The sequence below is a fragment of the Takifugu rubripes genome, chromosome 7 (assembly GCF_901000725.2).
Source record: "Takifugu rubripes chromosome 7, fTakRub1.2, whole genome shotgun sequence".
NCBI classification, from domain to species: Eukaryota; Metazoa; Chordata; class Actinopteri; order Tetraodontiformes; family Tetraodontidae; genus Takifugu; species Takifugu rubripes.
In genome coordinates, this window is record NC_042291.1 from 642,869 (window position 1) to 785,820 (window position 142,952).

General features: G+C 40.7%; 9 protein-coding genes across 17 annotated transcripts; 2 read left to right on the plus strand and 7 right to left on the minus strand.

Annotated features, from left to right (window-relative positions):
- Positions 1 to 9,919: 9,919 nt before the first annotated feature.
- Positions 9,920 to 22,170, minus strand: LOC115250450 (serine protease 42). The gene is made up of 10 exons (XM_029839038.1): positions 22,090 to 22,170; positions 19,207 to 19,337; positions 18,372 to 18,881; positions 13,892 to 13,984; positions 13,004 to 13,138; positions 12,728 to 12,893; positions 12,409 to 12,587; positions 11,356 to 11,451; positions 10,914 to 11,056; positions 9,920 to 10,367 (listed from the first exon to the last, which is right to left on the minus strand). Exons 3-10 carry the CDS (start codon positions 18,757 to 18,759, stop codon positions 10,248 to 10,250), a joined length of 1,320 nt encoding a protein of 439 aa, XP_029694898.1. The 5' UTR covers positions 18,760 to 18,881; positions 19,207 to 19,337; positions 22,090 to 22,170; the 3' UTR covers positions 9,920 to 10,247.
- Positions 22,171 to 30,277: 8,107 nt separating this feature from the next.
- drd2l (dopamine receptor D2 like) lies at positions 30,278 to 44,286 on the minus strand. The gene is given in 10 exon segments (XM_029839446.1): positions 30,278 to 31,409; positions 31,898 to 32,243; positions 32,327 to 32,410; positions 32,555 to 32,772; positions 33,930 to 34,066; positions 34,993 to 35,102; positions 37,151 to 37,336; positions 37,338 to 37,547; positions 37,611 to 37,632; positions 44,217 to 44,286. Coding segments are annotated over 8 exon segments (1,461 nt in total). The 5' UTR covers positions 37,521 to 37,547; positions 37,611 to 37,632; positions 44,217 to 44,286; the 3' UTR covers positions 30,278 to 31,212.
- A 4,155-nt stretch (positions 44,287 to 48,441) lies between these two features.
- xrcc1 (X-ray repair complementing defective repair in Chinese hamster cells 1) lies at positions 48,442 to 62,083 on the minus strand. The gene is made up of 17 exons (XM_029839235.1): positions 61,587 to 62,083; positions 61,389 to 61,481; positions 60,680 to 60,787; positions 60,435 to 60,593; positions 60,140 to 60,217; positions 59,758 to 59,881; positions 59,449 to 59,555; positions 58,112 to 58,274; positions 57,688 to 57,931; positions 54,767 to 54,883; positions 52,399 to 52,480; positions 52,218 to 52,302; positions 50,617 to 50,656; positions 49,494 to 49,630; positions 49,202 to 49,292; positions 49,041 to 49,116; positions 48,442 to 48,726 (listed from the first exon to the last, which is right to left on the minus strand). Exons 1-17 carry the CDS (start codon positions 61,635 to 61,637, stop codon positions 48,619 to 48,621), a joined length of 1,863 nt encoding a protein of 620 aa, XP_029695095.1. The 5' UTR covers positions 61,638 to 62,083; the 3' UTR covers positions 48,442 to 48,618.
- Positions 62,084 to 64,223: 2,140 nt separating this feature from the next.
- On the minus strand, positions 64,224 to 68,373 carry LOC105416614 (sialic acid-binding Ig-like lectin 5). 2 transcript variants are annotated; one of them, XM_029839439.1, is made up of 10 exons: positions 68,302 to 68,373; positions 67,966 to 68,039; positions 67,395 to 67,456; positions 67,058 to 67,263; positions 66,425 to 66,736; positions 66,077 to 66,340; positions 65,448 to 65,726; positions 64,876 to 64,987; positions 64,633 to 64,798; positions 64,224 to 64,536 (listed from the first exon to the last, which is right to left on the minus strand). In XM_029839439.1, the coding sequence occupies exons 1-10, from the start codon at positions 68,330 to 68,332 to the stop codon at positions 64,351 to 64,353; spliced, it is 1,692 nt and encodes a 563-aa protein (XP_029695299.1). In that variant the 5' UTR covers positions 68,333 to 68,373; the 3' UTR covers positions 64,224 to 64,350. The 2 variants fall into 2 exon arrangements, with proteins under 2 accessions (XP_029695299.1, XP_011603395.2); XM_011605093.2 differs by having other exon boundaries at positions 67,058 to 67,456; positions 68,302 to 68,322.
- An 8,601-nt stretch (positions 68,374 to 76,974) lies between these two features.
- lim2.5 (lens intrinsic membrane protein 2.5) lies at positions 76,975 to 79,194 on the minus strand. Its single transcript, XM_003965630.2, has 5 exons — positions 78,985 to 79,194; positions 78,224 to 78,424; positions 77,466 to 77,615; positions 77,231 to 77,365; positions 76,975 to 77,128 (listed from the first exon to the last, which is right to left on the minus strand). The coding sequence occupies exons 2-5, from the start codon at positions 78,399 to 78,401 to the stop codon at positions 77,067 to 77,069; spliced, it is 525 nt and encodes a 174-aa protein (XP_003965679.1). The 5' UTR covers positions 78,402 to 78,424; positions 78,985 to 79,194; the 3' UTR covers positions 76,975 to 77,066.
- Positions 79,195 to 80,990: 1,796 nt separating this feature from the next.
- Positions 80,991 to 85,554, minus strand: LOC105416615 (V-set and immunoglobulin domain-containing protein 10-like). Of its 2 annotated transcripts, none has more exons than XM_029839505.1 (12): positions 85,388 to 85,554; positions 84,645 to 84,974; positions 84,094 to 84,366; positions 83,761 to 84,021; positions 83,302 to 83,544; positions 82,953 to 83,231; positions 82,352 to 82,444; positions 81,810 to 82,034; positions 81,617 to 81,739; positions 81,497 to 81,537; positions 81,269 to 81,309; positions 80,991 to 81,202 (listed from the first exon to the last, which is right to left on the minus strand). In XM_029839505.1, the coding sequence occupies exons 1-12, from the start codon at positions 85,458 to 85,460 to the stop codon at positions 81,082 to 81,084; spliced, it is 2,103 nt and encodes a 700-aa protein (XP_029695365.1). In that variant the 5' UTR covers positions 85,461 to 85,554; the 3' UTR covers positions 80,991 to 81,081. The 2 variants fall into 2 exon arrangements, with proteins under 2 accessions (XP_029695365.1, XP_029695364.1); XM_029839504.1 differs by having other exon boundaries at positions 81,269 to 81,355.
- Positions 85,555 to 86,774: 1,220 nt separating this feature from the next.
- Positions 86,775 to 91,332, minus strand: LOC101062466 (electron transfer flavoprotein subunit beta). Its single transcript, XM_003965631.3, has 7 exons — positions 91,174 to 91,332; positions 90,219 to 90,377; positions 89,630 to 89,788; positions 89,053 to 89,115; positions 88,594 to 88,752; positions 87,689 to 87,882; positions 86,775 to 87,315 (listed from the first exon to the last, which is right to left on the minus strand). Exons 1-6 carry the CDS (start codon positions 91,225 to 91,227, stop codon positions 87,712 to 87,714), a joined length of 765 nt encoding a protein of 254 aa, XP_003965680.1. The 5' UTR covers positions 91,228 to 91,332; the 3' UTR covers positions 86,775 to 87,315; positions 87,689 to 87,711.
- A 757-nt stretch (positions 91,333 to 92,089) lies between these two features.
- Positions 92,090 to 107,131, plus strand: LOC101066260 (upstream stimulatory factor 2-like). Of its 7 annotated transcripts, none has more exons than XM_011605034.2 (11): positions 92,090 to 92,342; positions 92,792 to 92,829; positions 93,065 to 93,171; positions 94,337 to 94,435; positions 94,846 to 94,996; positions 96,739 to 96,826; positions 98,313 to 98,351; positions 102,691 to 102,749; positions 104,223 to 104,317; positions 104,395 to 104,523; positions 105,227 to 107,131. In XM_011605034.2, exons 1-11 carry the CDS (start codon positions 92,308 to 92,310, stop codon positions 105,314 to 105,316), a joined length of 930 nt encoding a protein of 309 aa, XP_011603336.1. In that variant the 5' UTR covers positions 92,090 to 92,307; the 3' UTR covers positions 105,317 to 107,131. The 7 variants fall into 7 exon arrangements, with proteins under 7 accessions (XP_011603336.1, XP_003965696.2, XP_029694273.1 ...); XM_003965647.3 differs by having other exon boundaries at positions 92,098 to 92,342; positions 94,316 to 94,435; XM_029838413.1 differs by lacking the exon at positions 98,313 to 98,351 and having other exon boundaries at positions 92,102 to 92,342; positions 94,316 to 94,435.
- A 4,683-nt stretch (positions 107,132 to 111,814) lies between these two features.
- LOC101062687 (hepcidin) lies at positions 111,815 to 112,831 on the plus strand. Its single transcript, XM_003965632.3, has 3 exons — positions 111,815 to 112,107; positions 112,198 to 112,275; positions 112,436 to 112,831. The coding sequence occupies exons 1-3, from the start codon at positions 112,021 to 112,023 to the stop codon at positions 112,541 to 112,543; spliced, it is 273 nt and encodes a 90-aa protein (XP_003965681.1). The 5' UTR covers positions 111,815 to 112,020; the 3' UTR covers positions 112,544 to 112,831.
- The last annotated feature ends 30,121 nt before the right edge of the window (positions 112,832 to 142,952 follow it).

A 142,952-nucleotide genomic window follows, 5' to 3' on the forward strand; every position in this document is an offset into this window, starting at 1 on the left:
GAGAGGAGAGGGGAGGGGAGGGGAGGGAGGGAGGGAGGGAGGGAGGGGGAGGAGAGGAAGCCATGACCCAGTGGGGTGACATAGGCCTGTCAGGTGAGATGCTGGCAACGCTGTGAGATCAATTATTGTGATGGCAACATCATTTGGCGATAAAAATTTAGTCGATTTCATGGCATTCATGAGGGGGAGGTGTGGGTCCGATCGAGACTTTCCCTCCTGTGAATACGTGTGTGGCTTGATAAGGAAATTCTCCAACTTCCAGTACCATGTTGAGTTTATCATATGGACAACAACAAGTGTCAGGCTATTTAAAAAGATTGTTGATGTCAAAAGGTTCAGTTACTGCGAAACATGCAATGGTCAGCAGGAGACATCTGTAAATGGACATTGCATGTTTGGCAGCCAGACAGGAATAGTTCCCAAATCAAGCTGGGAATGTCACCTTTGGCAGGATCTCCTTTCTTCTATACCTGTAAAGAGTAGAAAATATAACAGTTCCTGAGTTTGTAATATTTATTAGAAAAAAAAAACCCTCATAAACTGCAAAAATAATTGAATTAAATCTAAAAGTCCCAAGCTTTCCCATACTGATTTTCACATCTGTGCATCTCCGTGCACTTTGTTGTTGCCAATGACAATATATTCTGACACTTTTGAAGATTGTAAACTGAATCATCCATAATTACAGTAATGAAGAGATAGATAAAGTAGGAAAAGCAAATGCATCAAATCAGCAGACAGAACTTAGATCATCAACAGCTCAGCTAAAGGAAAGGCCAAACCCCCCAAAAAATCCAAAATAAATTGTGAACCTTCTGAATATGACATACTTAAGGAAAAAATGATATAGTGTAAAAGTTATATTTATAAAATGTATACATTTATATTTATATTATATCATTTGGGACCAAAAATGAAAAATATACAGATGGATCAAAAATTTTTAAGGGGAAGTCCTAGACAAAATCACTGTGTGACAGCAATTTCATCCCTCACTAAAATTTCTGTTCATAAAAATGTTCATTGGTAATGATCATACAGCTAATGTTGGTGGCTCAATGTTTGTTCTTGATGATGATATCCTTTAAGAGGAGTAATGGGGGGACAGAAGGCTTGACGCGCCAAGTAGCTGTAGATCACTTGTAATGCTACTTGCAAACACCATTCCCTTTGCAGGGCATGTAGGTCACCAGCATCACAGTTCTACTGGTCATCAATGTAGATTGATGTGCAAAGCTATTGTAAAACATCTCCTGAGTGTCCAAAAAACTCCATAAATCAAACGAAAAACTACTTAGCACCCCATGTAAGCCAATCACAATGGACATTGTCAGCGGAGGTTCTCAGTCATCCAGGTCATGGTAATTCTGGTAGTTCAATCTTAACAACTGGACTCTTTGAGTTTCATGAAGATATTTCACCTCTCATCCAAGAGGTTTCATCAGTTCTAACTGACAGTTGGGGAGTCCCAGATACTTATACTCATTAGGAGCCATTAACACATTTGGAGCTTCGGTCACCTGATTGTTGGCTGTTTCACCCCTCATTATGCGGGTTGTTGAAACTTCCTTTGACACAATGGGGTTCATTAGTGGCCCTGTGTAAATGACCTCTGCTCCTCCTGGGGAGGTTTTTCGACACTATTGAAAACAGGTGACAGGTGAAGCCTCAGACCCCTCTGTTTAATAATGGTCTTTCCAGTTTGACATAGATGGCCTTTTTCAGTCCTCTTTGAACCCTCTCCCCTCCCAGCCCAAAACCTGTATGTTATTGTCCTCAAAAGGACAATTAAAACAAAAAACTTTTTCTGAATAAGAAGAAACCTTAAGGAGAGCCACAGATGAGGGGGGCCCGCTCCTAATAATAAGGGTCCCTCTCCACATATACAGAGAACATCAACATTAGTTATATATCTATGTTCCTATTAGAATTGGAGTATAATGTGTCGATGGGCGACGATATTGATGCTAATAAAAAGTCTGTTGGCCAAAGGTACATCTTCAGAGGTCCTCATATGGAGCTCAGGGCTGCCTTACCTTCAGGTGTTGATGCACTGTATGCGGGATCAGGAGGATCAGAGAAAAACAAGACAGGCTCCATTGGCATTATATTTCCATTATGATAACATGTTATCCATGCGCTCTCTGTGAACCCTGCATCCACTGAGTTCACCCCGGAGAATATGTGTGTAGTTCTGGTTCTTGTACTTAAGGTGATGAGTTCACATACACTCTTACTGTAGATGATCAGGACACATATCAACAGGAGCCATCAGCACTTTCTCACACCCACATGTATCCTCCCAGCTGTGAGGGACCACAGATACAACACAAGAGCAAACCAGGTTGTTTTATTTCATGATTCCTACCGTTTCTGGAAGCAGGATCAGATCCTTCATCCTCCTCTTCTTGCAGCATCTTTGACTCCTTCTCAGCACCACCAGCACCACCGTTCTCATCTTTGCTCACTACCTCCTCGGCGGGTGCAGCAGCCATTTGTTCCTCCACTGGTTGTGGGTTTGATCCTGCCGGCATCTCTGTGAATATATTAAAGAGGTCAGAGGTCAGATCCACATCTGAATGCCTGGTTGGATAAAAACAAACATCTTAAACACCCACCTGGAGACTTTTCTTCAACTTCTGCTGGAGCTGCATACACAAAGATTACTGTTAATCATCCTGTGTGTGTATGTGTGTGTGTGTGTGTGTGTGTCAGACCTGCCAGGGCAGCACACAGCAGGACCGAGAGGATCAGCACAGTCTTCATGGTGATGCTGAGCAGGTCGTTCTGTGTTGAGATGAAGAATTATTCTAGAGAGAGCTGAGAGTGAGCAGATCCTCTGGCTGAAAACAGGTGGATGTCTTCGCTGTCAGGTGAGATGATATTGGTCAGGTATGAGCGGATTGATTGTTGAAGCTCTTTATATACTGTCATGAGCACGTTATGTGACTATTAGAACGTGCTGCTGCTGTTCTTTATCTCAGAATCACGTGCCTTTATTGGCATAATAACCACAAACTTGAATTGACTTAATTGATTATCGATTCATACTAAATCTTTGTTTTCTCCTATTTAATGGTGAAGAACCTCCCTTGTCATCTGATGAATGTACAGTCTAGAGAGAAACTTTGCGACAACAAAGAAATCTTACATTCTTCAAAGTTTCATCAAAGTGGAACTAAATACTGTTGTGGTCAAATACATCACAAACCTGTTTCTACTTCAGGTAATGTTCTACATAAATGTCTCCTCATGAATGTTCCTCTGGTATAAAAAAAGAATGGAGAAGAGTGAAATACCTTTTGTTTTCACATCAACCTAACTGAACCACATAAAGAGAATTTTAGTGTTTAGGGGCAAGTAACACCCTGCAGCTACCCTTCAGTGGGCTCACTGAAGAATTTAAGGTAGCACGCACAAGAGAAGCCCTACAGTACAGAGACTCCAGGGACTGTAAGGTGTCATCAGCCGGGATTGAGGTGAAGACAGGTAGGAAGTGGAAGGCAGAAAAGGCAGTGGATGTGGCTGAGTCACGCCTAAGGCAAAAGGCACTAGTTGGGGCCGTGGCAACAGGAAGAACAGGCTTGGGCTACTTCCCAAAGACCCAAGTCAGCCATGCCCGGGGCAAAGAGAGAAACCACCTACTTCAGGAGGAGGTCCGAGCAGGCGTGGAGGACGAGCGAGTGGGTAGGGCAGTGGGACTCCGGCAGCAGGGGGCATGGACAAGGTGGGAGAGTGCGTTACAGCGCAAAGTTACCTGGTCAAACATCATGCAGGCAGACTTCCACCACGTCCGGTTCCTTGTGGCGGCAGTCTACGACGCCCTCCCCAACCCAGCAAACCTCCATGCTTGGGGAAAGAGCGAGACACCCACATGTTCCCTTTGCTCCGGAAGAGGCTCCCTGGAACACCTCCTTAGCAGCTGCCCAAAGTCCCTGGCTGATAGTCGCTATCGCTGGCGCCACAACCAGGTACTCAAAGCAGTGGCTGAGAGCATAGCCCTGGCCATTAGCACCAGCAAACACCATCATGCTCCAAAGAAGGCAATCTCCTTCATAAAAGTTGGAGAGAGACCTCGTGCAGGCCCACAGATAACAACGGGACTCCTCCACACAGCTCCTGATTGGCAACTGCACGTTGACCTGGGAAAACAACTGATATTCCCCCAGCACATCGTAACAACATCTCTACGGCCAGACATGATCATCATCTCAGAGGCTTCGAAACACCTGATCATGCTGGAGCTTAAAGTGCCCTGGGAAGAGCGAATTGAGGAAGCCAACTAAAGGAAACGTGCCAAATATCAGGAGCTGGTGGAGGAGTGCAGGGGCAGGGGTTGGAGGACCTTCTAGGAGCCCATAGAAGTTGGCTGTAGAGGCTTTGCAGGACCTCTGTAAAGCCTTTGGTCGATTGGGAATTACAGGGACAGCCAAAAAGAGGGCCATTAAAGCTGCAAGTGAAGCTGCAGAGAAAGCCACGAGGTGGCTGTGGCTGAAAAGGGCAGATCCGTGGGTTGCTACTGGGACACAAGCCGGGTCTTGATCACCCCGGCTGGGTCGCCTGGGCGAGGGTGTATGATGTTGTGAGACCCGAAACACCCTATGAACCCAGGATACATCACTGATGATGTGTCCCAGTGCATCCAGGAGATGTATCTTTTAAGGGTTTAACTGCAACTCGGTGAATGTAAATTACCTTTTATATTGAGCCACTTGTGTAATGTGATGCATCGGCTGTAGGTTTGCTCTGTTGTATGTTTTTTTTTTTTGGTGTGTGATGCTTTCTCAGCTTTTATTTATGCAAATTCATGGCTGCTTGCGAGATGGAGCCAACGACACCCGGCTTCGTCAGTCGGAGGTCACCAAAATTAACATAGAGTCGGTGTGCAAGTACGCTAAAACGATGTCGGACTCCGTAGCGTTCTCTGGTCCCCTCGCCAATCTGGCCAGTGATGAAAAGTTTAGCCGCATGTCATCGCTTCGTCGCTGGCTGTCACGGTGCTGCCCCGAAAACCAGGTGGCCTTTATAGACAATTGTAGCACTTTTTGGGGAAAACCTGGTCTGATTAGGAGAGACGGTGTCCATCCCACATGGGATGGTGCCTCTCTCATTTCTAGTAATTTGGCTAATTTCATTAGACCCAAAGTGACCTGACAATCAAGGGTCCAGACCAGGATGCAGAGTTGTAGTCTTACACACCTCTCTGCTGCTTCCATAGAAACCTCATCTGCCAACAATAACATATTTAACACTATAGAGGTAGTCTCTGTTCCACGGTTAAAAGTTCACCAAGCACAGAGCAGGGGAGCGGTCAATCACTATAATCTTATTAAAATTAATACTAAAGCACAAGTTGGAGAAACTAATATCACAATTAAATGTGGACTGTTAAATATTAGATCTCTTTTGTGTAAATCCCTGTTAGTGCACGACCTGATAGCGGATCATCACATTGATTTATTTTGTCTTACTGAGACCTGGCTTCAGGAGGAGAAGTATGTGAGCTTAAATGAATCTACTCCTCCTACCCATCTTAATTATCATATTCCTCGTGTTACTGGTCGAGGAGGGGGAGTGGCAGCAATCACTCCAAGTTATTAGTTAATCCTAGACCAAAACATGGCTCCAGTTCATGTGAAAGCCTGACTCTTGGCATCACCCATCTGAACTGGAAGGCAGAAAAGCCACTTCTATTTGTAGTTGTATATCGGCCCCCTGCTGGGCCACATTCAGAGTTCCTGTCTGATTTCTCTGATTTCTTATCTGACTTGGTCCTTAGAATGGACAAAGTTTTTTTTCTCCGTGGTGTTCCCTCCTCATACAGTAGGGTTAGCCACGGAGTTCCTCAAGGTTCTGTACTTGGACCAATCCTCTTCACATTCTACATGCTTCCCTCAGGGAACGTTATTCGACAGCATGGGATAAATGTTCATTGTTATGCTGATGACACTCAGCTTTATTTATCCTTGAAACCAGAGGAGACAGAGAAGTTAGTGAAGCTCCAGACCTGTCTTAAAGACATAAAGTCCTGGATGTCTTCAAATTTCCTCCTCCTTAACTTAGGAAAAACTGAGGTCATGGTGTTTGGTCCTGAACCTCTCAGGGATAGATTAGATCACATGATCACTCAAGATGGTATCTCATTAACATCTAGTCTCTCTGTGAGGAATCTAGGAGTAACCTTTGACCAAAATCTCTCCTTCAACTCACACATTAAATTAGTCTCTAGAAGTGCCTTTTTTCACTTGAGAAACATCACAAAGATCAGGAAGCTGCTGACGCGGCATGATGCTGAAAAGTTAGTCCATGCATTTGTTACTTCCAGGCTGGACTATTGTAATTCTTTATTATCAAGGTGTCCAAACAACTCTTTAAGAAGCCTCCAGCTGATCCAAAATGCTGCAGCCAGAGTTCTGACAGGTATTGACAAAAGAGATCACATAACTCCTGTATTGGCGTCTCTTCATTGGCTGCTCGTTAAATTTAGAATAATTTTTAAAACCCTCTGCCAAGGTCCTTAGAGGCCTAGCTCCATCCTACCTGGATGATCTAGTGATAACTTACCAGTCCAATAGACCACTCTGCTCTGAGAATGCTGGTCTACTTGTGGTTCCCAGAGTTTCTAGGAGTAGAAATGGGGGCCGAGCATTTAGCTACCAGGCCCCCCTGCTATGGAACCAGCTCCCTGTCCAGGTACAGGAGGCTGACTCCATCTCTACTTTTAAGATTAGGCTTCAAGCCTACCTCTTTGAAAAAGCTTATTGTTACTAATTCTGTAGTTCCAGTTATTATCATAGACAGACAAATTATCATACTTATGGGGTCGTCTAATCATTAGGTTAACCGGAGATGTTAGTCAGTTGTGCAGATCGGGATTTAAGTGAAACTGAGGAGCAAACCGCCCAAACTGGTAGTGGACAGACCCATGAAGCCAGGCAGGTGGAGTTCCGAAAATGCCAGACTGGTATCCGTGCGGGATACCATAGAGAAATCTATGGCCCTATGGCCCTCATTTATCCATGTTGTTGTGCTGATGAAAGACTGAAGTTCACTTTCTGAGCTGTATAAAAAACCTTATAATTAAGTAATCTGGGTTGTAAATCTCCATGCAGAATGTTTTGTGGTTAGTGAGCCACCTGTACAGAAATGACTTGTGCATGCATATGTGCACTTCATACAGCAGCTGCTCAAAAATTTGCTTCAGTCTTTGATGCATCCAATTCAATAGCTATTAACATATAAGGCATTTCATGTTCTTGCTCCCTCTTTAAATGAAGTTACAAGTCCACTAGAAGGCGCTAAATACACTGGTTTGTCCAGTGGTCCTTGCCAACTGCCTCTTGTCTGTTGCAGTTTCTTTGCAGTAGTTGTATTTTAAATTCACATTTACCTTTTTTAATCAGTCAATCAATCAATCAATCAATCAATCAATCAATCAATCAATCAATCAAAATAAACAGTGGAATGTCAAATCAAATCAATCTTTATTTATATAGCGTCTGTTACAATCAAAATTGTTTCTAGGATGACCAAAAATGAAAAATGTACAGATGGATCAAAATTTTTTAAGGGGAAGTCCTAGACAAAATCACTGTGTTACAGCAATTTCATCCCTCACTAAAATTTCTGTTCATAAAAATGTTCATTGGTAATGATCATACAGCTAATGTTGGTGGCTCAATGTTTGTTCTTGATGATGATATCCTTTAAGAGGAGTAATGGGGGGACAGAAGGCTTGACGCGCCAAGTAGCTGTAGATCACTTGTAATGCTACTTGTAAACACCATTCCCTTTGCAGGGCATGTAGGTCACCAGCATCACAGTTCTACTGGTCATCAATGTAGATTGATGTGCAAAGCTATCGTAAAACATGTCCTGAGTGTCCAAAAAAACTCCATAAATCAAACTAAAAACTACTTAGCACCCCATGTAAGCCAATCACAATGGACATTGTCAGCGGAGGTTCTCAGTCATCCAGGTCATGGTAATTCTGGTAGTTCAATCTTAACAACTGGACTCTTCCAGTTTCATGAAGATATTTCACCTCTCATCCAAGAGGTTTCATCAGTTCTAACTGACTGTTGGGGAGTCCCAGATACTTATACTCATTAGGAGCCATTAACACATTTGGAGCTTCGGTCACCTGATTGTTGGCTGTTTCACCCCTCATTATGCGGGTTGTTGAAACTTCCTTTGACACAATGGGGTTCATTAGTGGCCCTGTGTAAATGGCCTCTGCTCCTCCTGGGGAGGTTTTTCGACACTATTGAAAACAGGTGACAGGTGAAGCCTCAGACCCCTCTGTTTAATAATGGTCTTTCCAGTTTGACATAGATGGCCTTTTTCAGTCCTCTCTTGAACCCTCTCCCCTCCCAGCCCAAAACCTGTAGGTTATTGTCCTCAAAAGGACAATTTAAAAAAAAAAACTTTTTCTGAATAAGAAGAAACCTTAAGGAGAGCCACAGATGAGGGGGGCCTGCCCCTAATAATAAGGGTCCCTCTCCACATATACAGAGAACATCAACATTAGTAATATATCTATGTTCCTATTAGAATTGGAGTATAATGTGTCGATGCTAATAAAAAAGTCCGTTGGCCAAAGGTACATCTTCAGAGGTCCTCATATGGAGCTCAGGGCTGCCTTACCTTCAGGTGTTGATGCACTGTATGCGGGATCAGGAGGATCAGAGAAAAACAAGACAGGCTCCATTGGCATTATATTTCCATTATGATAACATGTTATCCATGCGCTCTCTGTGAACCCTGCATCCACTGAGTTCACCCCGGAGAATATGTGTGTAGTTCCGGTTCTTGTACTTAAGGTGATGAGTTCACATACACTCTTACTGTAGATGATCAGGACACATCAGCCATCAGCACTTTCTCTCCTGGGCTGGACCCAAAAAGGGACATATTAGAATATTAGAAATATAATATAATATTAGAACACCTCCCTCTAAGTCTAATATGAGGGAGGTGCCTCACCAGACAACCCTTTTTGCTGGACAGCTACAAAAGGTTTGCTTATTGAATTGAGGGACTCTTATCTGTGCACACTATTAAAGTAGACTGTATGACTGGGTTAGGCATTGATGACAAACTTTTAGTGGCCAATCAGGATTTGACGGATTGATTAAAAAAAAAACTTTTTCTGAATAAGAAACTGGTGTGTATGCTGGTGCCACCGCCAGGGACAGACTGAGGCTGCAGCGCGTCGTGCGCGCTGCCGAGAAGGTGATCAGCTGCAGGCTTCCATCCATCCAGGACCTGTATATCGGATCACGGCAGACCCTTCCCACCCTGGTCACGGACTGTTTTCCCCCCTCCCCTCAGGCAGGAGACTACGGTCCATTCGGACCAAAACCTCCCGCTACATGAACAGCTTCTTCCCCTCTGCCATCAGGCTGCTGAACACCAAGTGACTTATCACTTAAGCACCATGTACAGCAGCCAGTCGGACTCACGAACAATACATCACATTACTCCTGCATTGACCTGCACTATTTCTTACTATTTATATATATACTGTATATATGTCTTATTTTATTTATCTTATTCTAGTGTTGTCTTCTTTATGTTGAATGTCGCAGCATCACACCAAGACACATTCCTAGCTTGTGTAATACTGTGTATTACATGAACAATGGCGATAAATCTGCTTCTGATTCTTCTGATTCTGATTGATATAAATGCCGTGGGAGACTGCATCCCATAGTGAGCCGCGTCCCTCAAATTATTCTAAGAAGTGCGACTATGTTAGATAACCAAATGTTTTAATCACTTCTAATCAAGATCAATCATTAAAAAAAAAAAAGCCAGTACATGGCTGCACTCACTTTTCATAGGACTGGGCACTCTAGAAAGAATTATATTTTATTACCTCGATCAGAGAAATGAAGCAATTTGATACATTATCATTTCTTTATTCGGTAAAAGTAAGAGTTTCGATGATGACGATGAGGTAGCCATTGTTGTTGTTTTCATTTTTTTTGGTTTGTGGAACAAAAAGTGAGAAGAGTCTCAGAAATACAAATTACACTGTAATATTTACAACAAAGACACTGTATTTGATATATAATGTAATAAGAACACTCAAAAAATAATCCAAAACAAGACCTTACATACAATAAAGTCAGAAATGCATTGAAAATGACCTGAATGAGTTTACTGTTGCTTTGAAAGACAATGGGACAGTCCTCAATGTACCTCCTATTATGACTCCACTCCCCAAACCAGGTCTCTCACCCTTACCACCCCCTCCTCTGACCCAGCAGGAGCTTGAGACTTTCAAAAGTCCACCCAGCCCTTATGGGCTGGCCATCCTGCTTGTGGACTTCAGCTCCACTTTCAATGCAATAATCTCGGACCTGCAACAGGACAAGATTTCTCAGTTTAACATGGCAGATTCCACCTGCAGTTCTGTCACAGACCTCCTGTCTGACAGGGAAAGGATGGTAAAGGCAGAAAAATTGGAAGTAGACCCATCAACACCGGTTCCCCTCAAGGCAATGACAAAAGTGAAATTTGATCCATTTTACAGATGATTTTTGCTCTCGCTTCAAGAAAAAGAAAACAAAAAAAACCAAGTTTTTTCATGTGTTTCCAGTTGTGAATTTACATGTAAACTATGAAAGCAGCAAGATTAAACCTGTCACGTTTTAGTCTAGTTTTACAGAGCCTCTATCTTCTTTTGAACCCAGTGGATTAGCTGGGTTACTCTGCTGTAGACTCCTGGTTTGTTGGGACGCCCGCACCCCTCACCCCAGCTTACAACCCCCGCCAGCCTCCAGTCCCCACTAGCTGTCTCACATACCAGGGGTCCACCGCTGTCTCCCTGGAAATAAATTAGTTGATGATTCTTCTTTAAATAAAACCCAATCATCAAATACCTGCTGCATATGCAGATTTTATACCTGACAGGAGTCCACGCCTCCACTCATGGTGCCAGCACACATCATTCGAGGAGTTAAATATGTCCCATAGACACTGGAGTGGCCGCAGACAGATTGGTCAATTACCTTGACCTGAGCTTGCCTTAAGTTATTTGTCACAAAGCCTGGGACAGAAATAGAGGACAAGTCAAGCACTGTGAAATTCAACTAAAAATCAAACACATTAGGTCACCCAGAAAGCTTCATAGTTGCCATTAGTCTGCCTTTTAGTAATATATAAACCCCTGGATGAGTCTTCATCTCATTGTAGGGTCCTGTGTGAGTATTTAGGGGTTCAGTACCTTGCTCAGTGGTGCTTGGGCAGTGCTCTGAAGGTGCCCTCATCTATCATCTGAAACTTTTTTAGCTAAGCAATCCAAATAAAGGCAAATCATCATTGTGTGAGACTAATAGAATGAGCCACCTCCTTCACGAATGTATCCCCAGCCTGTGATCCAACAGGCAGCTCCAGGAAGAAAGGATTCACCTTCACTCGGTAAACACACTGGCCGTACCCTGCCTGTAACAGCACAGAGTAATTAGACTCTAACATGATTTTATATCTTTGGTCAAAAATGATAAAGTTACAAAGATTATTTCCTAGCTCATAGCGGGCCAAAGTTATATTTAAAAAAAAAAAAGTTTCCTAAATCCAGCTCATTCAATCATCACTACGATAGATCACAATCTCTGTCTTAATGTGGTATATATAATATTTCTGTTTTTTCAGGGGTTTATAAATGTATTCCAAAATTCCTAATTTTTCCCATCATACATATATGTATGTTTAAACTAAATCATTTGTATGCTTTGATGGCCACATTGCTTGAACTCATTTGTCCCAGTGCTTCAGAGATATCAATTAGATATTATCAATGCCCTAGTATCTGACTCCTTTTAGAATGCAATGCATGACCGTACAAAATATTTCACATCCTGTAAATGTTAAAGTTGACACTATTAACATGTGGGAGTTACATTTGTTTTGTCATTTAAACACTGGCTTCACTGCAACTACAAAGTATTAAAAAAATAAAGTTAATCTCATGCTGTTATGATTCTGAACATACACGCAAAGAAATGTACAGTATTTATGTTCTATGCCTCTCCTCTCCTCTCCTCTCCTCTCCTCTCCTCTCCTCTCCTCTCCTCTCCTCTCCTCTCCTCTCCTCTCCCTCTTCTAAAGGGGAGTTTTTCCTTGCCACTGTTGCTTGTCTGGGGTTAGGCCCTGGGATTCTGGAAAGCGCCTTGAAAAATTTTTGATTGTGAAAGACGCTATATAAATAAAGATTGATTTGATTTGACATTCCACTGTTTATTTTGATATCATAAATGCAATATATCACATGTTGCCACGTAGAAACAGGATCTAAATTATTTCTACCTTTTTCCCCCCTCAAAATACATCAGCTACACATTGACTAAACTAATGAATTCTCATTAAGTTCTGCCCGAAAATGGAACCAGCTCCTCTGACCTTCCAAGTCAATGTCAATGATGGTGCGCAAAAGGCCCACATCGTAGTCATTGTTGAATCTGTTAAACCGAGGGTGAGAGATGACCTGCAGCGCTCTGTATTGTTTCCCCAGAGAGCTATCTGCAATACTGACTGTGTCCGCTACCACCAGCCAGTCAGCCTCTTCAAGCATGTTGTTCCTGCACAAAGCAACACATCAGTGTGGTGGTCAGAGGTCAGGTGTAACTGATCCAAGAGTCCTGCTGACTCTGGATATAAGGATGTAAAAGAGACGCTTTACAATATCAGTGTTACATTATTTTAACTCCCTGTGTCTTACTCAACAAAGCAGTGAGCAGCAGTGATGACCCAGCGAGGGGAGATGATGGCACCTCCACAAACGTGCCTCCCTCTCCAGTGTAGACTGACGTGCCATCCCCACTTGTCTTTCTCAGCCAAAGTCCCTCCAACAATACGTTGGTTTTTACTAAGCAGAACTGGGCAATCTGGATGTGAGAATGAGACCTGATTTTTAGACAAACCAATAAAGGTGTGATGATTATTTTACCCGGAAAGTGCAGAATTACTTATTAATTGTTGTTTCTGATCAATTTACCTGATGTGGCATTTACGGTCTGATTCACTGGATTCTTTGGCAGAAAAGGCAGCTGCGTTGGGCTGGTGCAGTTCCCCTCCAGGCCACAGAGGGGAGGTGTTTCCTTTCGTTCTGAAGGAAATGCCAGGAATTTGACTATTTAAGAGAGAAAAATAAACTGATGGTTATAAGTAAATCCTGCACAGTATGACTTATTACCAGGTACAATAAATGTGGGGAAATAATGCCATACTGTATGTGTTTATAGTTTTTTATGGTGTAATTCTGCTTGCAAAATGCATGTTCCTTAAGAATGGGACAACATTTAAAAGCCAGTTAAACAGGCTTTGCAATGACATAATCTTTATTGCCAATGAGAATTGTGACACCAAAGAAATAATCTTTTTCTATATTTCCATATTTTGTGCCAAGTTTATTTATAATAGATTTAACAATTGACAACAGACTGCTCAAATCCTCAGGTGTGAACTTGAGTTTTCAGAATTCTCCAAAGATGGAGATTCTTTATGGCTTTCTCATTAACAGTACACTTAAGTTACAGTGGTTCTAAGAATTTTCTGTCTGTTACCAGCATTTTCACCGGTTTTCTGATATGGTGCATCTGTCTGGCAGGATGCATTTCTTCAGCAAGTATACAAACCACAAATGGCCTCTTTCTCCTACTTATAAATATGTGTGGAATTTTTTAGTTTTTAATTTCAGTCTTGTGCCATGGTAACATGATGACCTATGCAACTCTTGCTGCTCCACCGTCTTGCCATGTAAAGAAAGGAGGGCTTCCGTGTTTCATGAAAATATAAACCCTATGCTGTAATAGTAGAAGGTAATTTTAGTTTATCCTCAGAAATTCAAATCTTATTAGTCTCAGCTAACCTCGAAAGTAGTTACCTAGGAGAGCCGAGGTGATGACTAGTTTGATGATAACAGGAAGGCTCACCAACAGTAGGAGTTCACGGGATGAAAAGGTTCGGGACTCTGGATCTAAAAATGGACACACAATCAGTCCACACTACCAGCCACTTCTGTTTTTAATGAATTGTTAAGTTGAATATCAATAACTACTATATCAGTGTAGCAGTGTAAAGTGAAACCATTTCTGACTAGAGGGGGTTCTGCAGCATTTCACTGACAAGTGTATTGATTATCCAATCAATAAATGATATGTTTTTTCAGTCTGGATGGGCCAACAGGATGTCAGTGATGTCTACCTCAAATCAAATCAAATCAAATCAAATCAAATCAAATCAAATCAAATCAAATCAAATCAAATCAAATCAAATCAAATCAAATCAAATCAAATCAAATCAAATCAAATCAAATCAAATCAAATCAAATCAAATCAATCTTTATTTATATAGCGTCTTTTACAATCAGAATTGTTTCAAGGCGCTTTCCAGAATCCCAGGGCCTGACCCCAGACAAGCAACAGTGGCAAGGAAAAACTCCCCTTTAACAGGAAGAAACCTTGAGCAGGACCAGGCTCATGTAGGGGGACCCTCCTGCTGATGGCCGGCTGGGTAAAGAGAGAGGAGAGGGGGGAGGACAGGTAGAGGATAGAATAGGTAGGAGAGGAGAGGAGAGGAGAGGAGAGGAGAGGAGAGGAGAGGAGAGGAGAGGAGAGGAGAGGAGAGGAGAGGAGAGGAGAGGAAACCATGACCCAGTGGGGTGACAGAGGCCTGTCAGTTGATCATGTTTCTGGACCCCAGCAGACCCGGTAGCTAAATGCTCGGCCCCCCATTCTACTCCGAGAAACTCTGGGAACCACAAGTAGACCAGCATTCTGAGAGCGGAGCGGTATATTGGGCTGGTAAGGTGTCACTAGCTCCTCCAGATCGGATAAAGCTAGGCCTCTGAGGAACTTGTAGGTCAAAAGAAGGGTTTTAAAAATTATTCTAAATTTAACGGGCAGCCATTGAAGAGACGCCAGTACAGGAGTTATGTGATCTCTTTTGTCAATACCTGTCAGAACTCTGGCTGCAGCATTTTGGATCAGCTGGAGGCTTCTTAAAGAGGAGTTTGGACACGCTGATAATAAAGAATTACAATAGTCCAGCCTGGAAGTAACAAATGCATGGACTAACTTTTCAGCATCATGCCGCGTCAGCAGCTTCCTGATCTTTGTGATGTTCCTCAGGTGAAAAAAGGCACATCTAGACACTAATTTAATGTGTGAGTTGAAGGAGAGATTTTGATCAAAAGTTACTCCAAGATTCCTCACAGAGACTAGATGTTAATGAGATACCATCTAGAGTGATAATGTGATCTAATCTATCCCTGAGAGGTTCAGGACCATGACCTCAGTTTTTCCTGAGTTAAGGAGGAGGAAATTTGAAGACATCCAGGACTTTATGTCTTTAAGACAGGTCTGAAGCTTCACTAACTTCTCTGTCTCCTCTGGTTTCATGGATAAATAAAGCTGGGTGTCATCAGCATAACAATGAACATTTATCCCATGCTGCCGAATAATGTTCCCTAAGGGAAGCATGTACAAGGTGAAAAGGATTGGTCCAAGTACAGAACCTTGAGGAACCCCATGGCTAACTCTACTGTATGAGGAGGGAACACCATGGACATGAGCAAACCGGTATCTATCAGATAAATATGATCTAAACCAGTCTAGTGCTGTCCCTTTAATCCCAATCACATGTTCCAGTCTCTGTAACAGGATGCTGTGATCGACTGTATCAAAAGCAGCACTGAGGTCCAGCAGAACCAGCATAGAGACCAGTCCATGATCTGAAACTATGAGAAGATCATTAGTAACTTTAAGAAGTGTTGTTTCTGTGCTGTGATGAGCTCTAAAGCCTGACTGAAACATCTCAAACAGGGTGTTTCTCTGCAGGTGCTCCAGTAACTGAGTCACCACCACCTTCTCAAGAACTTTAGAGATAAAAGGAAGGTTCGATATCGGCCTGTAATCTGCTAAGACATCAGGATCCAGTGATGGTTTTTTAAGCAACGGCTTAATCACTGCCACCTTGTAGGACCTGGGTCCATAACCTGTCACTAAAGAACAATTGATGTGGTCCAGGATAGAACTGCCTATCACTGGTAAAACATCCTTCAACAGATGTGTTGGGATGGGATCTAAAAGACACGTGATGGTCTTGGATTTCTGAATTAGCGATGACGCCTCAGAAAAATATATAGGGGTGAAGGCGTTTAAGGGCTTGTTGGAGAACCTGTATGTTCCCACAGTCAGCACATCTCGTGATGGTCCAGTTGTAGGGATGGCCTGGTTAGCTTTTTCTCTGATAGCTAGAACTTTATCAGTGAAGAAGCTCATGAAGTCTTCACCACTAACTGTATTTCTGGTGTTTTTACATTCACTTTTATTTAAACATTAAATCTCAACTAATCCATAACAATGCAGTTAAAATGCTACATTAATCTGTTCAATGTAGCATTTATAGGTGAAAAAGTGAAAGCTTTCTGTGCTGACATTTTAAAAAAACAACAACACATAATCACATGATCTAAGTGCTGAAAGAACTTGAGCTGACCAAGCAAAACATCATTTCACATTAGGCGTGACCTGCATGTAATATGGTGGAGCTTAAAAATACAAAAATCTATTTTTTGCTTGACAGGCAGCCACCAGAGGGGACAAGAGGAATGAGCAGAGGTGAAATATTAAAGTTCTTACTGACATTCGATAAAATAAAACCCTCACAGATGCATTTAGACAGTAGTGTTGGTACTGTTAGGCCGAGACACTTGTGAGCCTTAAGAGGTTATTAGCTTATAAAACGTGTCCACTTCTGATATGCTGTCAAAACAAAAATACACCACTTGTAATTGCAACCATGAATTCTGTGTACTTATCTGATTGGGCAAACTTTCATGATCAGATGAAATTAAAGAACAGGGACAAAATGCTGCATATGTTGCCTCTTCCCACCACAGTTCTGCTGAGATTAAACCATTATTTTGTTGTTTTTGTGTTGCTTGACATAATTTGTAACCATATTGAGTTGGAGGATGGTGGGTTATATGGTTATGTGCTGGGTTCTGTTCAGTTTGAGAGGGAAGCTAAAATTTATTGTCTTTATTGTTTAGGATTTACCTTATGATTTCAGACTTTTGCTGGCAAAAATTCACTTTTAAACAAATTGGGTTATTCTGAGGGATCAAATATTTGTATTTGATAAAAATCCATAATTTTTAAAGACAAATGTTTTTTTTCAAAATTAATTTTACACTTTATTCCACATTTCTTTTAGGAGACCACACAAGAGTGTGTTCAGTAGTGCAACATTTGTCATCATTTGAGTTGTCGACTCACTCAACCTGCCTCTCAGGTTGCACTGAAGTACACAATAATAATATAGTATTGTTGTTTAGAACCTGAACAAATGTCACCATATATATTGCGCTAATGAGAACCATTAGTGATGGAAAAATGATGATGGAAAAACTCTTTGTTTACCTCAAAGCTACAAAATTATATCTCTAAGAAAGATACACCGTACATATCAATCTGATTATATTTTAGATCCTGAAGGAACACAAAATGTTTGTATCAAATAATATTATATATTCAACTGGTGCTGCATAGCTGATAAAATTTGATAAGCGAAAATCCTGCAGAACAAAGATAACAGTGCTTTCAAAGCTAATACTACTGCCAGACTGACACCTCATTTAGTTAAAGGACATCAATAAAACATTGTATAATTCTTTTTGTTTTCAATGGGTTGATGTTGACCAGAGGTTTCATCTATTGTTGCCCTGCTTGAGAAGGAATATTAAAAAGACTCTATCACCCTTGTCAAGTGTTATGGATTTTTAAGTAGTGGCATTTTGCCCTGCACTAAAATATTTAGCTTTGTAGAGTTTCATTTAAGGGGCAAAAAAAATCCACTGAGAAGCTAATGTACGTTAAGTGGCATCTGACTTGTCCCTTTTTTTTAAATTCACTTATGATTTGGTTAACTAATCTGTCTTTAAATATTGTACATGCATGGCACAAAGATGTTTCATTTAATATTCATTAGTGGACCTTTATTATGAGCAGTTTTTGATATTTTCAGAACCTAAGCTAGCAGTTTAATTATGATTCTGTGGTAAAATCTGTAGCATCAAAGCAGTTTCCTGTAAAGATGAAATGTATCTTAAATGAAATCAATATATAAATGCTGACACTGAAAAGACAGAAGTCATGTCACGTGAGTAATTTTTGCTAGTTGCTAGTACTTTAAGACCTAAATATTTGTGGATTTTCCCAGCAAATATTATTTATCAATATAATCATGAAATGCAAATATTAAGTCTTTGAACTCATCTGATTTCATGATATTTTACTGTGTGGGACTATCCCAATATAAATTTTGAAAGAAAACTAATTCAACTTGATCATACTTCATACCTGGTTCTCCTTCCGAGAGGTTTTTGGGGAATATGAGACCTATTGACCTGTCCTCCAGCAGGTCATCTGATGGGTTTCTCTGCTGGACTTCCTGATCATTATCCCAACACAGAGAAGGTGGTGTTTTTTGATCTTGGGCCTCAAAGAGAGATGAAGTTCCTGGAAGTTGAAGCTCAGGCACTGGATCTGTGTTTTCATTGGTTGCAGGATTGTAATAAGGCTTAAGTGTGAAGACTGTAGCGGAAACCAATGATGATACACTCTGTATTTCACGAGTGGAAAGAAAAGATGGTGAGGACCAGTGCTCCAGAGATTGGCAGGCTGATGGTAGAATTGGCTGCTGTGCATCAGAGCTGCTGGTTCTTCCTTTGTGGGCCTGCAGATCCATGACTGCAACCTCGCTCTTGTTTTATGGCAGTTATACAGGGGCGCGGGTGAGCAGATTAGCAGGAGGCAAGTAACACTCAGCGATATCTGCTAATTTTGTGACATGGTCAAAAACTGTCAGACCTGCAACAAAATGAAAAGCAACAGACCACAAAGCTGGAAACCAGATTCTGTCAATATCTATGAGATGTTACTTTAGAAAGAAAGCTTTTAAAGTAATATATCTCATAAGATTTGGCATACATCAGTGAAAAAAATAAAAAATAAATCATAGTACAGGAGACATAAGACTCTAAATTCTATTGATTATAGCAATTTAAGGTAGCTTGATTGATGATTAATTACAATCTGTGAATATCTCTTGCACATTGCTGAATTCTAAACAGTTTCTCACCTGAAAGATATGCATTTGTATTTCCTCCATTTAAAAGGCACAGGTGATACTCACTTGATCTCCCCCAGCTTCAGCCAGTCAGGAGTCAACAGTAAGACTTTCGTGCTTCTTCTTCCTCCACTTACTACATAATCCCTTCATTATGACTCCGTCTTCAGTCCCCACCTCGTACGCTCTTTTCTGGTCTGAACAGGCACAGTTGCAGGAGTCAGATCAGTAATGGATACGTCATTATCAGGTGTCTATAAAATATGCATGGAGATAATTGTGTGCTAGGATGGGAGTTTAACAGCTGATGTAAGGCACACCGTGTGGATGAACCGCGTTCAAATACTGACCCAAATAATAGACTGATCTACATATAGAGTCAATGTGCTGAACTCACAAACAAGGAATTATTATTCTCCTATAATGTAGATGAATATCGATGTCGATGGTTTTGTTTTAGAGGTTTTGTGGTAGTGTCACTTTGCATCATCAGACATTTTCTAGGTCACTCTTTACTGCTTCACACGGCGCAGGAGACACAACTGTGTTATGTCTACCTGACGATGGAAATGTGTTTCAAATCAGATGAAGCATTTTTAGGTTTAAACACAGAATACAGATTTATTAAAATATAAAAAGAATTGTAACTCAATTGATAATTTTCCTGCAACATTAACATGCAAGTCGTTAATCTTTCAAGAGTGTTACAGTGTCAGGAAACGTGTCTGGTATTTACATTCATTCTGCTTTGTCCAGTCACTCCCCTACATGTATGCCAATTTGTCTTTATGTGTCTTCTTTTCTTTAACAAACCGCCAGCTAAAATCAAAAAGGAAAGAGTCAGAGCAAACTTCAGAGTCCACCATAACTGCTGACACTGACCTCTCTGAGCAGCTGGGCCACCATATTGGCACTTTCAACACTTTTAGTTTAGTTTTGTACCTCTTGCGACATGCCTAAGCACGGAAGGGAATAGGGCCCACAAATATGCAGATCATTCAGGCAGTTCCTTAAGGAAGAAAGTTGGCTAAGGCAATCACTAAGATCCTTCAAGGCATCCACCAAGAAAGGAACTAGTCAGAATTGCACATCATTTCCAATAGAGAATCAGGTTAAATTCCACCTAATTGACGCTGATGTACAAGATAATCTGGATGGATCTTCTCCCCGAAGTGGATAAGAAGCTCCAGCGGTGCCACCAGACATCACTCTGTCCTTCCAGAGACCTATCTGCCAAACCCCAACTAGCTGCAGCCAGTCCTCTATTGGGGGGCCTGGAGTACCTTAAATTAATCCTGTCATGCTGTCTTATTGACATCTTGCTTTGCCCTGTATACTAAACCGAAACATTCATGTCCTGTCCAGAGGCCGATACTTATACTTAGAAGCAAAGGAAAATGGTCATTCAAGGACAATTTTAAACTAAAAATGAATGACATGTCACCACTTTTTTGGGATATGTATATTGAAACCATGTGCTGGTGTTGTCCTCCATAGCCTGAGCAGAAAGGGAGCCACAGTAGCTACTTGCCTCCCTCACAATCAAAAACAGAACTTGTGCCATATCTTTTTTTTATAGACTCTTTAACATACCATGTGCCTGTAGACTTCAAATAAAATTCTTGACTTTGTATTCCATGATTGCAGATTTGCTCACCCCCTACAGTGATTGAATACATTTATAAATAAATGACGCAGGAGTGATTTGCTCCATCAGAATCTTTGTTTCGTTTAATCTGTTTGACTGGCACCTGATGACAACCCAGAAACAAAACAGCTCTCCCAGAGTTCTGTCTCTGGTGTATTCGGTGTCCCACAATTCACTCATAATGGCGGCAGCAACTTCAATTTGATAACATTAGTTTTACCCTCTGGAAAAACACATCTTAGTGGTTTTACTGTCCATTCATGACAGACAGGCGCATTAATATTAGAAGCCTCCAGGTGATCCAAAATGCTGCAGCTAGAGTTCTAACAGGTATTGAAAAAAGAGATTACATAACTACTGTACTGGCATCTCTTCATTGGCTGCCCATTAAATTTAGAATAATTTTTAAAATTCTTCTTCTGACCTACAAGGTCCTCAGAGGCCAAGCTCCATTCTACCTGGAGGAGCTAGTGACACCTTACCAGCCCAGTAGACCGCTCCACTCTCAGAATGCTGTTTACTTGTGGTCCCCAGAGTCTCGGTAGAATGGGGGGCCGAGCATTTAGCTATCAGGCCCCCTGCTGTGGAACCAGCTCCCTGTCCAGGTACAGGAGGCTGACTCCATCGCTACTTTAAAGATTAGGCTTAAAACCTACCTCTTTGATGAAGCTTATTATCACTAATTCTGTAGTTCCAGTTATTATCCTAGACAGAAAAATTATCATACTTAGGGGGTCGTCTAATTATTAGGTTAACATCTGAGTTACGCTGCTATAGGCCGAGGCTGCTGGGGTCCAGAAACATGATCACCTGACAGGCCTCTGTCACCCCACTGGGAAATGGTCTCCTCTCCTCTCCTACCTATTCTCTCCTCTGTCTATCCTCCCCCCTTCTCCTCTCTCTCTACCCAGCCAGCCATCAGCAGGAGGGCCCCCCTACATGAGCCTGGTCCTGCTCAAGGTTTATTCCTGTTAAAGGGGAGTTTTTCCTTGCCACTGTTGCTTGTTGGGGGTCAGGTCCTGGGATTCTGTAAAGCGCCTCGAACAATTTAGATTGTAAAAGATGCTATATAAATAAAGATTGATTGATTGAAGTTTTTGACCCCCAACCACATTTGATTTTGAGTATCTGTCAATACCTAGCCTCTGTCCAATACTTTGACATAGCAGTAAAAAAGAGAGAAAGAACATAACCAAGTTATCCCTTAAGGGTTTTTAAAAAAAACCCAAAAAAACAGACAAGCTATTTTTTATAATTGAAACAATAAACAAATCAATGCATCACTATGGAGTCATACTTACAGCATCACCTGCTGGTGACAGGAAGTTATCTCTGATATGACATATTTGCGAATAAGTTGTGAAGCTTTGTGCAAAGATCAGAACAAATAAAAAAGCCAATACTATTGAACCGGCCACTGAAATAGCATATATTTTACCTGCACCACAGCCCAACATGCACATGGCGGCCTGCTCATTGTAGCTTGAATTATTATTGAAACAGTGGTACTATACCATTTTTAAGTACACAGGTACTAGAGCGCAGAGCACTGCATCTTTTCTTAAACAAATGAACTAAAAGATGATTCAAGTCAAATATCGGACAGAAATCAGACAGTGTCATGCATGTTTTGCTGCAATGTACTCGGAGAATTGTGCTGGGTACTCGTTGATGAGGTGGCACATGGGTGAAGTATACGTCAGAGATACAGTGCAACACGCTGAAACTACACCAGCTATGGTGGTGATCCTCTGAAAGAAGGAACAGGCTCATATGGGGGGGGGGCTCCTGTTGATGGTTGGCTGGGGGCAAAGGAGGTGAAGAGGAGGACAATTTGTTTGAAGGGATCTCATAATCACAAGATTTCTTTCCCTTAAACTGTACATGTGCATGAGTGGGGCAGCAAAGACTGACTTCTTGGCTTCAACATACGGTAAGCTTACTCTTCAGGATGTAGAGGAATGTCCATTATTTCGGCATAATCATCATCATCATCATCATCATCTATTTCAGAGTCGTTGCCTATAGCCTATACTGTACACCTGAATGCCACTGGGAAAACACAAGGGCCCCTAAAAACAGAGGCCATTTATCTGCACACATAATACAAAATATGATCAATCAATCAATCAATCAATCTTTATTTATATAGCGTCTTTTACAATCAGAATTGTTTCAAGTCGCTTTCCAGAATCCCAGGGCCTAAACCCAGACAAGCAATAGTGGCAAGGAAAAACTCCCCTTTAACAGGAAGAAACCTTGAGCAGGACCAGGCTCATGTAGGGGGACCCTCCTGCTGATGGCCAGCTGGGTAGAGAGAGAGGAGAAGGGAGAGGACAGGTAGAGGATAGAATAGGTAGGAATAGGAATAGGAATTTTGCTGCACTATTTCTTACCACTTACCTCTTACCACTTACTATTTATGTATATACTGTATATATGTCTTATTTTATTTATCTTATTCTAGTGTGGTCTTCTTTATGTTGAATGTCGCAGCGTCACACCATGACAAATTCCTAGTTTGTGTAATACTGTGTATTACATGAACAATGGCAATAAATCTGCTTCTCTTCTGAGAAGAGAGGAAAGGAGAGGAGAGGGGTAGAGGAGAGGAGAGGTAGAGGGAAGGGGAGGGGAGGTAGAGGAGAGGAGAGGAGAGGCATAGAGCATAGAATATACACACAAAAATACATTATATTGAATTAAATTGAATTGAATAAGCTGCTGGTTGAGTGGGTCAGCGAGGTCGGAGGTCAGTATACAGCTCTGAAGGCTGTAAATGGATACAGAAGGGGGGGGCAGAAAAACTACACAGGAAATAGCATTACTAGTCTACTTGATGAGGAGAGGAGAGGAGAGGAGAGGAGAGGAGAGGAGAGGAGAGGAGAGGAGAGGAGAGGAGAGGAGAGGAGAGGAGAGGAAACCATGACCCAGTGGGGTGACAGAGGCCTGTCAGGTGATCATGTTTCCGGACCCCGGCAGCCTCGGCCTATAGCAGCATAGATAAGATGTTAACCTAATGATTAGACGGCTTCCTAAGTATAATAGTTTGTCTGTCTATGATAGTAACTGGAACTACAGAATTAGTAACAATACGCTTTTTCAAAGAGGAAGGTTTTAAGCCTAATCTTAAAAGTACTACTACTCTACTCTCTATTCACCTACGACTGCAGACCTGTACATGGATCCAACTCCATCATCAAGTTTGCAGACGACACAACGGTGATCGGTCTCATCAGCAACAACGACGAGACAGCCTACAGAGAGGAGGTAGAGCGCCTGACCACATGGTGCGCTAATAATAACTTGGTCCTCAACACCAGCAAGACCAAGGAGCTCATCGTGGACTTCAGGAAGGCAAGAGGAGGCACACAGGACCCCATCCACATCAACGGGATGGCCGTCGAGCGTGTCTCCAGCTTCAAGTTCCTGGGGACCCACATCTCAGAGGACCTGTCCTGGACCACAAACACCTCCAGCATCATCAAGAAGGCTCACCAGCGCCTCTTCTTCCTGAGGACACTGAGGAAGAACCAGCTATCCTCGGCTGTCCTGGTGAACTTCTATCGCTGTGCGATAGAAAGCATCCTGACCAACTGCGTGTCAGTCTGGTATGGAAGCTGCACTATCGCTGAGCACAAGGCCTTGCAGAGGGTGGTGAAAACTGCCCAACGCATCACAAGGACTACACTCCCTGCCATCGGAGATGTCCAGAGGAAGCGCTGCCTGCATCGAGCACGCAGCATACTCAAGGACTCCTCCCACCCTGCCCACAGACTATTTTCCCTCCTGCCCTCTGGGAGGCGCTACAGAACCCTCAGGACTCGGACCAGTAGACTGAGGAACAGCTTCTTCCCCAGAGCGGTGTCCATGTTGAACTCCTGCTGACCCTTACACACTCCACACCTCACTACACTACAGCAGTTTCCACAACAACTCACTAGCTTAGTAACCAATGTAGCTACTGTTTAAACCTGTCCTGCGCACTCATGCACTTTATCATCTGTATCTGTATACACATAATTTATAATTTGCACATCTCCTCTATCTTATGTAAATAGCTAAATAGCTCCTGCACTTATAGTCTAAGGCATTTAATGTAAACACCATCTGTAAAATATGTCTATAGCACAACCCGGTAAACGATTGTAAAAATAACCGCACATACTGTATTTATTAAGTTATTATCCTCACTTGCTGCTTCTTTTGCACTTCTGGTTAGATGCTAAACTGCATTTTGTTGCTCTGTACCTTGTTGAGAATTGTCTTTATCTTGTTGTTATGTGTTTCACCATATGTTTCTGTCTTCTCTTAGAAGCTAGGCAAGGTAGACTCATTAGCAAATGTAATAAAGAACAGAGACATTCCATTTGCAGGATTGTTGTTTGTTCTATTGTTATCTCAGGACCAGTCAGGCAGGGGGTGTCAAACACTCATTGTAAACGCGACATCAGGGGGGTTGATGATCACATTTGCATGAAGAATGGGATCTGGCTACCTGGGAAAACAATGGAAAAGAAGAACTCTACCAACACCAAATGGGACTGGAGGAAGAGGACGAGGCCATCCCAGCAGGGGATCTGGATTGGAGTGCATGAACATTGTGAATTTGCATGTGTGTACATGTGCAATAACAATAAAGTTGAATCTAATCTAATCTAATCTAAAAGTAGCGATGGAGTCAGCCTCCCGTACCTGGACAGGGAGCTGGTTCCATAGCAGGGAGGCCTGGTAGCTAAATGCCCAGCCCCCCATTCTACCCCCTTGAAACTCTGGGGACCACAAGTAGACCAGCATTCTGAGAGCGGAGCGCTCTATTGGGCTGGTAAGGTATCACTAGCTCCTCCAGGTAGGATGGAGCTAGGCCTCTGAGGACCTTGTAGGTCAAAAGAAGGGTTTTAAAAATTATTCTAAATGTAATGGGCAGCCAATGAAGCGACGCCAGTACAGGAGTAATGTGATCTCTTTTGTCAATACCTGTCAAAACTCTAGCTGCAACATTTTGGATCAGCTGGAGGCTTCTTAAAGAGGAGTTTGGACACGCTGATTATAAAGAATTACAATAGTCCAGCCTGGAAGTAACAAATGCATGGACTAACTTTTCAGCATCATGCCGCATCAGTACCTTCCTGATCTTTGTGATGTTCCTCAAGTGAAAAAAGGCACTTCTAGAGACTAATTTAATGTGTGAGTTGAATGAGAGATTTTGATCAAAAGTTACTCCTAGATTCCTCACAGAGAGACTAGATGTTAATGAGATACCATCTAGAGTGATCATGTGATCTAATCTATCCCTGAGAGGTTCGGGACCAAACACCATGACCTCAGTTTTTCCTGAGTTAAGGAGGAGGAAATTTGAAGACATCCAGGACTTTATGTCTTTAAGACAGGTCCGAAGCTTCACTAACTTCTCTGTCTCCTCTGGTTTCATGGATAAATAAAGCTGAGTGTCATCAGCATAACAATGAACATTTATCCCATGCTGCCGAATAATGTTCCCTAAGGGAAGCATGTACAAGGTGAAAAGGATTGGTCCAAGTACAGAACCTTGAGGAACTCCATGGCTAACCCTACTGTATGAGGAGGGAACACCATGGACATGAGCAAACTGGTATCTATCAGATAAATACCATCTAAACCAGTCTAGTGCTCTCCCTTTAATGCCAATCACATGCTCCAGTCTCTGTAACAGGATGCTGTGATCAACTGTATCAAAAGCAGCACTGAGGTCCAGCAGAACCAGCATAGAGACCAGTCCATGATCTGAAGCTATAAGAAGATCATTAGTAACTTTAATAAGTGCTGTTTCTGTGCTGTGATGAGCTCTAAAGCCTGACTGAAACATCTCAACCAGGCTGTTTCTCTGCAGGTGCTCCAGTAACTGAGTCACCACAACCTTCTCTAGAATTTTGCTAAGTTTAGTTTGCTAAGACATCAGGATCCAGTGATGGTTTTTTAAGCAACGGCTTAATCACTGCCACCTTGTAGGACCGGGGTCCATAACCTGTCACTAAAGAACAATTGATCTGGTCCAGGACAGAAGTGCCTATCAATGGTAAAACATCCTTCAACAGGTGTGTTGAGATGAGCACACAGATAGGAAACATATACCGGTAGGTAATACATCAGCGACATATGGCAACAGCAAACAAACAGCTGAAATCAATTCAATAAAATAGTGACATTGATTAAAGATGTTGCTTAAATTATTTATGACAATCAACAAAATATGGAATTCATAAATTTTCAGTCTGGTCCCTTCCTCCTGAAGGAGTTTAATAGGAATGTTCAAAAAAGATTGTCAGAGTGACGAAATTGGAGAGAGAAATGGAACGTGTGGTTTTTGATGTTAGTGGTTATGCCCCACAGGTAGGATTTGAAAAGAAAGAAAGAGAATTTCTGGGCTGAGCCTGATGATGGAGTAGACATGCTAGTGCAGGTAATAGAGGTAATGACAAAGTGATAGGCAGCTTTGGTATCCAGGACAAAAACACAGAAAGACAGATGATGGTAGAAATATAGAAAAGACCTATAGAGAAATTATTTGTTGCAGAGACGTAGTTGGTGGGAATATGGCCAGATGCTATAGAATCGTGCTGGGTAGATGATGACACTAGTGGAGAGGAAGTTGAAGTGGGGAGTTTTTTGGCCTTCAGGGCGCTGTTGGGACCAGCTCTGGGTGGTGAAATGTGCTTTCAGATGACTGGATGGCTGCAGGTAAGGTGATCAATGGGACAAGGACAGTACGGTAATTGGTGTATCTTCTGAAGGGAAAACAGATGAGTAAATTTGGGGGTACAGTGATTACAGAAGAGTATAAATTTACAGAGGTTAGCTAAGAAAAAGTGGAACATCGAGAGGACTGAAAACAGTAGACAGGAGTAGAGACAGATGTAACATAGGCTGAAGTTGGAGGTAGCAAAAGCCAAAGATCATTTTCCCATGACTTTTATGTAAGATCAGACAAAAGAGGCTTTATTGCGCTTCTGTGTAGACTGTCGGCAACCTGAATGCATACAGATGGCGTTCACCATTTATGTTTCAGGACCGTCGTCAGATTGGCCCTGCAACCTCCCGCCGAAACGGTAGAGGACATGGCGTTTAAACAGAGTGTTGTCTGGGTTGCTATGCAACTTCCTGAATTTAGATCCAAATGAACAAAGAAGAGCCAAATTCATTAGCCTACTTATATTTACAGCCAATCACCTTGGATCTAATTAGAAACTCTTTGTTAATGAACTGCACACATAATACATCATTCCTAGAAAAAAGATGTCAGAAAACATGGTACAAATGAAAAAACAGCTTCCTTGAATTGACAGTGACAATGAATTTAGATCCCCCCCCCCTCCCCTTCCCCAAGGGAAAACAATAAATGTAATGATACTATAGTAAAGTCAGAAAAGAAACAACTGGAAATTATGTAGTTTAGCAAGCCAATCACAGCCCCCTGGGTTTGGACCTTCACTCTAGAGTTAGAGTTTTGGAGGGAGGGGGGCGGGAAGCATCTCTGCTGTGGCTGCAGAGGTCCGATTAATAACGCGGTTGCCCACGTAAACACCCTTGAGTTATGCTGATGTGGAAGCATAAACGAGGCTTAAGAAAATGATTTGTATAGGTTGTGATGAAAGACAGACATGGTTAAAATGCGCCGCAAGCTAAAATAATAAAGTATAGTGATAGCTGTTGTGGGGTAGGAAGTAGCAAAGATTAGTAAGGACAAAGTTAAGAGGTCAGTGAAGAGAAAAGGCAGTTGGGCCTGTTGTGGCGGTATTGAAGTGTTGAGAAGAGGTGGCTGTGGAGCTTGTAACTAGGCCCTTTACTAACAATGAGGACATGGTCTGCTGTTCTCTTTTTCTTTTTAACAAATGTGCAGGTATAGCAATTACAGAGTGATTACACTTATCAGCTGTAGAATAAAGTTACAAGGAAGTGGGATAAGACATGACTAAGTCCTTGAATTTCATAACACAGCTGTGCTATTTTCTGATTAGCTGATATGTATCTGTATTGTATTTTATTTTTTGATTGGCTGGGAAGTTTATCTGAATGACTGGGATGTGTCAAACTCCTGTTGAGCACTATGATGACCAGAACAAGTGTCTTCTTTTTAACAGATGCACAAAGCTATAGCAACTACACAGGAATTAAGTTCATGAGTTATAGAATAGTTACAAGAAGTGCAATTAATGGAATTACATTATAATAAAATTGTTTAAAATGGACTAAAAATATAACTTAATGTTAACCCTTGTTTTAACACTAGTATACTATTGAACTCAGTGGGCATTGCATAATAGGTTTTTGTGTGTGAGGAATCACAGGTGTGGTGGGTGAGAGTGTGAAACGGTGAAAATGTGTGAATGCATGAGACTTGAGAGTCCTGATACTACAGGTGTAAGTCACAATAATTGGGAAAATTATCAATTTGTACTCTCCAAGTGCTTTGTTTCTAGTTTGTTCTTGTGATGGATAGGCTGACAGATGAGTTTAGACAAGAATCTCCATGGACAAGGATCTCTGCAGGTGACACTGTTATCTGTAGTGAGAGCAGGAACCAGGTGGAGGAAAATCTAGAGGTGGAGATACTCCTGGAAAAGGAAAGAAATGTAGGTTAGTCAGAGCAAGATAGAATGTACATGTGCCAATAAGAGGGCTCCAACTGGAAGTGTGAGGTTAAAGGGAGAAGAGATAAAGAAGGTTGAGGATTTTAAGTATTTAGCGTCAACAGTGCAGGGCAGTCGAAAAAGAGGTGAAGAGCCTATGTAAGCAGGTTGAAATGGGTTGAGAAAAGAAACGGTGTTTCATTGTTTAACAGCTTCAGCCCTTTTGTGGTCATTGGGAGGGGGCACATATGGGTGAAGACAGAGTGTGTCCATGGATGGGCCCCATATGAGCATTTGTGGATTCAGTACCTTGCTACCTCAGTAGCTCTAAAGGTGTTCTGGCACCTTCCACTACTACCAGAACATCTTCAGTGTTTTGCCTGCAGTTGGGCTTGAACCAAGAACTCTCTGCTTCATAGCCCAGTCCCCAACAGACTGAGCTGCCACCACCCAAAGACTGATGTGATATGTGAAAAAAAATGTTTGCATAAGCAAAAGGCAGGTAGTGGCAGTGGCACTGGGCTCATTTCAGCTGGAGGTCATGGAGATGAAGATGCTGCGGTTCTCTTTGGGTGTAACAAGGATAGGATCAGGAATGAGTACATCAGAAGGACAGTGCGTTAGATGTTTCAGAGTTGCCGCCTGAGAAGCCAGACTGAAATAGTTTGGACATATTTTGAGGAAGGGAAGTGAATAAACTGGTGGAAGAATACCGTTGCCCTTCGTCAGCCTTAGTCAGCCTTAGTAAGGCTGACTAAGGCAGCCGCCTTAGCCAGGCTGCTCCCTCCAACTGAACTGTTGTCATGACCTACAATCTGGTGTAGATTGGTTTAGCTCTCCTATATATCCATGCACATGCACAAACCTGTACACACACACACCATGAGCAACCACACATATGCTTTATTTGATGCATTAGGTTAATTAGTTGAACAAACAGATAATGTCTTCAGATTGCTGTGTCCTCTCTTTGTTCCACCCTTTGTGCCAGGATTGTAACAAAGTGGGAGGTAAAACTGCCAGGAAGAAGGCCCAGAGAAAGATAAATGAAAGAAAATAGGAAGGAAGTGAGTTGGTGTGTGATGCACAGGTTGGGGTTTTCTAGGGGAAGTTGATTTCACCATAGCAACCCTTGGGGGGAGGGGGACAGCAGGAAGAAATCTGGTGAGTTCAAAACCAGATTATTATTTGTTGGATGAAAATGCATTCACTTTATATGCATGCACACCTATTTAAAGCAAATCAATGTATACATTATGTTAGCTCTTCCTGATGATCATGTACTTGTTTGTCAACTCATTTTTCTGCCATGTAATTTTGGCATGAAGAATAGTTGAGTGTCAAGTATGGGCATATTCCATATATATTCCATATATGTCCCTGCTTGACACTCGTTTGCTTAATTCAGCTTGGCTTATTCATGACTATACAAGCACATACAAGAAATAAATAACAAGATGACATTTTTGGTTCCAAACCCCCCCTCCAAAAGATTAGCATGTGTCTTTCCAGAAGGATGTCTGGAAAGACACATGCTAATGTCTGCAGATGTCAAGTAAAACCTCCTCACAACTTCTCCTTTCCTATAAATATCCTTGGCTACCATTGTATTCTTGTAACTGCCTTATACCTGTCACAAACTTTTTCTTGGAGATTCTCGCATCCCTACTGTCATCTCTGTCACATGCATTGGTTCCCGCATTCATTTTTTTCTATCATTCTTCAGCAGGTAATACTCAAATGGTTCTTGCATGATCACAACTCTGCCTTGTTCCTCTACTCAGGATGTCTTTGTTGACAGTTTTCTTCTCCCATCAGTCAGCAGTGTAAGATTTTGATAAAGGCTTTGCGAAACTCGATGTTAAAAGTGGTGTATATGACAGGATTGACGGCGCTGTTCAGATATCCGAGCCAGGTGACAGCGCTGTACAGTGAAGGCGAGATGCAACAGCTCCTGCAATGTGCCTTCAGCACATGGGTGAGGAAGAAAGGTAACCAGCAGATGATAAACACACCTTTGAGACAGAAAAAGGAAGATGATCAGAAGATCAAATCTGCCAATCATTTAGGGTGTAACAAAATGGGGAAAAAAAACAAAAACTTTTGTCAACCCTACTTTTTACACAGAAGGGTTTGAAAGGCATTATAATAAGAACTTTACAAATTACGTAAAAGTTCTGTGGTACATTACGCTCCAGTTCTCCCATCCTTACACAAAGTACCATGAACATTACATTTATTTTGACATCCCAGTTGAAATCTTACATTTTGACATATCGAAATAGTGTAAAAACCAAAGGCATTAGAATACGTCCCCATGCTCTGTCAACTGATTTGCATTTTATTTTGGTGTAGTAAAGATCATTTTTTCATCTAAGTTCTTAGTTTTCATCAATTTTTCTCACCGGTACAGATTTTATTTCGAGCTAAAACTGTGCAGGTGGTGAAATATTGTAATAAAAAAATGAGAGTAGTGAGCATTTGATCAATACCCAAGTCTCACCAAGCACAATAGCAAGCATCTGTGTGGCCTTGCGTTCCTTCTGCTGAGACAGTCTTCCTCTCGCTCTCTCTTTAGTAATTCTCCATCTTTCTCTGGCTCCACTGTTTTCTCTCCATCCCTCTCGGCCCCTCATGCCATCTTCAAGGGTGGGTGAACGAGGCAGAAGGGTTGATCGTGTCACAGCTGAGGGAAGAACTGGGGCAGGTCCAACTGAAATGGCCAGAGAGATCTTGGCATGTCCAGACTGGGAGGAGGTTTGAGGAGGAGGACGGTTTTGCTGAGTCTGGGGCAGGAATTGACCTGGCTCACTTTCGAGGGGGTGAACCACTGCCTCTTTCACAAGGGTCTGACACACAAAGAGGAAAACCAGGGAATGCATTGTGAGACCAACAAAATGACCTTAACGATTCACTGTATCAAGAAGCTCACCACTTTCTTCCGCTGTAGACCGGTGCTTGCAGGCTTCAGGATCAGAGCACACAACTTCACATCCTCTGGTTGTGTGCACTTATTCTGAAGGGGAAGCAGAAAACCCATAGCACACAAGCAGCTTGTATATAAGTAAGACATGACTTTTTTTATAAGAAAGTTTTGTACAGATTCATGATGAAATTATGATGAAATGAAATTATCCAATAGTCCAAAGTGATGAATTACCTTCCTCCCCCTGTGTGTTTCTACTCCATCAGCAGATCGTTGTGTGTTTAGACCGTGCCTGCGTGGGGGGGCTGTGCGCCTGCCTCGGCGACGCAGCACCACGCAGATCTGTGCATACACCAGCAAAGTTACGATGAAGGGAACATAGAAGGAGGCCACAGATGAATAGACCACGAAGGCTGGATCTGCAAAGCTACATGTGGTGCCATCACGGTTAGCTGCAGGAGAAATGGGAGACGAATGCTGAACAGGTAAACAACAACAAATTGTTTCTGGTAGTTTCTCATTTTTATAAATCTATATGAATATGTTATGGGGCTATTAATAATATTAATCTCTTTTAGAACTATTATAAGTTAATGTCAGAGAACGTTTACAGCTAACAAAAGTGTTACCAGGCATAGAAACATGGAAAAATCAGCCATGCAGCTACTGGAGGCTTTTTACTTAATCTCACAAATCCATAGTAAGTATAAATACAGAAAATGTAGGGCTAACATGTATTTTCCAGATTTCTTTATGTTTCTGAAGTTCAGCAAACCCTTGTGGTGACTCTTGAATTAAATATAAATCCACACCTGGATCAGAAGCAAATTTAAAAATTGTTTAGATGTTTTGTTGTTTTTGTAAATTTTCAGGCATTTATTTTGGGTAAAAACTGATCACTCAATGTTTGTGTGTTGGTGCCCATGTTTGCGCAGTGGTGCATAAGTTAGAGTTAGCTGGAATGTGTTTTATTTGTTTGTTAGTTGTTCCAGTAAATGGCAAACTTTGCTGATAATGGAAATGAAACTCAGTGTCAGTGTCTTATCTCACTTTTTACAGGTGCCTTTAGAAAATTGTTAGCAACCAACTGTTAGAAACCAATATGAAGTCTTGATATTGAAATATCACTTAAGGATTTCTGTGTGCTAATATTTTGTCCCTGATTAACACAGCATCTTTTATTATTTCACCGTCATATTCAATGAGTTCCAGAGCTCAGATTACAAACTAATGAAAGTTGTCTTCATATAAAATACATAAACATGGATTTATATTTTAAGAGACTCTTTTGTCAACTCAAATATCTTACATCCTATATTGCTTTAAGCTTTTGAAAACTTTCAAAATCACTATTGCAACCAATGCTCTAGAGGTGTGCTGTAAGTCAAACAGACAGAAGCCATCTTAAAAGTTAAATTCAATAAATAATAATGAAGTATAATGAAGTTACTTCAATTTCCTACTTTGAAATTCATAGTGTTGCGGGTGCTACAAACTCTGCAGAATTTTGGTCTGACAGTTAAATCAATACCTGTGATTTGTGTGTCTTTACTGAAATGCTAAACCATTAGGAGGGGTGTCATTTTGGGGGGGTATGATGTACTGTTACCGGTGTTGTTGAGTCCAAAAAGCAAAGGACATGAAATTGCAAACGAGAGGAACCATACAACTGCAATCATCACTGCCACCCTCCTCCTTGAGCTGTATCTGGTGTTGTAGAGCATAGGCATGGCCACAGCTGTGTATCTGTGAAGGTGCACACAGATGCAGATGCAGACTCGGGATTACACTGCAGTCATGGATGCACATATCTTAAAGCAAACTCAGGCACTTTGTGGAAGGACAGTGGGAATTCAGTGTCCTCTCAAACAGACAGGAGCTGTCACTCGCCACTTCACAGCAACAAGGATACAAAAACATGTCTGATGCATGCTGATATGATAAATTCCATTTATGTGGGTGATAATTAGTGTAGGTATGAGAGATGATCTTCAGGGAACTTCTGTTAGTTCAGTGACAGATGAGGAACACCGAGTTAAACATGAAAGAAAAACCAAGCACATAGACTGGTCACATGTCTGGTAATTTACAGAACATCAATTTGATATGAGGTAAAATATTCAAAATTGGAAAACTTCCCAATTTATTGGAAAATTGAGTTTAATCTTAAATTACAGGATTTTGGATTGAAACCTACATGGAATTTTAGAAAACACTGTCTGTGGCTGGATACATACTCTACCCTAATCTGTAGCAATCAAATCCCAAAAGTTTGGGGATACTAGGAAAATCCCTCTTAGCTTAAACCTAAACCTCCCAACCAGCCCTGTTATTATGCAATACTAATAAACCTGTTTGACTTCATCATGCTCATTTTTGAGCACTTCACTTTTCTCAGAATAACAAGTGATGCTGTCTTCTTGCTGGCTGTTTGAGCAGCTAGTCCTGAACACACAGGTCACGATCAGATGAAAGATCATGGACGAGTATAGCCACAATGACCATGGACAACAGTTTAAATGATAAAGCAAAATGCATCTCTGAGGGGTTTTCTTTTAATGATTTAGCCCCCCCCCCCCTCCTTTATAAACTTGACCATTTAAACTCCTGGTGAAAGAAAAAAACAGGTTAACATTAGTTATTAACGTAAGTAACATGAAAGAAGCATTCACCTGTCAATGCTGATTGCGCAGAGGTTGAGAATACTGGCTGTGCACATCATGACGTCCAGCGTGAGCAGAATGTCGCAGTGAATGAGACTGAAATGCCATTCTCCCACCACCTTCGGCAAAATAACAGAGGCTGGCATTAAAGTAGAATTTTCTCATTTATTAGCCGTATGCTGACCTACTGACCTCCAACCCCGCTGACCTACTCAAATCTACCGGCAGTTTATTATAATTAATGTATTTCTATGATCTCTGCCTAGTCTCTACCTGTCCTCCCCCTTCTCCTCTCTCCCTACCCAGCCGGCCAGCAGCAGGAGCCTACATGAGCCTGGTCCTGCTCAAGGTTTCTTCCTGTTAAAGGGGAGTTTTTCCTTGCTACTGTTGCTTGTTGCAGGTCAAGCCCTGGGATTCTGTAAAGCGCCTAGAAACAATTTTGATTGTAACAGACACTATATAAACCAAGATTGATTGATTGATTGATTGATTGATTGATTGATTGATTGATTGATTGATTGATTGATTGATTGAGCAGCTTCACACACTTTAATCTTCACAGTGCAGTATAACTGTAAGGCAGGATGGCTTCATTTAGTGAAGTTACTCAATATTTGATTGCAACTTTTCAGTTGAAATCAGATTTCAATCAGATCAGGCAGATTTACTGTCAAGTTTAGAAAAGATTGAGTATAATGCAATGCCTCTAATTAAAGTCAGTTTAATGTCTGCGCGAATTTAATCGCAATTTTTAATTCATAATAAAATGAGCATTCACCGTTCTTTAGTCCATTTCTACAAAAATGCGCAGGTTCATGGTTGTGGAAGAAAATCTAAATAGTGCTGGACTACGTTGTGAAGTCCTATAAGTACCTGGGTGTTCACCTAAACAGTAGCCTGGACTGGACACACAACACAGACGCCCTTGTCAAGAAGGGCAATAGCAGACTGTTCCTGCTCAGGAGGCTGAGGTCTTTTGGAGTGCAGGGACCACTCCTGAGGACTTTCTATGACTCTGTGGTGGGATCAGCCATCTTCTATGGGATAGTCTGAGGGTCCAGTAGCATCACGGACAGGGACAGGAAGAGGATGGACAGAGTGGTAAGGAGGGCCAGCTCTGTCCTGGGATGTCCCCTGGACTCAGCAGAGGTGGTGGGAAATGGGAGGATGATGGCTAAGCTGTTGTACAACACGTTCAACATGTTGAACAACATGTCCCACCCCCCTACAGGACACCCTGGCAGCACTGGGCAGCTCCTTCAGTGAGTGGCTGCTCCACCCTCGCTGTGTGAAGGAGAGGTATCGCAGATCTTTCCTGCTGGCTGCTGTCAGGCTGCACAATAAACATAATGCCCGCTAACACAATCTGAATATCATATATTCTGATATGTATATTGTATTCACGCTCTGTACTATGTACAGGTATACAAAAAGTCTAATTATTCATTTATCTTAGATTATTATATATTTTTTATTCTTATTTTAATTCTTAATCAAATGTATATTATATATTTTCTATTCTTATCTTTATCTTATGTCTTTTCCTCTGTGTGTTTTTGCTGCTATTGCGGCGTAAATTTCCCCGTTGTGGGACAGATAAAAGAAATCTGAATCTGAATCTTATTTTTGAAATCCAAATGGAAAAAAAAATTGCTGTAAAGAAGACTTATTTAAGTTGAGAGCTGATGAAACATGGAAAATAAATATACTGGTACAATAAATGCATTCTCTTTTTTTATTTTTTTTTTGTAAATTTTTGTTTAGCTTCTCCTTCTCACACCTTTAATATCATTATAAACTGTCTTCTGTATTTTACTCAAGATTTTGATGAGGTTTCAAACTTATAGGCTTAACACTTTTTGGCGTATTAGCTCAAAGACTTACTTTCTGTGAGAACAGAGCAATAAGTGTGTTATTTTACACACACTTTAAGTCGATAATGATGCCACAGAGCGTTTTAAAATCCTGACCAACACTAAGGCTTAAGGTACCAAGTTGTTGATGAGGAGCATATATAGAAATCCATCTTTTTCAAACTCAAAATTATACACATATATACCAATTTGTGTGTTTGATGACTAAAATAACTCAAAAGTCTGTGTGTGGTGGATTGGGTGATCATGTGATCATACTGGATCGATTTTCAAATGTAATGAAGTGTGTTTACCTCTAGGTAAACGCCCCAGGGCATGACCAGTGTTGCCAGTAGCAGGTCAGACACAGCCAGAGAGACAATGAGGTAGTTGGTGGTGGTCTGCAGAGCACGCTCCCGTGACACAGCCAAACACACCAGCACGTTACCAAACACCACACAGAAGATCAGGAGCACCAGCAGCATGGCATAGAAGTTTGTACCGAGGAGGGGAGCCTGGTGAAGGGCTGGTGCAGTTGGACAAGGTCAGTGAGGGAGAGGAGGTGAAGAAGGATAAGGGCGAGTCTGAAGGGTCACTGGTGGCCAAGGCGGAAAAATTACGGTCAAGGATGGACAGAGGGGAGGAGGGAGAGGACACCTCATCTGACTTGTTGAGCAAAGTCATGATCTGGCGCCAGTGGTCATAGTTGGGCTGAAAGTAAAGGACAAAGAGAATGAAACCCCAAGAAAGCCTTTTGGATCATGTTTCATTTACCTGTTCACGTTGGCCGCCACATCTGACAGCAGCAGAAGACAACATTATTATTATTATTGAGACACCATACAATGAGCTTAATTTAGCAGAATGCATAGAGTAAATATGTATTCAATAGCACAGCTCATAGTTATAGACATTATAGGTGGCACTGTCAATTTAAAATGACTAAAGAGAGCTTCCATCCATCCATCCATCCATCCATCCATCCATCCATCCATCCATCCATCCATCCATCCATCCATCCATCCATTCATCCATCTACTAAATTATTTTCCCAACATACAAATACAAACAACCATTCACATTCACATTCACATTAACTGCTAAACAAACATGTGGACCAGCCAAATCTCCTATCCCCCAAATCCATGTCTTTGGACGGTGAGAGAACACCGGAACACCTGGAGACGACCCATGCAGAGACAGGAGAACATGCAAACTCTGCTCAGGCCCCAGGGGATTCAAACCTTGATTGTTTGAGGCAACGGTCCGAACCAATCCCCATGCTGTCTGGCTTTGAATATATACTGTAAAAATTCGAATGGAATTCCAATAGTTCAAATAATAAGCTGCAAAAGAGGAAGCAGAATTTTTCCAGCAACTTCCAGTGCAGAGGGAGTAGACCAGGTTTTTTAAGACTTCCGAAAACTTCCATTTCTAACTGTGACACTGCATCAGTCATGCAGCCCCACATAACAGGATTCACCAAACATTCAAATAGAAATAAAGACACACTAAAATAAGTCTGGCAGGTCCTGGAACAAAAAATAAATAGAATGGAAACAAAGCAGTATTCTATGAATGTCTGGTCTGTAATGCTTGTCAATACGCATCCACAGGGTTAGCCGACTTAGCCAGAACAAAAATCTATAACCTACCCTGACTGTTGACCTCAAACGCATGTATCATTTTCACACAATCACAATAGGTATTGATTAGGTTTAGCAGACAACTTGAGGGAAGAAGATCGATGTCATTGTTGTGGTTGAGGTGAGTTTGGTTGTTGGTGTTTGACTGAAACCCTCATCTTCATTCAAGAGCCCAGTTTTCCTCGGTGTTGAAAAGTGGAAATGTACTTTCACTGTTAAGACAAAATAAACTAATGTGAAAAAACACGTACATTTCAAAACAACTGCAAGAGAGAAAGGAGCAAATTAGCACCACAACAGAAGTGCAGCATGCACAAAGGAGAGGAAGAGATTAAAGTTAGCTAACCTTTGGAGAGGAGAGGGAAGAGTTACATTAAGCTGTTTGTCTTTTTTAAATAAGTGGCTGCAGTCGTTTACAAGAGCAGTGTAATTACGTAGCTAGACATCTTGATTTATAAGACTTTATAATTGTCTCTAATAAATTCACCTTACAGTGGCATGTGCACTTCCGTTGTGGAATGAATTTGCCTCATTTCTCTCTTACAGTTGTTGGGGTGGGGGGTGGGGGGGGGGGGTGTTGTATTGTGGACTTGTAAGTTTTCCCTCCTGCTTAGTTTCTGCGATTGCCACATTTTTCTCTTGCAGCTTTGTTTTGTTGCATTTGATTTATGTATTCTTGTTTTTGCATCGTTCCCGTGCTAACACCATTTACTCTTTGGCAGCACATTTGCACAGTCCACCAGAAGTTGAGATAACTTTTGATTTTAGCTCAGATAGCATTTTTGTGGTTCATTAATACTGTACACTTTTCAAAATAAAGTGCTATGATCGAAACTACACTTTTCTGCATGACCTCCCACATTAATCAGTCTACATGAGAGCAATGAAGCAGCTGGGGTCAGAGCAGATTATTTTGCAGGGAATGTTCTGCTGCAGTGCAATCTTGGTAAATAATGTAATAGCGTTACATTTTTACCACAGACTGCAGTAAGTTTTAATTGTCAGCACATGAATCACTTTTCTCCCTTTGCCACATACACATTATATGTCTGCTCATATCTTCAATCAACATACCAGTAAATGTCGTTTTCTCCCACATCATTGAGGATTGAGCTGCATTTGTAAACGTATAATATATTTAGCAGATAAGCCAAAGAGCACTTGGGAATTCATCACTCGAGGCTGGTGAAATGTTAAAAAATGTGGTTTGCATGCACACCACACAAGGCTGAGGTTCGATATCAGGAGCAGTGATGAGGTCCAAAGGTGTAAACACATCAAATAATCCTGACTGGAATTCAATGGAAAAAATGGATGTACTCAATTTTATTCAAAAACAGTAAACCTTTGGGTCTTTATACCAGTATCAGTATAATTTAAACAATAATCAAGCTTGATTGTTCTTTATATTACAACTAATGATTTGCTGATCCACTGTCAGTTCTCATTTAAACTTTAAATGCTTTATTGGCATCGACTTAAACTTGTAATAAAAACAAAAACAAAATGAATCACAAATTTGGCCACATTTTACACTTAACAGAAAGAATCTATCCACTTACCAAAAAAATAAAAACTGTATGAGCAATCCTTAATTAATTAATTCTTCTGAATAGCCATTTATAATCCATCAACCGATTTATTGCCTCTTCTCTCCAAGATGTCCCGTCTGGCCCAAATTTCCTTTTAATATTGCGCACTAGCTTTCTTTCCTTTGATCATTTCCTCTTATCATCTGGCTAATCTTCTCTCCCTCTTATAAGCTCCTAGCTCTGCACTCTGCACACACAATACCAGAAAAAACAAAGAAAAGCACCAGCTCTATTGTACGCACAACTCCTCTTTTTTCAACTGAGGACTACATTTAAAGAAGATTTTTAATTCTCTCAAAATCCTCAAATTACTGTTAATATATCTGAGTTCATCTGAATAAGCAACTTTGTGCGTGTGTATATATATACACACACACACACACACATATATATATACAGTATATACACACACACACATATATATATATATAGAGAGAGAGAGAGAGAGAAACGAGAGAGAGAGTATACTGTATATATGTTTGTGTGCGCTTGCTGAGCAGTTGTTTTCATCTTTCATTCACGTATGGTGTTCGACTACCGGTGGCAGCACGAGATGTGGAAAACATTTTTAGTTGATGAGCCATTTAAAAATGTCTCATGTGGGAAGCAAAGCAGTGCACCTGTGTCTGGACAGATGCAACATTAACACCGATTAATCTGGGATGTTTATTTATTTTTTTGTTGTTGTTGTTTGGCATCAGTGATTGATTTGGATAAGTGCTCTCCCTTCTGCTTCCCATGTGAGACGGTTTTAAGCAAGTCCATGATCCCACATGGTGCTCCAGCAGCCGCTGACCTTCAGCAATCACTGACAGTTCACCTCTAATGGCCACTGTTAAAAAACACAAGGCATTTTTCCATAGTATTTTTGTATTATATTGTAATTAACATACTAATAAACATACTAGTAATAAAATATGCATTTAACATCCGAGCACTCTCTGCATGCTTTAATAATGAACAATACCAACAATATCAAGAGCTTTTTAAAGCCAACATATCTCCACTGCCCTCTGGTGGTAGGAAGCAGTATAAGCAGTACACATTTTTAAACTCTTTTTAGCTAAAAGGTACTTCACTTATCATGAACAAAAGTTAGCATGATGTTTCATCACCAAATGTGAATTGGACTTCATTTAGTTTAAGTCTTCGAAACTAACCTGCACAGCAGCTCAGCATCAGCAGACTGGGAAGGACGTCAGTGCTGCAACTTCCTTTCAAAGTCGTGACCAAAGAAAATGATTCAGAAGCCCAATGACACTCTAAAGCTGAGCATTTAATTATCATCAGGATTCACTATATATTATATCACCATACACCTATAATGTTTGTTCCTCTTTCCACATAAAAACCAACTGCATGGACACTGAGATATGGATTACATTGTTCCTAACCAATTAGATGAGTTATTGGGATTTTTAAAATTAAATATGCACAAAAATGATTTTGATAACCTCCCAGCAGACAGCAGTTGCAATCTCTTGTAACCCCCCCCCCCCACACACACACACACACACACACACACGCACGCACGCACACAGACGCACACACACACGCACACACACACACACACACACGCACGCACACACAGGCACACACACACTTTCCAGTATAATTAAAAGTTATTTACATAGGGACATAGTGAATTTAACTACGTAGTGTGAAAAAAAAATCTGTGTTATTATTCAATTACCGGTTTTTGGAACCTGGCTTGTTTTTTTTGGCACTATTGAGGCAACAGCAGGTGCTCTAAGAGATTCTTGGGTCGTCATCAATACCAAAAGGAGCTAACATAAAAAAAAAAAAAATCAAGTTATAATATGTGACATTCATCATCAAGAGACCTGATATTTGTTCTCCTTCCAAAGAAAGTGAGAAACCTGTGGCAAAGAAAAGTTGGAACTCTGCTGTGAAAGAGTGTAACATGTCGGATATATGAGGAGGATCACAACTGGAACAGAGAAGTGATGACAATATCTGAGTATTATTAGTATTTTTATGTGTCTATGACGACACAAGAGAATCCCTTTATTGGGGATTTTACGTAGAGATAATGCAATTCCACAGAAATGTCGTGTTGACCGACATTTGGGCACTATGACATTTTTCCTAAAGTTTTTGTGAGCTTCTGCTTTAAAATTGTTGGCTTGCGTGTGTTATAATAAAAAACAAAATAAAAAAAAACAGCTGCCTTCTGCCTCTTCCCTCCATTCGCTGGTGCCTCACAGACAAAACTGTCGGGATAATCCGTCTTTAAACTGCACAAAACGCAACCGACGTTAAGCAGCCTGCATTAATTAGTTTGAAACTGTGCCAACTTAACAGATGTGTTGTCTCCTGTAAATAAAAAAAAAGTGATGGGCAGAAGTGTCTCCTGTCCACCGTGGCAACAATAAAGGAATCCACTACATAGGATTGGACACAATTATGACAATTATGTCCGAAAGAGTGAAATGAAAAGAGGCAGGAATTCTGCTAAAACTTGTTTAGTATCACAGCTGCGGGCAATCATGCCCGTGAGCCGCTTCGCCGCACACCTGTTGTGCATCAGGACTCTAATGAACGCTCATCTTAAACCCCAGGGGCACACCTGCTCTCTGCCAGATCGTTATTCATTCCCGATGACTTTCCAGCGTATTCCTGTTTGCCTGCCTGCCCGGTTCCGACCTTGCCTGTTCCTGACCATTATGTTTAGCCTGCTCCCCGGTAAACTCTGTCTGCCTTCTGCCCGATCTCGACCCTGCCTGTCCCCGACTATTCTGTTCTGCTCGCTCCCCGGTGAATCCTGTCTGTTGTCTGTGTCCGACAATAAAGCGGTGTTCAGCCAATCTCATGTGTCGCATTTGGGTTCTCATCTGGTTACTGACAGTTTAGCATCTTGAAACATCTACTGAACTGAATAAATTGGAGGAACACGGTGGAAGCAAATATTTATTCTGTGACATGACATTATTTAAGTCCCAAAATCATTGCTGTTTGTCTACTCTCTGTGCAGACTTTAAATGGAATATAAAATATTTAAGATTAGCAATGTGTAAAAAATTAACAGACATCCCTATTTTTCTTCTGTTTCCTTAGAGAAAGTGCACACATTTAAATATAAATAATGTAATGCTAATAAATAATGTAGTAATTCAAGTTCTTTCTTTTAACCACATCTAACTTCAACTTGTTTTTTCCTTCCTTTCCATCCATCCGGGACATTGTCAGGGGACAGCAGTCTGAGCAGGGACACTCAGACTTCCCATTCCCTGGACAATTCCTCCTGCTCTTTCGGCAGGATCCCAAGGCATTCCCAGGCGAGCCGAGTGACATACAGTATCACTCCAGCGTGTCCCGGACCTTCCCCATGACCAGAACACCTCCTGAGGGAGGCATCCAGGGGACATCTGATACAGATGCTGAGCCACCTCAGATGGCTCCTCTAAATGTGCAGGAGCAGCGTCTCTCCAAGCTCCCCATGGGTGATAGATCTCCTCATCCCTCTGAGGGAGCGCCACGACACATGAATTCAAATTTACAATGGCTCTATATCATTTGGCAGCTATGGGTGACAATACATGCAGATGCTGTCAACAACATATGTGGTGCACAATACATTTGAATCAAACAGGTGTCATGTCTCAAGGTCAAAAAAAAGATTATCTTGAAATTATCATCATTTGGAGAAAATGCGATGAATAAATACGAATGGGTAAAATGCACTAAAAGTCTGTGCTCCGACCTGTATATTGACTGTATATATAGGCTATACATTAAGCTTCCTGTATCGTTTGTTTCATGAGGCAGATTTCAGTCCCTTTAATTGTGAAGTAAACACACAATTTCCAACATCTACTCTCTAATTATTCAGAATAATATTTCTGAAAAACAAAAACAGTACAGTCACCAAAATAAATCCATCAATATTAAAACAAAGACGTCATCATCAAACGATCTTTGTTTTATCCACTTGATGGTTGCAAGTGGAAAAAAGTATCAATATGGTCAACACCAAAATCAAGAAATTAACCCGTCATGGAGCTAAATCGTAAAACTGTAGGGAAATAACTTATTATCATTATTATTATTATTGTTATTATTATTATCATCATCATTATCATTATCATTATCATTATTATTATTGACATCTGTAAACTCACCGAACTCTCAGACGCGCTCACGGCTCAGGAACGCCCGGCAACAAATTGCTCGTCGGGCTGCTGCATCCCGAAATGAACAGCAGCGGTAAATCTCCCATTTTAACCCCAGTTAGACGCACCTCTGTCATTAAGTCACCCCCAGCGCTCCTCGCAGCGTCGGTACATGCGGGGTCCGTACGGAGGGAGTCAGCCGCGGAGGAGGAGGAGGAGGAGGAGGAGGGGAAAAGCAGTGTTGGAGAGGATGGAGGAGATTTCGCTCATTTGAGCTGCTCTGGCATGTAAGGTATCACAATGTATCACCTATAGCTTGGAAAATGACAAAAATAATTAAACATCTTAAAGTAGTCCTTTAAATGTTCGACATATTCCTTAAGTGGAGCCAATTTAGTTTTATCGCCCCATAGTGGCAGGTTTCAGAAGGCTGAAGAGGAGCGAAAACAAAAGTAAAAAATTCTTTTCGTCCTCTATTTTTCCTTCAGTGATGTCAATGACTGTATCCCATGCATCAAAGCTTTTTCTTCTTCTACTATAAAAACTAGTGTTTTCTTTACTAACACTAGATTGTCACAAGCTGTAGATCTTCTCACAATGTAGATCCTCATAAACTGTAGATTGTTTAAACTGTCGATAGATCCTCACAAACTCGAAAGCTTCTTACAAGCAGGGTGGTGGTAGCTTCATCTCGTATTGGGACCTGAGCTGAGAAGCTGAGGAGGGTTCCTGGTTCAAGGCCCAGTGCAGACAAAACATGCAAGGTGTTCTGTAATAGGGAAAAGTGCCAGGACACATTCAGAGCACTGCCGAGATACCCTTGAGCAAAGTTATGAACTCACAAATGCTCACACAGGGCCCTGAGATAAACTGGTGACTCATCCAGGGGCGAACCCTGCCTTCACCCATGTGTCCCCTCCCCGTCAGCCCAAAAGGGATGAAACGGTTAAGAAGATGAAGACAACAACGAAGACAAGACTCTTGTAAGCTGTAGGTCTTTCTAACCATAGATCTCTCTACACTGTGGATCATCACAAACTTTAGATCTTTACAACCTGTGGAGTTTTACACACTGCATATCTTTATACTACAATTTGGCTGTTTTTGTTTATATATCCATATTTCCCATCCTGCTGACTAAAATTGGAAGACTCATTTATCTTCTCCTGATGGCAGAGGCTAATACTAACCTGAATATTAAGTGAGGTTCGCCCTACTGCACTCAATATGTCCCATAATGCAGCGTGTAAATGCTCCCTAACTATGCAATATATTAATAAGTTAAATATTGAAAAGCTAGTGGTACATCAACAAACAATCAGCCACTGAGTGTTTTACTTTTGTTATAGATATGTTATGTTTGTATATATGTTTTGTTTATAGCGGAATAAGTGAAAAAATGAACCAGATTATGCTGATGTCAATCTACTGCAAGGTGAGGAACCAGTGAAGGAAGAGGAAGATAAGATATCCTGAAGTCCTGTCACCTATAGAAGCCTGGCAGCAGTGTGAGGGTCATGTTCCTTGGTTGCTCCAGGGCCTTCAGCATCATCCAGCCAGCACTTCTGAGAGACAAGCTAGAGAAACCCACCAGCTTCATTGTTAGGTCTACATGTTTAATTGCTGGTGGACGCAACTCAATGCATTTAAGCATGTAAAGGTGGTCAAGGTGACGCGCTGAATTTTAAACGTGAATTTTAAAGTACCCGCAAGGGGATAAATGGGGATTTAAGTGAATTTGAACAAATGTTTGTCTGTGCCATTGGGACTGGTGTGAGTATTTCAGGAACTGCCGATCTACTGGGCTTTTCAGACACAACCATCTTCAGGGTTTGCAAAGGATGGTCCTAAAAAGAGAAACTATCCAGTGACCAGCAGTGGATAGTGGATAAAAAGACCTTGTGGATGTGAGAGGTGAGAGCAGAATGGACAGACTGGTTTGAGAGGATCAAAAGGCAACAGTAGCTCAAATAACCACTCGTTACAACGCGGGAATGCACAACACGTCCAACCTTGTAGAAGCTGGTCTACAGCAGCAGAAGACCACACCAGCGCCCGTCCTGTCAGCTAACAACAGGAAAATGAGGTTGCAATTAGCACAGACAGTAAAAGTGATCTCTAGAGGACTGGAAAAACTTAGAAAACTCTTGATTTCAGCTGCAACATTCAGATGGTCAGAATTTGGCAAGAATAACTTGAAACCATCCTGCCTGGTATCAACGGGTCAGGCTGCTGCTGCTGCTGGTGGTGTAACAGTGTGGGGGCTATTATCTTGGCACATTTGGACTCCTTTATTTGCTACTGAGCATAATTTAAAAGCCTCAGCCTACCTGAGTTTGGCTGCTGACCATGTCCCTCCCTGCCAGCAGGATAATGCTCTGTGTCACAAAACTCATCGACAAACTGGTTTCTGGAACATGACAATGGGTTTGCTGTACTCCAGTGGCCTCCACAGTCAGCAGATCTCAATCCAACAGAGCACCTTTGGGGTGTGGTGGAACAGGAGATTTGGATCATAGATGTCCTTTCAAACCAAGAACTACTGAATAGATAGACGAATTAGGACTTGGTTCCCTTAAAGTTTGCTCCTATACAACAAGGATTCATTTAATTGGAACTGTTGAATGGCTATACAATTAAAATGGTTTTTCCAACTATAAACACACATGGGATTACATCGTCATTGTTGTTGGCATTGTTATAGTGATTATATGTGTCAGTTTATATTAGAATTTATAGTCAATTAGTTATCTTGATGGGGCGGTTCAACTGATCTCTGAAACAGTAACCAGTAGGACATTGAATCATCATTCACTTAAGGCCTTTAACTCATATTTGTCCAACATTCAAGTACCGGTACACATGAATTTGATCTTAAATGAAATCTTAAGGTAAATGCATTACACAGGTATTTGTATAAATAAATATGGTCAGGGCTTCAAAAGAAATTGATTAATGAACTGAAAAATACAATTTTATAATATAAAACATTCATCTAGTGTCACTGCTCCCAGGCACAGCTGCGATTCACTGTGACTTTTGACAGAATCATTACAATGAAAAAAGGAGAAATATGGGACCGTATGGTAAATTTGACATAGGCAGAGAGCATTGCAGCACCACAGTGGTGGCATCCCTGATGGCTTTGTATCTAAAGGTTGAGGCTCTGCCCAAAATGTACACACCACTGTTATTGAGAGTAAACAGAGAGGCTCGACTGCAGATCAACAAGTGAGATGACAAAACCCTCCTAAAAAGCAGGATGAGATTCAAGAACTACAGGAGAAAATGCATTTTAAACACAAAATTCACTGCTAAATTTCACATAGCTTTATTTACAGCCAGGCCGAATATTTGGCCTGGCTGTAAATGCAATGGCCAAATCCTTGCATGTCCCCAGAGGCCAGTCTCTTGAAACCACCCGCTCATTTTGCTGCCTTTCCTCCACATTCTGTCTTTCTAATCCCTTTGACCCAAGACCGATGGCTTTGAGCGCCATGCAGGATGACAAGTAAATTAGAGGGTGGAGAAAGGGCTCAAGAGAGAGTGAATGAAGGGGAAGAGAGCAGCTCTTGAGCTACCATCAAAGAGAACAGAAAAGAGAAAGAGAGCTGCAAATGTGGCAAAAAAAAACCAATCCCTTTACATACAAAGGTATTTTATTAAGATAAAAATTACTACATATAAATGTACGTGCTTTTAAAGGAGACCTAAGAGAAATCTCTTAAATCCATACCTTGAAACCAGGCCATCACTTGCAATATCCATTATCTAACATTAATAAAATAAACACAAACATCTAAAGTGAAGCATTTGTGACACACACAAAACAGAAATGATCATTTATGGCATTCAGGAAAATGGGGAAAAAAAACCTGTGGGTTTTATAAGGTATTTGTTCTGATTTTAAATTTAGGTGGCTGCAACCTTAGAAGGAAAAAGAAAAACAACCCAAAACATTTGAGCTGACTTTAGGCTAACGTTATTATGGTCTGCTTGGTTCACAAGCTTAAGTCTTATCAGTGCCAGTGGCAGCCAGCAAAGGGTGATAACTCATTTCCAGACAGAGCCTGAGGTAGCTGCAGTGAGCTCCAGCAAGCTGCAGTACAGGCACGTTTACCATGGAACTGATCCAGAGCTTCTTTTCTTGATAAGCAGAGAATGCTCTTCAAATGAAAGGCTGGTAACAACTTCAAAAGTAAAGCCAACAGACAATTTAGCAGTATTTTTTTTCACCCCAAACTGAGACAAAAGAGTAGACAATTTGTTAGAGATATTTCAGAGATAACAGTATGAAGCTGATGTAAGCTCAGTGTTTTTATGACTGAGGAACCAGGAATCTGGAACAAGTGTGCAACTTGTCCTGATGCTTCTCTTTAACATCACACATGGTTGTATGTAGAGAGGAAGTTCATGGGACGACAGTGTAGGGTTGATAGGGTAGCATCTTTTGTCGTTCGTTGATGGCGTAAATCCACGCGGGCTTGACAAAGTTCAGACTGCTGTTCTCCATCAGCGCCTGTTACAAGAGTAGCAGATGTGACATAATGAGGGGGTCAAACAATATTCTTTGGTGTAATATAACCAACTGTTACAGTGAGATATTAAATCTGAGAGCTGAGACTGAACAAAAAAAAAAGAGAATTGACATCTGGGTGTCATTTAATGGGTAAAACATATCACATTCTGAGGTTTGTCTTTAAATTGAGATTAAAAGAAAGCAGTGCATTTGCTTCAATTCAATGCTTTTTCTTATATATACTTTTTTTAAACTTTTTTTAAGGTGATTAGGTCTCCAATTTTACAAAAACTAAGTCTTAAATTTCAACTCACATCCTCAAAGGAACTGTGCCACCCTTCACTGGTCACCACAAACTGCACCTTCTCCGTCATGTAGTCCTCAATCACTCTACAGAGGAGACAGTATTATTATTTGCAAGGAATTCATTTCCATTCCAAACAGAAATGATTAAAGGTGTGATAGATATGCATACCCATTAAAAGCAGTGATGTATCTCAGCAGCAGGCGCCTCTCGTTGTTCGGAAATTTACCATAAAGGAGAAAGTGCCTGCCGCTCAGGAACTCTGAAGGAATACAGGTACGGAAGAGAGACAACAAAACAGGATACAGAGAGATGAAGGTTTTTGAATAAAAGGGAGCATAGAAAACAAATATTTGTTCATTACTCTCAGTCTTTGTAGGGTGTGCTGGTTAAGGAAGGGCAGTCCTTCCTGCAAATTTGATTTGAACGAGACAAGACGAGGACGCAGCGATAACAGGTATACCTGGTAAATCAGGGATCGGGTGGTCTTGCTCAGCTTCGGCATCCGTGTTTTCATCGGTTGATCCTCCGTATGGATCTTCCTCTTCCACAGACTTTTTTTGTGCTGCTGCTTTCTTCCGCCTGCTCTCATTTTCGACCCTATTGCAAGGACACATAGAAGGATTCATTTTTATCTCATCTACTATATAATTCCACAGAAGCAACCTCTTAACTTGCTGCCTTGCAGCAATGGGGGAGAAAGCTTGATTGAAATAACTGCTGCTATCAGCCAAGCCCAACATGAGATTCCTCTGTCTCACGGTCATTACTCCACGTTGAGCAAAATCCACTTAAATACAAGCACAGGAGTTGCTCATTTCTGTAGCTTGTGCAGATTTGTAATAGATAGTTCTGTGTAAGTAGTCAATATAACTATTCCACCTTCATCTTTGAGACTGTGTTCAAAGAGCTGATGTTGCTATTTTAGGTTTGTGCAGTTATTAGTGCGGAGAAATGTTGTATCCAATAAATGAATAAATTGTAGTAAATGTTCATCAATAGCAAGATGAGTTAAACAAGTTATGAATGCTTGTCGGCAGGTTGCAGAGAAGCAAGAGTGTAGTGTTTTGATTTTAGAGTTATTCATGTTTACTGACAGGGATTTCTAATCAATGGTTGGTTTATCTGTACAGCAAAAATATTGCTGTTATTCTAGTAGCAAGGGGAGATGCCAGGCTACCTTCAGAGCACTGCCAAGGTACCCTTACGCAAGGAACCAAACCCCCAAATGCCAATATATGATCCTGCGATGAGATGGCGCAGCACCTGACCCCCAGAGGGATAAAGCAGTCAAGAAAAACTATATAAATAAAAATAATAATAATTCCAGCAATGCAAAATTCCCACACTGGTGTGGTGGTACAGAGATGCACCGCTTGGACAAACTAAAGCAGATCATGTTGGTCCCAGCTGGACTGTTTCCAAAAGAACCACATTATTGCCACATTATTGAACATTTTAGTTTAACTGTTCAATCACATTCACAGGAATGCCCCACCTAGCAGGCCAGCCAGCCATAACCAATACCACCTCCAGGAATGTCTCAGTAGTAAGGAAGTATAAAAGCATCAATGGTGTGGTTTTACCTCTGCAGCTCATCCTCAGTGTCGACAGCAGAATCATCACCTGAGAAAAAAACAATTACATCATATGATGAAATTAACCTCAAAGACTAATCGTCCCATGTGTTGTTCAAAGAAAAAAAAAATAAGGATGTCAAATTAAAGTGGTGCTCCACTATGTTAGGAGGGTCAGTGTTTGCTGCACACACTCACTCATGCAGCCTGCTGCTTTAATTCTGGATTTGCATTAACATAGAAATGAGAATCATGTCCAAGTCCCTTCACAGTGAGTTCCTTTTGCCTTCAACAGTCCCTGTAGGTGTGCTCTTGGCATTGTGGCATTTGTTAACTCATCCCTTGGAGTGTGTAATCAATATCTTTATGTCTTATGCCAAACTCACACTGTCTCACCGTCACCTATAGGTCTTTCTACCCCCCCCACCACATATTTTCCTAAAACTGACAATGTTAGAGGAAAAGGCAAATGACAATTTCAGCATTTAAAATTTCACAGTAAAAAATGACGGCAACGATCAGTAAATCGGTATATTAATCAACCAACTGCATGCAAACTGCATGCAAACACACACACACATACAGTATATATGTGTGTGTGTATATACATACATATGTATGTATGTATGTATGTATGTATGTATGTATGTATGTATGTATGTATGTATGTATATATATATATGTGTATGTATATACAATTATATATACACACATATACATACATATATATGTGTATATACATGTGTATATACACACACATATATATATATACATATATATATACACACACACATACATATATACATATACAGTATACATATATACACACACACACACATATACGTGTGTATATATATATATATATATATACATACACACATACATATATACATATACAGTATACATATATACACACACACACACATATACATATATATATATATACACACATACACACAAATGTATTCATTTTCATTACATTATTTATCACTTGCAGGTAAAACATTTGATAAAAGGCTCTTCCTATATCACTCAATAGTAGTGGTCCAGTTCTCCACAACACCTTTAATTACTTTGATATAGCCTGTTAATTAGTTTTCAGTTACGTCTTAAAAAGGAGAATTTTTGATTTCATACAAGACTCACAGGAGCATATTCTTTTTAAGGTTTATTGGCTTCATTGACATTTGTTGTGATAAAGTGTAGCCAACCATGGTAGAAAGATGAGCCAACCAACGCAGACGAAGCTCTATGCACCTATTAGATCTGATCTTACCCAGAAAGCCCTCGTCTTAGAGAGGTTCTGCCAATTAGACCAAAAACAGGGAACTTATTTTGAAACCATTTGATTCATCTTAATCAAAAATACCACATTCCAGAAACTCTGATGCAACGTTAGACCTGGACATCAAAAAATGTTTTAAATAAAGTCTCTATAAGACTCAAAACATCATTGAAAGACTGAAAAACTAGCAGTTTGCATTAAGCCACACATTATTTCCAGCCCAATAATGTGCAAAACACCAGGGGAATCTAACGTAGTATTCTTTATTTGGTGGAGATATTTATGTTATGGTGTGAAGATGATTAATGTAGCAAAAAAATCCAACCTGGTTCATCCAAATCAGTTGAGCCAGCAAACTCATCTTCAATCATTAGTTTTTGTTTGATGTTAGGGGTCATTTTTCTCTCCTCCTGGGGAGGATGCAGACATCAGTGAGAAAACAGCATTAAACCCACTGGCAAATTAAGAAAGATTTTTTTCCCCACCAAAATCGAATGAACTTTTACCTTTGTGTCCACTTCCTCTTCACTTTTATCATCTACTTCCATTTCACTCTCTGAGCTCGACTCTGGTCCATCCATCAAATATCTGCAAAAAAAAGGTGGAGTTGACGGTGGATTGATTAAACGCCAGCAAACCAGCTGCCACGCTGTCCGCCTCCCTCTCCGTTTACGAGAAACCTTTATGTTTAAAACCTTATTTACAACATTACTACTGTATATATTTAATATTAGATCCCCATGCAGTCGCCACAAAAAACCAACAACATCCACACCTGCAAGAAAGTTGAGGCGACAGTATGCGTCTCTATTTTAACACGGCTCTGCTGGCTCACAGATTGTAATAAAGCAAAAGAAGAAGACACTGTCCTCGAGGCAATTTAGGACAACGTGGACACAGGTCAGGGAGAAAGCATATTTGTTGAGAACGGTCAAAGCAGAGACATGCAGGTGCATAACAAAGGGAACGGTGAAACATTAAGATATTGAGTTATGACTTCAAATGGGGCTAAAGCAATCTGTGACATGGTCTAAATATTTACATCAGCCCACAATTTGGATTAATCTGGGAAGAAAAACATTCTGGTTATTATGACTGTGACTGTTATTTTGGATTCACCACAAAAACAGTTTTATAATCCCGCATTTGAGGCTTGGCTTTAATGAGAAAATGTCCTTGTTTATTCAAATTTATTGTGTCAGGATGCTGTAGACCCACTTGAGTGTTTACTGCTCTCTCTCTCCAGTTTCTATTCTCAACTGGAGGAAGCATTTCTGGGTTGCTTTGCTATCTTCTCTTTAACATGCACACTGTGGAATATGCATCCATGTCAGCTGCGTGTTTGCCACCAGATGCTCGTTGGCAAATGCGTGTGCGATAGTTTAAGTGCGAGTGTGCGTATTTGTTAAGGTGCTCATCATCAAAGTAAGTGGCCTTTTAATTACCCATCACAGATGCACCTTTTAAATAAGGAATACACCCACAATGGTGAACACTCTGGAGATAACAATATTGGTGGAGGACAAGCGAATGGATTATTCTATAAAACACGAGGGGCAGCTGAGTTGGGGGATTTTCACAAATGTTATAAAATAACTGATATTTGCAACTGCGTGACGACACAACCTGCAACACATACCGTCCTGAAATTCTGAGAAAACCTATAGCTCATATCGGTAATGTATACTTTAAAAGCATCACCTTACAGCCTTCTTAAGGACTGTAGATTGTTTAAAAGGTCCAATTATCGACTGAATCATATCCAGATAAATGATCTGAAACAATGGAAAATGAATCACTGCATATTATTTATATAAATACAAAAACAAACTCAAAAAATTGTGTGAAGGTCTTTTTTTGCTCTTTGAGCAGAAAACCTGTCAGGCACCCGATTCCAAATGTGCTGTGTGGAAACTTAAAAGAAGAAAAATAAGGAAACTTCTGTTTTTGATTTTTTTTTTTTTAACAATTTAAAGGTGTCATGATCTCTGATGTTTAATAAATCAACTAATACGTAGTGAATCATCAGTCCTGAAAAGTGGAAGTTTCTTTTTAAAAATTGCTCACCAGAAATAGAAGTATCAAACAGAAATGCTGACCAGAAATGGTGGATTTGTTTTTCCTTAAACTACTTTACATATATCATGTGTTAATTTTTAACTCAGCACAATAATAGTATTTTTAGTGTACCACACTGCAACCTAAAGAAGCAAAGCTATTTTACTTTTCTGTCAGATGGCTGAAATACAACACAGCTAATGCAATAGTACTAGTACTAGATTTCATTCAGTATTATAGTGGGAGGGTGGTTTTAAAACCAAGGTCAGCAGTGCGCAACAGAAAATAACAGCATGAAATTTTAGTTCCATTTTAGTTGCCAAGCTTAGTACAGTGCAACAACTACACAGCTATTGAAATTAATATCTCCAAGCTCCTTCACGACGCTCTGTACTGCATTATTGAGGAGACTAGATGTGGAGTGATGCCAGAAGACCTTGATGTTGCAAAAGCTGCCCTTGTAATGAGTCATATAATTAGGGAGCTCTTGGAGCCTGCTGGGCTGAATTCATGATCACAGCAGGCATCAGCTGCACAAGGTTACAATGATCTCTGTCAGAAGTGGACGCCCCTGCTGTGAGGAGCATTTCTGCATGTATCGCTCGGTGGTGAGTGCTGCGCACAGGTTGCACTATTAACAGAGGAAGTGGCTTTAGAGAAAGTACTAATCTGATGTGTGTTCATTCGCTGGATACACAGCCCATGTTAAAATCATGCTGTTACCCTGGAGTGTTGCCCTTTTAGATGCTGAATCCCCTTCTACCTGCTCCTCTGGTTGAAGCTTTAAAAAATTCATTGTTTTTCACTTTTTCTTACCGTTTGTAAGATAGCTTCTGTTTTCTCTTATGACAGTCAATCACCCATTCCTTTCGCACGATAAAGCCCCCTGCTGCTTTCACCTGGCTGTATTTGGGGGTGTTGGCAAAGGCACAGCTGGAGATTAATGGGCCAAAAGAGAGAGAGAGAGAGAGCGAAAAAGAGAGACACTTACATCAGTAAAGAGATCCTAACAAGTGAAACTGACAACTTTGACAGCAAGGATCAAGATGCAATCAAACTGAATTAGTAGAGTGCTTAAAGCACTGTTACGCAATCCTGTAATCTGATGTGAAAAAACAACTATAGATAAAAATATCTCACCCTAGAAGTCACCCTTTTCACTTTAAAGTCGAAGACTTTAAAGTAAAAAGGCTGATATTTCCAAGGTATTTAGTGTCGCTGTCATACACCGTCAGGATTTTGTTTGCTTATCAAGATATTATAATGTTGTTTTTAAAGACTGCAGGTCAAATTTTCCACCAACTTATACTATTATATAATAAATAGAGGGGTTTTAAACATTTGCTGATTTTTTCTGGATGCACCACCAGGATGCTGGATTCTTAAGTCAAATCTCACACTGGCTCAAAGTGTGTGGCACGGTCACATCATGCAAACTATGACAGGACATGATAAATGCACTCGTAGGATCAGGATTGTACAGCCTGTCTAATTCTCTTAATGAGTATCTAGTTCTGTGGGGGTAACAATCTCCACAGTGGCACAGAGAAATCTTCATCTTATCTGGAGCATGAATCAGTGGACGAGGAGATTGAGGAATTAGACCTCTGCATTTCAAGCCAGTTTGCATACATGGACATGACATGTTACCATGCAGCCATGCAGATACGTAGGTTATAACTTAACGAGTAAATCTGATTTGATTTGAAGTTGAAAAATAATTGATTTGAGCAGAAATATGTTGAGATCACAAGTGATGCAATGAACCTTCTAGAGAAGGTTGTGGTGACTCAGTTACTGGAGCACCTGCAGAGAAACAGCCTGTTTGAGATGTTTCAGTCAGGCTTTAGAGATCACCACAGCACAGAAACAGCACTTCTTAAAGTTACTAATGATCTTCTCATAGCTTCAGATCATGGACTGGTCTCTATGCTGGTTCTGCTGGATCTCAGTGCTGCTTTTGATACAGTTGATCACAGCATCCTGTTACATAGACTGGAGCATGTGATTGGCATTAAAGGGACAGCACTAGACTGGTTTAGATCATATTTATCTGATAGATACCAGTTTGCTCATGTCCATGGTGTTCCCTCCTCATACAGTAGGGTTAGCCATGGAGTTCCTCAAGGTTCTGTACTTGGACCAATCCTTTTCACCTTGTACATGCTTCCCTTAGGGAACATTATTCGACAGCATGGGATAAATTTTCATTGTTATGCTGATGACACTCAGCTTTATTTATCCATGAAACCAGGGGAGACAGAGAAGTTAGTGAAGCTCCAGACCTGTCTTAAAGACATAAATTCCTGGATGTCTTCAAATGTCCTCCTCCTTAACTCAGGGAAAACTGAGGTCATGGTCCTGAACCTCTCAGGGATAGATTAGATCACATGATCACTCTAGATGGTATCTTATTAACATCTAGTCTCTCTGTGAGGAATCTAGGAGTAACTTTTGACCGAAATCTCTCCTTCAACTCACATATTAAAACAGTCTCTAGAAGTGCCTTTTTTCACTTGAGGAACATCACAAAGATCAGGAAACTACTGACGCGGCAGGATGCTGAAAAGTTAGTCCATGCATTTGTTACTTCCAGGCTGGACTATTGTTATCCTTTATTATCAGGGTGTCCAAACAACTCTTTAAGAAGCCTCCAGTTGATCCAAAATGCTGCTGCCAGAGTTCTGACAGGTATTGACAAAAGAGATCACATAACAACTGTACTGGCGTCTCTTCATTGGCTGACCGTTAAATTTAGAATAATTTTTAAAACCCTTCTTTTAACCTACAAGGTCCTCAGAGGCCTAGCTTTATCCTACCTGGAGGAGCTAGTGATACCTTACCAGCCCAATAGACCGCTCCGCTCTCAGAATGCTGGTCTACTTGTGGTCCCCAGAGTCTCTAGGAGTAGAATGGGGGGCCGTGCATTTAGCTACCAGGCCCCCCTGCTGTGGAACCAGCTCCCTGTCCAGGTACAGGAGGCTGACTCCATCTCTATTTTTAAGATCAGACTTAAAACCTCCTCTTTGAAAAAGCTTATTGTTACTAATTCTGCAGTTCCAGTTACTATCATAGACAAGACAAACTATCAAACTTAGGGGGTCGTCTAATCATTAGGTTAACATCTTAGCTATGCTGCTATAGGCCAAGGCTGCCGGGGTCCAGAAACATGATCACCTGACAGGCCTCTGTCACCCCACTGGGAAATCCTCTCCTCTCCTCTCCTCTCCTCTCCTCTCCTCTCCTCTCCTCTCCTCTCCTCTCCTCTCCTCTCCTCTCCTCTCCTCTCCTCTCCTCTCCTCTCCTCCTCTCCTCTCCTCTCCTCTCCTCTCCTCTCCTCTCCTCTCCTCTCCTCTCCTCTCCTCTCCTCTCCTCTCCTCTCCTCTCCTCTCCTCTCCTCTCCTCTCCTCTCCTCTCCTCTCCTCTCCTCTCCTCTCCACCCAGCCGGCCATCAGCAGGAGGGTCCCCCTACATGAGCCTGGTCCTGCTCAAAGTTTCTTCCTGTTAAAGGGGAGTTTTTCCTTGCCACTGTTGCTTGTCTGGGGTTAGGCCCTGGGATTCTGGAAAGCGCCTTGAAACAATTTTGATTGTAAAAGACGCTATATAAATAAAGATTGATTTGATGATTAACGTGAGGAATGAGTGCGTTTCACTAGTTTTCTGTTGGGAAAAAAAGAAATTAGTTCTAATAATAAGTTCTACATCCATCCATGCTGATAAACAAATCTCACTCTTACATGAGGTGTGTGGAGTCGGGTGTCCAATCGGGTCGATATTTGGCCCCCATTTCCAAAGCCTTTTCCCTCAGCTCTCCCCTGAAAGGGTTTTGGAAACCACTAAGGACAAACACGACCCCATCCATGAGCCTATTGATTGGGACCTGCTCCACACCCGAGGATTTGGCTTTCTGCTGTTTGGGGGTCTTTTCAGGTTTTGGCAAGCTCTCCCTCTTCTTCTCAGTAGACTTTTGTGCAGGGGATGCTGAAAGGAAAAGAATGAAGGGCTGGCCATATATACTATTTGTAACATAACAGCCTTGGTTTTCGTATGTATGAAAAACACTATCTATTCTTACTGTAACCTTTAAAGCACTTATAGTAATTACCCTCTTGATTTTATGGACAAACAATAATACCAAAGCAGCAGGGCACCAAACCTTACCTTTTTTGGCAGAGGGGCTTGGTGTGCTGGCTGTGCTTGGCTTGTGTTTCGGTGTTGTTGCTTTTGCCTCAGGTGAGACAGCTGGGCTCATTTTCTTTGAGGGAGGAGGCCCAGAGGCAGACTGCTGCTCTTTGCTGAATTCAAATTTTCTTTTAGCTGGTGGCTACAAGAAAGCAATTACTGTTCACAAGCCATAAAAACCACCCTGACGGAGAATTCTAAATAATGGTTTCCTATATGTTTTTGGCAGGTGTGGGGGGAGGAGATAGCTTCCACATTCTTACAGCTGAGCATTATAGCTGAGCATTGCTATTAATTATGAGTATTAATGTTCTCAAATCATTAAGTAAAATGAACTGGCCCTAAAAACAGCACTTTAAAACGCTCAAAAGAACACACTCAAAAAGGTGTAGGATAATGGATGAGCCAGCTAACTTTTGGCAAGCTAACTTGCAAGCATAAATACATATACAGTGTTGGGGTGACTTGTTTACAATCCTCATTAGGAAAGGCAAGGTGATAAAAAAGCTTTATAAATACCCAGACGCTTCTAATCCTGCCCCAATAATCAGCAGTAATGGGTCTCTAGAAAAGCACATTAGAACCCCTGACAGCTACCTGCTACCTGGTTCGATTAGACCTAAATATGGCCTCCATTAAAGAGTCACCAGAAGAAAACCTCTGAGTTCTTACTGAATACTCAATTAAATTTTGAATAAGACGCGCAAAAGAGCATTTACACAAGCCTGATACATTTTAGAAACAATTTCTGTGGACTGATGAAGTTCAATAGATGTCTTTGACTGATCATTCATGTTTTTGGTTCCATCTCAGCTGCCTTTGGCGGAGAGGCTGGGAATACTCAGGACAAGTCACCAGTTTATCACAGAGCAAACACAGAAAGACAACCAACCATTTACACTCATGCCTAAGAAAATTCACCCATCCCCCAATGTCTGTCTTTGGACTGCAGGAGAAAGCCAGAATACATGGAGAAAACCCAGACAGGTATGGGGAGACACTCAGTAAAGAACAGCCCCATATTATTGTTATTATTGTTGTTTTCATTCCGTCTCCTCTCTTGTCCATATTAACACACACCCTGTGTCACATAAAGTGTCTGACATGGATTCCATAAGTTGAAAGATTTCAACTTTGTTTTTGGGCTGCAGTTATTTAAACAAAGCTTTGCTTCATCTTTCCAGAATGTACATTAAAACACTCAAATCACAGTTTATAATGATTCTTATTGACTAAACTACCAATGGCTCATTTGGTAAAATGTCAGTTCAGGTTTTCAGGGCTGAAGAATATGGTTAGGCTGTGAGGTTTACTACCTGATTTGAGCCAGCGCTGGAGGAAGGTGCCTGGCCTGATGCACTGGAGCTGCTGCCAGCCTGCAGGGCAGCAGCTGCATAACTTAATTTCTGACTCTGTGGAGAAACTAAAAAGAAAAATGGGCTCAAATCCTATTAGGGAACAAAGTACTTTGATAAAAAAAAAATCATTGGTTCCATGTTTTTAGGACCAACTTCAAAAGCAGCTGTTAACAAGAGCACTAGTTATTATTTTTCTTTGTTCTATGTTTTTTGAACCCACAAGAATTAAATACAGGTTTTGTAGATGATAAAACCAAAGAGCTTTACCTTTGACAGAAGTGCTGGACTTTGTGGCATTGTCTCGACTGAAGAAGAGACTGCCAGGCTGAAGGCTGGACCCAGTAGAAGGAGACTCATCTTTCACCCTGAACTGTCCCAGTTTTGTCATTTTCTGAGAATTAAAAAAACAAAAAACAATGGCATCAGTTCAAAGAGATAAAACAAATTAATTCACCACAAAGTTGTTTGGTTTACTAGTACTAAACTCTTCCCACAACAAACCAGTCTCAAGTCATGTCAGATGACATGAAAAGCAAGATAAGTGTATTCAATTGAAATTCTACAATTCTCAAAAGTACTTTCAAATCAGCACACAGAAACATCACTAAAATGTACATTCTGATATATTAAGAATAAAGCCATGACTCACTGGTGAGGATGCTGGTGGAGGGTCATCTTTGTCAGGTGGTGAGTGAAACTTTGCAAAGGCCAGTCCGTATGCTATGGTCTAAAATGGTCATGAAGGAAATCTTTTAGAATTATTTTAAAAACTACTAAGTAAACTACTTACTGCACATTCTCTTAACTGAACTTCTTACTTCTATAACAATAATAACATCAGCCTCTACACCTGATTCTATTGGAATCTATTCTATTCTAAAAACCTTCCAAAATGCTCATGTTTTACATATTCTGTATGTGGCTTTAAATGGCAGGGCACTGACCTTGCTGTATGGCTGGGTGCACACAATTTTTACCCTGTCCCACTTTTCGTGTGCTGTGCTTTTCTGCAGCTGGTTTGGCCCAAAGAAACGAACACGGTTCATGTTGGTGCCATTGCGGCTCTCCGTTGGGGACATGAAGGAAGACGTCACCAAAAGAACCTAACAAAGAGGAGAGATTTATGTGAATAAACTGAAAAGGCATTAAATGGATGTCCATATGTTGGTGATTTAATTTGCAAGAATACCTCATAATCCTGGTCTCTGACAACAGAAGAATTCCCCACCAAGATCTCAATGAAAGCTGATCCTTCATTCCCAATATCAATACTGTGAATCTGCTCTTCCTTCTCAAACTAAGAATAAAAAGAGAAAACAAACACAGCATTAACAGAGCTTAAACAGTAAAAGAAAGGACAGATACAAAACACAAAATGATGCAATCTTTCCAAACTTACAGTTTCTCTGACACACATACATTGCATGTGCGATCATAGTCTAACAATCCTGACACCAATTTTTACAATTTAAAATCAAGTGTTTGGGTTATTTTATTATGCCAAATTGTAAAATACTTTTTCAAAAGCTGATGCTGGTTTTGTACCTTTTTACAATCCGCTGTAAATTACAGAAACAATGAGTGAAATTATTTCCATTTCATATATAGGAAACATTCAATGCGACATCTCTCAGGAAATGTTTGTGAAATACTTTTTGAAAAATTCGATGCGGCTTAGCACTAATACATAATTGGGAGTAAATGATAATAACGATAATCACTGATGTGCAACTTAGCAGGTGAGCAGTGAGAGGAAAAAATGTACCGGTACTTTGAAATTTGCTGCACCAGAGAAACACAGTAAAATAGCTGGGAGACAGTACATGTTTAATAAAATGACAATAATACATACATCCATCATAAATGTTGCAACTTGAGGTGAAAAGGCAGAAGCATACCTGCAGAATGACTGATATTTGTTTTTCTCCGGGCCTTGCTGCTTTCCACTTTCTGTAAGTGTCAAAGTTTAGGAGGTTTTCTGCCCTGTGGGTCTTGTTCCAACAAAACATGCGAAGGGAAAGAAGGGTCACACCTGAATAAGATTCTGGAGATTACGGTTTTTAAAAAGTAGACATTTAAGTCGCAATTTAACTTACTGGATCCTCAGTACTGCAAGACACGACGTGTTTGAGTTCTATTTCAGGCATTTTGTTAAATCGTTGTAAAACCAAAACAGACCCGCTTTTGGAAATAGAGCCACAATAGACACACCACAAAGCACTATCGTTGCCAATTAACAAACCACGAAATAGATGCCGCAGATTGTCCTTTGGGTGATAACGATCTCCACATTGAAAAATAAGGAAAATCTGTTTATTCTCATTGGACTATTGAAAACAGTAAGGAGACAAAATGCTAGCAAACAATAGACGGACTGAACTTTTCGTAATTAGCCAGAGGACTTTGATGAATGGCTTTTCTCTAAAAAAATGGAAATGCTCTCTGTAGCTTATACATATTTCATTTAAGTGGTACTATAGTATGTCGGAAAATGAACTTTAATTCCTTTCAGATAAATACGTGTGAAAACGAACTCATTTTCCCACCAAAAGCCTGATGCTCGTCGACATTTGACGCAATTTCCGACTGACGGGTTCCGTCCAATGAGAGGTGTCAGTGTCTTCTTCTACTATAAAATTAACGGCGTATGCAGAGCTTTTCTGTCCCCAGTCGGTAGGAGAGTGTAACTACGTATAAAAATGCTATTTTACAATAGTAAAAATAACATGTAAACCATACATATCTGTATATGCATACGAATGTGTATACATATAAAGTATACGTATGCACAAATGTATACATGGGTTAGAAAATAACTGTAAAATGAATACACATTCACAAGCATGCACACGCACAACAAAACAGATGAGAAGTCAACATAAGTTTATTTGTTCTGGAGACATTATTGTCTTTGCTGCTTTTACACAAGAACCCTGAAATGGCACTGTTGGGATGCATGCTAAAGCTTTTACCTTTGTGGCTGCAGGGAAGATCTCATCTCATATTATAAAGCAACACATCTGCAGTCATTAATCTGCTATGACAAGAATACCCACATGGACACTGAAAAACAGCTTCCCATCTATATAACAGGTTACCACAATAATATAGATGAATTAGATCTTAAATTTCTGTCGTTATTTTAACATTGGAAAATTAAAAGGACACCATCAATTTTCAGCCATCTTGATTGACTTCTGGCTTTATAATACGGTACCTTTAAGAATGCATTTGTCTTAATGTTAAATCAAAAGTCTGTATATGGTATGTAAAAACTGGTCTTCTTAATTATTTAATCAGTATAGTAATGATCAGTATATTTTCACATTATGTCAAGTAGTTTTCCCTGGTGTGTGCCCTCTCCCCCTCCCTTCTGTTTTCTGTTGGCTGTCTAGTTTCAGGTCAGGCAGGGCGGCTCTCAGGCACACCTGAATCACATCACCAGACAATCATCTTCACCTGCCTCCGGCTTTAAAGCACTGGTTCTCACTTGCGTTTTTGCCGAGTTGTTTGTGTCTGCTGCTCCTAACAAAGGATTTCAATATTTTATCCCCATTCCATTCTGGTGTTAGATCAAATGTCTCCATCACAACAGCTCTTTTAAAATGTACAAATTACATCTTTGTCTCCTTCAATAGAGGCCAACTTACAGGTGGAAGTTTTATTTGCTTATTTAAAGTTTTTGATATGGTTGACCACTATCTACGTATAAATTGTTTTCTATCTAGCATATCTCCACAATAGAAGCCAATGTGTTTCTTTTCATGTTTCTCAGTCTAAGTAGTTGGTTGTTGATAAAGGTGTTCCACAGGGTTCTACCCTGGTACCACACCCCCCACCCCCCATTTTTTTTCAGTAATCTACCTCATTTAGGTAATTATGGTATTTTATGCAGCTTATACTGTTATTTATACTTTCAATTACAATATAGCTTAAATCCAACATTCCTTTAACATTCCATTAACTCTAATTTTGTCTTCACTAAATTGTTCAATTAACTGTTTTACATTCCCAATCAGAAAAAGGATTATCAACCATCATAGACTACGCCGATATCATTTATTAAAACTCCTATGCTACCGACCTCAAATCACTTAATGTTGTTTTTAATTCATTATGTAGGTTGGTTTTGAGTGTCCCTTCCGAAAGTCACTACTGCGTTCTGAACAATTCACTTAACTGGCTACAGCCCAAACCCAGAAGACATTTTCACTGGATTCTTTGAAAAAAAAAAAAAAAAGGTATTTATTTTAATTATTTGTCTTATTTTCAGATCATCTATATTTTCAGATCATCATATCCTCTGAGATATTTGCGATATCCCTTCTATTCTGTACACAACATTTCGAAAGAAATTGGCTGCAACAATCCAAATCTCCATCTGACTTGATCTTCCACTATTGCTCAGATCAATCTCCTCCTTTCACTGTTTCAAGACATTTCTTTTCAACCATCTCAAACTGCTCATGTCTTTAAATCATTCACCAATTCAACTTTGTTTGTGTCGTATACTGTAATATATGAGATATGTGGATGAGATTGATGAGGGTAAATTAGTTGTTTGTATTTTGTTTTAATGAAATGTAATGTCTTTATTGTACCACATTGTGCTGTATTGTTTTGTAATGTATTGCAATGTTTGTATGTCTTACTATGTAGCAAATGTTGTCTTTTATGTTTTATATTTCTGTATGTGTCTCTTGGAACCCCTCGAAAATTACATGTTGCATCTCAAGGGGCTATCCTTTAATAAATTCAAATTCAAATATTCAGTAAGTACAGGCTGGAAAAGCAAGGCAAACAGTGAATATCACAATGAGAGCGAGCTGCAAAATAATGTAGAAGTCAACTCATATCTGCTCAGAGGACTTCCAGGTAGATGGCTGTCTCTGCATCTGCCACAGCTCTATCATCTTCCTCTCTTACTTCTCTGACTCCCAAACCACCAATTCTGTCTACACCCACATCTCCTCCTGCTCCTCCTCTTCTCCTTGTTTGTCGTCGTCTTCTTCTTCTTTCCCCCCCTCTTCTGCCCATTGGACATACCTGGAAAAGGTTCATTTATATTGAATGCATTTGAGTAATTTGGATTTTTAGATGTTTCTTTATAGATAGCCATCACTCAGATAACAAAATACACACCTGCTTGGTGTGGACAAAGAGAGGTGTGGAGTTCTGGTAAACAAGCTGGTAGCTTCCATTGGTGTAGATATGAGTCACTTCTGTGCAGTTGATGTAAAGCGACATTTGGTCCGGAGAAATTCCCGTTCCTCCAGGGTACATGACTGGGTCATGGTTTAGAATTTCTCTGAGATGAACAGAAGATAGAAAAACTTTAAACTTATACCTAAACAAAACATTAAAAGGGACAATTTTACCAAGTACTTTTTAGCTCTTTTTCGGTAGCAGCAGCAGCAGCAGTAAAAGACCAACAGAAGCAGCAAAACTGAGCATATGGCTGCAGCAGGTATCAACACCATCAATAAGGAGAGCGTCTCTGTGTAAGGATAAAAAGGGGAAACTGTCAAAAGACCTGTGAAAACATGGCAACATTTTAAGCATTATAATAGAACACCAAATATTTCTATGGAAAGAATGTGCATACTTGAATGTCCATGAAAACACATTATTGATATATAGAGACTAGTTGTTGGATATTACAAGGTATGCTGTGGAAATAATAAAATATAAAATATGCAACGCTAGTGACATATAGTGTAGGGTTTTCTACTGGTATTATATGTAAATATATACATGCTCGTAGACACATTCACGTATGTTAAAATATATAGAACACTAACAAAAAGATTTGTGTGACCAGGACACAGTTGGTGAGAAATCAATCTATGTTCTAAGACAGTAATGTTCTTATGTTCCCATGTTCATTCATGCACATTGTGTTACACATACTTGAAATTTCCATGTGGGGTGCAAACAAGCTGTTAAAACAAAATCACCTCCTCCACCAGCAGGCAGCAACAGCAGCAGGGAGTCGTTTCCGAGTATGTTGACAGCAAAACAAATCACCGTCTGAGGTGCGTCCATGTGGCCCCTCAGAACAGCAGTTAGCTCGTCAGGCTGAGATGTTACAGATAAGTTGTAATCATGAGGTGGTACGGTCCCATTCACACTCCAGGTGACAGCTGCTTTCGGGTTGGAGTCGACCGAACAATGACATGTTAGCACCGAATCTTCCAGAACACAGGTGGAGGAGACCTGCAGGATGACCGGTTTGTCTGATGAGAAAGAGCAGATTTATTCATTCCTACACCTGTTGTGTTAAACTTAACATTGATTTTTATGCAATCTGATGTGATTTGTTTTGAAAATAATATGATTTTAGACATTTTGTTATTTTAGGAAGGAAGAAAAAAGTTAAGTGTGATATTAAATATGTAAAGGCTGCAAAATAAAAGCAATCAAAGATATCAGGGGTAATAAACAGCAATGCTCAGGAGATACTGAACTTGTTAATTGTAAGAACCTAAATATCAAGAAGGCTGGTTGATCAAGAGGTAGTATCTTCTACAGCTAAGATGAAAACATGGTAATTCAAAATCCCCCTCCCCAAAAAAAATAGTTTTACACAGAATGTTCAGCGGCGTAAGCTGGGACTCTCCTCGACCAATGAGGTTCTGTGCCGAGCAGCGCACCCTCATGTCTCGTGTGACGTTAAACACTCGAACCGTGTGCGTGCGCTGGCGGAGGTACATGGTGCGGCCCTGTTGGCTGTAAGACCAATGGTACTGAAATGCCGGTGGATCAGCTTTACATGTGCAGACCAACAAGGCGTTGCCCCCTTCCTTCACTATCTTGGACTCAACCTGAACTGCAACATCTTTGGGTGAAACTAGAAAGCAAATTGAAGAATTTAAAATGTGAACTTAGTGCATAATCTTTGTAAAATGGCAAGAATATACTCAAATCTCCTCACATGTCACGTGCAGATCCTTAGAGGCTGTCAGTGCTTTGGCTCCTGGGTAACTGGCTTCACATCTGAGCCTGGGCTTTACTCGGTGTGACACGGTGAAGGATAGAGAGGCCAACATCAAGGGTCTATGATGCTCTGGGAAAACTGTCTGTATCTCCGGAGGCTTAGTGATGTTCAGCTGATCTCCTCTCTCCCAAATCCATTGCAGGATGGGAGGTCTGGAGGGGCAGTAATAGTTGACCGAGCAGTTCACAGAGACCAGTTGCCCCTCTGTGGCTGCCAGCATGCCACTGATGATCGGAGCCTCTGGAGTATCTATCCTTGGAAAAAAACAATTTTTGATATAAAGAGCCGCCAGCACTTCCTAGGCTCTTGGCTCTTGTGCAGTGACAAATAAATTCATCAAGGAAACATGGTGAAATTCAGTGACATGACTATCACTTTCATTGACTGTGGAAAGTGGAAATAAATGTTTTAGTATCTTGAAGTTAAGTGCAACTCGTTCTAAATCTGCATATTTTGTCATTAAAATGTGTTTAAATTGTTTTCCTAATCCTTTTGGTCATTACAGACACATTAAGTTTAGTCTTGATGTGATTTGTGTAAATCATCCTGGCTTTATGATCAACCACTCACCCACAACATCCAAATTGAACCTCCTCGGCTTTCCCCAGAGAAAGTCATCAGCTCTCTTCAGAGCAACCTCGAACACCCGCGCATCATCCATTCGGATCCTTTCGATCTTTAGTGAGCAGTCTCCATTAGTGATTTGTCCAAAGAGGGCTGTGCGGCCGTGGAATTCTCTGCTCATCTGATCTTGGTCCTCACTGTTGAAAGCAGTACTGCGAAGAGGAAAGAAGTGGCTGCCACCTCTGAAACTCAGGCGGATGCTAACTGTTTCCTTCTTCGCTTTCCTGTGAAAATGAGGTGCTGGAGGAGTAAAAGAGCACGGAATAATGACACAGGAGCCTACCAGGGCTTGAATTTGGTCAGGGACGGATGGCACAAGAGTCTGAATGCCCCTACACAAGGCTGCTGTTGAGGCAAAGATCAGAAGTTGTAAAACACAAGCAAAAGAGGTAAAGAGGTTTGATGTAAAAGCGGCAAACAGTTTTTCCAAATCTAAATATTTATTTAGCCTAGTTTCTTCTTCAGGGCTACATTGTCTCTAGTCGCTAGATATTCTACAAAAGGCATGACAGAAAAATTTTAAACAATACTTCAGAATACCTTTTACAACGATGTGTAAAAAAAAAAAGCATTTTACAGTAATTTTAATTAGTTTATTGGAAAAGAAATCCTGATGTCTTGGAGATTGTGGGACAAAAACAAATAAAACATGTATGTAGCTACTGAAATACTCCAACTGCATACATGCTTCTAATGGGGTTGGGAGATGGAAGTATTTATTTTCCACATAAATCCATTAAGGTTATTATATTTATGATATTAGTAATGATCATGTGGCCTTAAATACCCTTGAAATCCATACAGAGATGTGAATCTGATACATATTTAAATTCCCAAAGGTTTTAATTACTTACCAAAAAGCAGAGGACACACAAAAAGGAGAGAATCCACAAGCATGATTGCAGCCCAGCTCTGGCAGCTGCAAAGACTGGAGGAATGGACACAGAGAAGGGGAAGTTGGAGTGTTTCATCGTCACTTCACCTGATGTCACCACATATCCAGTATTCTTGGTGTTATTTGTGCTTCTCAGACTCATTATTTAAATGCAGCTTTAGAGATGCCATTGGTGACCACAACAGAGGTTTAACATGCACAACCATGTGAAATACTTTATATTTTGCATTTCTCTTGTAAGGAAAGAACAACCCCAGCTTTTCTGTGTGACAGCACATGATAATGGATGACTCACGCTCACGCTTTTTTTGGATTTTTTCCTCCATCAGCTAAACGTACGTATTCCATTTTGTGACTGACATTACAGTCTCCACTCACCAAACATCTCACAGTGTGACAACAATCACTGAGGGTTGCAGACCCGTTTCGATTAATTATTAACATTTCTGTTGGGGACTGATTTATAGGATCAATATAAACATTGCTCCTGAAAGAAACTGGAACCCTTAAGGCATTTTAAAATGTGAATAAATTAGGAAATAAATAAATGTAAAGTACCACATGGTTGAGGGAGTACTGTGGCGTTTTAGGTAATAATTAGAAAAATACTAGGTATGCGTGTCAACTAATCCAATTTAGGGACAAAAACACAATTCCCTGAAACCTTGGAAGACAGAATCATCTGCACCATTGCTTTATTGGCTAGACGATGATGTTCTTCTATCGGACCAGTACCTATAGCTGTCAGATCATCCGCCAATGCAGTGATAGTTGGAGATGATGATGTGCACCAATGGGGAAGGAACTTTAAAATGCTTGCAGGTTTATTACAGCAGGTGTGGGTAGACAACCACTGACCAAACAATGCCCCCGGCTAACCAGTGCCCCCGCCTGTTACGCAGAAGGTAAATAGGTGTGATGACCCTATACTTTAAGGATGTGGGATTGAAAAGGTTTTAATTGACAATAAACCTGTATGGGTGAATCTTTGTTGTCTGTAACTTATAGCCGAAAATTTAACTTATAGCCTTTGCCATGTACAAAAATGCCCTATTGCTAAGCTGTTCATTAAAGCAACACTATAAAAATGCATAGTGCAGTTTATATGTTGCGCAACCAACTGACCAGCAGATGAACCCAAACATTTGTCCACCAAGCTTGCCAGCGAACAAGAGCATTTTGGTCCACCCAAAAGACTCACACCCAAAGTATAGAATTGGGATTTTTTTCAGTGATCAGTTTAAGCATTTACTGTTCATTAGCATTTTTGGGAGCTCATGTTGACACTTTCATACCTTAACACTGCCCTGAGCTCAGTTCAGGGGGAAGTCGGAGAGCAATTGTGAGCAAATGCCCTTTTGGATGGAGTTCCAGCAATTTGAAATGGTGCTCACTGTTATGAACTGTGCAGCATATTTTGGAGGAGTGGGTCCCAGTCCAGTCCTTGATCTGGATCTGGCCTCCCCTTTTTTTGCTGTGATTCTCTTGACACAAGCTGCAGAAGCTGTGATTCTCTTTAATGAATAACTCCCTCCATAACCACACTTAAATAATCCCTCTAATTAATCCAACCCTCAAATATTTCTTTTATTTAATCACAAAATATAAACTTCTTATACAAACTATCTTGACATGTTGCACAGGGGACGTCGACTGCTGACTTCCACTAAGTTTCTACAGTCTTCACACCACTAGATGGGGGCTCTTGTGGCTCCCCTAAATTTTGAACTCAGCATTTTTATATTTTGCTCTCTGGTGATGGAATAATATTCAGGCACAGAACAGCTCACTGATTTCAACAAAGCTGTTTTGAAAACTGGAGTGTCTTAGATCGTACTTTAATTTTATGCCTTGTCTATTCTGCAATCTGTATATCTCTAACTTTTTTTAAATTTCATTGTTTCCATTAGTTTCACCTTATTTCCACATTTTCAAATAATCAGACAAAATCGACTGAATTCATTCAAAACAAACAAATCTTAAAGGGAAACATTTATTTTTACGAGAAGATAAGCATGTTAAGCAACAGTTTATGGTTAAATGCATGAGTTTGGGAAATGGATGAATACATGTGTTCTGTGTTAAAAGGGTACCTGTCAAATACTAATACATTTCAATAATGCAACAGTAGATCAGTACTTTGAATAAAACAACTTTACTGCGACAGACATTTTATATAATGACTAAATACAGTATAATACATTTAGATGCAGCTAAAGTCTCCTTATATCATCAGCTGAGTTTATGTGTGAACTAAACATGGCGGAAGCTGCAGACTAGGAACTCTTGACATCACCAGTATCACAGTGAGGAACTGAAAACACAGTTGACCATCTCAGCAGAAACACTTCTTTTTAGATGCTGACGCAAGCTTTCAGTGCACCATGTGTTGTCCAAACAGTGCCATCTACTGAGTTGTCAGAATCAAGTTACATTCTGCCTGTCTATTGCCAGCATTGCTAGGAATGGCAGAGAAGAGGGAGGTTGAGACAGCTGGAGCAGCATCAAAGAGGAAATCTGTACCATTACACACTTTCAGAATGACTTGAGGAAGACAAACCTCAGACTGACTCTATGAAGAATGGTGGTGGAGAATAATGGACTCCCAAATGCAGAATACCAGAGAGAAGAAAACAGGCTGAAAAAGTAGAACTCCAGACTAATACTTTAATTAGGGGTCTGATGTGACTGCCTGATAAACCAAAATGTTATAAAAATGCTGTACGTCTTATTGAAATAAATTTTTAAATAGCATCCCAATTCACGCTCATTAAATACTCCCTAATGATGTAATAAGACATCACTGAGAACATTTAAATGAAAAATATTAAATGTCAACAGAATTTCAATCTATTTAAGTGTCATAGGCAGAAGCAGGACCCAGTTGCAACACACAAACCACAGAAGAACCTTCCCAGTGATTAATTAATAGTCTGTCCACGTAAGAGCACAGTGTAAGAACAGTGTCCAAAAATTCCAGGAAATAATCCCACAGGTCGATAATCCTCAGAAAAGAACACGTTGCAGGATGAGAAGAACTCAGGCAAACCAGAACAGCCAGGGAACAGGCAAAGTCAGATGGAAGAATAAGTAGTTTACCAGGGCAGGAGCAGGACAGGCAGGTCGAGAACAGGCAGGGTCTTAACCAGGAAAACAATCTAAAGAATAATGCTGGAGAGGGCATGAGCACACAAAGAAATCTGGCAAAGTGTGAGTGCCAGGGGCTGAAAAAGACCAGAGGGAGCTTGACGAGATGGTTTGTGTTGGGAGCAAATGGTACAGGCCTTGATGAATCCATGCATGTCCTCCTCCAGAGTGGCCCACCAGAAGTGTTGGAGGAGAAAAGCTCGTGTTCTTTGGAAAACAGGATGACAGGTGAGTCTAGAACCATGGGTCCACTGCAAAAGCCGGCGGAACAAACTAGCCATCAGGAGGGCGGGCGCTGTGGCGAGCCTACCCTTCAATGGCAGACTTCACTCTCACCTTGATCTTGAAGGACCTTGAAGGACTGGAACATTTTTATAGTTTTATATTTATATTAATATTCCATTTTTAATTTATTCTATTTTATCTCTTATTTTATTATATTTTTATTATCTTTAATAGGTTTAATGGGGTGTAATGGTGGTGGGAAATTTTGTACAGTGCTGTACGTTTCTTTGGAGATGCTAATTTCCCTGATGGACACCCCCTAAAGGGATCAATAAAGTACTCTTGAATCTTGAATCTAGAATCTCCCAAGAAAAAATGGCAACCATTTAGAGAATAGGAAGAATGAATTCAGGCTCTTCTCCTGGGTTCTCTCCCTTCTGGAACTGACGAGAAAGGGCATCAGGTTTCACATTGCGGGTAGCAGAATTGTAGGAGAGGGTGAAATTAAAATGGGCAAAGAACAGGGCGCAGCGTGTTTGACGCAAATTCAGTCTTTTGGCGGTCTGGATGAACTCCAAGTTCGTGTGTTCGGTCCACACTAGAAAAGGCACTCTGGCCCCCTCCAGCCAATGCCGCCATTACTCCAAAGGCATTTTAACAATCATTTCCCCAGTGTTGCTTACTGGAATTGGGGAGTGGCCAGGAGGCTACAGGAGAGACCTCGCTGGGTCCATCCAGATACAGCCCTAAGCAATGATGTATCCCAAAAAAGTCGCAGATGTGCAATGTGTGACCAGGGGCATCTTGGGATGGTGAGCAGATTAAAAGAGCCCCACAGGTGGTCAGTCGGAGGACTTCCCTCGGGCAGATACCGGACAGGTAGCGACAAAGGACTTAATGCCCTGGGACATAGAAGGCCACTATAATTGTTGCTGGACGAAGCAAAGGGTCTGGGGTAGCCTGGATGGCAACTGAGCTGGGAAGAATGGCCCCATTGCAGTACTTCAGAGAGAACAGACTCTGGGACAAACAGCCGGTTGTGAGGGGTACATGTGGGACTGGGCTGAGACTGCTGTGTCTCCTGCACCTTCTCCTCCACCGCCCAGGTAGCTGCGGTCACAATGCAGGAGGGGGGCAGGATGGGCACAAGCTGAAAACTGAAGGGATTGGGAGAGAACTGGCTGGACAAGGCATCCGGCTTAATGTTCGCTGATCCAGGCCGGTAGGTCAGGGTGAACCGGAAACGCCCCAGGAAAAGGGCCCAACGTTCTTGCCAAGAGAAGCCGCTTTGCACTCCTGAGATAGCCATGGTTCTTGTGGTCTGTCCATACCACAAATGGCTGAGCTGACCCCTCCAACCAGTGCCTCCACTCCTGTTAGGCCAGCACCACTGCAAGGCGCTCTCGATTACCTACGTCATAGTTTCATTCTGCAGGGGTCAGTCGACGGCTAAAGAAGGCACAGGGACGGAGCTTCTATTCCTCAGGATCTCACTGAGAGAGAACAGCGCCCACACCAACTTTCGAAGAATCACGATCTGACAGCTGGGATCCAGGTGAACCAAGATAGGAGCGAAGGTGAATATTGACTTGAGAAAGAATGCAGCCTCATGCCTACTTGGGACCAGCAGAATGGCTTGAGGGTAGATGTCAGACTGGTTAGAGGGGCTACCACCTTGCTGTAACTTTGGATAAACATCTATAAAAGTTGGCAAAGCCCGGGAACCACTGAAGCTGTTTTAGGGAAAAGGGAGTAGGCCACTCCGCTACAGCCTTCACCTTCGATGGATCTGGAGAGTTGGAACTGCTAGATGACGGAGCCCAGAAAAGTGACAGAGGTGGCATGAAAATCACACTTCTTGGTCTTAACATACAGCTGGTTCACAGAAGATGCTGAAGAACCAAACGGACGTGCTGGACGTGCTCCTCTTGGGCCTCAGAAAAAATAAGAATGTCGTTGATGTAGACAAACTGGAACCGGTTGAGCATCTCTCGCAGCACGTCATTGAGTAGGACCTGAAACACAGCAGGAATATGAGTCAAACCAAAAGGCATCACTGGATATTTGAAGTGTCGAAGGGGTGTGTTGAAAGCCATTTTCCACTCATCCCCCTGCCAGACCCAGACAAGATGGTAGGCACTTCTCAGGTCGAGCTTGGGGAAGAAGTGGGCCCTGTGGAGCAGACTAAAGGCAGCGTCCAGGAGAGGGAGAGGGTACCTATTCTTAACAGTGATCTAATTGAGACTCTGATAGTCATTGCATGGCCACAGGGAACCATCCTTCATTTGGACAAAGAAAAATCCTGCACCGACTGGAGAAGATGAAGTCCTGTGGTCAACAACTCTGTCATGTAGCATCAAGTAACATCATGGACAATCCCTCCCACCCCCTCCATAACATAACACAGTGGACAAACTGAGAAGCAGCTTCAGCAGCAGACTCCTGCAGTCTCGCTGCTCTAAGGAACGCTACAGGAAGTCATTCCTGCCGTCCGCCATCAAACTGTATAACTCATCCTAACCCAGCCAATAACAATAACTGTGTAATGTTTATGTTGTAATTTTATTTCTATTTTATTCTATATTTATGTATATATGTTTCAGATTCAGATCCTTTATTGTCCCACACGGGGAAATTTACAGTGCAACAACAGCAACAAGAGCACTCAGAGAAAATAAGATAAAATCAAATAGAAATCAAATGGAATATACAAAGAGGATGTATATTTACAATAATCCAGATAAATGGATACTCGGCCTCTGTGTACCTGTACATAGTACAGAGGGTGAATACAATATACATATCAGAATATATAATATTCAGATTGTGTTAGCGGGTGTTCTGTTTATTGTGCAGTCTGACAGCAGCCGGCAGGAAAGATCTACGATACCTCTCCTTCACACAGCGAGGGTGGAGCAGCCGCTCACTGAAGGAGCTGCCCAGTGCTGTCAGGGTGTCCTGTAGGGGGTGGGACGTGTTGTTCAACATGGATGACAGCTTAGCCATCATCCTTCCATTTCCCACCACCTCCACTGAGTCCAGGGGACATCCCAGGACAGAGCTGGCCCTTAATGCTTATATGTATATATTATATTATGTATATATATATATATATGTGTGTGTGTGTGTGTGTATATATATGTATATATGTGTGTGTGTACATATATATATATATGTGTGTGTGTGTATATATGTATACACACACACACACACACACACACACACATATATATATATATATATACATATGTGTATATATACATATATACATGTGTGTGTATACATATATACATACATATATACATATACATATATATACACACATATATATATAAACACACACACACATATATATATATACACACACACACACACACATATATATATATATATACATACATATATATATACACATACATATATATATACATACATATATACACACACACACATATATATATATACACACACACATATATATATACACATATACATATATATACACACATATATATATATATATATATGCTTATAATATATGCTGTATATATGCTTATAACGTTTTAATCTTATCTGCATTTATTTATTCTGTTTCTATACTTTGTATAGGTTGCTACTATAATTCAATTTCCCCACGGGGATGAATAAAGTACATCTTAATCTTAATGTACCTCTCCATTGCCCCCTGTTCAGATCTGGAGAGGTGGTATAATCTGCCGGATGGAAGCGGCACCCCAGGAAGGAGGTCGATACAGCCGTCATCGAGCCAATGAGGCAACGAGAGAGCATGCGCCTTACTGAACACCTCTGCAAGGTCATGATATTCCACTGGCACCATTGACAGGTCAGGTGGCTCAGAAAGGGGAACTGTGCTTGCAGGTAGGGAGGCCTGAGCAGATTGAAGACAATCGGAGTGGCAGGAAGCACTCCAGCCAGTGATCATGCCTAACGACCAGTGAAATTGAGGGTTATGGAAACTTAACCAGGGGGACCTGAGAACAGCAGGGGAGGGAATCACAAAAACTGGATCACCTCAAGATGGTTCATGGAGATGTTGAGAGAGGGATTGTCTGATGCGTCACTGTAGTGATCGGCTTACCGTCAAGGTCCGTGAAAGTGACTGGCTTGGGGAGCTCTACTATGGGAACGTTGGACTTCCTCACCACCTCCTGGTCAATGAAACACCCGTCAGCACCTAAATCCACTAAAAAACTCAAGGGAAGAGATTCATGTTGCCAAGAGAGCATCCCGGACAAAGATAGCCTAGAGGCCATGGAGTGGGAAGAGTGACAGCTCGCCAGTTCTCCCACTTGCACTGACAAGCTTATTCGTTTTGAATAAGCTTGTCCTAGTGGAGAAACAGAGCACCACAGACCAAACACACAGACCAGACACAGGATCATAGCAAAGTCAGGATAATAGAATCTGGAAACAAATATAATGAGCTGTTTCAGGTATTTTGCTAACAAAATATAGGCTCATGCAGCCTTGGCTAAGCTAGCAATGATCTGTCCCTAAAGGTAGCGGCTAATTTGTGTTAGAAAAAACTACTTTCTTTGGACCCTAGTACACACACAAGCACTGGACAATAATAGCAAGTTGTTCTTTCATTACTGACCGTTCTGAGTGAATCATTTGCTGTGGCTCAAAACAAATAATTACCTTAAAATATTAAAACCAAAGAGAAACTGGATTGCTACTAAAAGACGTTGGCAGTCTGGATACTTTACAGTAGCTCTTTATACAAGTTTCTCACATTACATAAACCAAAAATTGATCATTGAAAAAAATATATAAACAATGAACACAGTTGTCTGAAGTGAATTTTGAACATTCCATTTCAAACCAATATGCCTTGAGTCTTCTTTTATTCTATTTTATATATTTTTCTTTTCTGAGCATTTATAATTTTACTCTGGCCTGAATGGTCTATTGATTTTTGTAAATAAGCCTGTTTTTTCAAACATATTTCATATGTATACAGTTATTTCATTACGTTACTAGTTTATAGTTTTATACATTTAAAAAAATAAAATAAAATACCACTCAGTTGTCTGTTTTATGTAATTGATAATGTCACCCCTTCTCATTTTTATTGGTCAATATGACCAGTCCCTTGTGTGTCTTCATATGTTCGTGAGTTTATGTGTGTGCGCTAAAGTGCACTTTGTGGCCAGTAAAGGCCACAGGCTGAAATTAGTGAGATAAAGCTGTTTATTGTTGTATAACTGGAAATTTCGGGACTTCCTTATCTTCTACACACCAGAGAGGTCTCTAAAATTGAGCCAGAAATAAAACACTTCCTCTGTATAGACCTTTGTGCATTCGCTTTGTCAAAATATGCAGGTTTGTTTTCAGAAGCATTTCAGTAATGATGTTCTTACTTCAGAGGGTGAGGAAGCAGGCCTGAGTCATTCAGGAACTACCCAGAATAGCTACAGCTATTATATAGTGGGCACTTTGGCCTCTATCCTTTGCTGCTCAGTATTTTCTGTCATGTACTGACCCCTATTTTTACTCCGCTGTCTGTATAGCTGCCCTGGAGAAGACCTATTTTGTGTGTCAAAGCCAAAAGAAATGATCTGAACAAAGTTGTAGATTTTATTTATTTATTTATTTTTGACAGCAAATGCCCTGCATTTGAATGGCATTTGGGAACCTTTACACCCACGGCACATCTGTCCTGGTTCAACGTGGGCCAGCCACTCTTCTGCATTCGTGCATTCTGTAGGCGCACATGTAGAATATACCTGCAAAATAATTTACAAGATAGATGGAAAGCAGTAGAATGCTTATTTAACACAAATAACACTGTAGTAACACATAAAACACTTTTTTTTTAAAAAACAAACCTGCAAAGAAGGTCATCAGCAGTGCCACCCAGCCTAGTATGTACGACCAGGAGAAACGCCAGTCGCCAAAGCGCTTACCCAGGAAGTTCACTGTCACCCCCGTGTAAATAGCCATTGCAAGCAGAACAAAGAGAGCTTTGGAACAGGACAGAGGGAGAAGCACAATTTTAAATTCAACCCTGTAAGCAGGTCTGTTATTGGACCTGCTTCACTCATGGCCGCCACCGCAACTCACTCGAAACGAAGAACATGATGCCAGCAGCAAAGGAGCGATTGAACCTCTCGAAGGCTGAAAAGTGGGCAAAAGAGAGGATCCCAGCGATGATTCCAGCAAAGCACGACATGGCCGACAGGATCATGAAGGCGCGAGTGGCGTTCCAGTAGGCTGAGGAGGAAAATCAAGCCAGAATGCAAACTTCATATTTATAATTTTAAAACAAAATAACAAAGCGTTGTTTTGGTGTGTCATTTGAAATATGCAGACTAATTGTAGATTCTGTGTGTTAATTACCGTAAGTTAATCGTGTGAATACGCCACTGAGATATAAACTGTGCATTAGCACACTGACTTATGCATGTCAGATCAGGTGAGAAAAGCCATGTTAAGTATTTCCTCCTGTACATATGCATATGTATGGATCCAGACATGACCCATTGTCCATTTTAGAGTTCTGTTTACAAGCAGCTAAAAAAAAAAATCGAATAAATAAACAAATGTTATTTATGTCAGGCCACTTTATTGGATGACCATTAAATAGATGATGATCTCCATCTTGACAGCATCTTGAAGTGATTATTGCTCATTTGGTCATCTAATAAAAATTTGGTCAAACCAAAATCTGAAATACTCCAAGTCCAAGCGTTTCCCTCATGCTCGGCTGATACTGCAGCAATGTCAACCATGGATTCTCTACAAATACTACAACCTGTGTTCAGGTGAGTACAGTTCAGATTCAGTCCCATGATGAGGCTTTAAGGGCCACATTCACTTACCGATGCTGTCAGTCTGCATGTAGCATTTCCCAGACATGCAGTACCTCCACAGGCCTTGATGGGCAAAGCTGCCAGAGAGACGGTACTGCATCCAGTAGTCTGTCGCTGTTGAGACCACCAACAGGATGTTCCCCACAATGGCACAAAATAAGCCCCCTCCCATGAAGCTGTACATCATGAGTGACACCAAGGCTTCACGTACTGCACGAAAAGAAAACAAAGGTGGGAATGGGAGCCGGTGGGGATTTAAACCTTGTAATAGAGCTCAAGCTTCATTCAGTTGTGATAGTAAAGCAACCTGATGAGGGCGGATAAGCCCAAAAATCTGATGAAGCAGAGAGACGTCATTAATACTTCTGATGCTCAGTGTTGAAATGAGAGTAATGTTGGAGATGAACAGAAATCTGATACGCTTTACATTTATTATATGGCTTTTTCAACTACAAACTCAAAAATACAAACGGATTGCATCCTTTTCCACATCTGTGTCACATCAAAGCTGACATGCATGTTACACTCTCAGTTGGAGACTTTAAGGCATCAACAGTTAACCTGAAAATACAAAACCAAATCAATGTATTTTTTTAAGAGTAAAGATTTGAAAGTAAATAAGTAGCAAGTAATGAATCTGCTTACAGTATATCCCCATTCACATATGAGTGATAACCTGATCAACTAGTGAGTGGTTAGAAGCCTACCTTTAACTATTCATTTCACCAAAGTGACATCAGCAATTACCAAAAGACCTGTCATCATCTTACCAGAACTCCTCGGGATAAGTCAGCCCTCCAGTGTCAGCCTTTACTCAGGGAAAGAATGAGAGAGAGTGCACGCCAGGAGTGTGTGAAGCATGAAAGAGGGAGCCCTAGGCCAAATTCCAAAAGGTTATCCCCTAAAAATTTTTGTTGATGGTGGCAAAATCCTTCACAACAATCAGTTCAGAACAAACGCACTGGAGCTGCCGGGGCAAAAGCCACGTGAGGGCTTTCACACCGGACCTCTATTTGGTGTATATTTTGGGGGTCAAGGGAGGGGTGGGGGGTTATGGTATTGGGGGCTGGGTGTGATGGGTATGATGTTGCAGCACCACAGCCCTTGTCTGTTTTTCTATTAGGGGTTCTGGAACTGTGGATGTGCAGAGGCTTGCAGTACTGCTGTGGTCAATGGAACATGCTGAATTGCACACTTTCATTCACAGTGGTGTGGGCGTGGCCAAAAGGACACATACATGCTGGGGGAAAAAAGAGACATGACCGGAGATCATTGCATGTGCACTGGGACCACCAGTCTATTAAAATGCTGCGCTTAATGTGCCTGTTAATTGTCTAAATATAGTCAGCATAGAATTATTCTGACAACCAAAGTAAATATATGATTGTGCATAGTTACTGGGACGTACTGGGACCAACTGATGTTTGTGGTTGGGTAAAATTCCTTCTCCATACTTAACAGTTGCCCCCTCGAACTGGTCTTTCGTACAACAAAGGATGAAGTCCTCCAAAAGGCAAAAGACGTCTAAAAAGAGAATTTGAATTGGGACGGATATTCCAATTTTTTTGGGATTTTAATTAGCTTTTCCTTTGCTGCTGTTACCTTTTGAAAGAAAACATTTGGTGGTGCAATTTGCAACCTTTAAAGTGGCATTGAGAAATAAACACGCATTTAATTGTTGCTGTTGAAACTGAGACTCAGGTTTGTGGAACAGCTCTTGGAATCAGTATGACACAATAGCTGCACTTGGCCTAGATAAAAAGAACTTGCTTCACTTTTTGGTTGCAGGAAATGGCCCATAAAAACATCTGATCCCTATTAGAGAGTGGGATGCCCTAGTCACAATGTTGGCAATTCTACTGTTCACTGACATCTCTCTAAAGTACATATCAAAGATTTGTGTATGTAATCTACATGTTAAGACTGATTGATGCAGCAAATATGTGACAGTCATAATGTTCAACATTGCTATAGCTAGCTCAGCAATTTTGTAGAGCTCTGCTTCTGCTTCAAGTTTTACATTAAAGATCACCATTATACGTTTTTAAGCATTAATTATTTAATAGTAATCTGTAGAACATCCGAATATTTGATTAAAGCAGTATTTTGAACAGGTTTCGAACTCTTAATGTGAGTGACTGCATCACATGCTCTTTGCTTTTGTTTCTTTTTCTGCTTTTTTTGTCCTCAATTGCTGCTCCTCACAGCCACAGTTCAGCAGAATTTTATGCATGGAACTATGCAATAAAGACCACTAGATTTAGAACCCACACTCCCGTTCTTGTCTCAGCTTTGGGAGTGATGGATACTCTACCAGGGCCACATACAGTATCTCCCGAGATCACTCAAATAAACCTACATTGATAAGGTGGAAGCACAGAGAGGCGTGGAGAACAGCACCACCTGTTGGCCAACCTTCAAAGTTGTAAACAACAAAAATTATTTTGGTAATACTTTGACTACTAATCTCTCTGGTATTGGTGTCAGAAAACCCTCCCTGTATACTATTTTGGCTCTCTGCTATACTTTGGAATTGTGAGGCTGCCCTTGTGCCCTTGCACTAGTAATTATCGATAGGTCAATAAAAACAGAAAAACTGTACATTATAAAAAATAAGCTAAAGCGAACGAAAGGCTAAACTGTGAGATTATCTGAATATATGCATAGAACAATCCCACACATACCTGCCAAGCAAGTCTGACATCATCATCTAAATGATTAATTTCATTAACTACGGTACTCAAAATTCAAGACAGCAAGCAGAGAGAAATGGCTTTAATATTGCTTTTAATCAATAAATGAAATGACATGTTAAAGTGGAGAAAGTTTATATATAAAAAAGATTATGTAAATAAAACCTCCCACTTTTAAAATAAAATAAAATTATAAAATGTTCGTGAATAAGAATTAGTCTTAGACAGTTGTAGCCACTCTGACGGGTGGTGGGGGGACAAAGTTGGGGAGAGCCACAGATCTTTCAGAAGGAGCCTGATAAGGAAAGAATACTGTGAATAAAATCCATCCAGTCAGATATTTTAATCTTGAAAAGCCTACCTGCTGTAACCTGTTGTAATCTGGGGCAATGTTAAGACCTCCTGTTGACACATTTTGAGGAGTTTTATCAATTTGGGTTGTCACTTTCTGCACAAAAAGCAAAACAACCAAATAAATGCCTGGAGCAGTACACTAAATATAAATATATATATATATATAAATGAACTGTTAATAAAGCTGCACATATAACTGAATATGTGTCATGTTAACCAGTGAAGCGACTCAAACCTTCTCGCCCCCTCTTGACAGTGGATATCTAGTCCTCTGGCCTATGACACCAATAGAATGTGAATGAAATGCATCAGTTAATTTCAAAGTTGGTGCCAAACAAGCTCACACATCACACACTTCTTTTGTTGTCACAGTAGATCCAGAGGTAGACGACCACACCCAGCAGAAGCAACAGCACGAGGAGGCTGCAGGGGATTCCAGCTGCAATGCCAGCGATGGCGGGTCCGCTCAGCCCACCGCCTAGAATCAACACTTCCAAGAGTTTTACACCTGAAACGTTGAGGCATATGCAGTCAACAATCTGATGTACCTGGACCAATTTTCAGAACTTTGGAGGGCTCTCCCTCTGTCACACGGGCTTTAGGTATCACCCGGAACCTATATGTCAAGTCTGGATCGAGGTAAAAGACATCTGTGCTGCGAGCGCTGCCGGGTTTCTGCTGGATGGTGTGAAATCTGCTTGAGGCGCTTCTGTCTTCGATTCCATGGTGGTTTTGGCTCAGGAGGCCCGGTCCTTTCATCTGAATATCAAAGCCTTTGGAAAACATGGCATCATGTTTATGTTTATGTTCATCATGCTGTCTTATTTAAAACGTCATTTGATTTATGGAGTCATTTAGCTCAGGTGTGTGTTTTGAGAACACAAAACTGCTCTGCCAAAGTGTCCACTCATTTCTCTAGTGTGTTTACACCTGTATCGTCTGTGCTGAGTTTCTGTTTTCAAGGGGGTGTTTGCGTCCCAGGCTTTTGCTGAGACGTACAAACTCAAAACCAGAAAATTGGGTTCATGACGCAGCACTGCGAAAAACATTTATCAGGAAAAATAATCCTTCTGGAAGTGGCCCCTCTCACCTGTAACAATAGACATCGGCGGGACCTCCCAGGTTAGTGTGATGATGGTACCATTTTGATTGGGGAACAAACTGGAATCTGAGATGGACGGTCCTGGAAAGATAGGGTGGAGGTGGGGGTGGGAAGTGCCATCGTAAACCAGGGAGAGCTTTGTTTAGAGGAAAGGAGCAGAAACTACACAAATCCATGACAACTGAGTAAGCGGACAGCTGCTGAAAAAAAAGTAAATTATATTTCATGTGCATCAGATGTTGGACATGTTTTTTTTGACAAAGCAACTTATTTTGAAAGGCATGCATCAGACACGTGCAGCCATGGTAACTAACATTTGATTGACGCTCTCTCCAAGTTTGTTCCGCTAAGAGGCAAGATGTCAAAGCGTATTAGAGTTTCATTCACTGAGGATAGTAGGGGACAGAAACTCTAGACGTGGGTCATGACTGAATGACCACGGGAAAATATGGGCCCCAGAGAGAGACCAGTGGAGGAGCCCTGTTGAAAATACTGGCTGTTCCGAAGCACCATTCTTCACCATCATTGTACCGGAACAGTAGGAGTTCAGAAAATTGCGCCAAAATGACCCCGGTTGGATTCACGTTACCTTTTAACCGTGTTTGCCTGGTCTGGCTGCCCAGTGGGTTGCGGCAGACGCACGTATAGTTGTTGAGGAGGAAGTTGCTAACATTATAATGGTGAATGTTGAGCTGTGTGGCGTCGGTGATGATCTGGTAGGTTGTCCCATTGGTGAGTGCTCTGTGGCCGTCGGTCCACAACACCGCAGCTGTGGGTGACGCCTCGCTGACACAGCGGATACTGACCACTATTTTGCCCTCAGAGTCAACTGTCGTTCTCACAGCTGGTAGGAACTTGGCTGGACTACCTGGTGGAGAGAACCTCCATAGCTCATCATGTGTACACCTCAAATAGATCATTGTGGATCCAAGACTTACGCGCAGTAATGTCACAGTTGGTCTTTTCGACTGGGTGGTCAGCAATGCAGGTGACAGGTTTCCCATCGAGGGTATTTACGGCGGTGACATTTAGACTGAGGATAGCAGCACCGCTGCTGGAGTTGCTCAAAACTGGGAAGGAAAGCTGTGCCGGAGGGCTTCCTGCCAACCACTGACACTGGTACTGCAATTCAGTATTATTTACTGACTGCACAGAGCACACAGGGGTACCCAACGGCCTCTCTGTTGAAAAAGATCTTGGAAGTAATTTCATCACATGATGAAAACTCAATTAAAGAGAGGAAGTGAATATAAGATATTGCAAAGACAAGAGCCTGTTTTAATGGTACAAATTCAAGCAGCGTTATTAGTCCAACAATTTTAATTGGGCCCAGTGGAGTGAAATTTATCTAAGACACTAAACACTATGAAAAGATTCCATTGACACTTTTTACATACCGTAGACTTTTAAATGAATGATCTTTTCCCGTTGTTTTATTGTCTCCTCGTTGCGCAACAAACATGTGTATTCACCCCCTTGACTGGTCTGCACATCTGTTATATTGAGCACTCTGGCGTGGGAGACAGTCTGCCCACCGAAGAGCCACTCCACAGTTGGCTGTGGGAAGCCATCAGCTCGGCAGGAAAGAGCCAGAGAGTCTCCTGATATGTAAAAAGGCTTAGCCGGGTGGGCCTCAAGGGTGGGCTCATCTGGTCCATCTGAGACAGACAGATTTAGAAGAGAATGAAGGGGAGGTTTTCAATGACAGAAGCAGAAATTTTTAGGCTTACACCGCACGGTGACGTTGCTGTGCGCTGTTGCGCTGCTGAAGGGGTTTGTCAATAATAAGGTGTACTGTCCTGTATCATTTCGGGTCGGCTTAAGGACCACCAGGCTCCTGTTTTCCACCGAGTAGTGAGAGTTGCTATTTATCTCGATGCCATGGAATAACCACATCTGCTGCTCTACCACTCCTTGCAGAATGCTGTAGTGGAGGGTGAACCGCGCTGCTCCCTCTGTGGCGAAATCTGGCTGCATACTCAACAGCACGTTCTTGATGTTGTCTGCGAATTATTGAAGGTGGATCAGGTGCAGGAAAAAAAATCACCGTGGCGGAAAATTGAAACTTTAGTGGCATAAATTCATTAGGGTAAAGTATTTATATTGTAGATGTTGGTGAACGTACCTTCTCACTATTAGCATGAAGAGAAAATATAGATTTATACATGAGGCCAGTGTTATCAAATTCAGAAGGGTTTGGGGGAAAAAAAGATTTAATAAGAGATGGGAGATGGTGTCAAATAAATTTGAGCATCCAACAAAGGTATCAAACACAACTCACCATATACTTTCAGGCTGAAAGTAGTCCGTGACTTTCCCAGCCCAGACTTTGTCATTTCAACCGTGTAGCTGTCGGTATAGGAGACAGGCACGTTTAAAAATGTAAGGGATCCATTACTTTCAATCCTCAGCACGGTCCGTCTGTCTGCTGCAATGTCTGGAGGCTCAAAAGATGCAATTGTCCAGGTGACGACAGGAAGGTCTCTGATAAACCAGGTAACCACTGGGTCAGAGGCACCACTGAAGGACACGGCCAGGGTTACTTGACTCCCGGCTAAAACCTTCACGTCAGAGGGACCAGCAGGAGAAACAACCAGCTCACAGTGGGCCCCTGCCAAAAAGAATTAGGCACCTCAACTTATAGTGTTAGCCTTAATCAGCTGTTAAACTACAACTTTATGTAGTTTCAATACCATTTTCTTAACATTTGATTAAGGTGTTTTATGTAGTTGAGTTGTTAAGATTAGCTACAAAAAGCTAAAATAATACATTTGTTTTGCTGGAATCTGTGCAAGTTCCAGTCTCTATGATGGTGTGATGGTCACATGAGGGAAAACAGAGCTCTAAATTTCAAGGTGAAACCTAAAAGCCTGTAAGTCACAATAATTGTGGCAATTGATTGTGACTCTTTATGTCAAACGTCAAGTGTCACTCTGAACTTGAGTCCACTTTAAATTCACTGGATTTATCTCAGCAAAATCCAAGCAAATATGTTTTTAGAATAAAAATGTAAATATGTCTTACCTTGATAAGAAAAACAAAGTAAAATAAGGAGAAACACTGACTTGAAGCTAATGTATTCAGAAATTTGCATCATTTAAAAACAGAAATGTATTCCAAGAACACAATAACAAAGGAGAAGAAATGTCCTTGGACTCTTGAATCGCAGTGACTGAACCACCTGCATAACCTGCTGTGTCTTTAGCTCAGCTGTCAACACAGCGCATGCCTGCATGGGACCTACAACAAAAGCCTGATTGTGCACATGAGATCACGCCCCTTGTCTAATTTCTCTAGTGCCACAAAAATGGGTGTGTTTGTCGGGTTTTTTCATCCATAAGAATTTGAATCATGACTATCGGTGAGTTTTTGCAGTCCATTGCCTAGTCAGAATATTCAGAATTTAATGAAGGGTATCCATCTGCAGCACCACTGAAGGAGTAGACAATGCTTCAAAATGTCTGCAGGAAAAAGGGGAACCCTGGGGCTGGACCTGCAGGCTGGGCCTGGGTCGGGTCACCTAGAGGAGATGCTGCGAGACCCAAACCATCTGATTAATCCAGACAAGTGCTGATGTGCCCAGAGGCATGAGTACAAATGCTGAAGTGCCATATATGATTTTTTTTTTTTAATTCTAATGATCCAAAAGCCCCTGGCTTGAGCCTTTTATAAGGTATATGGTCACCCATACGGCTTCTGATACCACATCACCACTGTCCTCCAAAACCGATTGATTCAGTCCTCGTTACTTATTGCATACACCTCACACAAAACACTCAATAACTAGGCCCCCCTCCTACCTTAGAGACCTGCTCCAGCCTCTCCCACGATCTCCACTCAGCTGAAGGTCATATCCTGTCAATACCTACATGGACCAAGCACCAAAGCTGGGAGGACAGTGATGGACACAGATCTGAGCCTGGTCCTTCTGCCCCCCACCCAAACCAATCTGCACACACCTCCCAACTGTCAAGACTGCTCAAAATCCACCCTTTTAAATTAGCTCTAAAGGTAGAATGTTTTAGTATTCTGGTTTATAATTGACTGGATTTTTAACTATGTTATACTTTATATTTGAATGTATCTGTGAAAGTGGTTACAAATAAATTGCATTTTCTTGAGGAAATGCTTAGAGCATTTACAAAAAGTATGTTGATGTTCAACAGAAATAGCAAACTACAAAAAATACCATTTAACAAGCATCTCTCAAAGAGCGGTACTTTGTTTTTCCATTAAGATTTACCGGATTATTTAAAATAAAGAAGCTTTCTGCAAATCAGGAAATATTCTGCAGGTGCACTGCAATAGTGGACTTTAAGTTTTTTCCTTCATTGCAGTTCAGTTAGAAAAACAGAATCATCCACCCACAGAATAGAGTAAAGCCGTTGCAAAAATGAAGGAATCAAAAGTGTATTTTGATATGAAAAAGACTGGCTGCTTTATTGTCATAGAACTGTTCTGTACAATTAACAGCAAATTCAAGAGCTTATGGTAAAATTGGGCTGTGACCCTCCTCCTTTGGTCTTACTGAGAGACAGTGTCCAGGCAGGCCAGCTACAACCACAGAAATTAAACCAAGTACCTGTAGATTTTACACCAACCCTGAAAGCCATTATTCGAACACATCTACATGCATATTTACACATATCAATTAGAAAAGACTATTTCTAAAGCTGATCCACCCTCATGTTAAAATGCTAATGGTGTTACAGTGATATTACATATAGCATTAATAACAGAGTAAAAGTAAGTTTTTAGTCAATTATTATATTTATTTGTCTGAGAGTTGAACCATCATTTCAGATAAAATGTACAAATGATGCTGTTAGGGTTGTGTGGGTCTGCTGCAGGACAATACATCTCAGTAGTGCTCAGCTATCCTCAGTCTTCACGGTCTACAGCAGAAGCCTGTCCTTCAGATGTCACACAGGCCAGTCATTTATTCCAGATTCCTGCAAAGACAGAAAATATAGATATTCAAGACAAGACATCATATTAAAAGAGGCTGGCAGTATGGCTAGTGTGGCACATAACCCCTGTGCCCAAGAAACTCTTATTCCTTATAACATATGGTGAAACCGAGGATTTGCTATATACAAGTAACAACCACTGGTAATGTGAAGTGGAAACGGTTGGGCAAGCATCTGCAAAAATAAGAACACTGTCAAACCTTGGATCCTGCTGAGTAACCAGGTTTCTCAGCGTTAATGCAAACGCAGGATACTGAATAGGAGCATAGCTGGAATATTGGTGATAGCCTGGACACTCATGTCCATGAAAACACATTGACTCACTACACAATAACAATACAATTCAATTACTCACCATAAAGGTCTTTGTTATTGTGCCTATATCCTCCCAGTCTCCTTCAGTTTGCCCACCAGATCTGCCACCGTCTCTACCTTCACCCCTGCCTGTCTCTGTGGGGGCTCGTCTACGCGCAGCTGTTCCAGTCGTGATGTCAGATCCACTCCTAAATCGGCAGGTTTCATGTTAACTATCTTCTTCTTCTTGGCTTTCTGCAGGTAAGAAACAACGATGTCAGAAAGGACAGTCAGAAAGATCATTTTCTGGGAAAAGCTTTCAAAATCTGAAACCTGAGAAAAAAATTACTACAACTAACTTCTGCTTAGACTTACAGGGCTATTTTTTGTCCCTTTCTGTTTTTATTGTCAATATCAAATTGACACTTAATCATATTTTGTCTGTTGTCTTTAACTTTTTTTGTTGTCAAGGTCACTGGTCGTCACTGTTCATTTCAGGGTTCATCTACCCTCCCATCTAGTGGTAAAAAGGGGAACTGCATATATTTTAGCAGATCAATGGTCCTTCAGAAAAGCTTTAATCTAAAAAGCCTGGTTCATCCTATTGACTAGTGGAGTTTCAAACAATCATTATTTTGACCATTTTTAAAAACGTGCTGATGTGGGCACTGGAAGTTTAGGTGTATAGAAATATAGTTTTCAATTGCAGACAATACATATACAACATAGGCTAAATTCTTTGGCGAAACAATGAATATCATCAAATAGAACCTCTCTCAGTCTCATTGTAACATGTTTTCTATGTATTGTATAGTGAATTTGTACATCGGTGCAAATCTAGAGTCCAGACTGTTCTAACACGACCTCCAAGATAAGATTTTACTTTCCTCATTATTTATAGGAAATTACTGAACGTGACTTATGAGCCTTGTACCGGTAATTTAATCCCATTTCCTAACGACCTACCATGATATTAGGGAGGGTGGCGTATCTCGGAGTGTTAAGTCGAAGATCAGCGGTGACCACTGCAGGTGTCTTTATCCTGATAGTCTCGAGGCCTCCATCAATCTCTCTCACCACTTTAACTTTGTCCCCCTCTATTGCCACTTCAGATGCAAAGGTCCCCTAAAAAATAAAGTTACAGTTTGGTGATAAAACCATGAACATAATAAAAGACACCAGGTAAATGAACTTCAACCTTATCTCTGCATGAGGCCTTCAGACCGGTATCAATTAGTGCAGGTATACCATATCGCTAATACTGACTCCAACTAGTTTCTGATCAATTTGATAAGATATTAGCGGTGGATACATTATGTAACCTTGTACTGACACTGGGAAAGAAAAACAGAAAGCACTACAATCACTGGATTTATCTTAGCATTATTTTAGTAGGACTATTTCAGGAAAAGGGTAAAACCATACCTGAGGCCAGTCTAATAGGGCTGCGGTCATCTGGCCTGTTTGATTGCAGTCATCATCGATGGCCTAACAAAGCAAACGTCATCAGTAAAATAACAATAGCGCGAGTAGCAGACCTTCTGTTCAGCTTCAAACAGGCCAACTTGGATATCCTGTAGTTTTTTGAAGATGTTTTGCCTCTCATCCATGGTCATCATGTGTTGTTTAGGCTGAACTAGGGTATACGTTTCTGGGAAGCGATCCAAGGACCGCTTTATATCCTCTTCTGTTCAGTGATGGCCTTTCAAGTTTACGGCTTCTTTTACTCCTTTTTCAAAACTATCTTTCCTCTCTGGCTAAAAGAGCCAGTTAGAACTGAACAAGCCTCTTGGATGAGAGCTGAAATGTATTCAAAAAAACAACAATAAAGTCCAGACCATAAGCTATTTTAAGTTCAAAAGAAGATTTCTTTGAGCTGGATGACTGAACATTTAGCAATACCAGTACCAGACAAGGAAGACATCACTATTTTTTATGTCAGGAAATACAGGCATGCAACTCGATTGAAATAATGATGGAACACCAAAGGAATATTTATTACTTGTTTGCCAAGGATGACTAGCTGAGCATCTTCTTTCTTGGCCAAAGCAGCCATGATTTTGGACACCTGCAGAGGTCCAAGGGTGTCATAATCTTTCCCAGATACTTCAACATGAATTCCACGGTCTGCTCCCATAGCAAGGGCGGTGCGGATGGTCTCCTAAGTAGGACAGGAAGATGGGTTAAAAGGAGGCACTGGCTCAAATCAATGATACCGATATGTGAAGTAAGATCTACAGCATAAATTTGTCACATAATATGATGAAGGATAATGTCGGGAAACAAGAAAAACTGCACTGTGGCCAAAACATCATTGTAACAAATCTCTGAAAACATTTTAGTAAAGAAAACAACGTGCGTTGTTCTGACAGTTACTTGAACGCTGATGCTTCCTGTAATTTTCAAATTCCTGTAATTTTCTACTTACCTGATATCTACTGTTATGATTGAGTTGGCAAATCACTTCTTTTAAGCGTGATTCACCACAATTACATTGCCACTATTTTGAAGTATCATTCTGCGAAACCATTCTAAAAATGTGGAGATCTCCTCCTCACAAGCAAAGCAGAGTCTGGCACACGTGCACTTACCTGTGCCTGCTGTGGCCCGCAGCTGACAGCAACAACCTCTTTAATAAGCTTCTTCTCCTTCAGCTTGACTGCTTCCTCCACAGCGATCTCACAGAAGGGGTTCATCGAGTGTTTCACGCCATCAGTCACCACGCCTGTATTGTCCGGCTTCACGCGAATCTAAAGAGCAAAACAGCCGGACAGTCACTACAGGAATGTTGGATGAATAACACGCAAATGTGGGAGAAAAGCTCTCAATTATAAAAGCAGGTTTGAACAGGGACCCTGTAAATATTAAATTACTTTATGTCCTCAGAGGTGGCCAAGGATAAAAGCCGAGAGAAAGATATAAATTGTACTTTAATAAAGAAGTGGAGCCTCTATAAACAAATCACAGGTGATGGAAGACTCAGCCTGATGTGGAAACATTGTTTAAAGTACAATTATGAGGCACAAAGTTGCACTATAATGGCAACACTGGGGTCAGAAAGCAGCTGTGTTACTATTGAGCAATGACAGGTTAGACCCTGCTTCTACCAGCTGCAGCAGGTGTGTTCTTGGTTTGGTGCCCACCTTGGTCAAAAAACAAACAGAATACTAATTTTACAATAAATGCATGCATGACTCGCGTAAGACCTTCATTTAAGTCCTCGTTCATTGAAGTGTGCGTGCAGTGAACCTCGGAACACAAGGTGGAAAGCAAATGGGAGTCAATGGGTTACACAACCCCAACTACATCAGCTATTTCTTTGCATGGATTGTGCCACGTTAAGAACTTATAATGCACAGTATATGATAAATACGTAATATAGAGCGATTGCATGGTTTCTGGCACATAGTGGACATTTATCTGTCATAATTCGGCAAATGTCCCTTAGCCAGGTGGTACAGGGCTAAGAGTTATCACAAAGTAAAATACGATAAGAGTGGCAGCGACACAACCTTAATACACTACACAACTGCAGGGAGATCCTACCTTAACAGCGTAATCAATTACACGCTTAACGCCAACGAGAACGCGGCCAGACATTGTGAATGAAGCGTCCAACCAAAGGAGCACAGTTGGTAAAGAGTCACCGCTGTGAACCTTCAACAAGGAGAGACCGGAATTGTTTCAGGGTGATTCCAAAGCAGGAAGTCGTGGGGGCCGCCCACCGTGACAGCCAATGAGAGCCTGGCAGACGGCAGCGTTCTCAGTCATGGTTCGTCGAGTCGCCCGGACGTCGTTGTTAAACTCAACGCAAAAAGCGCTCTTGCGCGGAAGGCCGGCAGTGACCTTTTCAATTTTCAATGGATTTGTGCATGTGAGAAAGTACTACAGGTAGATGGAACTCAAAATATTTCGATCAAAGCGATGTGGATCATAGGCAAATTTCACTATGTATCTCTCATCTTGATTCTCCAAATCCTAGTCCATAATCTGCTACCTCAAACAACAATGTTTTCACCAACTCTCACTGTCGAACAGTGTGAAGTCATATAAGTGCTCAATTAGGACTTAATATAAACTTCCTCAATACAATTTTATGAAATTGGTCAAACTATAAGTATAGATAAACGAACAGAACGAGTACATCGGTGTCTCTGCTGTATATGTGCCGTACGAAGAAACGTTCCGCCTTATGTAGGACAAAGTTCACGTCAAACAGACCAGTTTGAAGGGCAATTTTTTACTGTCAACTAAGATTCAACACCTTGTATTTAATATATTAAAAATATATCTTTTCAATATTTAAATTCACATAAATACATAAATATATACATATATATTTCAATGTGAACAAATAATGGATGTTGACTTTCTTGTAAAAAATCGTACATTGTTTCTAAATTGAAACAAACTCTACGAAATGTTGTATTTTATTTTTGGCCGCAAAATTGTCTCTGAACAGGTTTTTTTTCTCGGGGAGTTGCAAATAGTTCAGCGTCACAGCTGTGAGCTTAGTCAGATATCGCACAGTGGCAGCAGCGGACACCATTTTGACTTCGACGCCGAGCTTTACCTCACGTGTCCTGGGCTGTCTCTCTCACATGACCTGAGTGTTTGTTCCCGTGATCAACACTTCCATCTCCGTCTGTGACACCGAATATCACTTTTATTCTAACACTGATGGATATGCTTGAACAGAGTCTGGACAACGCAAGGTAACGCCGTCGCCAAGATGGCTAACACAGACAAGCTATATCCAACATTCCATATATGATAGCTAGTTTAAGACGCTAACCGAGGCCTGACCTAAAAAAAAAACAGTTTTCTACACAAAATCAAACCCGTTGCAGGAGTTTAGCTTTTAAAGAAAACTGTAGATCTCGAAATGTAAAAGTCGTCACATTCGATTTTCCAGTTAAAACCACTATCTGGCTTGTCATAATGTGCCAGCTCCAACTAATATAACAGCTAAGATAGCGTAAGCTAGCCATTAAAACAAATGATTAACAGGCGCACAACAAAGCCCGAATATCACCAATGTCATTTCTAATATTGAGTCTACAGCTGTGCATCTTTTTGTCGTGCTGCTAATATTTATGAAATATTGATTATTTACTGCTGTTTGTGGCGTTTTAAAAGATTATTTGTAACATTTACTTTGCAGTCAAGATAAGCAAGAAGAGGTTGTGCAGACTAATGAAGGTAAGAATAAGGTGCACTTTTCCAAAACCTGTGCATTAGTGATGCTTATATGTGCATAGTTCCAACTGATAAAAATCATGCAAACTGCAGCCTTTCTGCCTTTGGCAACGTTGTACACAGTTTATTTACTTTTTTTTTTACTTGCTACCCAAACTTTGGCGTTGGATACATTTTTGTAGGTTTTTCCTCCCTTTCTCTCCTCACATCTGCCTTTTGTGCTCCTTTTACCTTGGAGACGGTACAGGACAAGAGCAGACACCCGTCACAATAGCCAGTGTTCAACAAGCTGCAGCATTCAGTGACCATAATATACAGTATCAGTTTCGTACAGAGGGTGGTCAGGTACGTAATAAATGAATGTAAATGTCTCCTTTTTATTAATAATTTAAATAAAATCTTGATTTTTTTTTTTGCTTGGTTCCTGGATGTGTGTCCTGTATTGAGCTGAAAACATAGTTTAGGTATAAAGTGGGGAAAATAGCTCAAGGGGTGTTTGAGCTTTTCATTTGCAATTGACCTCACATTTCCTGTTATTTGAGTCTGATGTTTGATCTCTTCTGCATGACGTCCTTAGTTTCTTCATTTATTGTCTTGTGTTTAATCTAGTGTTTTTACTGCTACCTCAGCATGCAGTGTGTTTGTGGCGTTGTACAGTTAACGCAGGTACTTTTCAAGATGTTTGACTAGCAAGGAGAAATTAATGGCAAAATAGGTACATCTTGTGACTTTGATTTCCTCAAAGTCTGAGTCCCAAGATTGGTGGCATTTGTAAAGTGTTTGCACCCCATATTTATGGGTTGTCCACATCACTGGTGACCAGCAATAAAGCGACAATATAAAAATTATTCAGTAAAGTAGTAAAAAGGAGTATTACTAATAAAAACAGAATTTAATTAGAACAAATAAAATTCTTATTTTTATTATTTACACTGGCCCTAATCAAGCAAGTGATCCATGTGGTTCAGATCAAGTCGGTGTGAGAATAAAGTTGTAAGTATGACAAAATAAATAAGGGTGCCAAAATTACTGATCCATGTGGCTAATCTGGCATAAACAGGGTAGCGTGAGTAATCATGTGATTGCAGTCTTGTCTAGGATTGGCATGGGACCGCTGTCACATGTCAGTCAGGAGGAGTGTCACATGATGAGTGAATACAAATGCTGTTTCTTGGAACAAACAAGTGCATTTTCCTGCCTTTTTCAAATTTAATCAAGCACATTCTGGTGCATAAGCATATTACAACCCACAAAATGTGCCTCTGCTTTAGAATGTGCCTCAAGTGAGATACATGCAATACTGAGATTGGGACACTAGCCTTCTCTTAGTTGGGGCAGCAGATATGATAAACAAATCTACAAACAAGGTAAGGCTTCCCAACATGTTTCTTTGCTATCAGGAGTGTAAATTTTGTGGAAAAACTGTAATGAGAAGTGGGTCTTTTATCCTAATTGTCTTGAAAGTGGGTCCCTCTCTCCCTTCCTTCAGGTGACATATCGTCTTGTCCAGGTGACGGATCAGTCCCTCGAAGGAAGAGATGACGGGGGAGGAGCAGTGAGCGTGGTCTCCTCAGCTGCTTTCAGCGGCGCTCCTCAAGCCGTGGCTCAAGTGAGAGAACAACCTTATCTGATCAGCAACCATCTTCATTTTTATTACAGATAATCCCAGAGATAAAATTCACACGGGTAGGATTGTATCTCCCAGAAATGAAAATGCATGTTTTTCAAGTTAAAGGTGTTGTCTCTAAGATCATGTTGCTCATCCCACAACACTAATGATAATAAATCAGGAAATAAAACAGTTGTAGATTAATTTATGTTTTCTAGCCAAATATAGTATTTGCTAATCACAGGTGCACCTATTTCCCCCTCCCTTTATCCCAGACAACGCTGCTACTTCCTAGGGGCTTTAAATGGGAAACCAGATTTGAGTTTGACAGAGAATGAATGTGTTTACATGCTGTGACTGATCCGCTGCTACTCGTTCAAGAACTACTCGATCTCTCTTATCTGTCACAGGCTGTGATCCAGAACCCTTTCACTAATGGAGGGAGCCCAGCGGGTGAGACAGTAGGAGGAGAGACGCGCTTTGCTTACTTCCCCGCAACTGCTGTGAGCGACGGGACGGTGTCGGTGCAGGCTGCCTCGGATCCCACTCTCACACAGGCAGGTCAGACTCTGTTCTCTTGCTTCACTTGTGTTAAACACCGGCATGAAATTAAATCAGTGGTCTTTTCAAATGCCAAGCAAGAATGTGCTGAGTACTCCAGTCATTTCTGCCAACAGTTGCTAAACCACAGTCAGTGCAGCTTTGGTCTGTGTGTAGAAAAACATTGTGCAATAGCTAAAATGTTCCTGTTAACATTGCATTAGTACATGAAACTTATCATTTTTGATTCGTAAAACATCATTTGAGTGATGCAGCAGCCACAGCGTCAGCTTCATATAATCGTGCAGATTTATTTTCACTTTTGATTTTTTTTAAGACATTTTATGTCATGCTGTTTACTTGTTGCATATCACATGTCATCATACTTGGGTTCTCTTCCTCTTCACTGCCATGTGTTGTCATCTTGCGTGATAATTGTCCTCATGGTTGTTTGGTGCTGGTCAAGAGGAAGGAAGCGTTTCAACAGACTATTCCTCCTTAAGAGCTCTTTTAAAGACACCTGCTATCACACTCTTTATGTTGTGGTTCCTGTCAGGACACCGATTAGCAGTTGCAAAAGCAAATTATTGAGGTTCTCTGATACTTGACTATGGTACCATGGAATTTGTTCTGCATCATATAATGCTTGTACTTCGTGTCCCAGGTATTGTGGTATTTTTTTAGATCTCCGTTTTCACTCGGTGATTTGGTAGCCACTGCATGAAATTAAATTTCCAGTAATTTATTGGTTTCTAACCCCTCACTGTTTTTTGATATCACTGATTTCACAGAAATGGTTTCGGTGCAAAGACAAATGACGGTTGGGTACCTAGCCGAGGCTTCCCTGTGTCCTTTTTATTAATTTAGCTCATAATGACCAGAAGTTTGAATAAATCATGATAATAAACGTTGCTATGAATCATCCATTAGAGCAGTTATTCACGTATACTGCCAAAACCTGGGTTACAAGAGCCGTTGCACTTCACCCTGCATTTTCTGCTTTTATGTTACAGTATATGCGCCACTTAATTTGTTTATTTGTTGGGGAGTTTAAAGCTGTTATTGGCTTCTGCTTCCAGTGAAAGAGAAGGAAGGTCACAAGACTTTGCTTCAGTGTATGAAGGGGAAGTGACTCGCTGTGTTTTTTGAGCCTGGACACAGTTTCTGCAGGCTTGATGGAGCAGGTGAAGCATCACATGAGCCGAGCATCAGGTAGTTTACGGAGATTTGTTAACAAGCCACAAGACTGAAACCAGGGTGGGGGTTTACCTAAATATGGACTAATATTTAAATTCCCCCTTTATTATATATATTCTGTAAAAATTACATACCAGGGAGAAAAGTGATTTTCCTGTTTGTGTTTTAATTGTTTAATTGTTGTTTAATTTAATTGTTAAAAAAAGAGACAAAGTCAGTGTGAATGCAGAGAGTAGGACAGTGTCCCAGTGTGCCAGTGATTCCACTGTGGCATGCCAGTAGTGGCCCTCGTGTACGTAGTACAAGCTGACTTGTGTCCAACAACTCTTGAAACACTGGCTGAAGTCATCTATGAAGGACTCTGTCGAATGGCCTGTGTGCATGGCTCTGTGAATCCTACATTTTATTCTTCTGTGTGACCATCTCACTGAACAGATATGAACAGATAACGCAGGTTATCTGTCTTGTTTTTTTGATTCTATACATGTTTAATGTTTAATTTTAATGGTGAGTAAACTCTAAATTGTCAATGTGATGTTTACTCCCTTGTGTCGTCCTGTCCACAGGTCAGTTTTATGTAATGATGACCCCGCCTGATGTCATCCAAGCAGGCACACCACGCAGCATTGCCCCACGCACGCAGCCTTACCCAGCGTGAGTATCGGTCTTTGAAAGAAGCAGATGAAATTAATACTGCAGTATGAGACGCAGCATTTTCTGTTCAACCCCTGCATAGGCTTAGTAAAACATTCTCGTTACACCCTAATACGCCACTTGGTCCAGGTTAGTTATTGCGTTGTAGTTGTGGACACACTTTCAGATTTGAAGGTCAAAACTGATTGAATTTTGTCTGGCTGATTACTTTTTAATTTTATTTCTCCCCGGCCACTCACTACCATTACCTAATATTAATTATGTTCAGATAGGACATTCTGATGGTACAATAACAAAATAAATATCATAGCTGTCAACACCACGATTAAATATGCACTTTTTGATTTGCTATTATTTTCATTGTGATTATAAACCCTAACTTTTTATAAAATATTATTGAGGGCAGTTGAATAAAGGGACAATTGCTTGCTGAAGTAGAGCAATTTTAAATCAATGGTTACTTTTTTAGCACATCCAGGCAGAACTGTCCTTCATTTTTAGAAACCCCTTCTTTCTTTTGAGTGTTATTTAGGCCTAAAAATCTCCCACCATGCAACATTATAATCACGCATCAAACAGGATTCATCTCAGACCGTCTCCTACTGTTAGCCACAGGCTGGTGATTGGTGTTATTAAGATAATCAGCAGGCTCACCTGAGCTAACGGAACTGAATCTTTGGTTTGAGTCTTGATAATTGCCTGAATAAAGCCCCTCTCTGACCTGCTACAGCTACTGCTTATTCACAAAAGCAGTTTGAACTGGCTATATTTCAGAGGTCATTCAAGTGCAGAGGCAAACAATGAATAGAGTTTTGTTGATTAAAGTCTAGGTAAAAGTGTTTGCTGGTTATGTTACTTGAAATCAACTCCTGGTCTCCAGAGTAAAATGAAGTAACAAAACCAAAGACACCTTCGTATATAGATAAATAACGTCAGTTAATGTGTGAATACAGGCAACAGCACCTGAGTTGCTTCCATCCTTAAGGTAGCACAACAAGTTGGGCAAGGAAGTAGTTATATGATAGTTTAATTATATTAAAAAAAACAAGTGAAACCGGCAAAATCTGTAGAGCTGCCTCATGACATGATAAATGAAGGATCGCACATGAAAGGATGCTTATATCTGTCTACTTTATTTGCAGGTTGCATCATACACAGTCGTATGTGCACCTTAAATTCGACAGCCAGTTTACCATTGTCACGTAGCTCCACTCTCACAGCGCACCACTGCTTTTCAGCTAGGAACGAGGAGCAAGCTCCGTTGTGGTGTCGCTCTGCACCTCCACCTGATCAAAGCAAACTATTTCATCGTCTTTCCATTTGTGTATTATGCCTGTTTCTATTTATTTCTTCCCGCATGAATAATTCATCATGTTTGGCATAAGGCTCCGAGTTTTATTGAAGTATAACCTAATGAACAGTGACATTATCATTGACGTGTAAGTAAAATGAGTATAAACTTCACCACTCTATCTGCCGTTCGCAGAGATGAAAACGGGCTCCTGCAGCATGAAAGTTTGAGCTGGTGAGGACAGTTTCCACATTTCTCCCACACTCCCTTTAATTATGCCTATATATATATCTATATATATAGATCAACCACAATTCAAAGAGCCCCACCTGATAAGTTCCCAGTGATTCTCCCCACTCTTGATGTGTGAGGCTAATAGCATTTCATCACTGTGCCTTCAGATGAACTTTCACTAAATGTTATAGCTCCATTGCAATTTCTAAATTAGGTATCCTTCCTCGACAAACTAATGGTTCGCTCCATAATTTGATGTTGGTATTGTTTTTAAGGTGTTCTTTGTCATAGTAGGTTGTGTTCTCGTTGCAGATGTTTTAGAAGTTTGACCAGAGTTTAGTTTTCAGTTTAACCAGATTTACATTGTAAATTTTTTTGTTCTTTTCCACTTAATAGTAGCTGTTAACTCTTTGTCAGGGATCCATTTTTACACATCTTCAAGAAAATAGTAAATCAGAGGAGGTGTGCCCCCTGGTATAATTCACATATCAGGACCCTCAAGCAGAAAGCGTGCAGACTAGAAAGGAAGTGGCATTCTTGTAAAATAGACAGCTATCATGTAGCCTGGAAAGACTGTCTGTTAGTTTACAAAAAGGCCCTTCGTAGAGCTAGAACAGCTTATTTCTCTTCTTTAATTGAGGAAAATAAGAACAACCCCAGGTTTCTTTTCAGCACTGTGGCCAAATTAACTAAGAGTCACAGTGTTTTAGATCCACGTATCCCTTCTTCCCTTAGTGGTGAAGACTTCATGAGCTTCTTCACTGATAAAGTTCTAGCTATCAGAGAGAAAGCTAACCAGGCCATCCCAACAACTGGACCATCACCAGATGTGCCGACTGTGGGAACATACAGGTTCTCCAACGAGCCCTTAAACTCCTTCAGCCCTATATATTTTTCTGAGGCGTCTTCGCTAATTCAGAAATCCAAGTCGACCACGTGTCTTTTAGATCCCATCCCAACACACCTGTTGAAGGATGTTTTACCATTGATAGGCAGTTCTATCCTGGACCAGATCAATGGTTCTTTTGTGACAGGTTATGGACCCAGGTCCTACAAGGTGGCAGTGATTAAGCCGTTGCTTAAAAAACCATCACTGGATCCTGATGTCTTAGCAAATTACAGGCCGATATCGAACCTTCCTTTTATCTCTAAAGTTCTTGAGAAGGTTGTGGTGACTCAGTTACTGGAGCACCTGCAGAGAAACAGCCTGTTTGAGATGTTTCAGTCAGGCTTTAGAGCTCATCACAGCACAGAAACATCACTTCTTAAGGTTACTAATGATCTTCTTATAGCTTCAGATCATGGACTGGTCTCTATGCTGGTTCTGCTGGACCTCAGTGCTGCTTTTGATACAGTTGATGACAGCATCCTGTTACAGAGGCTGGAACATGTGATTGGGATTAAAGGGACAGCACTAGACTGGTTTAGATCATATTTATCTGATAGATACCAGTTTGCCCATGTCCATGGTGTTCCCTCCTCATACAGTAGGGTTAGCCATGGAGTTCCTCAAGATTCTGTACTTGGACCAATCCTTTTCACCTTGTACATGCTTCCCTTAGGGAACATTATTCGACAGCATGGGATAAATTTTCATTGTTATGCTGATGACACTCAGCTTTATTTATCCATGAAACCAGGGGAGACAGAGAAGTTAGTGAAGCTCCAGACCTGTCTTAAAGACATAAATTCCTGGATGTCTTCAAATGTCCTCCTCCTTAACTCAGGGAAAACTGAGGTCATGGTCCTGAACCTCTCAGGGATAGATTAGATCACATGATCACTCTAGATGGTATCTTATTAACATCTAGTCTCTCTGTGAGGAATCTAGGAGTAACTTTTGACCGAAATCTCTCCTTCAACTCACATATTAAAACAGTCTCTAGAAGTGCCTTTTTTCACTTGAGGAACATCACAAAGATCAGGAAGCTACTGACGCGGCAGGATGCTGAAAAGTTAGTCCATGCATTTGTTACTTCCAGGCTGGACTATTGTTATCCTTTATTATCAGGGTGTCCAAACAACTCTTTAAGAAGCCTCCAGTTGATCCAAAATGCTGCTGCCAGAGTTCTGACAGGTATTGACAAAAGAGATCACATAACAACTGTACTGGCGTCTCTTCATTGGCTGCCCGTTAAATTTAGAATAATTTTTAAAACCCTTCTTTTAACCTACAAGGTCCTCAGAGGCCTAGCTTTATCCTACCTGGAGGAGCTAGTGATACCTTACCAGCCCAATAGACCGCTCCGCTCTCAGAATGCTGGTCTACTTGTGGTTCCCAGAGTCTCTTGGAGTAGAATGGGGGGCCGAGCATTTAGCTACCAGGCCCCCCTGCTGTGGAACCAGCTCCCTGTCCAGGTACGGGAGGCTGACTCCATCGCTCCTTTTAAGATTAGGCTTAAAACCTACCTCTTTGAAAAAGCTTATTGTTACTAATTCTGTATTTCCAGTTATTATCATAGACAGACAAACTATCATACTTAGGGGGTCGTCTAATCATTAGGTTAACATCTTAGTGATGCTGCTATAGGCCGAGGCTGCCGGGGTCCAGAAACATGATCACCTGACAGGCCTCTGTCACCCCACTGGGTCATGGTTTCCTCTTCCCTCCTCTCCTCTCCTCTCCTCTCCTCTCCTCTCCTCTCCTCTCCTCTCCTCTCCTCTCCTCTCCTCTCCTCTCCTCTCCTCTCCTCTCCTCTCCTCTCCTCTCCTCATCAAGTAGACTAGTAATGCTTTTTCCTGTGTAGTTTTTCTTCCCCCCCCCCCTTCTGTATCCATTTACAGGTATCGCCGCCTTCAGAGCTGTATCCTGACCTCTGACCCCGCTGACCCACTCAACCAGCAGCTTATTCAATTCAATTTAATTCAATATAATGTATTTTTGTATGTATATTCTATGCTCTATGCCTCTCCTCTCCTCTCCTCTCCTCTCCTCTCCTCTCCTCTCCTCTCCTCTCCTCTCCTCTCCTCTCCTCTCCTCTCCTCTCCTCTCCTCTCCCCTCCCCTCCCCTCTCCCCTCCCCTCTCTCCTCTCTCCTCTCTCTACCCAGCCGGCCATCAGCAGGAGGGTCCCCCTACATGAGCCTGGTCCTGCTCAAAGTTTCTTCCTGTTAAAGGGGAGTTTTTCCTTGCCACCTTGTCTGGGGTTAGGCCCTGGGATTCTGGAAAGGGCCTTGAAACAATTCTGATTGTAAAAGACGCTATATAAATAAAGATTGATTGATTGATTGATTCAAAGTGCGGTAACACAGCAGCTTCTGGCATCACTACAAGACCCAGTTATGTTGAATGCAACATGTTTGCTGATGGCAAATTCTAAGGCGAGCTGAGTAGGAAGGAAGCGGCAACACAGGTCTCTTTTTGTTTTTTGTCTGCCTTTGAGGAAAATATCAGGGCCATGTTTTCACTTCAGCCCCTCATCTTTCTCTCTTTTGATAATTTAATAAAGGACTACTCAAAACCAATGAGTAAAGGACTTCAGGCTGGGTTTGTCTTCTGCAAATGCTCTAGATTTATCCCAGGAGCCCTTTGGTGAGCGAGGCCTCTGAGTCTGTACGTTTAGAGATTCATACAGTCATCCACATTTATTTTTTCGTACTCCGAAGAGCCATTTTGGACAGAATCCAATATACAGCTGAAATCCCATTAAGATGTGTTCAGATATGAGAGAGTGCAGCTTGGCTTGGGTGACTATCTCAGACAGATATGAGCTGTCAAGTTTTGTTGCTTGGGTCACAAATTCTCAGAATTAAGATGTGTCAAAGGGGGACATAGAAGAAACAAGCAGCAGCAAGTGAAAAGGAATTCGTCTGGACTGGCTTCTGTAGCAAAGACAATTTTTTAATTGATTGATTTACATGAAATAGTGTGAGTAAAATAGTGTGACATGGGCTTGTTTGAAATATTTCCTATGTAATTATGAGTGCATTATTGGTCTGTCTTAGCGGGTGGTTGCAGGAGTCTCTCTTAATTACCAGAATACCACAGGAAAGACACAAAGACAGGAGACAGTCGTGCCATTAGCTGTAGTTCAGACTGGCGCAGACAGAATTTGCTTTTTAACAGTGTTGTGATTTTAGAGCATAATAAATCTGAGCGTTCCCTTTGGGCAACACCTGGGAGACGGTTTTAGCATCCCAATCAAAGAGTCTAGCTTGAGGTCACAGAGGATCTCTCCCCATCCTTGCAAATAATACCAGGAAAACCAAGGGTGCAAAAATAATTACAAGCACAGGATAAAATGAACTTACATGCTCTGTTTGGTTTGGTTCTGGATTGTCACACAGCCAGAAATTAAATATGAGGTGTAAAAACAACGCTAATTTCCACTTTGTCTGCAGGAAAATGGATGGACCAAGGACACCTAGAGATGAAAGGAGAAGAGCGCAGCATAATGAAGGTGAGCAATTGGCTGATTTTTGAGGAAAATAGAAGTAGGAACCAGCACTAATTACTGCTGGGTAAACTACCTAGTGCATATGTGGTTCACTTTATTACAATACATTGTGAAACCGTGCTAAGATAGAATAACTAATCAGTGCTTGCTTGGATGTTTGTGATTATTTTTCAAATAATGGACAGAATAGTGGTGTGGTTTGTGGTTTGCGTCCCCCCTTGTCATCACTTCAACCAGTCTTCTTCAGTAACCTCGTATTTGGTTATGGGGATTTCTTTGCCCATTCCCAGTTCACAGAGGCTTAAGGAACAGTTGACATGTGCAGACCAACTTTGAGTCTTGCCACAACATTTCAGTTTGACTGTCTGTACTTTGGGACATTCCAGGGTACCAATTCTCATTCTCTGAAGCAATTCCCCTTGTAGATTTTGTGGGATGCTTTGAGTCGGTGTCTATTTGCATCATCTGCTTCCATCCCATCTCCAACTCTCTGAGTTCTGGTCAAGAATGTGTGGGTTAATATGGAATTTCCCAGGCAGGAAAGCAGCCCAGACATGTCTTGATATTGCCGTGTTTTTTTTTTTTGTATGATGATTCTGATTCTGATCAAATAATTGTCATCAGTCCAGAGAACGGAATTCCAGAAGAACTCTGCTTTCTCCCCTACCTGAGGGTTGTGGTTCCTGTAGAAACCCTCCTATAAATGTCATGGCTAGCCAGCTTTGTCTAAATTTTGAGGTACCCACACCGATCCCAGATGCTTCAGCTCAGCTCTGCAATGCTCTAATGGTGATGATCGTTGCTGTTATGTCGAAGGCCTTCCATTTGTAATTAAAGAAAGTTCTGTCAGTGGATGAATAGTGCAGCAATCCTTTTGGAGATTATCATAGATTGCCTTGACCTGACTGATGCGATCTCACCCTCTTCCCTAATATCCTCAGATATCTCCTTTTTTCTAACATTTCGATCCTTGTGAAACTCCTGCGGTTCATTTGGTTCCCCTCTCTTTTAATTAGTGTTGGCGGAAGCCTTTCCCAATGGCTTCTCATTCCACTGGTCCACTTATATAATTCCTCGAGCACCCAAATGTGTTTCTAATCAAGACTGTTGCCTTCTTGACTTCACCAATTCAGTTTGATTTCATGCAGTTTTTAGGCTACGTAAACATATACATGCAATTGCTAAACCAATCTGACTATTCACATACAAAGCCTGGTTAAGATCAAAAGGAAAATCATGGTAAAAATCACAAACATTTCAACTGTTTTGTTCACATTAAGCAGCGGTGGTGGGTCCAGTTCGGCCGCTAGAGGCTGCTGTTGAGCTGTGAAATGGGCAGGATTAATGACGCCATCACTGACATAACTTATCTTAAAAAGAAAAGCCCGTCATTCTAAATGATGGTTATGTTCTTACATAGACAAACAAAATACCTTTTACATTTAAAAAAAAAAAAACAACTTTCTAAATCATCAGTTGAGAGGAGACGAAGAGACAAGATCAACAACTGGATTGTCACACTTTCCAAGATCATCCCAGACTGCAATATGGACAGCACTAAAACTGGAGCAGTAAGCATTTTTCCCTCATCTGCACACTGGTAACTTTGTGTTTATTCAACTGTAACTTTTCAATTCTGTTCACCTAGAGTAAAGGAGGCATCCTATCGAAAGCGTGCGACTACATTCGGGAGCTGAGACAGAACAACCAGAGACTGCAAGAGAGTCTTAAAGAAGTGGAGAGGATACAAATAGACAATGAGTTATGCAGACAGCAGGTACATTAAATTAAATTTTCAGGATGTTCGTGGAGCTGGCCAGGACTGGTAGGTTTAAAATCATCACAGCCCGGAATAGATACATTTACATCAAAGTTCAATGCAGCATCCTTTTGCCTGAGCCTCAGGAATGTTGAATCATCTAAAGTTTTATGCAGCTTCTTTTTTTCCAAAGACAGTCTCACTGCGACTTCATACTTAACAGCTGATCATCGCAGCCTGAAAAAGAGAATCAAAACATAGGCACTCACCTAGTGTCACCTGAAATCAGCATTGTGGAAGTAATATACTCCAGAGTTCTGTGAGAACTCAATGTATGATAATGCTCAAGAAAGTACTGTGAAGTCTTAGAACTCAGGGGCCCACCACGTTCTCTCTTTGATTCCCAGGCCTGCGAGGTGCTTGGCAGTATATTCACAAGGTTAACGTTTTTATATCTTTTCCTCAAGTTCTCAGTAAGGAACCAGGGAATTCCAGATTCACTCAAGTGGAATGGAGCAAAAATGATAGCGCTGATTTGATGATTACATTGGTTATTGGGCGGGGCTGTCTTTAAGAGGGGCCGCACATCGCACCAGATGTATACATTACACTCAGCCGGCACTTGCAAGACAGGCATAAAATTTTGCTTTTTGAAATTTCAACAAAAGAGTCAACATCATGGAGATGACGAGATGTTTAACTAGCTTTTGTTTTTCTGCAGATCGAAGAGCTTAAGAATGAAAACGCGCTGCTTCGAGCCCAACTCCAGCAGCACGGCATCGAGATAGTCGGAGAGACACCGCCCCAGTAAACTAGAGACAAAACTAAAGGGTGACCGGCGCCATCGGCGCGACGAGGAAAAGAAGGCGAGATCACAAAAAACGGACTGCTGATGAATCAGTTTCTTTTCCTCATCTGGGTTCCTAGGTGGTGCTTCCCTCACCAGCCAACTGTGGCTGGACTTGACTGGTCCAATCCTCTTGAGATAACCACCCATTACAGCTCTGTAGAAATGTGCTTCAAGAAAAGACAGCCCCTCCTAACCTTCAGAGTGCTTTAATGCTAGTAGCATTCTTCCAAACTCTGCTTTTGTTTTGTATTTATAGAGCTTCATTCATGGATTATGGTTGACTTTTGTTTTTTTGTTTTTTTTCCATCTGCGGTTTTATTTCTCCAAATTATCCTTTTTTTCTTAGTTGATGCTTTTACTCGATATTTTTTCTGTATTAATGTTGTTTTTAGCTGCTTTAATTTATTAGTCTTCTTGCTGAAAGAGAATTTAATGGAGACCAGTTACACTGATTTGGATGGTTTGGAAGGCGCTGCTTACCGAGACCCAAAGATAAGTGACAGTTTTGCTGATCCCCTTTTCTGGGCTGTTTTATGTATATATCCATTTTGAATACCAACTTTTTTTTTTTTTTTTAAATAACTATAGCAGATTCTTTTGGACAGTAAGCAATCAATAACTCATTAACGCTATGCTGGCCTTTCGTCAAGAGGTGTGCAATCTTAGAGTTTGGTTTGAAATATAAGGTATACTTGAATAGTTGTATTTGCTTGACCAGGAAACGACATCCCATACAAGGTTTAATGAATTCCCAATTGAAATGAACAAACAATGAGAGCGCAAATAGTTCAAATTCCAACTTTTGCCCAACTAGTCGTTCCACCATCCTTTTGGTTATTTTGGATTTACCAGCATCTTACTCCATGTAAGAATCATCCCCACATGTTTCATTTGAAGCGATTTGCTCTATTTTGGTAGACTTCAACTGGAGCTCCTTGCACAAGATGTAAGGAGGCACTGTGGGGAGCGGCACTCAGAGACACAGGAATACTGAGCTGCACTCCTTATTTGAGCACAACTCGTTCTCCATGAGAAGCGAGAGTACTTGGAAGGTTGGAAACTTGGAATTTGTTTTTTTTCCACCTACTCAGGCAACAATAATTTAACTTTAACTGGCTGTGCAAACACCATGAGTCAATATTAACACTGTTGACGATTTTGTGAATGAATATACATGTTGCAATTTTTGTATTGCTTTGGGCGCGATAAAATGGAACAGAGATATCAAGAATTTCAAAGACTCTCATTAAAACATGATTGCTTCTTCCTGTGTCAACATCTCAGGATCCAGCAAAGCAAAATCAACAGTCAGACCCCTGGCAAAACCAGAAAAACTATCATATTTAAATATCTCAGTTGCAAGTTAACAGCCTGTGCTTTGAAAGTGCTGTTCTGCTTTTGTTTTTCCAGTTACATTCAGGCCCGATGGTACGAGTGTCTGATCTATCAAAATGAGTCTCCGAGCCACAACTGAACTGAATGATGGATGTTTTTCTCCCTTTTTTTTTTTTAACGCTTCAGCAAGAGCTGAGTAAATTTGACTGTGTCGACATGAATAATTCTAAGATAATGGAAAATGGGCGTTCACAAATGAAAGGTCAATTCTGGCTAATTAATTTTTCCCTGTGTTTATTTTTTTTAAATGCCAAAAGAGGAAAAAAAAGATTTTTTTGTTTTGTTTTTTCTGTAGCAGCCTCACTCTTCTCAGGTTAGATTGTAAGATCTCTTTTCTTAATAAAATGGTGGAAAATTGAACTTCCACCAGCTAATACCTTTTGTGGACTTGCTCTATTGTGGATCATGGGCAGAGCCAAAGATCTCCATCTTATTAGTGCGCTTGTTTGTGTCTTAATTACAAGCAGAACATGTCACAAAATTACATGATACACACTGGACACACACTGAACCGCAGCAGTCTGTTATTGTCCATACATACAGATAGGGTGGAAATTGATTATACAGATAAAAGTAGGTCAGGGAAATTGCAGGATGTATTAAAACAAACTCTCCTAACTGCACAGAGGAAGTGGGTCAGAAAAGAAAACAGCTTGACCAATTAAATATTCTCTTATCCCATATTCTCTTATTCCATACTGAATTTTATAAGATTTCTGGGTTTTTACTGGCCGACAGGATTGATGTTTGAGCAAAAGGTAAATGTACATTAGTACCACATGAAAAATGGCTAATTTGAGTTTTGATTTAAACGTTACTGAGCAACACTGAGTTGAAACTCTCAGCAAGAATCGGAATGCTTTTATTTATGTCAGAATTAAAGAGTTAGAACTGTGTAAAATTCTGGCCTAAAAGAATATTTAAGTGTCCCCAATACGCTAATTAAAAAAAAAACCTAAAAACTTTCCTTAGAGACTGCCATTGAATACTACAATTTAATTGTCCAACAGATTAATCTATAGGAATTATAAATCTGATTCCTCCATTTTGCATTATTCATTATAGCCTAACTAGTCCACTTCCCTTTTGGGTATTCTTGGATGCTCAGCCTTTCCACAGGATTCATTTTTGGAATTCTGCATGTGGATGCATCATTTAAACTAGAGATTTGGAAGATTACACAAACGCGTGGACCTGGAGACGACCTCTGCATACGTTCATCAAGTTGATTGATCAACACTCGGGTAAAATTAAAGGCACTAAGTAGCTGCAACACACTGAGGGCACCTTGGGTGAGAAAGATCAATGATGGATCAAAGGCGCCTCTAAGCCCTGGTAAGACTCAGTTTGACTCTGCAGGTCGACACATTTAAGCATTTCAATTAAAAGTGGGGGGGGGGGATAGATGGAGGATCCACCATCCTGATAATCTGGTGCATCCACACAAACGTGGTTTGTGTTACTCATTATTCTGATGCCAGATGTGGGGAAAATGTGCCTCAAGTCGGTCCCCACCGCCCTCCCCGTCATTAAAACACACACAGTCAGACAGGCGTCTGTGTGTCCCGAGCTTTGTTTAAAGTGACTGATCTCTGATCCCACGTACCTGGCCACTGACTGATAGTGATATGTAATCTACAGTATGTCTGTCTCATCAGGAGAAAGTCATGCCGTGACCAAATAAACCCAGTTCTAAAAGTGAACACATCAAACATTCTCTAGAAAGGCCTTTTTTCACTTGCGAAACATTGCAAAGATTAGGAAAGTATTCACCCGCATAAGAAACGTAGTCCCGCATTTGTTCCTTCCAGCCTGGAGAAGCAGCTGATCCAAAATGCTGCAGCCAGAGTTCTGACAGGTCTTGACAGCAGAGATCACATGACTCCTGTAGTGGCTCCTCTTCATTGGCTGCCCATTAAATCTAGACAAGTTTTTAAAATTCTTCTGACCTCCAAGGTCATCAGAGGTCAAGCTCCATCCTACCTGGAGGAGCTAGTGACACCCTTTAATCTCAACAGATCGCTCTGCTCTCAGGTTTACTTGTGGTCTCAGCGGCTGCACGTGTCTAATGCATTCCTTTCAGAATAAGTTATCTTTTTCCTAAATAAAAGACATGTAAGACGCACATTACCGTAACTATAATTTACTTTATCCGGCTGTCCATGACCTTTTCTGAATGGGTCCCAAAGTGGGCCGTGAGAACCACTGCTTGAGACTTCATTAGTCCTCAGAGAGGGAATTCACTGTTCTTTTTACTGCACGCACATAATGCTAAAGGATTACGCACATTATTATGCACAGAAACGGCGCATGCCCGTGCAATCTCTGAGGGAGAGGTGTCAGAATCGCTAACCTGCTCTGGAGAGGTGCACTCTGGTGTCTTGCCCAAGGGCACCTCAGCGGGGCTCCGGAAATGTATAAGCACCTCTCATGCTACCAGCCCACTTTGAGGTTTTTGGATCTGCACGTGTTCCAGACCTAGACAGCTGTGTACGTAATGAAAAATTCATTTGAAGCAAATATAAATATTGTACTTGAGGCACATTTTGGGTCTGCATCACAAATAGAAGAGCATCAGCTCAACATTATCTTTATTTTAGAAGCATTTTCCTCAGAACTGTATTTAAAAAAAACAAAAAAAACCCAACTACAGCTAATCGTAATAACTATAACTACAAATCCTTGAATAGTTGTGCAGGAATGTAAAAATATTGAAGGTAGAATGGTCACACCTTCAGTCTTCAAGTCTATGCAGTTAGCCACAATTTAAAAATTATTGTCATCATTTTAGTATCTGATCAAATGTAAAATACAGCTGCAATCTCTCCTCTGGGTCCTGAATAATGGTTTGAATAATGGCTAATGTGTTTCTGTAGAACATTATGTTAGAACTGAAATGTCACCACTTTGTCATTCAACACTTTTAGACATTTCCGCAAAAAATTTATCACAGAAAGGGCAAGTGTGTCGGAATAATGTTGAGCTCATGGGTTTTAGGAGGTAGATTACGTCCTATCAGTTCATTAACTAACTGTTGAAGGTTATATGACTCAAGTAGTGCCAAATTTATAACGACGTCTAAAAAATGCATGAATTGAAATATTACACTTGGACTTTATATGTGTTTTATGTACACTTAGCAAATCCCATACCCTGAATGAATAATACATCTAAGGCTAAATTTAATGTACAAAAAAGCTATGGAGCATAGTATATTATATATGATCTGTATAATCTATAGTTCAATTAATTCTTGACTGATATAAACCTTTCAGGATCTATTGTATATTATTATATATATTTTAGACACTGGGAAATTCCAGGGATTTCACCCTACCTGGGGAATCACCCGGACTTTCCTCAACTTGTGTCCAAACTATTTTACTTTTTTGGTCTTGCAGCAGGTAGCAGGAGTGACTGGGGAGGGGTTAAAGTGGGCGAAATCGGGAAAGTGAGCAGAGCGTGATGATGAAACAGGGACAGATGGGGGCAATGCCCTTGAACAGGAGGAAAAAGGTAAAGTGGCGCCTGCAGAGGTGAATCTGCCCGCCATTCTGGTGCCTTATTTTGTTTGACCAGAAGATTCCTGCTGATAGACTTGGCGGCTTTTTGGAAACCTGCTGGACACACAAACAAGGAAAAACATTGATTTGCTTTGATTTGAAGGTTTTTATTCACAACAGATTTAGAGCAATTCTTATAAACTAGCAAAAGCTTAAAAAAATCAAACAGCTAAATGATGAAGTGTCATATTCGCATTTATTATAAGCTGTGTCATAATTCAAATGATATTTAAGAACATGTTGATGATGCACAGATATGAAATGACCCAAGGTCATGCAAACACACATACACACACACACACACAGATAAAAGCAACAGGCTTTTCATGTATTAGAAATGTTATGTTGCGACAGACCACAGCCATTGATTGTGATGTGTGAGTGTGACTACATGTATGGGCACCCTGAGGACACACACAGGCCAGCGGGGTTATCAGTGAACAAGACAGACTGACGCAGCCGGCCAGCAGCATGTTTTTCTGTAATTCTCTAAGGACAAGTTGGATTGTTTGCGTAATTGCCCCACTGTCTCCATAGCTGCAGTGCCGTTATTGGACTTAGTTTTATCATTAGTTGGACTACCTTAAGCTACTTTATTAACAGGGAAAACATTAATGTTGATTTTAAACTTGATAAGTTGTGGGTCCCTCATTAATAAAGGTTTTAGTTTTTTAAATGTTGGGGCGGAAAATTGATAATAATTGACCTTTTGTTTGTCTTTTAGCAATTTTGTTGAAGAGTCCACATAAAACTTAAAAAAAAATTATGAACTCAAAAAGTCTTCAGATTCAATTGTATTAATATCTATGTAATGTATTTGTAGGAAAACAACTTGGTTGTTAAATGAAAAGATTATTTGATCCTGGCTACATTCCACTCCTCTCAATGGGATTTAAATTTATTCAACTGCAGGTTCTAGTGTATTATGCAAAAACTGAATGTGTTGAAAATGAGGGCCTAATTATTCCATTTGCGAGCTTGTAATTACATCCTTTAGACTATGCAATGGATATTCCACAGAGAATCCCTCTGCTCACTGAGTGATTTCCAGGGTCAAAGCGAGTGCAGCCCAGTCAGCTGTGGTGTGCTTGAGCCAGGCAGTCTTGGCCTTTTCTGTGGGAATCTTCATGTCCCAATTTGTTTCAGGAAAAGTCATATTTCAGTTGAGTCTCTCCAAATATGAAGTGCTCAAAAAGTCAAAGCAGAATTGAAAAAAAGCAGCGGTGCCCGTGTGTTCACGTGTGGAATTATGTATCCTTTCTCTGGAAAAGGCATTTCATTTAAATGAAATGAAATAATTTCTTAGTTGATTTGATACACTTAAATAAATAATAATTAAAAAACAAAACAAAAAAAACCTAGATTGGCGATGTTCCATCAGGGAGACGAGAAATGAGGAGGCCCAAATTTCCCCTGACGGAGTTAGCTAACTGCTGCCAGGAATGGGCTGGGCCTCCCACAGCGATGAGGCAACAGTGAGCGCGGCTGCCTATAAATACCAGAGCAGCCTCCGTTGTCAGACATCACACAGCAGAAGGACTCCCAGCGGACGAGGGTCACCCAAAAAAAACTGCAGAACCTCACTCGCCCAGGAAAACGCCAACCATCACTGAAGAGGACGCTGGTCTGACACCCATGAGAGAAAAGAGCCATCAGGCCTAATTACTAAAAGGATCTAACAATAAACACATAAACATCCCCCTCTAAATGAAGGCATCCAGCATTGCAGTTGCAGTGACACTCGTGCTCGCCTTTATTTGCATTCTGGGGAGCTCTGCCAGCCCATTCACCAGGGTAAGACTTTAACTTAAACTCACTTCATTTGCTTATTAGCTGTAAATGTTTTGTCAGAATGGCTCCTAAACGTGCATAATTCATTAACAGGTGCAGGAGTTGGAGGAGGCAGAGAGCAAAGACACTCCAGTTGTGGCACATCAAGAAATGTCAATGGACTCGTGGATGGTATGTTCAATTGACTGCAAGAATTAAGCCAATTACCATCAGCAAATTAAAATTTAAGTGGATGTGTTTTCCCTGCGGAGTCTCCCAGTGTTCTCATCACACGAGGAGGGGATAAACACAAGTGTGGCTTTAACTCTGTTTCCCACCCGCTCTCATTCAGATGCCGAATCACAGCAGGCAGAAGCGTCAGAGTCACCTCTCCTTGTGCACCTTGTGCTGCAACTGCTGCAAGGGCAACAAAGGCTGCGGGTTCTGCTGCAGGTTCTGAGGAGTCCTGTCGCATAATCATGGGTTCTGAAAGACCACAAGGAATGGCCCAGTCATTAAATCTTTCTCCAGTGTATTGTCTGTGAAACACAACATTTTAAAAACTCTTTTTTATTGATTCGTGACGAGTGAAAAGCTACGTACCTCTTTGTATTTATTGTGTTTTTTCATATGCTGACTTTTATAAGTTCAAAGATCTGTATTTTTTTCTAAAATGAATGCAGATGTAAGTGCTATCTAAATGAAGTTTGACGACTTCATATTAATAAATAAACATTTCTGAAGCAGCTGCAGATGTTACAGTTATTCTAGAAAGGAAAGAAACGTCTACCATGTAGGTCTAAACTAAATATTTTTTTCCGTATGGAGACTGGGGACATATATGTATATCTATATATGTTGAGATATAACATCAATTATGATTTTTTGTTTAAAAGTATCATATTATATTCCTGTTTGAATTTTAGGAGAATTGGTTACACTGGGGGACACTATTTTTGGTGAGATAGGTCTGCTTTTTTTTTTTTTTAAATATAGGATCCCCTATAGTTTAAAGTATCCCCTCTAAGATATTGAAAGTTCTGACCTATTGAGAGCTGCACACACGTTTCACTGCACAGTCGCAACTGTGACTGAAACAACCACGAAGTTGCCACGTAGCTGTAGAGGAGTCCACTTGTAATCAGCTGACAGATCTCACTATAGCTAATCAGTGGAATTTTGCTTATCTGGAAAAAAAACTTGATGTGCTAGAAAAAACTGACTGCACTTTTGGAACCACCATGCCAATTTTAGTTTTAATCAGCATAAAAATCTAACTCAACAGAGCTTTTTTTTTTAATTGTCCCCCAGTGTTATTGTGATTAGCATCATTGTGTTTATCACATTGTTTAAAAGGGTGTCAGCTGCAAAGAAGAAATCCAAAGTGTTAGGAGGTATGTGGGATGGTGAGGTTTTTTTTGGGGGGGGGGGGGTCTTTGAGAGGAACAAGATCAGATAAGGGAAAGGAATGTGTTAAGAAAGAGTATTGTTAGCAGGAGTTGACCCCAGGCTGTGGTACAAATACAATTGAATAAGAATGATTGAGGCTCTTCCTCATGAACGATTCGCAGTGCTCAGAGACCTGTGGCAAGACCCCAGAAGCTTCTGTTTGACATTTCATTATTCTATTATAAATACAAATTAAGTATTTAATTGATTCAGAATTGATTGTTTGTCTATTCGTTCCTGAGAAAATGAATGGTGCGAGGAATGTGTAAGTTAAGAAAATTTCCTCAACAATATATACATATATACACACACACATATAGGGAGAGAGAGAGAGAGAGAAAGAAAGGGAGAGAGAGAGAGAGAGTTTCAGTTGAGGAAATATCAAGCAACATCTTTGATTGTAACTTTTACCTATAATTTCCTATTCCTGCTGGCCAGAGAGTATGGGCTGCTTGGTGTCTTATTAGGTTCCACTGCATTTTATTTACATTTGGGACTTTGCATGTTCAGTTAGGTTACTTAATGTAAAGAAAAGTATATGTTTAAGTTAAGTCATAATTATGAGAAAGGAAATTATGAGACAAAAAGTCAGAAGGACTAGAATGGAGCACAGACCGCACAAGACAAGACATCTAGCCTATGGATTGTGAATTCATAGGACGACTGGACATGGCTTTACAACCAATGAAATACCGGATTTGCTCATAAATTCACATGGAAATATAATAAGCAAGCACACCCTGCAAAGGATTCTGAGAAGGAAGAGGCTCTGGCACCAGTGGCAAAAATGGACTTCCATAGAAAATGAATCCCCCCCCATTTGGCTAAAAGTTCATAGGTCATATCTCTTGGCGCACTCTACTGGTCTGAGGTACAGAAGAGATTCTTCTAAGATTTCTATATGGGATATTTAATCTCTGATTTGTTCCCCAAGATTCCAAGTAACCATTTCAATCTATGGCGTGAAAATCAAAAAAACTTTCTTAATAAACTCATTTTTACTCCATTGTTAGTGTGGCTGTTTGTGAGAAACATTTTGATGTATGGGAGTTAAAATTCATACATGATCAAAACATAGACAAAGGACAAGAAACTTTGAGGGGATGAAACAAAACCCAAAGTATAGAGTATAAGTTAATATAAACATATAAGCAGTTTTTTCTTTGTTCAATAGACACTAGTTTGCATCGCCAGATGTTTCATTTCTCAACCAGTGTGTGTCAGCAGTTAAAGGAACACACTGGAGCTGTGACAAAACAATAACCACCTTTGGCAGAATCACAAAAAACAGTGTCAAAATCAATAAAGTTCCTCTAGAGAAATACAGTATGTGCCCCCTCACTGACACAACTGCAGTTTGTTGGACACCAACAGGGACTGAATGTTCTGGAACTTTCCACATACAAATACACATCATAGCAAGACACTTAGTGGAAAACAAATACTTTTCAGGTATATGGTGATGAAATATACAATGATACACAAAGCACTTGGAATTATGCGATTAACAACAGGACAAAATACAAAATGCCAGAGCAAAAGAAAGACCTAAATCATATGTGGAACCGATGATACTAAAAACAGAGAAGGAGAAACAATGCTAGGAGAATCAAATGGACAGATGACAAAAATGTGCAAATACGAGGATCAAACGCTTTGGAATGATGTAACAATCTGAAAATATGAGTATGACCAGGAGTGGAAGTACAGCTTTAATAACAGGGGAGGACAGTTGATGCTAATTATTGCCATCAAGGAGGAAAAGCACAGTGAAGAAACACAGGAAACACTGGGGACATACAAAAAACACCACCAATACGAAATGAATCCAATTAAACAGTACAAATGTGTACAGTACCAACTGTGTTAAATAAGAGTACATGGAGTGGGTCTGTATGCTGGTAAATCTGACCAAGGTTAGCAATGAATTCTCATCATTTTGGCATTGTTTATTTATTTCATTTTTGTTTCACTCTTTAAATATACAGCTCACATAATCGCTACAGTCCTGTAATGTATAAGCGGAGCACAAATTAGACTGTGGCAAAATAAGTGTGACTTGTTTGCTGCAACAATTCGAAAGCAGGACGGTCACCTTTACAAGGGCATTCTGGCAGAGTACCGGTATGTAAAAGAAGCCCTTATTACTGTAAAGGAACCCCAGTCAAAGTTGGACCTTAGCCTGAAGGTTATTCATATGAGTGTGGGGAAAAAACTGAAGAGGCCATGCTTTTTTGAGCTGCATTCATTTTGTTTTCTTGGATTTGACATGTAAATAAATGTCATGAAAGGTCTTCTTGATAGGAGTAAAGCTACAGCACAATGCAGCTCAGGGCCAGTTATATAATAGTATCGTCAGCATGGAGGCATATCTAGACACACCAACAGCCTTGGCCACATCACTTATGTTGGCCTTACAAAGATAATCGTCCCTCTCTGATTTGACCATTGTTTCTTTGCCTTGTTGGGTTTTTTTCTTATCGGAACTGTAAGCTGCACACAGAACTCATCAGTCTATGCCTCCATAAGTGTTGGCAGATTGAAGATATTCCAGGTGGGGCTGTGCTACATGACGTCAGCTTCATAACCATCTCCTTCTGTGAGATAGTACTTGCTTAACACTGACGTGGTATATCTTACTCTGTCACTGGCACACTGATCTAAGGCGATGATCTTCCTCATCCGTCATGCATCCGCTTCAGCATTGCTGATTGGATAAATTCCCGTTGCGATGCTTGGATTTCATGTCAGTAATTGGCTGACTGCTGCAATGACCGGGCGATTTTCCCTGTACCCTATGGTCCTTGCAAATAAGCAGGGAGTTCTTTTCTATGCTTTATTATTATCTTTTAAGACATGTGTTGCTGCAATGTCCTTAAAATAAGTGATTATTGGGTAGGTATCGCCCCTTTTATCCCAGCTGCCACATGGCACAAAATCGAAACTGGTTTGAGGGTTCAAGGAATCAATCTGCTCTTACAACCAAACATACTGCTGCTCACTGTGTTCATAAAATGATATTTGTTGTTTCATCTCACCACAGCACCAACATAAATTGTTTTTCGTGAACCTGACTGCTAGCACCTTTCAGGAAAGCATTCCGGTTTCTTTTTAGAAAGCAACTGTAATAAGAAGGTATAAATTCATTATAGACCTTCATTTCTGTTAACATTTCCTAAAATCTTGATAATCGTGGCCACTTTACCTCTGGCATCATCTCATGGTTTTATTTACCTCAGAATGACAGCCACAGTTTCTCCATGGTGACCTACTTGTTTAAATCAATCATTGCAGTTTGAAGTCTACAACTCTACCAATTAGACAAGAAGTGTTCTTAAAAAATTATTTACATTTTTCAACAGTAGCTTCTTGGATTACTTAGTAAGTACCGATTATTTGTATCAGTAATTTAGCATCACTGACGCAGGTTTGGTGTCTCTTTCAATGTATTTATCCCTGATAATGATCTGCATAGGAAATTAAGTAGCAATCCTTCCCCCTGCGGACTAGAAACAGATCCTGGGTGGGGTGGGTGGGTGGTCGTGGGATTGAGTTAAAGGTAGCACAGAGCAGCAAGGGGCAGCACGGAGCAGCACAGAGCAACAAGGGTCAGAAAAACGCCAAGCAACAGTGGCAGAGCAGGGCAATAAAGAACAAGCATGTAAACCGGGGGAACACTTGATGGGTCAGCTGACCAGATTTTGCAGCGCTTTCAGTTGCTTGCCTGAACTCCCCCCACAGGCTTCGCATCACTTAAAAGCATTTGTGTTTGTGAGAGCGACATTTATTTGTATAAGCAGGGCACATATGATTGCTTTGGGAAGTATAAAGAAGAGAGGTTTTTTTCTCTGAATGTTTCGGAATTAATACATATTTATTATATTAGTTACAGTAATGAACAGACTTGTGATGGCATATTTATGATGCCCAGCATGTGTGAACTTAAGTTCCAAGCGTAATGCACTGTAAATGAGCCAACACGGTGACATAAAGACCAAATATAGGCCTACATATTGTGCGGATGGATGAAAAATCACCATGAAGGTTTTTGAGCTGTGAAATATATGCAAATTTTTAAGACACCGCATATTTTAATCTAAATTACTCCCTGTGAAACATTCTACCCCAATCAGACACAAAGCGACTGCACATACTGGCTGTATGTTGCTGTCAACATCAACTCTGCTTTAAATTCTGTCATTGAAGGTTTGAATTGACTTCAGTCACAAGTGATGCTCCTCACTCCAGTATTTGTACATGGTTGTTTCTCATATGTTGCAAAGACGATCAGATTTAGAAGAAGAATCACAAGTCTGTTATGGAGATATGGTCTTTGTATTTATAGATCATCAGCATTCCAAGCAAGGAATTATGGGACTGGAAAGAAGAGGTGGAATGCCATTAAACACATACATATTTGTGTTTTATGACTCGAAACAGACTCGACAGAACTTCATTATTTTTCTAACTGAAGCCATTTGTAGGTGCTGCTCTCCCTCTTGCCACAGGGTTGAATTGGGTGTGAACTGTAAGCAGGTATCCAGATGGAGAGCCTTAAACGCAACAGCGACAGCATTTTAGTGGATCCCTATTTCATGCTGTAGTGGAACCTGCATTGTACGTTAATTTAATAAACTCATGGGTGTCAGTGGGTGACTGCAGTTATTTTGGATTTACTCAAACAGCAGAAGCCGGCTATGTTGATGGAGAGGAGGCAAAAGAGTCACAATCCACCCTTTCAAACCACGCTTGAGTTCCAGAGTTGCAACCAAACCAAACCCAACACAAATGGAATTTGCAAAACTGCTCCTTTCTGGACAGAAAAACACACACTCAAGAAGTTGGAGCAATATTTATTCCCCCCACACTAATCCAAATTAAAGACATTTGGATCCAAAGACCTTAAAGGTGAGTTGGTTCAGTGTAATAATTTATTTAACAAAGAATTACAAGAGTCTTAATGCAAAAAAAAAAAAAAAAAAACAAAGAAAATCCAGAACAAAGCACAGAGAAAAATGATGACAAAGACAGACTAGAAAAGAAACAAATCAGGCAAAGAAATAAAGGTAACGTAATAAATGACCTGCCTCATGTTGATGCACCAGGAGAGGAAATGAACTCAAATAATGATATCTAACGGGACTGCTTGTATTGTGGAATGTCTTCTTATTTTTGATAGTACAATATTTAAAGAATTTAATTAATCATTTTAGATAATATTGTTACCATGTGATAAAATAAATATTGTACATATAATAGAAAACATCTCATTTTGAGGGCTGTGGTCAGATTCATGCTTTTTGCATTCAACACAGGTAAATAGATAATTTGTTTTCTCATCTTGATTTCTCAGAGGCATATCATAAGGGTGGAACAGACAGCGGTGTTGCTATTCCATTTTGATCCCAACTGCTGAAGCTTGCAATCTCCAGAAGAGGTTATGTCTTAAATGATGTGCCACAATGACGAAGAGGTTAAGGGAGATCATTAAAAACATTAAAAACTGGCAATTTGACCGCTCAGACTCATTAATTCATGTTTTTAGCACACGCCCGTGCACCTCCCAGGATCTGGATATAAATTTTGATGCCAGCAGTTCTCTCCCTGGGAGGAGACTTGATTAACTGATTTGATGATTACTCATGAAAAACTAACAGGGCTCATCTTCCCCCATATGTCTGCATCATTCAGTCATTCAGAATCTGTGTGTTTGAATTTCTTTCTCTTCAGGAGACGTCTTCAGTGAGACACTTGGCTTCTTCTGTGAGTGACAGCCTGTCTGCACGGCTTATTTGTTTATTGCTCCTGGTATATATTTGCCCAGCTACAGCGTTTCATTTGCGGACTGGTTGTGTCTCTCAGATGATTCACACCTTCTCTCATGGAGGTTTTCTTTATGTCCTATACCTGCATTTCATCTTGCGGCCAGAATCATTTTGAAAATTCTCTCACTAAATGCATCCAATAATGAGAATGCAACATACACATTAGTACACACTAAATCAATCCAATAAAAAAATTTGCCTTGCAAGCATTTGTGGAGTTATTAAATAAGCTTCCAGATATCCAAAATTACTGTTAAACTTTCTGAAGACCTAGGTGGTTTCTGCATGGCAGCAGGATAATGATGATTAATGAATATTATACTTATTTCTTCCACATCAGGAGGAATGGATGAGGCGGTTTGGGCATTTGGTTCGGATGCCTGCTGAGTTACTGGGGAGAGGCATGTCTGGGCTTAAATACATGAACAATTACATCATCAATATGCACCGCTATAGACTCAGCCAAGGATTCCTCTAAAGCCCTTTCCTTATAGTAAAGCTGGTGTCTGATATCTCCTTCATGCTCATGGGGCTCTGTTGGTAGACACAGGAAATAAATCTATACCTTTGGTCTTTAGTTCATTCACATCACAGACAATCTGACTGGTCTGAAACTTCAGTTCAAGGCAGAGGAGAATCCTTCAGGGAAAGAAATACAGCAACTGTACATGACATGACTTAAGATGCTTAGTGCACGGAAGGACTTCAACACTTTCCTGGTTAGCCACCATGTTTGAGCCAGTGTGCGGCTGCTGACGTGTTTATTTTTACAAGCTTCAATTTGGGTTTTGATCATTTGGAAAGTGAAGCAAAAAAAGAGATGCAATGAGAACAGATGATGTCATTGCTGAGGAAGAACTTCAGTTGGACTTTTAGACAGCGGCTTGAAATGACAGCGTCTATGGAAGGAAAATTCACAAGCTGGTGAAACTAATTAGGTCACACTGCAAATCACAATGGTGAAAAGCTGAAGAAGCCTTTAAAGACAGAATATAAGATTGATGTTAGCTCTTTTACCACTTCCTCAAAATGCTATCAGCTGAATTTGAATAAATTACTGGAAATAAAAGATCTTGAAAATGTTGGCTAGAAAAGGTCTCATGAGATTGCTGGAGGGGGGAACTAACTCACTTTGCTCAACCAGTGCTTCTGAACCTGGAAGAGGCCTCCAGTGTCTCTCATGCTAAACCAATGCTTTTGGAATATAGTAGCTGTTCCGCTGCTACAAGTAAGTTGAGTTCACCTGTTTCGCTTAAGAATTCCCCATGTCTTCTCAGAGGAGTTATTGGACATACGAATGGAGAGGACAGACTGGGCTTCCAAGCTGAGACTGCTACTATCACCAACATTAAATAGTGAAAGAAGATTAAACACAAGTCTTAGTAATGTGCATGTACATTTACTTTTCAAATCTTTAATCATTTTATTGTTTGTTAAGCTCTTTTTGAATCGAATTAAACATCCCCTTTAACTGTACTTGGAATTTTTAAGGGTTTTTGTTCAGTGGTGATTTTTACTTACATTACTAACACTAGCAGCACAAAACTGTCATAACAATCTGGTTGTATTTGTATTTTGCTGTTGTATTTATGTTTCAGGACTGTTATAGCCAGATCAAGTCATCCTTGGGTTTAAAGTTAGGGCTCTTAGGACCCCAATTTGTTAGACGTAACAGCTCACTTGCGCATCTACTAATGATTAGGAGTTTACTGAAAGGCCAAGCAGAGCACGTGTTAATCGACTTCTTAGTTGCCAAGAAGCAATCTTCCTTTTGGGAAACATTTAGAATTATGATACCACTATCGACCAGTGACCATCACCGCAATCCTCCCACCTGTGCCGAGTGAAAGTACCTTTGCTATTTCTGCCGTATCACTCTTCACTCCCCGTGTAATGCATCACACCGTAACATTTGCATTTAGATCACCCCCTTTTTCCCCCCACAATGCACAATGTGTTCTGGGATCTGAGTCAATACCACGGTATGCTCCTTCCTAAGCAGAATGAATGAAAGTGGTAATGAAGGCAAACCACCAACACAAACACACCACCCGTCCATTCTTTTGCCTGATGCTATACAGCACCTGGAGTCGTTAGTTTTAATTAGTCTCAGGGAGTGATAGAAGCGCCTTTGACTCCCACATTCCCATCTCCTTTGGGGGAGAAGGGCAGAGGAGCTGAATACTGATACTCCCTCTAAATTGTGCATTTATATGTAGACTTTGTATAATAAACCCAAAGTGGACAATCATACGCGTCGTTGATAAAGACGTCGATGTTCAAGATAATTGTTGCGTCTCACCATATTAAAAAAGAGGCTCCTGGGTGTCTGAACAGAACAATATTTCACTTTGTGTTATATATTAAAGACATGTTTTTTGGATGCAAATTTGTCTCCTACAAAAATATTTTATAAGCGGACTTTTGGTGCACGGCGCTGTGTGCTGCTGGAAGAGAGGAAAGGTGTCAGCCGGAAGAACGACAGGGTTTATCAAGTGGGCAACTCTCGGCTTATATTTTATGGTATTAACCTTGCGACACTTTCAGAAGTTGAGGAGCAGATTCCAGCATTTTCTAACATTGCCTCCACTCTGTAACCCTGCTCTCATCAGCGATAAGACCCGTGGTCACTTACACTGGCTTGCCTCCCACACACTGCACATATGACTTTTAGCTAAAGTAGAGGAAAAGCAAGCACTGGCCCTCCTAAATGAGCAGATGCACCAGATTAGTCATTGACAGCTCTCCAAAATTAAGATGTACTTTATTCATCCTCGTGGGGAAATTGAATCATACATTTAGTAAATATCACATACCACTACTGCTGTTCTTATTTATTCTTTCTCCTGTTCCCATTAATTTGGCTTCTGATCAAATGAGGCACCGCTGTTCTTGGCGTTCATGTATAGAATATTGTGGAGGGGCATCGGTCAAAGCTTTGCTAGACTTGAGAATTAAATAAACATTCTGGCTCATGCTGGTCCTTGCTTCAGACACGTAAAAGCATTTTTTAATTTTGTTTTCTGTAATTTCGATCATTTTCCAAGGTTGGTTTGCATCCTTGGCATCTGTGAAAAGTATTTTTAGAGCGTTCCGAAGTGCAGTCGGGAGCTACTGCACACGTCCCTGTTCTGCCTGAATTGGTGTATTTGGCAAAATATGTCAGTGAAGAAAAGCTTTTCAAGTGGAACGCAGCCACTGGTCCACCCTCTGTCACAGTTTCCTTCATAAAACCCATTAACACGTGAACATCCCTACACCTGCTTATGCATTTTCTATGCTGTTACACTACACAGCGTCCTTTAAATATTGCATATTTTCCCAAACATGCCATAAGTGCACAGAGCGCATGTTGAACTTGACATAAATCATTCCAGTGTTATCCAGACTGCAGATATTACTCTTGGGAAAGCTGCACAGTACCCTCTGGTCCATGTTGATTATATCAAACAATATGCAGCACAACTGGAATACATAAGGAGAACGTGCACATCTTTCCCCCATGGCTAAACTATGTGAGGAGCTGCTTTATCTCAGGGCTCAGTTTAATATGCCAGACTTTGGAGAAGCCACCCTGGGGTGGATAGATAGGGCTTGTCATTGTTTTACCGGCTCACGGTGGAGCTGTATTCCCTCCCAGTCAATGTAATATGTTGCAAATGCGTAGAGCATGGATTTGTCATTCAAGCTTTCACAGCTTCCCATTACCTTACGGCCAATGAGCCTAAAGCCACTGAAGCTTTAAAGTAGATGCCATTTGGTCCTGCTGCAGAACTGTTTCGAATAAGGGTGAAATATATAAAATAAATATTACAAGGTTTTATTTCTCTCTCTCTCTCTCTCTCTGTCTGCCTGACCCAAAAGAGTAAGGTCAATTGCATTTGCATATTGATCGACTTTTGTGAAAGATCATCTTGTACCATAACTGTGCATAACTATACTGTACATCCAGGCATTCAAATAAGAACTAGATTTATTCAACATTCTAACTGTAACAGACACTCTACAATCATGCATCAGTGAATTTTCATGTACTGTAATGTCTTAGATCGCTTCCTTAATCTGTTTTCACTCTCTGTTTCCCCCCTTTCAGTTTTTAATTCTCATCCATCAAACCGAATGGCTGGTGGCCGAAACTAGCTGCCCTCACATAACAGATGATTCAGCTTAGCTTGACTAAGGCGCAGCGAGTTGAGCTCTGCGAGAGTGGTGATTTGTACGGTTTCGTGCAATGGGGGACAAATATCAGCAGGACGTTTCTAGTCCCAGAAGAGCTATGTTTCCTGCTGATGCCATCACGTCTGTGGGCAAATATGTGCATGAGTCTGCTGTTGGCAGTCTTCAGTGGAACCAGTCTTGCACAAATAACTTCCCTTTCAGAAGTAAAAATGAGCTTTGGATTGCGCCTTCCGTCGATCTGAAGTTCCTCATCCCTTATCCTTCATCACATTTTGAAAGGCCCTCTGTCGAGGTGGCCCCACACCCTCCTTACTTTTAAGAGCTGCCATTGACTCCTCTACTGCTGTAGTTTTTGGCAGCTTCATATTATTTGTGGGGGATTTTTGTATCTGAATTATGGTATACCCTGATTACATTAGTTTTGGGTTTTGTTTTTAGTTTTGATGATCACAAAAATGTCCTACACCTGATCTTGACCATCTGCATTTTAATTTTTTAATTTATTTATTTCCACATGGGATTTTTTTTTTTTTGGCATTTGTGAGCATTGTATTTACATATAAAAAGTATAGTAAAAGTCAATTTGATGGTAAAATCTTAGTAGTATTCCTATGTCACCAATTGTTAAACTAGAAATTATTCTTAAATATCCATTTCTCTGAATGAAGTTAACTTAATTGCTGATCCTTATGTTAGCCTCTTCAGTTAGCAGATAGCTAACAGTTGCAAGATGAAGGTCACAGAGGTCATCAGGAGTGACACAGAAAAGAAGCACTCAGAGTACATCCGCCAAGCAGGCAGTCAGAGGTCTGAGGGTTTTTTTCCTTTAATGGAGGATGTTCAACTTAAAACAACCACCTTATTTCCTGACATGTTCTCAGTTGCACCCAAAACCACCTTGTGAGTGTTCCTGTAGGGGCAGCAGGGGTTCCAGCATCCTCTCTTCCTTTAATGGGTGTTGTTGAACATGCAAATAACCAAGTTAACCAGTACCACTGCCATAGCCTAGACACGTATACAGGCCCAAAGGGAGTAGTAAAACAGGGTTACATAAAATAGTAGCTTGCTTTATGATCAAGGCCCTTGGTTTTGACCTTTAGAAAATCAATTATCAAATTTCTTTTGAAATCCAAAACATTAAAATCATGAAAATTGCGTTAAAGCCAAATCAATGATCATTATTTATATAGCTACAGAATCTCAGGGCCTGAGCCCCAACAAGCACAGTAGCAGGAAAAACTCCCCTTTAACAGGAAGAAACCTTGAGCAGGACCTTGAGGGGGACCCTCCTGCTGATGGACAGATGGACTGAGAAGGACAAGAAAGGGAGGAGGACATTTGAACCATTAATTGGGAAACTCATTCTGACAAGGCAGAGCTGTTAAGGTGTTACTGCATGTCTTGATAAAAGATTTATATTTCTTAACATACCCAAGAGCCAGTAAACAAAAAGCTTTTTGTAAATAGTCCTGGTGCTGACGGGTAGCCAGCTGAATATCAGCATTCTCTTGGGGATCCAAATCATTGTAGGAAAGGAAAGTGTGTTTGAAGCTGCTGCAGGAGGAGTAAAAAAACATTGTTAATTAAGAAAATGCCTGTCTGCTTTCTGGACTGAGCTCTCATATGGGTACTCTTCCCCAATTCCTTTACATCCTCTTATGTAATGTAACTGGTTTCTTGAGAGCAGGGCTTGGAGGGATTCTCTGAGCACCTCTTGAAAGCAACATGCTAATGATAACAAAACAGTATTATTTGCTTTTCATGCCACCCTAGAGGGATTTCAAGGACAGGATTTCTGTTTGTTCTCTGAGCATCCACTGAAGCGTAATCCACACTTTGTTTTACGCATTTTCAGTGACAGTGTGTATGTGATGACCCAGGGTTTCCATCACCATTATAATGATCAATAAAGTTGGTAAAACAGCTCTCATGTGCTCAAACGTCCTTTTGGGAATATTGTCATAAATAAATATTCACAGGTTTTACACAGAGACTAAAGTTCCTCTTTTACCCTGTGGCAGAAGCTATGAAGACACACACACTTACAGTTTATGTATGTCCTGCTGACTCAGCTCTCTAGTGACACTATAGAGCATATATCAGCAAACCCAGGTTTCATCCCCAAACCTGTATCCCTGCCCCTCCAAGAAAATACAGTCTGTATGTCTGTTCCACCCACACAAGCTTTTTCCCCATCACAAACCATGCACAAACCATGCAGCACAGCTGGGAGGTTCTACTTGGCCCTGAAATGTGGCATCCACTTGAAAAACATCCCGTCTGTGTATACCACCATGTGATGAGCTAAATGACGAGGAACAGAGTTTTCGCAAAAGGGAGCAGAGCTCCATGCAGCTGTTTCACCACCTGGAGGAATGTGCCTGTGCTTGCTCGAGCTATTGCACCTGATTTCTCCTCAAATGCCAATAACTCCTTCTTAAGGACAGCCTGGAGTGGAGCTGCCACTCCTGGAATCCGACCGCTTTCCGGGAACAGCTTTTATTGCATCGTGTTATTTGGGAAGATATCATCCAGCCAATAATTCCTTCGAGTTCATGCCCATTTTATTTTTAAATTTTGATTCTATTGCAACCATAGGAAAAAAATATGATTATATGTATATTGGTGATGTACACAAGAAGCTATATATGCAACCACTTATAAATGGATGCAGTGATTTGCATAGGTTTAAATTGTTTTATAACCAAACCACAATCGAGTTAACTGAGGCTTGTTTTTGTCTTGTCTGATGCAGACACACAGTTATCGCTCACATTTAATGAACTGTGAATGTGAAACTGGTGTCCTACATTTCAGTATTATGGATAATATTGAGTTCTGATTGGCTCCAACAGAAACTCCAAATATAGCGAAGCAGTATGTAAATAATCACGAAGATGCATAGTTTAACATTTTGATTCATGCTATTGTGACATAAGAATAGATTGAATCTTTGCTAACAAGTAGTCCCGTTGTGCTTTGACTGACAGGAAGTATGGTGTAAGATATTACAGGCAGCGAATTTGGTTATTTCAAAGAACACATATTGTACAGAGTAGACTCATAACCAAAAGGATAAAAGGTGTGACTGATACCAGAGTAGAATTGATGCAATGGAGGGATTTGTTTGATTAACCAGTGAAAACAGAGTTTACAACTCAAACAAAAGGAGAAAATCATGAATAGGTCAAAGATAACCCTATTATTACTGAGCCTCTTTATTTTGTTGCACACTGGCGTAGTTTTGTTGAGAACGTCATTTCTAACAAGTCAAATCTATTTCTCTTATGGCTTCTGAGCCTCCATTAATGCATAAATCCACTCCAGACTAGCGTGCTTTGCAGCTCGCAATGGTTACGCCGTCTCGCAGATTAAGGCAGTGATGCAAACAACTTGGCAACACTCTTCCTGACAGTGCACTGATTTACAAACTGATTACCAAGTATGAGAGGGGAAAAGGACTGCACTGGATCCGAAGGTGTCAGAACTATTCTTTTTATGTAGAAGCAGATAATAAAAGCAAGAAGGAATAATAGGATTCAGGATGTAAATACAACAAATACACACATATGAAATTGTACTATTCATTTGTTTCATACATACAGAAACAGGTAGGGTACAATAAATGCTTCCTGGGATCATAAATGTCATTCCAGGCATGATAAACCAGCATATTCAACAGCCAACCCTGTATAAATGAATGACAGAGGAGTAAAAGTAAGCTGGTTGAAACAGACCTGCTGCTACCTCCATGACAACAGCCCGAGTAGAATTTCAGTCATTAATGTCCCGGTAGAGAAAGTGCTTTTGATTCAAAGGCAGCGGCTCTTCTCTCTGCCTGCGAAGACGTCTCACTTGCCCTCCCACTTTGAGCGCTTTGATGGGAGGAACGTGGTCCTGTTGTGCCTGCTTCCTCTTTATTAGCACGTGTGTTCTCCTACCACACTTGTGAAGTTGGCTGTCTTAAAGGAAGCACACTGAGATATTTTGAAAGAAGTTTCCTGTACATGGGGAGAGTGTTGGAGCGTATCCCAGCTGCAAATGGGAAAAGGGAGAGAGCACTCCTGAATGAGTCGCTAACTCATTGCAGTGCCCAATGTAAGCATTTGCCTTGCTCAATGGTACTTTTGTATTGATTTGAAAGTGTCCTGGCACCTCCCTCTACTACCAGAACATCTTCTATATTTTACCTGTACTGGGGCTTGAACTGAGAACCCTCTGCTTCTGAGCTGACTGAGCTACCGCTGCCTTATGCTGTTTAATTTGAACATAATAGGTCCCTCTTTAGGCACAGTTTGCATTTTGCAGTTGTTTTAAGGACAGCAAACTACCAATGTAACAACAACATGCTGCTTCATCCTAACAAGGAACATTTCTTTTGCTTAAGGCACACATTTACCTCTCTTGCTTGCACAAAAAGATGAGACACAAAACAGCTGTGGCAAAGATAAGTTTCACAGATTACGCTGTGATCCCAGTTTATTGTGTGTGTGTGTGTGTGGTGTGGTGTGTGTTTTTAATACCCAGCCACAGTCCACTGAGTTCAGGTAATTTGACGGATTGTGCCAGTCCCGGCAGGTGATCCTTTCGCTCACCCCTGCTGCAGGGATTGTTTCCCTGAGCTTGTTTGGCCAAACCAGCACGCCAACATAATGAATAGCAGCCTGTCCGTCTCAGATGTGTCCTTGCCACTCCAAGGTCAGCCAGCCACAGGGGTGAAGATAGATCTGCACCAGTAGGACACATATTTTGGGTCTGGGGAGGTTTGTCTTCACTGTGCGTCTTGTGTTGTGTTGATTCGTTTGCTGAGAAGAAAATGACATCAGACACCAAAACCAGACTGCACAACTGAACCTTAGCTGATTTAGCCTTTGCAGCCTCATGGAATAAATCAGCAGGGATGGATGCAGCTAAAGTAGGATTGTTTTTAAGAATTAAATGCACTATTTCAATTGTACTATTTTAAAACATTTCCTACTTTGTAACTGAGTGGAGGTGAGTGCACTGATGTGAAAAAACAAGATAAAAATGCTGGTCCGTTCAAAGTATTTGAGTAGCAAGAAAAAAGAGGCACCCGTTATTAAATACATGGTGATTTGCACACACTGAATGAAATGTTTGTCTGCCACTGAAGTATTAAGAGCTTAAAGTGGCAGTTCAGCTCTAAACTTGGACTACAGGAGCTTCAAGCTCTGATGCAACTGCAGTCTTTGCCTTAATTAATATATTTGCCCCTAATTATTTATCTTTCCATTTTCACAAGAATGATAAGGGAAATGAATGATCATTTATTCAAAACTACGTTGTGATTTACAATTTTATCATGTGACGAAGTTGTTTCAAAGCTACATAAGTCCGTTACATTCAAAGTATTTTATGTACTAATTCAGTCCCTTTAGTAATCCCTTTTAACAAATTATAAATATGGGAAAACATATTCAGATTAATTGGAGATGATCCACTTGTAATCAACAACTTCGTACCCATCACAACTAATGTTTTTAAGAGAGCAATTTCAAGTCAAACTGAATATAAAAATAATATCTAATTTTAAAAAAGAGCTAATATGCTTAAGAACACATAAACATACGTAAACGTCTGATCTGCACAGCCTCCATCTTCCATATGTACAAACCTTTCCCAGGTTCTAAACTTCTGATGTGACATGCTCGATTAAAATGTACAACTTATATAAGACAATATATAAGACATTGTTCTCATTACTGTAAATGAGTTAGGACTCATTTTCTAGGCCAGTTGCTTTTGCTGAAAAATATATTAAAGTTAGAGATATCAGGATCTGTTACTGGCTTTCTTAACTGTAAGAAATCCTCCCCCCCCCCCCCCCCCCCCCCCCCCCCCCCCACATTCTGCTAGAGAGCTTCTGATGAATTTGACAGTATTCCTGATCTTGGCTATGGTGATGAGGTCTACAGGTATGTGTTTCTTTCCCTCTTTCCTTTTGTAAAAAATAAAGAAAAAGAAAATCCACCATCACAACGTGGATGTTATTTTTCATGCTGCTGTCTTCTTTGTGACTGGAGCTCCATCCAGCATTCATCACTGCTGCCTGTATTCTCTCTGGCCTTCGCTCCATCCTTGCAGACAGAGTTGATCGTTTCAGGTCATTTACAGAGATCTCATTGGAGAAAACCCTTTTCTACAGTCACTTTTTTAATATTCACAGCACTAATCACAGTCTCTGTTCTGGTCGCTTCACTGCTCTCCTCATAACCAAAACGCTCAGACCTCCTTCACTTCCTCCTTTCAGATTCCTGCTGCAGACGACTGGAATCATCTGCTAAGCTCCATCATTCCTCCTAGTTTCTTTAATAACTACAAGATCATAGGGTAGTTGCCCCTTAATCACTACTATGCGTTGTACCTACTGCTTTCTATTAGGTTCAAACAAATAGGAAGCATACTTTATTAAACCCACCGAAGGAAAATATACCATTTTTAGACTCTAGGTTGTTACACATGAGAAACATGTAGTTTTTATGCCAACAATGTTGTTTTTTTGGCCTCTGGGCCAGGAAATCATTATAAATTAGAACCAGTTCCTTCCTATGGTTAAATAACGATTCAATAAATGAGTTCAATAAAACAGTTCAATCTGCACCCAAGGTTTGGAATTTTTGTGTTTGAAGCCATCAGATGTGCAACAAACTACATCTTTGAGCAGACTGGAGTTTTTGTCTTAGGGAACATTTTCTCCAAGCCAACAGTTTTTGCTACGTCCGAACAGAATGTTGAGGTTTCTCCAGACGCCAAGATTACTTTCTGCGCAACACTTGTTCATTTGTTAATGTTTATATGCTGACAGTGTGTGTTGCCAGAACTCATTCCATGAAACAGCAGCCGCTCTGTGTCTTTCAGCTGACATTTCACCAAAACCAAAAACCCTGCGGTCTATGCAGCAAAAGCTAAGATTAAAATTTGGGGGGAATACTAAAATTTTGGTCTTGCTATTTATCTTAACATAGCATAACCTTAACCATACCAGGAAATATATAACTAAAGCTTCTGAGAGCTAGGAAATTATTTAATTATGATAATTCAGGAGGACACAAACAATCTGTTTTATTTTTTTTCCCTTATGTGAGTCCTAGTCTGTTATAATAAGCACCTTTGTAAATATTAGTGTAAGATTAAGATAAGGAATACTTTAGATCTGGGGATCATTCAATGTCCCAAAGGTATTAACAGACTTTAGAAGAGCAGTTGTTAATATTTTGCTACTGTGACTGACACTAGCTATCCGATGCCTAAAGTCTTGTAAATACCAGAGCCACTACTGTACTGCCAGAGACAGTATAATAACTTTAAACCTAGTGCCATTTCATTCCTGTCACTCTTGTTACTTACAAAAACCCATTTATGTGTAACCCCATCATATCCTCCTCTGAAACTGCGGTTAAGCTTAAGCTGCGAGACACCTTATCCCTTGTCTTGAGAAATGTCTGACAGAAGGGCTTTTGTGTTTTGTTCAGAATGAGAGAAAAAGGGCTTATTTCTAATCATAAAAAAGTCTGATAGCATCTTAAAAAACAAAAACATTGTTTCATATCCAACCCAACCCCCTTTCTTTTGAGATTTAAACACAGCGAGTGTCTGGTTGCAGGGAATTAAACATTTAGTTAATGGACCACGGCTCCACTGGCCATTTCTCCAGTCAGCAGGGGAATTACATATACTCCCAGTGACATCTGCGGCTGTGTGATGTGTGATAAAAACACAACACTTGTGAGCTGCCTTTTAATTACCCCAGTTCAAAGCATACCTGATTTTAACCATAATTAGAACCTTGATACAGATATTGATTCATCCTTCCCTCACAACCTAAATAAAAGCTCTTTTAAACAGTAGGTCATGCAAAAGTTGCATTCAAAAACATAGAATGTGCATTGTTTCCTACATAAAAAAAGAGATAATTAGAAACTGAATAGATCAACCATTTTCCCAAGCCACACTGCAGTACAGTGAAACGCCACACATGAACGCCGTTTAAGATTAGGAAATCACTTGGTTCCGCTGTCCAACGACCTTCCTGCTGAGCCTCTAACGAACGTGTAGCAGTAACCTGCTATTTCTCCACATCACTCGGCACGTGTCCCTCCTGTTTATGCTCTGCTGCCCGTCAACTAAAACCCTGGCTTGACGGAGTACACGCGCATTCATTTCCAAATTCATGAATGCGATGAATGAAATAACTAATGTAAATGTTCTTCCGCCGGGACGGTGGTGAGAATGGTTAGAATAATGTCCAGGGGCTTTTCTGTGTGGAGTTTGGATATTCTCCCCGTGGATTCCCTACACTTACTCTGGCTTCCTTCCAAAGTCCAAACACATGTATTTGGACGATAGGTGAAGTGGAGACTCTCAAATGACCATCAGTGTTAGTGTAAATGGTTGTCTGTCACTATAGGGGAGCCCGGCGACGAGCTGCCGACTCATCTGGGATGTAGCTCCGTCTCCTGATGATGACCCTGCGAGGGAAAAGCAGTTAGAGGATGGAGGGGGTTTACAGTTCAAAAATGGATCCGGCAATTCTGCCAAAATAAAGCATAATGTGTTAAGAGGTTGATTATGACAGCCCTATAATGGATGTACAACTCCCCCCCCCCCCCCCCCCCCCCCCCCTCCTGGGAGAGATTGCAGCTGCTACGATGTGAAGGTGGCACAAGAAGCAATTAGTGCTGCAAGGATGAAGCACTGCTCACGAACCCTTCCTCATGTGTTGTATGAGCAGGTCTGGAGGGAACCGCTCCCCCCGACTGAGAGGCACACATTGCCCACTCACCTAGAATGGGCCAAACCCAGATAACCAAACCTTTAGACCAGGGTGGTTTTAACCGTAATGACACTCTTGTCCTTAACCACTACCTTTAAATGCAATCAAAAGGTTGGGCAAAATAAACACTGGATGTCAGTCCTTTTTTTTTTTTGAACTTTCAAGAAATGTCTGAGTAGTTATTTCACACTCTATTACGAGACTCTATAAATGACATAATGTCCCTGCCTTGAATGATATGTTCAAAATGGCTCTCCCTTTTTTCACACATCAATAAGAAATTTTGTATTTTTGATTCTGCTTGATGCCAGGAGTGTTTGTGTGGAGTAATTGATGTCATAGTTATTTTAAGGAACCTACAGGAGGCGGTCAGGGAGCTGTCTATTCTAATGTCTTTTCATCAGGCATGATGTTTGGCACGTTAATAAAAATTGATATATTTTTTACAGTATCTTTGTTGTATTTGACTATTTTGCAAAGCAGCTGCAGCTAGTGTTGCCATGAAAATAGCAGAAACCAGGGAATGGTGAGCATCTCTCTCAACACTAAAACCTGGAGATGTTTAATCATCTTTTATAATAAATGCAGGGAGAACTCTTAATTTTGCACTCTAATCCATGAAAGTGTTCCAGATTTTAAATTCATGCCTAACAGCCAGCAGTAACTTTCAAATGAATGTTTTCTGCCTATTCATTAATAATTAGATGAATTCAAATCGTATTTAATTATTAAATTAATAATGTTTGCTGAGAGTCAACCCTTAATGAATCCTGTTTGGCCATTGAGTATCCTGTCAGGAGAAGCTGTCTCCAAGAGGTATGCAGATGACATTTGTACGTGATATTGAATGGAAGCTAAACAGTGCTTTGGGATCTCTAACAGGCTTTTATCAGCAAGAAGACTTATGTGAATATTATCATCTGGACTCATATTAACGCATAATGAGATGACTGGCGATTCCTCCCCCTTTTGGGAAACTCAATGAACTCTTGTTTTAAAAGATGAATCAAATAGCTGGTTTCTGTTTGGTGCTGTGATTACCTTGTTAATTAATGAGAGAAAGCCTGGTGCATCGTTACTGATAGTTATAGGATGAATCAGTGTGTCGGTGATATCCGTCACAATTAAGCTGTTAACGAAGAAACGCTCTGAACAAGAGCATGATTGTTGAACTGCCGAGATGAATGCGTACTCCAGAGCTGCATGATCATCACACGGACCATGAATGGCTGTTAATTGCCAATTACGCTAACGCCCTCTAGGACTGAGGCTGTGGACCACTGGGTCTGATGCCAGGCTGAAGTTTCCTCCTATTACAAGCATTGTTTCCCAGTGAGAATAGTCTATAACTAGTGAATAAGGAGTGGAAAAATGAGGGGTTGCCAGCATTTTGTTTTATCTCATATGGCATTTATTACCCTAGTCTCCCCCCTTAGCAAGCACTTCCAGCGGACAATGGGCCCGACCACACGATCAGAGCAATCTGATATCTGGGGCAATTACATAATTGTAAGAGTTAGATTAGAAATGTTTACTTTAGAAATGTGATAATCAAGAACAAACAAACAGAAAAATAAAAAACAATTTTGAAGAATGGGGAATAATTTTGGACTGATAATCTGATTTCTCTAATAAAACTTACATCGCGTAGTGCTGTTGAAATGACCGCTTGAATACTCTGGGAAAAGAAATCCCAGAATATGACCAGGCTCCTGTGGAGGGCCTGCCTGTAATGGTCAGCCTAAAAGAGCAGGAAGACAAAGGGGAAGTAGGAAACAACAGAAAGGGGTGACCAGACATACATCCCAGATGCTGTTACATTATTATTACAAATGTCACAGCGACTGTCTACAGGCCTTTATAAAACTGTTTTGCTGAGTATTCAATTCTTAACATGATACTAATTGCAGTATTTTGTTTGTACTTATAGCCTACTAAGGCTACAAAGAGGGAATTATGATGGAAGGAGATATTATGGCTGGCCTACATAAATTAATCTCCTGTGCTCTCATTTTTAATAGTGCCTTCCGAGAGTTGTAGCTGCTTCTGGATTATGTGTTGTCAGTGTAACTTCCTTCGTCTCCTCAGCCTGCTCTAATATACCCACGATGATCATTATCCCTCATGCGAGCTGCTTGAAGATCGATAAGTGACTCCTCAATTTTCTTACCTGTTATTCTCTCAGAATCATTCTGTTTGTCCATATCTAAGAAAGGTTCTCTCTGGTGGCTCCAGGAGCTTCTTTAGGCTGGAAGAGAGATTTGTCCTGTTTGTTGTATTGCCTATAGGTAGCCTTCTCATTATTATTCAGTGTTGGCTAACTCTAAAATGGCAGAATATCTGAAGATGATGCTTTTTCCCCCTGTTTTTCTATTTCTTTTTTGCTAAGTCTTGCAACTCCAAACAGGATCAGTTGGCATTTCATCTTCTCACTTTCAATTCTACCAAAACAGATGGAATTCCCAATAAAAACAAACAAACATTTTTTATGTAAATAGAAGCAAACCTGCAGGAGAGTATTAGGGCCACCATGAAATGAAAAGCTTCAAATTTAGACCTGTTTCTACCTCTTAACGATGTGAAATAATTTAGGCATTTTGGGTAATGCGGTTCCTTTGTCTAACAACCGCTGTTAGATCTGTGAAACTTTTGTATGTGTTTCCATTTTATTCTTGCCATTTTGACTTTTCTTAAAGTGCACTATGAAAAAATATCTCATTATCTTTTTTCGTCCCTAATTTCTTTTCATAGACCCTAGATTTGTGTTGCGGAAAAGCTGCAGACAATGTAATCAATTATTTTGGTTATACTTTTTGCTTTTCCTAACTATCCAAAGAATGTACTTACAACTGAGAATAGATGTGTTTCCATATGAACACTGCAAAGTGAAGAAGAAGTGCATTCCTCTGTCTCTGCTCCCCACCCTGCCATTCCACTGCCTTCCCCATGTTCAATCTCTGCACTGTCACTTTGTGGCTTTCGCTTCATCGTCATTCATTGATCACAGTGGCAACAACACAGTGTTTGCCAGTCCAGAAATGTGTGCGTCGACAGGGAACCAAAGTAGATCAAACACTTTAATTACCACAAGCTTGTAGGTGGTGCCAGCTACAGTCAGCAGTCATGTACGGGGACAGGTGGGGGAAAAAGAAAAAACACCCAAACACAGATGCATCAAAGCAATTCCCACTTAATCCAGATGTGCTCCCTCTCTCACACAAGAGCAATATCATAATTCCTTGCTATTCTCATGCTCATACTTCCCCCAGACATAAAGGAAATCTCTATGCATGGTAGATTAAAAAAAAAGAAAAAAGAAAATGACAAGGCTGAGGCCATCAGTGCCGATAGTGAAGCGGGCGTTACCACTGTTATGCATCTATAAATCACATCTTTTGACAGAAATGCTTAGTCAAACAGAGGATGCTGACACCAAGTGGATTCTCTCTTGTCTGAATTACTTAAGGATTTTGTAACATTTTCTGTTGGTTCAGAAAAAAAAGCCCTCCACCAAGTGCAGACCACCAAGCAGGCACAAGGCAAGGGAGATCCGAGCTGTCTTGGGTGCTTCATGATCAAAGCCAAGGGGCTTTAGTCTTTGGGACAATTAAAGGTCAAAGTCTCTCCGGAATCTGGAACAGCAACAAAATGTGATCATCTCGTTCTTGTCCCATGGTGACATTGTCAGAAACTTTATGAATCATTTTGTGATGTTTCATCACTTGTAAACAAACAAACAAATAAATAAATACTGTGTTGAGATATTGATGTAGAACTTGGACTCACCGAATTGAACTTCAAATAATGTAAGCTGAGGTCACCAAAGGCAGACAGTAAAGGGCAAAACTAAGTTTTGTTGCTTAACAGTCTTTTTCCTTCAATACTAATCCAGTTTAATGATTTACATTTCTAGCTTCACCTTTTAGTAAAGTTTGTTTTCTATTAGAACTGGACCAGAGGTCACTGGATGAGTTAACTACAGTCTTTGTCCAGTTTGTTGGAGCACATTGGACCCACATCAAGCAAGAAGTTTCTTTGCAAACTGAGAACCTGAGTGGTAAACTCAGCTTTCAACGCTCCACTGGGCAATTTGGAGGGTCTACATGTGCCCAGGAGAGGACTGTGGTGAGTAGGAAAGGGCTGACACAGACAAGCATTGTGATTGATGCACTGTTCTCTGTCCCTGAGCTGATTCAGAGCTCTAAGCATCATGGGAGCCACTTTTCCATTCCAATGGTTTGTATTTCACCATCTTCCTGCTTCCTTTCTCTCAGGTTGTGACTGCTCACCATCTTAATGAGATGTGGGGAAATGTCTGCACCAACAATTAGAAGATCAAATGGGTCAGAGGAAGCTCATGTGACAGTCCTCAAACCCTGGAAATCACAAAATTATTTAAATGTTGATTTCTATATTGTGAAAAAAAAATGTCTGAACTGAATCTTCTGCTTACCTGAAGTTGGAAACCCGGATTCTATTTGTTCCTCTACAGCCATGCAGGTCAAAAATTTGTATTTCCTTTTTGGGGTTTAAACTCCTCAACTCCTTTAACTCCTGGGGTTTTTACTTCTGCTGTACCTCGGCTTCTCGCCACAGAAAACTCTTTCCTCTCGAGAATCAATTATTATAATGTGCAGCCATCTTTTGAACATTGTAGTTTGTATTAAATATGTGAGAAAAAGGATTTGACTTTATTTCTATGCAGTTTTTGGAACCCTACAGTAACTCATTTTGGTTCTTTGAGGGCAGATCAAGTGAACTGAATGCTTTGTATGGTCCTTGGTCGTGACTATGAATAATGGTGAGTCCCAGGTTGGCTGAAGTTCAAGGGATTGCATTCAAATTACATTTTCCAACAATAGTAAACCTCAAATCTATGAGGTCCCAGGATTAGGTGCAGCATGCAAAAGGGTCAAAGGTCAAAGCTGCACTAGGCGATGGGTTTTTAAGTGACTAATGTAACATAAATTAGTTGTCATTAAAAGGATTTAGTAATTAACGGTGGGGGAGGTACATACAAATATTGGCGCAAAAGATTAAACAACAGGTAAATCCCCAAAAAGCAATTACTCAAATGTTAACACACAAGATAACATGTAAGCACTCTAATTACTGTCTCTATGAAACCTTTTTGCTGGTGGGACTCTGTTCTGATTGTTCAGGCAGCTTTGTTTTGCGGATTTTGTCTTAATGAACAAATAATCTTCATTCCGAATCAGAATTAAATTTAAACTCGTTTTCATTTATCAGCAGACAAAAGATGAAACTGGCCAAGTGTGATCAAAGAGAAAATTTCTGTTTGTGTATGTGTGTTTAGTTTCACTGAGACTTGTCCTCAACGATTGGTGCTCCTCAGACTTAAAAGACATACCTGTTATCATCCAAATAGAGATATTATTGTAGGATCTACTTGCAAACTTAGTCTTACCAGTCTATCAAGGACTGCCAAAAGAACATAATTTGCACAGGAGTTTGTTTTCCATGCACCAACAAAATGGACTTGGTTGAGCTGAAGTCTTTGATATGGGGGGGGGGGGGGGGTTTTTCCATTGGAAAAAAACACCATGGTCTTACATCACCCAGTAAGCACAGGCCTGGACATACCCCAGCTGGGGCAATGTAGGCAGGCTGGATGGGGGTCCTCAAGAGGAACAGACCAAGATGGAGGCTAAGGCAATGAAGAACAGAGAATAAATATTTATGGCTTGTAAGGTTTCTGCACGACGGCCTTTATATTATATTTGAATGTGGTGTTCCAGTACACCTCAACCATGAGAAATATGTTAGCGCCGAATTGCACACTACAGCAATAAACCACATCGGGGGATTTCTGCTGAAAGAGTGAAGAGCTGGGAGGACTGATTCTGAAGGAGAGAAGATGAAACAGTATAAAGATAAAAAAAAGCGGTAAAAACTAATGTTAGGGAGGGAGAGAGGGAGCAGATGGAGGGGGTACAAATGAGACTCTGGCAGGCAGAAACTGACAGCGCAGGTGTGGCAAACGGGGCAGCGCACGCCGAGCAGAGCGAGATGTGTACTCCTCGAGAGATGGCAGAAGATTGAAAGAGAGATTTGTGGCCTGTGGAGTGAAGGGCATGAAATGAATAGAACCAGGGGGCCTGCTCAGGTTTGATTCAGGGATGCACGGAGGGGGGAGTCAACTGTGGGAGCAGGGATACAGACAGTGTCTGTGAAAGTGGCTGGAAGAACGGGCAAGACCCATTAATACAGCGATGGTAGCTAACCGAGACCCACCGCAGAGGTACAGCAAATTGACTCTGGAGGAAGGTGGAACATGCAGACGCTGCCGTTGTTTCATATGGGTTTTAAAAAAAATTATATTAAATCATATACGGTAGTACATTACTGAATAAAGAGCCATCAGACTTCTGCTAATTTATTTTTGCAACACATTTCAGACATTAGGTTGCGATTGATTTTCCACGTCTGCACATTTGCTTATTTGCTGTTGGCAGTTTCCAAAGATGATTAAAGGCATAAATTATACTGAGCTCTGATCAACCCCAATTGAAATGCATACTTTTGGGTATTTAATACCATATAAAATTAAGATTGGCATACATACAAACAGCTCTCTGTACAGCAGTTGTAGATGAAAAGATGACTCCATATTTGTATTGTAGAGATAGGTAGAAGTGACATAATGACATATTTACAGTACATATTATAAATGCTGAACACCTCTTTTAATCCCACCTGTCACCAAATGACATCAGCTTTAGTAGGTTTTAGTCATAAACAACATACAAACAAAGTCAAAAGGTGTTTTTTTATTATCAGAAAAGGGCTTAAAGAAACCCAAGCTCGACATATACTGGCACTTCTTCGTCTAAAGGTCATGCGAAGAAGAACACATGTGATTACTCTGCATGCTGCTTCATCATTAGTGGATCAGTCGCTTGCAGTGAAAAAAAGGAAAATGCACATCAATTCAAAATTACAAATATCATGCATAATTCACACCCCCACTGCCAAAATACAGACAAAAACTCTAGATTTTAATCACCCCTTGAGACAACATCCTGCACCTGCTATATGACTGCTGATATATAAAGATTATTGGAAAAGTTGAAATCAAAGATGGATGTAAAGAAGAAAAAAACGTCTAATTCACATAGGGAGACCTTTAATCAGGCATATCAGGTGATTAGTAATAACTCCTCTGCTCGATGGTGGTCATTGTCTGCAGGGAATCAGCTGCATTTGCATTCATTTTAATGTCATGAAAAATGTAGTAGGCTTACAGAATATTTCCACTGTATGACTTCACAACGGGGGCGAGAAATGGTCAGATCCAAATTTGAGCAGTACAGGTCTGTTAAGCACCAACTTTGATATTAATATAACATTATCAAAGTCGTTGTCATGCTAGAGAGTGGCGATTAAAACTAGACATGTGTGAAATTTGGAAGAATGAGCCATTTCCCTGTTTTGATTTGCTGATTCTTCCTGTTTTTAAACTACGGGCAGCCACTCGCTGTGTTCATGCACTCTAGCTGACTGTGGGCTTCCTGCCCAGCATGAGATGATGAAGAGCCAGGGTTACTGAGTGGCTGATGAATACAGTCAGACATCTGGGAAGCCAGAGAGCCAGATGTTTCTGCGCTAGAAGAGAAAACTGTGAAGATGAAGCAATAAATATTGGACTCCACTATATCGCTGCGTCTTGTGGAAGCGTGTCAGTGATGTACCCTTATGTTTGGGATGTGTGGTAAATTGATGTCTCACAGTCCTCAGACTGTTATTCATTCATTTTAACCTTCTCTTCACTATTATTTATTTACAATGCTCCAAATTTTTCTCTGTAGCAGTAACTTCTCTCCAAATGGTTCCATCTTTGTAGATTTCGGTGCGTCAGCAGCCATCAGAATCTCACCCTCATATAGCGTCTGTTACAATCAAAATTGCTTCTAGGAGCTTTCCAGAATCTCAGGGCCTGACCCCCAACAGTAACAGTGGCAAGGAAAAACTCCCCTTTAACAGGAAGAAACCTTGAGCAGGACCAGGCTCATGTAGGGGGACCCTCCTGCTGATGGCCGGCTGGGTGGAGAGAGAGGAGAGGGGGGAGGACAGGTAGAGGATAGAATAGGCAGAGATCATAGATACAATAATTACAACAAGCTGTCAGTTAAGAGTTGAGAGGGTCAGCGAGGGGTGAAGACAAGACAAGAGGAGACACAGTGACAGAGGCTGCTGTAATGGAGTTGCACTGCAAAATGGCTTTTTTTTTTTTACAATTTAATACTTTTTTCTTTATTTATTGTGAGTTTGGGGTTTCAACATTAAATAATTCCTTTTATAATGCAGATTGATACCTCTTCCTCACATCACGGACGCATTGGTCACCCGTCGATGCCCTGTAGTACCAGGGTCGGCCTCAGTACTAGCTGAATATTGCTTATTGCATGCTGCTTCAATTTTGCCTTTGGACAAATGGAATACAGCTCGTTATTTTTTGCCTGGTTGATTGTAGCACAAAGGGACTGAGAGGCCAAAGAAAACATGGGTGGGGACGCTGTAAAAGGGTCAAATTTGGATTTTCCAAGTGTTATGTAAATTCACTGGAAAATCAGACTCAGAACTTCAGTTGCTCAACAGATGTGTGAAGATCTGAAACAGTTCTCCCTGTTTCCTTTTTGCTTTCTACCTTCTGTGAGCCTGGGCTTATAATGTAAAGTTGTAGATTTTAATTTCCTTGTATGAAACAGCAGCATTGTCTTGGGTTCAGCTAATGTGATCCACCTGCACCGTGCTTCCGTATACCTTATTACCACAGCAATAAATATGTTATACTGGTATTTTCATGTTATCTGGTTTAGATAAACAGCCTACAAAGACCAATCATTTAAATGTGCTCATTCTTGGGCTTATTTGTGTGAAATGCAATAAAACTACTTTATCATGTTCTGTATTTTCTCTCAGCAGATCTGTATTGACTTAGCTTCCCTCTGAGAGTAAACAGATGCATGCAGGCGTAATAAAGGAGTGTGTATTAACTACAGTGCTATACGACTTGGGGCATCAAATTGCAGGGGGAAAAAAGCATGCAGTGTTGATTTAAATTAAATCTTTTTTTAATTTCTTCTTCCAAATGGAACCCAAATTAATGCATAGACAGAAAAGTTTTTTTTTTCATTTTAATATCACATATATTTTGGGATGCAAAAATTCTACACAGAGAGACTCTGACAATGATATGAACGTATTAGTGTCCACATTGATGTTCTGGACTATATGCAGCTACGTGCCTCGCAGCTTCAAGACAAACTACTGATGTGTGACAGAATAGCCCGATGGGTGGAGATGTGCACTCTGTATCAATGAAAGTGTCATCCTGCCTCGCCTAAATGTGCTCAGACACAGACATAGACTGAGGCTGTTGAATGGATCCTTGAAATGAACAGAGTCTTAGAATGATGAAAGTCAAGCAGTTTTGGGCCAGTGGTTTGGCTCCAGAATCAAGGAATCAAGCTCCGTCCTCCCGGTTAATTCTTGAAGAGACATGCAGGTGAGGGAGGTTGGCGGCATATGTTTAGCTAGAGGGCTGAGATGGCCGGCATAGACCCCTTGCTGTCATGGTTGTCGTATGTGTGCAAGTGCTGAGTGGCTGAAGGTGAGGTAAATGAGACAGAAGGAAGGAAAGAACAGTCATCAACTAAAACCCCCACAGTTCTCAGGAGAGCAGAGCAGACTAAAGTGATTGGTTATTCTTAAGTGATACTCAGATTTCAGACAGGCACGTAGAATGAAAAGTTGCCTACAGTGAAGCAATGTGAAACCTTACCGTATTATGAGGTAAATACACTCAAACATTTATGTTTTGCAAGCCGACATAGTTGACTTGGTGACAATTTGCCCAATTCAGTTGAATGGACTACGATGCTCATCCAAGGTGGCGTATTTTCACGTTGATTAGTTGACCTGCGTGTATGTTTTTTTTTTTAAATGTCATTTGAAAATTAAAGGTTCAAAAGATAGTTGAATATCACACGATGATCTGAGACTGACAACATTTTGCATTAAACATTTGGTGTTAAAAGTCCTGGGAGAAATAAATACACGTAAATGACCAAAAAAAAAAGCAAGAACAATCTGGTGAAAGAAACATTTTAAAAATAACCACAACACAGTGGCATAACAACAAAGATAACAGGAATATCAGGGGACAGTGGAAAAAGCAAAGTCAAATATGACAAACTAAATGTTATGAATAAAAAGTGCAGCAGTATTTCTGCTACAGTGACTCTGTAAGGAACCCTCCAAAATACCATGATGATTCTATGATGATGATGATGACTGCAGCAGGTCCCGGAAGACTTGTAAAAGTGGAAGGTAAGATAAATGTAGCAAAATAAAGAGAAATCCTCACAGACCTGAACCTCAGCCTGCAACCAAACTACAACTTGGAAAAATACTTATTCTCCAAGCAGAAAATGACTTGAATCATATCAGGAAAACCACACAGAAATGTTAATAAGACCTTTATGTTGTAGAATGTACTCTATATACTTTTCTATAGTTTACTTTGATTGTCTTTTATTGCAGTTGCTGATCTCGGAGTGACACCAACTGCTGAAGGCTAATTTAGTTATATCAGGTCT

Bases quoted from the DNA above. Each gene is read 5' to 3' on its own strand.
- LOC115250450 (XM_029839038.1), bottom strand. From the start codon at position 18,759: ATGGATCTGCAGGCCCACAAAGGAAGAACCAGCAGCTCTGATGCACAG. The intron at 11,057-11,355 runs GTGGCTCATTCT...TTTCTGTCCCAG, and splicing joins GGGATACATTCGTGAAGGAG to GCTTTGTGACAAATAACTTA. The intron at 10,368-10,913 runs GTATAAAATCTG...GTCCTGTTGCAG, and splicing joins GAGGCGTGGACTCCTGTCAG to GTCCGAGATTATTGCATTGA.
- xrcc1 (XM_029839235.1), bottom strand. From the start codon at position 61,637: ATGCCTGAAATAGAACTCAAACACGTCGTGTCTTGCAGTACTGAGGAT. The intron at 60,218-60,434 runs GTCAGTGCCCTG...TGACCATTTTAG, and splicing joins GCACCCAGCCATACAGCAAG to ACCATAGCATACGGACTGGC. The intron at 52,481-54,766 runs GTAAGAAAAAGT...TTTTTTTTGCAG, and splicing joins CAGAAGCTATCTTACAAACG to ATATTTGATGGATGGACCAG.
- LOC105416614 (XM_011605093.2), bottom strand. From the start codon at position 68,008: ATGCTTGTGGATTCTCTCCTTTTTGTGTGTCCTCTGCTTTTTG. The intron at 66,737-67,057 runs GTGAGTGGTTGA...TTCCAAGGATAG, and splicing joins GTTCAATTTGGATGTTGTGG to ATACTCCAGAGGCTCCGATC. The intron at 64,537-64,632 runs GTGTGTATTTTG...AACCTTTTCCAG, and splicing joins TCTTTGTCCACACCAAGCAG to GTATGTCCAATGGGCAGAAG.
- lim2.5 (XM_003965630.2), bottom strand. From the start codon at position 78,401: ATGATGTACAGCTTCATGGGAGGGGGCTTATTTTGTGCCATTGTGGGG. The intron at 77,366-77,465 runs GTGAGTTGCGGT...CCTGTTCCAAAG, and splicing joins CATCATGTTCTTCGTTTCGA to CTCTCTTTGTTCTGCTTGCA. The intron at 77,129-77,230 runs GTTTGTTTTTTA...ATTATTTTGCAG, and splicing joins GCTGATGACCTTCTTTGCAG to GTATATTCTACATGTGCGCC.
- LOC105416615 (XM_029839505.1), bottom strand. From the start codon at position 85,460: ATGATGCAAATTTCTGAATACATTAGCTTCAAGTCAGTGTTTCTCCTT. The intron at 83,545-83,760 runs GTATGTAAAAAG...CTTTTTCAACAG, and splicing joins CATTCATTTAAAAGTCTACG to AGAGGCCGTTGGGTACCCCT. The intron at 83,232-83,301 runs GTAAGTCTTGGA...TCTCTCCACCAG, and splicing joins CAACTGTGACATTACTGCGC to GTAGTCCAGCCAAGTTCCTA.
- LOC101062466 (XM_003965631.3), bottom strand. From the start codon at position 91,227: ATGTCTGGCCGCGTTCTCGTTGGCGTTAAGCGTGTAATTGATTACGCT. The intron at 90,378-91,173 runs GTAGGATCTCCC...TTTGCTCTTTAG, and splicing joins TAATTGATTACGCTGTTAAG to ATTCGCGTGAAGCCGGACAA. The intron at 89,789-90,218 runs GTAAGTGCACGT...TGTCCTACTTAG, and splicing joins GCGGGCCACAGCAGGCACAG to GAGACCATCCGCACCGCCCT.
- LOC101066260 (XM_003965647.3), top strand. From the start codon at position 92,308: ATGGATATGCTTGAACAGAGTCTGGACAACGCAAG. The intron at 92,830-93,064 runs GTAAGAATAAGG...TTTACCTTGGAG, and splicing joins GGTTGTGCAGACTAATGAAG to ACGGTACAGGACAAGAGCAG. The intron at 93,172-94,315 runs GTACGTAATAAA...CCCTTCCTTCAG, and splicing joins TTCGTACAGAGGGTGGTCAG to GTGACATATCGTCTTGTCCA.
- LOC101062687 (XM_003965632.3), top strand. From the start codon at position 112,021: ATGAAGGCATCCAGCATTGCAGTTGCAGTGACACTCGTGCTCGCCTTT. The intron at 112,108-112,197 runs GTAAGACTTTAA...ATTCATTAACAG, and splicing joins CTGCCAGCCCATTCACCAGG to GTGCAGGAGTTGGAGGAGGC. The intron at 112,276-112,435 runs GTATGTTCAATT...GCTCTCATTCAG, and splicing joins TGTCAATGGACTCGTGGATG to ATGCCGAATCACAGCAGGCA.